This window comes from Mastigoproctus giganteus, chromosome 8, assembly GCF_048544385.1.
Source record: "Mastigoproctus giganteus isolate SK-2022 chromosome 8, ASM4854438v1, whole genome shotgun sequence".
NCBI classification, from domain to species: Eukaryota; Metazoa; Arthropoda; class Arachnida; order Uropygi; family Thelyphonidae; genus Mastigoproctus; species Mastigoproctus giganteus.
The window spans coordinates 109,102,441-109,246,619 of record NC_143582.1 but is presented as its reverse complement, the minus strand read 5'-3'; the positions used below and the strand labels follow the sequence as shown (position 1 = coordinate 109,246,619).

At 38.3% G+C, this 144,179-nt stretch overlaps 2 protein-coding genes across 2 annotated transcripts in view; both read left to right on the top strand.

Annotated features, from left to right (window-relative positions):
• The window catches only part of LOC150081762 (alcohol dehydrogenase class-3-like), a 61,146-nt gene extending 13,360 nt beyond the window's left edge, over positions 1-47,786 (top strand). The window contains exons 4-11 of the mRNA XM_090380312.1: positions 1,163-1,301; positions 3,071-3,158; positions 12,883-13,012; positions 17,268-17,484; positions 28,847-28,977; positions 37,086-37,221; positions 38,592-38,730; positions 47,591-47,786. Coding sequence (XP_090236438.1) covers positions 1,163-1,301; positions 3,071-3,158; positions 12,883-13,012; positions 17,268-17,484; positions 28,847-28,977; positions 37,086-37,221; positions 38,592-38,730; positions 47,591-47,786 — 1,176 coding nt within the window. The remainder of the gene's footprint in view (positions 1-1,162; positions 1,302-3,070; positions 3,159-12,882; positions 13,013-17,267; positions 17,485-28,846; positions 28,978-37,085; positions 37,222-38,591; positions 38,731-47,590) is intronic.
• Positions 47,787-85,025: 37,239 nt separating this feature from the next.
• Positions 85,026-143,705, top strand: LOC150081761 (alcohol dehydrogenase class-3-like). The gene is made up of 10 exons (XM_090380311.1): positions 85,026-85,046; positions 87,868-87,969; positions 91,136-91,274; positions 111,778-111,865; positions 115,232-115,352; positions 116,826-117,042; positions 117,834-117,964; positions 123,462-123,597; positions 127,830-127,968; positions 143,414-143,705. The coding sequence occupies exons 1-10, from the start codon at positions 85,026-85,028 to the stop codon at positions 143,703-143,705; spliced, it is 1,386 nt and encodes a 461-aa protein (XP_090236437.1).
• Positions 143,706-144,179: the final 474 nt, after the last annotated feature.

The following is a 144,179-nucleotide window of genomic DNA, read 5'->3' as shown; positions in this document are numbered from 1 at the left end:
TGTTTAGTTTATGTTCCAAAACAGAAGCTGTGGAACTCCGTGCGTGGTGTGCTGTACAGTGGGTGGTATGTTGCCTTAACTCCTGTTAATGTTTTAAAACTACTAGTTGATGTTTTGCAAGGATTTTTGACGCAATTGTCGTACTACCATTCTGGGTTCCAGCTTGGAGTGAGCTTGCGTGGTGTTTCTGGTCATTAGTGGTACTGTCATGGTTTAATTTCATGGATATCCTCACCGGCGGTCGACTTTGGAAGGAGCAGACTGTCAACAATTGCTTATATTGACAACCAGCAGATGTGAAATCCGACAATAGTATCCCTGCCATCAGTCAGTCATTAGTGTGTACAAAGTAACTAAAGCAACAGGTCGCACGGTGCCATTGGATATGGAGTGAGAAATTTTTGTACAGGTTGCAGAAGGCAATCTTCTCATCTTTATAGCAATTTTATTTGAGAAGCAGTACAGCATTTATTAGTAACGTAGCTTTTTCTAAGAACTTCTTTAATTTGTACCGTTATCGTGCATCCAAATCATTTTTATAATGGCGAGAGACTTTTTATAAAAACATTTAGAACTGTATTCTCGCCATTGATGAATGCGTATTCTTCGTAGGGTTACATCAAACACATTGAAAATGAAGTTATGCCTAGCAAGGTAGACACTTCCAGCACATTTTATAATAACTTTAGTTAGATTCTGCATTCGTTTTAAAATATGCTTGAAATTTTCTGGGTTTCATTTTAATTGGATATTTATTCAGCTTCATGATTAAATTGTTTAGGGCTCTGTACATATTTAAAATAAAGATTAACAGCCATCACGAGGCTTTCATGTATAGAACTTTTAACCGGTATTATTTTTTTTATTATTATTATTATCATCAGTTTATTTCTCTTAGGAGAACACCCGGTTACAGCTACTGGCTAGAGGGTGAAAATACATATACAACTATGTTACAAAAATACATCTATGTTACAATTATAAAATACATGAAATACATAATATCTGATTTATAACTACATTTTATCTGGAAAATACACTATTTGAGTTATTAATTATTCGCAAATACTTTTACTATCTAACTACTGTAAACTGGTAAGAACATACCGTGACAATTGAAATACCGTGACAATTGAAATTTGTTTTTCCTCCTGTTCCATAGATGGTTTCTACTGGAGTCTGCCATTCTGATGTGCATTTTCAGAAAGGTCGGGAGCCCTTTTTATTTCCAGGAGTACTCGGACACGAGGGTGCTGGAATAATCGAAAGTGTTGGTGAGGGAGTAAAATCCTTAAAGCCTGGTAAGTTACATCAATCGAATGATAAACAAAATGCATGAGAGATATTGATACAGTTTTAGCAGAATTTGAATGCAGTTTTAGTTTTTCATAGGGAACATGAAAAATGGGTCTAACAATTGAAGTATTCATTCTATCCATATGGCCAGACGGGCGAACGTTGAAGGTAAGGGGCAGGAGTTGGGCGAAAAAACAGAACCTTTACTTTTCTATAGAACCGGGTCAGACTAGGCGTGTTTAATCGCCGAGAAAATGCATTCTGAAAGTTTCTGGGTATGTACAAATATCCGAATTTGTACATACCATGTAATATTAGCTGTTAATGCCATTATGGCTCTTCTGTTATATTCTCTATATTCCCAGTACTGTACGCACTATATTATATTCCCAGTACTGTAGCTTGGAGGCTGTTCGAGGAAATTGGAGCAAAATTCGGTAATAAAGATGATTTAAAAAACACGAAGTAACAATTTTTCAAAAAGGTGCATTTATTGACTTTTTTTTATGAAGTTAGGTATGTCAATTCTGGATATGACTTTACTGTTTGCGCAGAATCAACGGCTTACCCAGAAATGTTGCTCTTGTTGTAATGTTTAAGGCGCATCAGCAGCTTACGCCATATTGCGCCTTATAAATTGCTGTAAATTGCCTGTGTAAATTGCTTTCCATATAGTAAGGACTATTACTGTTGACCTGAGAGGGAATACAAGCACTATTTTTTGAGCGGAGCGGATTTTATTACAAAACTAGACTGTTGATGGCATTTGGAGATTTCACTAGACTTTATTTGTGCTTTCAAAGTCGATGTTTATATTATCTGCATAATGTGATGATATTCTGATTGTCACGGATAAGAGGTGTAATGGCAGCTGTAAATAATAATTAAGATAGGAATTCACCATGGGGGACATCTCTGCCGGTGGGGAAACCCCACCGGTAGAAGGTAGCTTTCTTGTGAGATTGTGCACGAGTATCGACCTGATATTGGCTATCTATACTTCCATGTGAAAATATCCTTTGTAGGAACTTTTCTGAGCTACGACGAAATTTAAGGTTGAATTTGGTTGTAGCTCATCTCAACTGAGTCTTTTCCAAACCGGTAATGCAACTATACAATTAAGGTGGAGAGTGCAACTATACAATTAAGGAAGATACCACGAAAGTCAGATGAATTCCGTAATTGTGTTCTCTAATATTTTAGTAAGGCAGTGCATTCTGGGGTTTGTCACTCTGTTGGAGAGATAAGGATTTGAATCCCATCGGAGACTGGAGGAATTCTGAATGGTCTCTTCAATAAGGATTGCGGTCTCAGGAGGAGAGGACTAAGGTTTTCACTCCGCACAAGGTATGAATCTGCCCTTGAATACACTTATAAAGGCATGATATGATACACACGTGCAATATGGCTTTAGATGCTAAAGCGCTACTTAAATAATAAGAACAGTAAAAAGTGCACTGTTAAGAACATAATAAAAACAGTAAGGAGTGTGACTCGGGTAAGTGAAGCGCCAAAAGAATTCCCAAAGAGACAGAAGTATAACCTGATGTAGTGCACCGACCGATACGCACACGACATTTTCTTATTTGTGTGATTATTTTAATTTAATGATATGTCAGATTGACTGTTCTGAGCACTTAGCAACAGGTTTTTAAACAGTTGTGGCTGATGAGCCACACTTATGTAAATAATACAAATAAGAAAGTTTGCCAAAAATAAAAATATGGTGGACAGAGGTATGCAAAATAACATTAATTTGTTTATTTTTATTTAGGAGATCATGTCATTCCCGCCTTTGCTCCTAACTGTGGAGAGTGCAAGCTGTGCAAACACGGCAACACCAACCAGTGCGAAAAAATGCGGTAAGTGCGATTATTCTAACGTTAATTTATACACTTTGTCTCGACATTATTTTAAAAAAAAGTGTGAATACTAGATATATTGATAGAAAACATTTAATAAAAATCATGCAAGTAATATGCATAAAGTAAAGGTCTAAAGAACGCATCATTTATTCTTCAACATGGCTGAACAGGAATTATGGCGTACTGAACAAATCGCTCTGTTAGACTTTCTCCTTTATAACAGCCTTATAATCCTCCTACTTGTATTCCACCCCAAGCTTCCTCCTCACACCACCCCAAGTAAAGATGGACCGATACAACAAAAGGAGAAATCACATGAACATTCGTCCCCGACCTCAGCAAAATATATCCCAAGCAACCGGCTTGGTACTTTCCGGGGATGCACTTGACTTCGCTGTTTACAGGTCTTGGAGCCTTTAACGAGAAACTCTTCGGGTTCGGCCTTGTTGAGGACCCCAATTGCACGTGTGGGGAGGTCGAAAACTGGAACCACTTGGTCCACGATTGCCCAGAATACGAAGATCTCAGAGGCATCCTGATCAAAATGATACACTACCTTCCGAAAGGACTGAAATCCCACTTCATTGACTCAGAAGAGGAATACAGAGCACTTTCTCAATATGCAAAGGACCTCTTCGAGAGGAGAAAACTGTTAATTACCATAAATCGTGTCTGACGAATGACCACCACAAGTTAAATTGTACAAGACCATAAAATACCATCGAATGGAGTTACTACAGAGAAAAACCCTGAGACAAGAAAGTGAAAAACACAAGGACTGGACTGAAATCGACTCGACACGACACGGAAGAAAAGAGACTTAACGCAGCGCAGCTGCCAAGCGACTTGAATGTGGCACTCTAGCCTCCTTCATTTTTAATATCCCTATCCCCAGCTGGGTGGGGACGGTCTTACTGTCTTCTCTCCTTCTCCCCAGCAACTGGGGTTTTTTCGTCCAGCAAAACAGGCAAATCAACCATAGAACATACGCAATTTACAGACACAAATACGGGTTAATGTATTTAATTACGGGTAACCCTAAAATAATAATTTGATTTTTTTTGTCTTCTCTCCTCCTCGCCGCTTTCACTTTCTCCTCTGGGGGGGGGGGCATGGGCATGCCCCACTGTGACTTCGGGTCGCCCCCTCTCTCGACTCCATACTTCTGTCTTTTCCCCCCAGACTTCAGTCTCCTCACCCACTCTACTGCACATACGCAAGTGAATGCCCTGCACGTCGGAATTGATTTAATCATCTCCAAATTACCCTTTTCGCTCATACACTCGGCCTTTCAGAAATTTAGCGTTATTCCTCATCGAATTTAGCAAAAAAAAAAATTTTTTTATTTTTCTCTCTCTCTCTCTTTTTTTTTTTTTTCCTCTCTTTTTTTTTTTTTTTTTTGTTTTAGGCCCTAGCCGCCGAAATCTCCAGACATTAAGCGGCAGGACCTGCCAGAGTAAATCTTAGTTTACTTGTGGTTCCTGGTCGGCCTCCACGCGGCGAAAGTGGGGTAACGTTGGACCTCAGCAGGGGGTCCAGCGGCTGAACGACCAGATAAACAACGGTACATGACAGTCATCATTTTCAGCCATTTTAAATCCACTGTTGTGTTATGTCTCTTTCCAGTTCCTTCTGTTTTGTGCATTGGCCATCCATTTACTACCCATAAACTCATGAATTTCATCTATCCATCCCCGCTGTTTTCTTCCAGGTTTTCTTCTAGCTCCTCTTGGGTACCATTCTGTAATTTTCTTAGTCCATCTGTTATCATGTCTTCGAGCTATGCGTCCTGCCCAAGACCATTTTAGTTCTTTAGTTTTCATAAGAATGTCCTTTACTTGAGTTTGCTGCCTAATCCATGTGTTTCTCTTCTTATCTAACAATCTGATTCCCGAAGAATTATATCGTTCCGTTCTTCGCTGTGTAGTTCTCAGCTTCTTTTCCATTCTTTTGGTGAGTGCCCAAGTTTCACTTCCATAAGTCATGGTGGGGAGTATACATTGGTTCGTTATTTTACGTTTCAGACAAATTGGGACATTGCTCCACAGTATGTGACTATATTTCCTCAATGCTATCCATCCAAAATTTATTCTTCTCTTGATTTCCAGCCATTTATCATTATTACAGCTAATGACTTGTCCCAGATAAGTATATGAATCCACCGTTTCAATTACTGCTCCTTCAATCATTATTTCCCTTTCTGTGGCATACTTGTTCATCATTACTTTTGTTTTAGCCGTATTCATCTTTAGTCCAAAATCCTTACTAACTATGCATAACTGATTAAGATTTTCCTCTAATTCTTTGGGATCGAGGCTTATGACCACAATGTTATCTGCAAATCGTAAATGGTTTAGGTACTCTCCATTCACATTGACTCCTTTCTGCGACCAGTCTAATCTTCTGAAAGCTTCCTCAAAGGCAGCACTAAACAGCTTCGGAGATATTCTGTCTGCTTGTCGAACTCCTTTCTCGATTTTAAATTTATTACTGTCTTTGTCTAGTCTAATAAAGGGGGTAGCATTCTCATATATTTTCTTTAAAATCATAATATATGGGGTATCTATGCCTTGTCTTTCCAGTGCCCGAAACATTGCCTTATGCTGTATGGAGTCAAATGTCTTTTCATAATCCACAAATGCCAGGAATAATGGTGTTTTATATTCATTTGCTTTCTCCATTAGCTGTGATATTACGTGAAGGTGATCCATAGTTGAGAATCCTGTCCTAAAGCCAACTTGCTCTTTCGGTTGATTCTCATCAAGTATTATTTTTAATCTATTAGTAATGACCCTTGTGAACAATTTGTAGATGTGGGATAACAAGCTAATTGGTCTATAATTTCCAATTTCTGATTTATCTCCTTTCTTATGCAGCAAAACTATGATTGCATTATTCCATTGCTTAGGGGTCACACTTTTTCTAATGCACTTTGTGAAGAGCCTTGCCAGCATTTGTGTTATGTCTCTTCCTCCCAATTTTCACAACTCTACAGTAACTTCATCTTCCCCCGGCGCTTTCTGATTCTTCATTTTCTTCAACGCATGTTCTACCTCATCAAGAAGAATATCGGGTATGTCGTATGTGTTGCTAATTTGCGATCCATCTTCCCCACTGCTGGCATCAATCCTTCGTTCCTTGTATAATTCTCTATTGTAGTCTTTTGCTATTTGAATTATGAATTCTCTGCTATTTATAAGTACACAATCGCTATTCTTCAGTTTAATTTATCTATCTGTATTACCGCTCATGGCCGCTGATTTAAGTCCTTTGTTTTCCCTTAATGCTTGTTCTACTTTTCTTGTGTTAAATCTTCTTATGCCCTCTCTGAGTCTCTTTCTAATGGCTATGCATAAGTCAGTATACTAAATTTTCTCCTTGTCAGTGTTTATCTTGCTCTTCATTTGTCGCCTTCTGTTCATCATAACAAGTGTTTCTTGACTAATTTTTTCTTCTTTGGATTTCTTTTTCCCTATAGGTTTCTTGATCTTTATCACTTTCACAAAGTTGTAATATTCCTCGTCGATATCTTAGTCCTGAACAGTCCGCAGAAGCTCAAACTTGTTAAGTTCCAGTACTTACTGCTTTTTCTCCTCTTCTGTTATCTCAAAGACCTTTGTATTTTTTACTCGAGTCAGTTTTTTCCTTTCCTACATCTATATCAAGTGTACATCTTACCATTCTGTGATCACTTCAAACATTTACCTTATTCAGGACGGTAACATCATTCACAATATATCTTCTGTTAGTGAGATTAAAGTCGATTTCGTTAGTTGTTAATTCATTTGGACTTTTCCATGTCCACTTTTTGTTCACCCCTTTCTTGAAAACAGTGTTCATGACAGTACACATATACAGGCCTGAAGTAGCCCAGTGGTCAGGAGCGAGAGTGCATAGCACGCATTCCTTCAGTAGACCCGGGTTCAAGCCCGTGACTACTAAATACGATAAATATTTGAATTGACGATTTATTGTAAACTCTACTGACTTGGTTGTTATGCCGGAGTATAAACAGAAAATTTATTTAATATCCATACACTTTTAAATCTCTGGCATTTCCCAACGAACTGGTTGGCCCACAATGAAAACAACGTGGAGATGGGGGGGGGGATGCCGTTTAACACTTTACCACCCCAAGTAATTCAGTGGTTCTTTTCTTCAATTTTCTCCTTTCAGTGAACGGCATAAATGTGAACCTCGAAATAAGAACCTTCCAACGCTAAGCGCTCATCAAAAAAATGTGATGGAGTAGGAATTATCCACTGCTTTCCCCCTTCTTTCTTTCTGTTTTCCTGTTAATGTGATGTGATTTCCTGAAATGGATTTTACACATAATCCATATGTATCAGGAAGATAGGCCCGGGTATTTTTGGTGTGGGAGGGTCAAATCCTCTGGAATTCGACACCCCGTTATCGACGACATATAAATCTGTCGAATTTGCCCAATTTCTATTGAGAAATTTGGCAAATTCGACAGATTTATTTCTCAGGTTGGTTATTCACACAAGCAGCTCGTCAGAACCGATTGTCCAGGGTGATGATCTGACCTCACACCAATAAAAGTTTTTTTACACGCTCCAAAGAAATAGTAAAAAATATGGGATTTGAGCCGTATTGGTAATCAGCGATGAAGTTTCTGGGTCTCGTAGTTCATAAATGAAGCATTAACTGATTCAGAGAATACACTAAACAACTCCTAGACTGCAGTGCTGGGAATGCGGTTGTGTGAAACTTCTGTATTTTGTACGAGGTATATGGTATATTTTGGAAGGAGGAACAATTTTATACGTGTAAAAGCAGTTGGTATATTTCAAAGCAATTATTCGTGTTTCCGGCCAACACATTTTAAATTGCAGTGAACATCGCAACGTTCTCCATACTAAACAATCAAGTTCCTGTACTATGAGTTGCTTAGGTACTTCACTACTACTTTAAAAACAAACATCACCGAAAGGCTAGTCTCCCCATTCTATGATAAAAGATGGCATAACATTGCTATGACAGCCTGTTTTTGGACTTACTGGTCCATTATTGAAAATTGCCTTCAGATCAATTGCAAATTAGCCTTTTGGTGATATCATTTGCTTGAAAGTAGCAAAACCAACTGTTGGTGCAGTGCTGTTATCTCTACTACGACCATTTAGATAATCCGTGCAACTTGAAACCTGTTGGCTTAAAAAAACAAAAAAAGGGATGTACAGCTAATGCGTGGAGTGCGTTTGAGGCACGTTCGATTTTTATTTCTTAAATTAATTGAACACTTTCTTTTTCTGTGATTAATAGAAGTGAAGGCAAATAATTATCCTGTTACCAATTAACTAATAATATATACTAATTGACTAATGATATATACAAGTAACTGTTTTCACACCGCACATACTTCAAAATGTAATATTCGCTCAATCTTTTTAATATTTTACCTATTTCTTCCTGTGTTTTTAATAAAATTAAAATGCAACGTGTGCTAACACATATTCCATGTTCCTGCTGTGATTAACATAATAAGTAACTAGTACTTATTCACAATTTCTATATTTAGTAAATGATAACAAAAAAACAAACTCCTCAAAAAGGAAACGACACTGAGTGGACAGAAATCATGAGATACCTGCCTAGTAACGGGTAGGCTCACCTTTCGCCCGGATGAGGGCAGTCACACGGCAAAGCATTGAGTCCACTAGTTCACAAAAGCGTTCCACAGGTATTTCCATTCATGCTTGCTGCACCGCTGTCCATAATTCCGTCGCATTCCTGGGTGGAGGATCCAAAGCTCGAACGGGCTTTTCCACACCATCCCAAAAATGCTCCACAGGGTTCATGTTCGGTGAACGGAGAGGCCATTTCCTGGTGGTAAAATCTGCGGAATGCTCTTCGAACCATGTTCTAGTCACCACGGCTCTGTGGGGAGGTGCATTGTCCTGCTGGAAGAATCCATTGCCCTCTGGGTGCACAATGACCACAAAGGGATGCAGATGGTCTGTATGGATGGACACGTAACTTGGACCGTTCAGAGATGCATTTAGACGTACCACAGGTCCCAACGTGCGCCAGTTGAACGCCTCAGACCCTTACCGACCGTCCACCTGCCTGAACAGTTCCTTGTTGACATGACGGGTGCATAGCTTCGTGCGGTTTCTTCAGATGCGCACCCTTCCGTCCGCTCTAAATAACTGGAAACGGGACTCATCGGACCAGGAGACCCATCTCCAATCATCCAAGGTCCAGTACTGATGCTCTTTCGTTTCTTGAGGCATAGAGTCCTGTGTCGTGGTGTTAGCAATGTGACTCTGGTGGGTCGGCGGCCCCCCATAATCTATTGCAGCTAATTTATTTATTTATTTCGTATGATGTGATCAATACACGAAGGAACCAGTTTTTTCTTGCTTCCTTCGTGTATCGTGGCCGGGATATCCAACCAACCGGTTGGTTCGGCACCATCGTGATATCCAGCCCGAGGGGGAATCGAACCCGCGACCTTTGCCAGGTAGGCACTTTACTTACCCGGCTAGCCCGGTCGGCATTGAGGCTAATGATCTTGGTGGAGACGTTTCTGGCACTTTCTCGTTGAAATCGGCGGTGATTTGTGCCACTGTCACTCTTCGGTTGGCTGAAACTATGCGAGACAGACGTCGACGGCCACTTTCATCCACCATCTTTCTCCCCCACAGATGAGATGTTCACGATGAGATGTCATTCTGAAAATGGTGTATTCCAATACACGCTTGATGCTGTGAAACTGGGATAGTTCAATTTCTGCACCATCTGTTCGATAGAGTGACCCATGCGTCGGGCACCCACTATCATCCCTCTTTTCAAAGTCGGTTAACTCGCCACGTTTATCCTTACTGGCATCGAATTACGGTCTACGTGAATGCCTATATACCTGCCAAGCGGTGGGTTCGTTCGCTAGCGAGAGGGGTGACAGCGTCGCTTCGCGTTTCCCAGTCGTTTCCCAGGAACTAGGAATCCCATGAATTTTGTCCTTTCAGTGTATATCGTATGCACGAACCGGGAACATTTCTTTTCCGCCCATCCGTCATATTGCTAATTCATTCCTCTACTAAGTGCATGGCAACAAACATGATATTAGTATTAGTATTAGTAACGGCCGCATGGTGCAAGGTGCTTATGCTGCACCAGCCAAAAAAAAAAAATAAATAAATAAAAAAATAATAATAAAAATAAAAAAATATATAAATAAATAACTAAATAATAATAATTAATAATAAAAAAGGAAATTAAACCTATCATCCTATGCGCTTCCCTTACCCGAAAGTACTATCCAGATGACCTTTGAATTTCCCCAAACTGTCGGCCTCTACCACCCATGAAGGCAACTTATTTCAGTAATTTATAACTGGCTGGCTAAAATAAAACTTCCTGCAGTCCAATCTAAACATTTCCCCCCGTAACTTGAATTTATGTCCCCTAGTTCTAGCATCCTTTTTAATCTTGAAAATTTCGTCCTCATATCCAGTGCTATGTGTTATTTATGAAAAAAGAAAAGAAGAAATAATAATTTCCGGATGTTTATTTTCTTGATTTTAATGAAATGTGGGACGGCTCAACAAATCTTTCTGCGAGAGCTAATTATAAATTTCATGAAACTCCACTCTATTGGAGTCGAGACATTAAGGACAGACAAACACAGCGAAGATAGTTCACAAAAACACTCAAGTGAACAAAATAAAATAAAAATAAATTTTCTGTTTATACTACGGGACGACCAAGCGGTCAGAGGAGTTCACAAGATAGATTTTAGATAGATAGGAATACAAGAAACAGCACCGTATTCAGTAGTCAAGGGCTTGAACCCCGGTCACTCAATGCACGTGTACTTATGCAACCGCGCGCCTGACCACTAGGCTACGGCGGCCTAGTCTGATTACTTTTGCGTAGATGCATGTATTAAGAAGACTGTGTAGCTTTTGCTGTATTAAATGCTGTGAAATGTGGCCACCAAAAATTCGTAAAATTCCGAACTCTGAATAACCAAAAGGTTCTAGATTTGGGAGGTTATACTATATAAATAAATAGTATAGAGGGAAACCAGGAGGAGTTTATTAATAAATAATTCTCTTAAAACGTTCAGGATTTTTTATCTTAATAAGACAGTTCGAAATGGCACTTCTCATTAGCACATCTTTTCATATTGCTGGCCCAAATGCATGCTACGTGTCCAGTATGATAAAGTGTGTAGTGCATTTTGCACTGGCTGTTTTTATAACACAATGACAGTTATTTGATATTAAAGGTATTTTTTTTGCCTGAAAAATGTGGCAAAAAATAAGTTGTGTGATATTTATATGAAAGTATTTTTTTTAAGTTATTATCATTTAATGTTAGTTTGTTTATTGAATATAGTGTCTTTTACTTTTCATTTATTCTACTTATCAGGAGTATAATAATAACCTGCACAATGCATACGCTTACAACCGTACGTTGCATAGTGTTAGGGTCAGGCGCCACCTGTGATTTCTCACATCTGCGCCATATGTACGCTGTGAAGAAATACAGAACTACTGTAAATGCCAGAAAAGTGTTGTCTGTTTTATATGACATATTGCGTTAGGTTCTGTTGGGTGTCCTGGCATTTGGTCGCAGGGCCCCTGGTGGGACCTCATGCTGCCCGCACACACCGCTAGGAGGTAGCTAGGCTGCCCTTTATTCTCTGGCTGGTCTCCGCCAGGGTCGCCTGAGCGTCCTGGACGAAGACCAAGTTAAAAAAAAAAAAAAAAGAGAGAGAAAGAGAAGAGAAGAGAAGGCCTGGGGAACAAGAGGAAGGGGGGAGTCTGAATGTGAGGAACAAGCTAAAGTGGACAGATAGAGAAGGCAGTCCACCCGAGTAAGGAGAAATAGGGGATGGGTAGAGAGAGATCAAAAGTCACAGGGGCAGGCGCCACTGTGCGAGTGCCAAAGGCCAAGCACTCTCTGGGAGTCAGCTTTTCAAGGAGTGCCAACCATGATGATGCCAGCATAGTATTTTAATCTTCAGTCTTACTCTTTTATCAGTTGGGAAAATGCTATCCGACCCCAGTTTGTGTTTGCACTTGGGGATCATTGTTCTGAGCAGCTCTAAGTTCAGCAAACTTTGCCCGTCTAATGGTAAAGACAGCTTGTGCGTAATTCGTTAAGGCTTTGTATGTTGTTTCATTCTGAAGTAGGTATGTTTCATGGTTACGAGGGTTCTCCTGGATTTCAGTAAAAAATTTGAGCCTACAATCATCGTATGCAGGGTACTCATACATGAGATGCCCCCATGACTCCTCTTCGCCAGTGGCAGAATGGATTGCTTTCAATTCCCATTGCTGTCAATTTCTGTTGAAAGGGCCCATGTCCTGTGATCAGGAATGTAACTTGCAGACCAGGTGAAAACCAGGAAGGAGACTTTGGGAAAGTCATGTCAATGGATGGGAGGAATCTTCTGGTAATTTCTCCTTTGGGCGTGGTTTCCCACGAATGCTGCCAAAATCCTTGAAGGTGTTTGAAGATACGTTTTCGTACGTTACAGTAATTGCCTTGTGTTGCTACTTAGGCGATATTCATACTTGTTTATCTTCTCTAGCTTTAAGCTTGGTAGATTCAAACTTATGCGCCATTATTGTTTGGAAAAGAAATAAAAAAATTCGTGGCAGGTGCATGCTGTACCTACATTTTTATTTGCTGTGTGTCCTCCCACCCTGCTTCTCCAGTCTGAAGTATGTTAACTTTGCTCTTCTAGGTTCTCAGGTCAGTCAGTACAATTAGATGGCACCACAAGAATAACGTGCAAAGGCAAGCAACTTCGCCAAATGAATGCGGTTAGCACTTTCTCCGAATATACGGTAACTCACGAAATGTTCATTGCAAAGGTAAGTATTAGGCTACATATTTTTTAATTAGTTGTTTTTTGAAATTCATTCACGCTCAGTTATGGAGACGCTCTATGAATGTCACTACAAGGACAACTGATGCTTTGTACCTGGAGTACAATATTTTCCTTTTGTGGCGCCAGTTTACATGAGATCATATCTTGCCATTTTTCTACCCACAATTTTCAAGAGCAATTCAGAGTAAATCAAGGACAGTCGGATCCCGGTTATTCGAAACAATTTGAACCGAGGATATTTCGGATAGATGATTTTTTCCCGATAATCGATTTTAATACGGTATAAAAGGGAAGCATTTAAAATGAGAGCAATTGCAGTAATTTTCATTTATGATTTACACGTATGTACTGCGTGCTTTCCCATCTTTAAAATAATTACACTAGAATTAGTGTAATTCTAGTGTAATTATTTTACACTAGCCAACAAAAAATATTTTTTTCCTACTTCCGCATTGAAAATATGTGATTTTGGAGAAAATAAACGCGCTGATTCAGAAAATCACCATAAAAAGTCTGTATCACGTCTACATCCAAAGATGTACCAACGTTTAATATCAAAATAAAGGGATAAATACGTATAATTCAAGTTTGTAATAAAAGTGCAAAATAATATTAAACGTTCTATTATATGATTGGAGGATAGATTTACAACCCTGAGAATATGTCACGATCAGTTAATACTTGGAAAACCTTGGCACAGCCTACAAAAATCCTCACCAAAAACACTAAGTGTGCTCTCTTCAAATTGTAAATCATTGCATCAGAATTTGAACCTAAGAACCATAGGTAGAAGTCTGATTATGTTTATCACAAGAAACCCGAGACCAGAATGAATTGCTAAAATTAAGAGCTTATATCTCTTTAAATACCCAGTATAATCTACATAATCTACACTGGGTAGATTATGCATATTTGGGTAAATGTAACTCCCTCTATATTTAATAACTGTGACGTGATGTGAAACTATCACGGTGATTTCGAAATCTACGCATAAAAACTGGTTAAAAACAGATTTAAGTTGTGGAGGTAAAAATCGTGTTGGCTAGTGTTATCTGTTTGTACAAGATTTTTTTTTGAGATTCTGTTCATCTAGCAATTGGTTTCTGTGGTCTGTATTTATCATATTGTCTCTCTTCATTTTCAATTTCTCTCCATTTCAGATAAATTTAAATTAATCGCGAAACTATTTCGTCATTTGTCAAAAAAGCATGAACTGCGCGTTAACTGTAGTTTATTTTCGTAACGATCCAGATTATCACCTGTCAAAAGTGAAAACTTGGATTGTTACGAAAACAACTCACAGTTAACGGGCAGCTCAAGCTTTGTCTCTTGTTTTGTGCATTGCTAGTAAAATGTCAAAAAGAAGAATTTATTATGGAGTTTATGGAATTGCACAGAGAAAAATCCCTTTTTATTAAAAGTTAAACCTAGGGGAGGTATACAAATAAAAATTTAAAGAACAAAACGCATTAAAAAACTAGTACGTCTATCTGTGAAAAAAGTTTATCTGGCTGAGTAGATTATTCATATGTCACTGCTAACACCAATGGCACTGATGTAATGAATAAAAATTCTACTGAAAACAAAATACTTACAAATTGACTATTACATAAATTAAATCGTGATGAATTAATGATAAAGCTATAGTTTCTGGGCTTAGCTTTGGACTTGGTGCAGAATTATATGAAGTGCAGAGTCATTTTGACAAATCTGCTTAAAAAGCATAGGAATTCGGATTGTAAAAGACTAAAAATTTCCGTCAAAGAGAAATAAATCAAGATCTTAATTTTGTTCAAAGAGTAAAGATCGAAAAGAAATAAAATTATCTGAAAGCCGTGGAAAAACCGGTTATGCAAATACTATATTATCATTATCTATGAGACCCGCAAACTTTAGTAGTGATAGCTAAATGAATGACCGTTTCAAAATTTGACCTAATCTCATAATTAAAGTCTCACTAATGCTGCTAATACTGTTTGTGGCGTTAAAACTAGACTAAACTCGTAGCTGCAGTCACATTTTTCAGGATGTTATGTCTGTATTTTGCAATTAAGCTGTAGTTGAAATTAAACATCTTTTACATAAAATTCCATGAAGGATTTGATTAGATTTTAATTGCTTTTCCAGTATTCATATATCTTATAAATGCGATTGTATTAGAAATATATCTATCAAAGAATCGTGAAAAAATGGTTGGAAGAACGATCCATTACAACTGTCAGCTGGCCAGGAAACAGCCCGGACCTGAATCCTATAGAGAACTGTTGGCATCGTGTGGAATCTGTAGTTGCCAGAAAGAAACCAAAGACCCTTCGTGAACTTCATAATTGGTGTTTGGAACCACGAACTATCAGTTGATTGTCTTCAGAAATTGATCTTGTCAATGCCTCGATGGTGTGCTACTGTCATCAGGGCCAGAGACGGTTCAACTAAATATTAGTGTGCACCTGCTGAACTTTTCATTTTGTTTTCCATTTAAAATGATAAACTGAACCAAACTGAGGGCTTCTGATAACATTTCAGCCATAATTGCCGTGTTTGCCAAAACTGTTGTATAAAGGTTGCAAATGCTCATTTTGGAATATTCTGAGAGCACATGTCAAATATTACTTAGCTTTGCCTTAACTATTAATAAATATCTTTTGTTTATATTTATATTTGTGATGCTAGTCATTAATGCAACACACATTATATTAACGTAACATACCATCGCGAAAAAAGGATTAGAAATGTGAAATTCCTAGGTGATGCACTTTGTTTGAACACCAGTGTGTGTATATATATATATATAAATTTAAGTGAGAATAATTATTAAAAATAAAAATGCCAGTAGCATGGCAAGACAGAAGAGCAAAAATTGTGAAATTATACGTAACGATCAAACCAACAGGGAGGAAAAAGAATAAAATTATTGCAGCAGAAACTCTCGAAGATAATTTAGAAAGTCTAAATACAAAGATAATAAAATATAATCAATTAAATTATTGGCCTTGTGGTCCTCTGATGAGATGGGGCATAATGGTCAGTCTATTTCTGTTTTTGTTTTATTTTATTTTATTGTAGTTGTTCACATCTCTGCTGGACGACAAATTTGTGAACAACACAATTTGTTGTTCACAAATTTATGATATTTCACATAAATTTGGACCTGGTGCCCGTCAGAGGGGGCGCCGTTAAATTTCATTTAATTGGCTATTCAAAATTAATTGATTATATTTTATTATCTTTATTTACACTTTCTAAATTATCTTCGAGAGTTTCTGCTGCAATAATTTTATTTTCTTCTCTCCCTGTTGGTTTGATCGTTATGTATAATTTCACAATTTTCGCTCTTCTGTCTTGCCATGCTGCTGGCATATTTTTTTTATTTTTATTTTTTAATCATTATTCTCAATTAAGTTTATATCTCGAGCGTCATGTAGAGGAAAATACTTTTTGTTGCCTCTGATGTATGCTTTACCTCTTTTTATGTAAGATTCAGTTTTCAATTATTTCAAACATTATTCAAATATAAGTATATATATATATATATATATATATATATATATATATATATACGTAATATTGATAAAAATAAGAGGATATAATTACATTACTGAACATTACTGAAGTTAAGAAACATTTTTGCTGCTTGCATTTTGGCATAACACCGTTTTTGTTAGAGGCAGATAAAATATTTAACTTCAAAGCAGTGTTATTTTAAAAAAATACCATTCACTATATGCTTAGCTAGAACGTGTATTTTTCTATCATTTAACAGTGTAATAATTATCCCTTTCACTCACGATGCAAAACTTAGTATACAGTATTTGTATATTAAGTATTTGTATACTATATAAAAAAAAACTGGGTGCCCTTTGAAATTTTTCAGCAAAAATCATTCCCATTCCTACTTTTTTGCGACAAGGCCAAACTCAGTCTCTGGGCTGTATTGGCTTTTCGACCATCTTTTTCCCGTGGAAGCAGAGTTGGCAATATGGTAGTTTAGCTATTGCTTGTTCATTCGCAACAAACTGAATGCGAATTATTCTAATTTTAGTTCTTTTAACCTTTATACTTATCCTTAATGTCAAGTTAAGAATACAAAAGAAGTTAACCAATTTCAATTTTTTTTTTCGTTTTTATTATTGTTTTTAGTAACCTTTTTTAATATAAATCCCTTTTGAAATATTTATTTATTTTCATTATTGTTTCTGTCCTTCATAGTTTTTGTAAAAATCTGCATTTATTTCCTCCAGATTAATCCTAAGGCGCCACTCGAAAAAATGTGTCTGATCGGATGTTGCGTACCAACTGGATATGGAGCAGCTGTTAACTGTGCCCAAGTGAAAGCAGGATCGACGTGTGCAATTTTTGGACTGGGTGGAGTCGGCATGAATGTAGCAGTGGGTTGCAGAGCCAGTGGAGCTAAACGCATCATAGGCATCGATACGAATCCCGAAAAATTTGAACTGGGTTCGTATTAACAACCAAAATTTTATATTTTAGTCTCTCTCTCTCTCTCTCTTAAGGTTAAATATGCAGTGAACTTATATAGGCATTATGTATATTAGTTCCATGAACAATAGCACATGGCACTTAACAGATACACTGTGGACAATACTTATAATAACGACCACAAAAAAGCGAACTTTAAGTTTTAAGAAAGCACACTTTAACATATTTTTAATTAATATTTATAATAAAATTTTAAAAATTAATAATAATATTTTAATTAATTTTTGATAGAACAAAGGATAAATTAATTCAGATTTTACCCCAGAGCTGGTCCAATGTATTTCCTGCCCCAGGCAGAAAGTTTTTCGCCACCCTCTTACTAAGGATATGTATATTTCTTGCCTCATTGTTCTTCTATTTTTGGCGCCCTTAAAGAATAGCCCCCGGGCAAGGGCCGTACTAGCCCGTGCCTTAATCTGGCGCTGCAAGTTTACCCTAATGAATCAGTCCCAATATCTAAATTAAAAGCCACAGCGTTTCTGAATTCTGTATTAAATTCCATCACCTGGATAAGTTATAGGTTCTATAAGGAGTTATACGGTACAATTAAAATTAAACGATTACTTCAAAGACGATTAAGTTTTAAATTTAATTATTAATGAGAAATAATTAACTTGGTTGGAGAATATTTTTAAGTAATAAACTACTTAATACAAAATTCACGAGGTGAGTTTTTTTTTTTTTAAACTTAGTACTGTATACTAAGAAGAAATAGTGTCGCGTATCACCCCTTTCTTTGGCTTTGTCGTCGCGTGCTGAACATCAGGCCGTTTACCAAAGAGCGAGTTAGTAAATCGATAATTATAATTAACCTTCCGTTGGTTGTCTCTGACAGACGCCACTTTTAATTTTTTTTTAATGAAATCAAATCGTCTCGTGTACCTTTGCTCGCCAGTATTCTCCAACTGGTTATACTGTATTTTCTGTTTTCATTTCGAGACGTTAAATTTTTGCTTGGTGTAACAGGCATAAGCAGAAGCGTCTACCTTTCTTTCAGGCAATTCCTCGTCCAACTTGACGCCTCACAGACGCCATGTGGGAATGGGAATGAAATAGTTGACAATTAGAATGAGACAGTTGACAAAAATAGAGTTCACGTTGCGTCTGGATTTCAGTCTGAGGAATCAATGAAATTAAATTTTAAAAAAATACGATAAAATCTTTCTATATTATTATTATTATTATTAGTTTCTCTCGTTTATTTTCTTTTTATAATTTTTAATTGGGTTTCTTTCCTCTTCAGTCACATAGCTCCCTGAAGAGCTGTTGTGACCACCAACAAATTCCTCCAACTGCATCGATCATGTGCTCTACGAGCGGCATCGCAAAGTGTCATGTCATGTCATGTCAAGTCAAGAAGTTTACTGATCTCATCCTTCCACCTAGTTGCACCTCTTCCCCTGGAATTTTCCTTCCATTATATTCTTCAACAGAAAGTTTTCCCTTCTTGAGTTTTCTTTTGTTGATGCTTTGAAGAAGAATTTTAGGCCTGCCAATTTTATTCAATACCCACTATTTGTTCTTCGATCCAAGTAAGAAACACGCAGTATTCTCCTGTAACACCGCGTTTCAAATGCCTCAATTTTCTTCCTGTCAACTTTTTTCAGATTTCATCTTCACATCCATTCTCAAGTTTCGTCTTTAGGGGCAGATCGTGATCTCTCCATAATTTTATCGAATCAGTGATGAACGTTTTAGCAATTGCCTGTCGTCTCTTTACATTGTTTGAGAAGTCACTATTTTTATTTATTCTTGACCCTAAGTAATCAAATTCATCAACTTCTTCGATATCTTGCCCATTAACCTTCACTTTACTGGAACTGAGATTAGCACAGTATCATCTGCATGACGAGGGTTGTTTGTCTTCAGTCCTCCAATTTTGATGCTAGTCTCTAAATCTTCCAAAGCTTCATGCATGGTATCTTCGGCATAAAGATTAAAAAGATGAGGTGACAAAATACAACCCTGCCTGACACCGTTACCTACTGTGATAAAGTCCATGTTTTCCATGTTGGTTTTCACATTTCCTTCCTGTTCCTGGTACAGTAGCTTACCAGCTGAATTATGTGGATTGGGAAAACCATATTAGTAATCGTTTGTCATGTTGAACACAATCAAAGGCTCTTGCCTAATAAAACACAAAACGACTGGAACATTGAATTCTTTGCATTTTTCAATAATCAGTCGTAGACTTAAGATCTGATTTCTTGTTCCTCTACCCCTTCTGAAACCTACTTGCTCTTCTGGCATTTCTTCTTCAAGTTTTCTTGAGATTGTGTTTAATATGATTTTAAGAAGAATAAGGTGCTAGCGTGAGAAATTAGGCTAATAGTCCTGTAATTTGAGCAAAATTTCAGATCTCCTTTTTTTAGTAAGGGAATAAAAATTGTTTTTTTTTCTAATCTGATGGCCACCGTCCCGTTTCCCATATTTTTACAATAATTTTATGAAAAAAACTAGGCGCCCTTGACACCTGTTTAAAAAAAAAAAAAAAAAAAAAAAAGGTAAAGTGCAGCCATTATCAACCCACTGTAGGATGGAAGCCTCCTCAACAATTCATGCTGAGAGAAATGGACCATAACCTGCCACGCTGGTCCAGTGCAGGTTGGCCGATCGACCCTATTCAGCAGTCAGGGGCTTGAACCCCGGTCTACTCAAAGGGCGTGTGCTACTGCACTCCCGCTCCTGACCACCCCGCTATGGAGCTTTAATCAATTCCCCCTGGATTGCATCAATTCCGGGTGACTTGCCACACGTCAGTTCTCTGATGGCTTTTTCGACTTCTTCCTTCAGTAGAACTGGTTCATGATCACACTCTTGAAAATGGGGTGGCAGATCATTAGTGTCAGCAGGTGCTCGGAAGAGCTGCTCACAGTATTCTTTCCACCTTCCTTTAATTGTGTTCTCCTCTGTTAAAATTTCCCATTTGGAGTTCTTAATTATATTAAGTTTTGGTCGGAACTTTTGTCTTAAGGATTTAATTATATCATACATCTTCTTAGTGTTGTTTTGTTTGTTGTGGTATTCGATTTCTTTACACTTTCGATTGATATAATCCTGTTTGTCCTGGCTTAAACAGCGCTTGATGACTTTGCTTAGTTCTTGATACTCTTCGTTTCCTTGTACACCCTAGGATTTTGCAGTTCTCTGTTCAATAAGTTTAAAAGTGACTTCTGTAATCCATGGCTTCCTTATCTTCAACCTTTCTCTAATGTATCTATTTGCTGAATCCTTTTGCATTTTCCCTCATTTCCCCAATCGTCATCTAGTTCTAATTGAGCTTGAAAACGATTGCCTGTTTCAAGTATATAATCCTTTGGAATATTTTCTGCATCCAATCGTTTAGGGAAAACTTTATTCATGATCCTTTTCAGCTTCAGCTTGAGGCGATGTGGAGTAGCTGATGATGATGCCACAATCTGCACCAGGAATTGTTTTTGCTGTGATTACACTGGAATGCCACCATTGCTGCATAAGGATGTAATCAATTTGATTCCTTGATTGTTTTAAGAAGTCTTTATGTGCTGTAATGTAATAACTAGATCTTATATAGCTTAGCTTAATTTTCAGCACTCACCTCATAGTAATCCGCTTAGCTGGTGGAGGGTTTTACCACATACATAGTGGTTATAGGATTCTAATACTTCATGGGGATTATGGGTTTAAATTAAGTTATGGGCTAAAAATTTTTTTAAGAATGGAGGGTGCACCTTCCATGGTTGCCTAATTAAATTAAATTAAATGAAGAGAAAAAAGGAAAGGAAAATGTAAGCTAATAATCGCGCACGAGCGACTTTCGAGTTTCCTCGTCTTCAGTTAGCTATAGTGGAGGGGGGGAAGAGAGCGCGCTTGTGTTATATACGGGTTGGGTTCCCGAAATGCATTTCAGTGCACGTGGAAATTTAATACGTGCTAAATTCCAAATGGGGGAAAAATTGGCGAGAATCTTTTTGTTTAACACGTTGAGTGATGTATGGCGCTTAAACCATTCAATAACGAGGGCTTCGTTTTCAAGGATTTTGTAGCTAGAATTTAATTTAATTACTGTGATGGCTGAATCGATGAGTGGATTGTGATTTTGAGATTGGACATGTTGTGTTAGTTCTGTACTTGCCGAATTAGTTTTGAAGCTATTAAAGTGGTAGTATGCACGCGTGTTGGAAATTTTTGATGTCCCGAATTTTGCTGTTGTACTGCCTATGTAACATGCTTGGCATTCTGATTGGCATCTGATCAAATATATAATGTTGTTGTGGTCTTTTGTCTCGTACTCGTGTGTTGTTTTGTATGAGTTGAATTTGGAACTTAATTTGTTGTAAGATGTGAATATTAATTTGATGTCTGTATTTTTAAAGATCTGTCGAAGTCTCCTAGCATATTGTTGATGATATGGGAGCGCGATAAGGGGTTTATGTATCTTATTCTTGTTCACGTGGTTAATAATTTTGTTTGGGTTATTAGTGTTATTATGAACTTTGGTGATGGTTTCTTTTATTAGTTGTGGTGGGTATTTTCTGTCGATGAATTTTTTGGTGAGGTATTGCAATTCTACAGATAGGTCTGTTTGTGTGTGGCTATATTTTACAGCGTTGTATATCTGGTTGTATAGAACTGCTTTTTTGATGTATAGAGGGTGGTGTGAGTGGTAATGTAAGAATTTTCCTGTATGCGTGTTTTTCCTGTATATTTTGGTGCCTAAAGATGTGTTTATTTTGTATATAGTGAGGTTTAGAAAATTAATTTTATTATCGTTTTCTACTTCGAGGGTAAATTTGAGTCTTTCGTGTGTTGTGTTGAAGGTGTTCAGTAAAGTGTCGATGGTGGTTCTGTTGCCTATTAAGAGGACGTCGTCTGCATACCTCATGTATAGTTTAATTCCTGGGGGAAAGGGTTGGAGAATTTTTTCTTCGATGGATGCGAGGTAGATCTCGGATAAAGGGGCAGAGATACCGAGGCCCATGGGAAGGCCGAAAATTTGTTCGTAGACGTTATTTTGGAATGTAAATTGTTTGGCGTCAAGTAACTGTGATGTGAGGTCTAAAATATCATTAATGTTTAAGTCGGTACGTTTTGTTAATGTGTCGTCTTTGATTAGTAGTTCTTTAAGGGCCAGTAGCATGGATTCGATGTGCACGTTTGTGTATAGGGAGACGACGTCGAAGGACGCGAGAATATCGTTTTCAGATATGGTTATGGAAGTTATATGTTCGTGTGCTTGTTTTGTATTGTAGACCCTGAACTGAGAAAATCTCATTAAAGGTGAAATAATTTTGACGAGGAATATGGATAGGTTAGCATAGGCGGACTGTTTATAAGAAACGATGGGTCTTAAAGGGTAATCTTGTTTATGGAGTTTGACTATTCCAAAAATGTGTGGGAGAATGTTATTGCGTACGCCTATTTGCTGGAGGGTATGTAAATTAATTTGTTTGTTGGCTCTGAGTCTTCTTAGGATCCCATCAAGTTTATTTTTAAGCTTGTTAATATTAAACGTGTTGCAAGCTCTGTATGTTGTTGAATCTGATAAGATGTGTAACATTTTCTTTGTATATGTGTTTTTGTCTATGATTGCGATGGTATCCCCTTTGTCTGCCTTTTGTATTATAATGTTCGGAGTTTTCATAAAGTCTCGTATGTGGATTAATTGTTGTTGGGGAATGTTAGGTTTACTAGTTAATTGGGAGTTAAAAACAGCGTTAGTTTCATGTATGATTCGGTATTAATCTGGGTGGTTATCGAGTTTGGTTTGTATTTCTATCATGGCGTCTTTGACTGGGTAGTTGTTGCTGTTAATGGCGAAATTGAATCCGTATTCTAGACTTTCAAGTTCGTTAGGGGAAAATGTTTGTGTGGAGATGTTAACAACTGAGTTTGTGGGGAGTTTTTTGTGTCTCCTAGTAAGTGTATCCCATTTCTTGGAGTGCTTTTGGGTAATCTGATTTAAAGTTGCTTGAATTCGTGTGTTGTTCTGTTGTACGTAATCGTACCAAGTCGTGGGGGTTAGTTCTCTTTTAAGTTTGAATTTAAGGGTATGTATTTGATCTAGAAGGAGATATTTTTCTCTGTATCTTTTCCGTAATTCGGCTTTTATTATGGCAATGGAGGCTTGGTGTATGATAAAAGGGTATTTTTTAACAGTGTTTTTGGTGCAGATACGAGCGAAATTGGGGATTATGTCATATGTAAGACATTTCTTTAAGAATGTGATGTGGAGTTTGTCGGAAAAGTATTTAACTAATAGTTTTGTGAAATGGAGTTTCCTATCGTGCAGATCTGAATGCATTGGGGATAATGTGGAAATGATAGGCGTGCGGAAGAGGTGTAATGTATAGTTAAAGGATTTGTGTTAAATTGACTCTTGATTGTTTTAAGAAGTCTTTATGTGCTGTAATGTAATAACTAGATCTTATAATGTTGTTGTGGTCTTGTGTTGTGGTCCCTTAAATTCAAACTTAAAAGAGAACTAACCCCCACGACTTGGTACGATTACGTACAACAGAACAACACACGAATTCAAGCAACTTTAAATCAGATTACCCAAAAGCACTCCAAGAAATGGGATACACTTACTAGGAGACACAAAAAACTCCCCACAAACTCAGTTGTTAACATCTCCACACAAACATTTTCCCCTAACGAACTTGAAAGTCTAGAATACGGATTCAATTTCGCCATTAACAGCAACAACTACCCAGTCAAAGACGCCATGATAGAAATACAAACCAAACTCGATAACCACCCAGATAAATACCGAATCATACATGAAACTAACGCTGTTTTTAACTCCCAATTAACTAGTAAACCTAACATTCCCCAACAACAATTAATCCACATACGAGACTTTATGAAAACTCCGAACATTATAATACAAAAGGCAGACAAAGGGGATACCATCGCAATCATAGACAAAAACACATATACAAAGAAAATGTTACACATCTTATCAGATTCAACAACATACAGAGCTTGCAACACGTTTAATATTAACAAGCTTAAAAATAAACTTGATGGGATCCTAAGAAGACTCAGAGCCAACAAACAAATTAATTTACATACCCTCCAGCAAATAGGCATACGCAATAACATTCTCCCACACATTTTTGGAATAGTCAAACTCCATAAACAAGATTACCCTTTAAGACCCATCGTTTCTTATAAACAGTCCGCCTATGCTAACCTATCCATATTCCTCGTCAAAATTATTTCACCTTTAATGAGATTTTCTCAGTTCAGGGTCTACAATACAAAACAAGCACACGAACATATAACTTCCATAACCATATCTGAAAACGATATTCTCGCGTCCTTCGACGTCGTCTCCCTATACACAAACGTGCACATCGAATCCATGCTACTGGCCCTTAAAGAACTACTAATCAAAGACGACACATTAACAAAACGTACCGACTTAAACATTAATGATATTTTAGACCTCACATCACTGTTACTTGACGCCAAACAATTTACATTCCAAAATAACGTCTACGAACAAATTTTCGGCCTTCCCATGGGCCTCGGTATCTCTGCCCCTTTATCCGAGATCTACCTCGCATCCATCGAAGAAAAAATTCTCCAACCCTTTCCCCCAGGAATTAAACTATACATGAGGTATGCAGACGACGTCCTCTTAATAGGCAACAGAACCACCATCGACACTTTACTGAACACCTTCAACACAACACACGAAAGACTCAAATTTACCCTCGAAGTAGAAAACGATAATAAAATTAATTTTCTAAACCTCACTATATACAAAATAAACACATCTTTAGGCACCAAAATATACAGGAAAAACACGCATACAGGAAAATTCTTACATTACCACTCACACCACCCTCTATACATCAAAAAAGCAGTTCTATACAACCAGATATACAACGCTGTAAAATATAGCCACACACAAACAGACCTATCTGTAGAATTGCAATACCTCACCAAAAAATTCATCGACAGAAAATACCCACCACAACTAATAAAAGAAACCATCACCAAAGTTCATAATAACACTAATAACCCAAACAAAATTATTAACCACGTGAACAAGAATAAGATACATAAACCCCTTATCGCGCTCCCATATCATCAACAATATGCTAGGAGACTTCGACAGATCTTTAAAAATACAGACATCAAATTAATATTCACATCTTACAACAAATTAAGTTCCAAATTCAACTCATACAAAACAACACACGAGTACGAGACACAAGACCACAACAACATTATATATTTGATCAGATGCCAATCAGAATGCCAAGCATGTTACATAGGCAGTACAACAGCAAAATTCGGGACATCAAAAATTTCCAACACGCGTGCATACTACCACTTTAATAGCTTCAAAACTAATTCGGCAAGTACAGAACTAACACAACATGTCCAATCTCAAAATCACAATCCACTCATCGATTCAGCCATCACAGTAATTAAATTAAATTCTAGCTACAAAATCCTTGAAAACGAAGCCCTCGTTATTGAATGGTTTAAGCGCCATACATCACTCAACGTGTTAAACAAAAAGATTCTCGCCAATTTTTCCCCCATTTGGAATTTAGCACGTATTAAATTTCCACGTGCACTGAAATGCATTTCGGGAACCCAACCCGTATATAACACAAGCGCGCTCTCTTCCCCCCCTCCACTATAGCTAACTGAAGACGAGGAAACTCGAAAGTCGCTCGTGCGCGATTATTAGCTTACATTTTCCTTTCCTTTTTTCTCTTCATTTAATTTAATTTAATTAGGCAACCATGGAAGGTGCACCCTCCATTCTTAAAAAAATTTTTAGCCCATAACTTAATTTAAACCCATAATCCCCATGAAGTATTAGAATCCTATAACCACTATGTATGTGGTAAAACCCTCCACCAGCTAAGCCGATTACTATGAGGTGAGTGCTGAAAATTAAGCTAAGCTATATAAGATCAATTTGATTCCTTGTTTTATGATCAGGAGATTTCTATGTGTACAGCCTTCTCCTGGTGCTGCTGAAAGCAGGTGTTACATATGACAAGACTGTTCGGATGACAAAATTCAATTGGGTTTAGCAAATAATAATTAATAGATCACAGTTTTTAAATCAGTAAAAAAACTAAAATTTGAGTTTTTATAATTAAAATCAAAATGATGATCACACAGACTCCATGCGAGTGTCCTTGTTAAAAATTGAGGGTGCGAGTGACGGAACGTTAATTTTACGTCGTGAACAAAATGCGTCAATTTATCATCAGGAATAGTCCGTTCATTGGCATAATAACTCCCAATGCATATAAGTCACCAATAAGAAGACTTCATTTTCATTTGGTGACCGATAAGTTGACATCATTTTCATTTCCGCCGAGCAGCCAAAGTCGTGGAGTAACTCAGTTTACTTTATACATCTTCTATCGGATTTATAACCACCGAGTCTATTCGTTGGATATCTGCGGTTTCCTGGTACGAATACTTATACACCACCTGAGTATATGGAGAGAGGCGTTGTAAATAGGAAATGGGTATATGCACCCTGAAAAGGCACGCTTATCGAACAAGGATCTAATCTTTGTGATGATATATTGGTTGCGGAGTGGATACTGCAGAGACTTTTGTTATTCGATGTTCATTTACTAATGAACAAATTTTAATTTTATTTTTAATTATGTTCATCGTTATGTATAAAGAAAGCTCCATAGTTTATATGGAGCTCAATAGTCGAATTACAAACTTTTGCTAGTTTAACAGTGCGTGTGCAAACGCGCACAAATTGTCATTTGAAATTTTTAGATAGCTAAAGTTAGTTCTGGGGCGAAACGGGAAACTTAATTCCTCTTGAGCAGTGTTTCCCAACACAGAGTCCGTGTAATTTATTAAAGTGATCTGTAGCATTTGACATAAAACAGATCTTTTTGAAACTCTAAAATAGCTTCCGTGCAGCAGAAATTTGGGCGTTAGCAGCTCCAACAGAAAAGGGGAAAAAAAAACGTATATCGAAGAGTACTGACTGTTCTACTTGAACAGTCAGTACTTCAGAAACATGACATTCCTCAACAAGTACGGACGACCCAAACGGCGTGACAGACAGATATATCTAAGCTACCTACTGCTATAGACAGAAGGAAGCTCACAACTTCCAAGCTGCTAACTGGAGTCATTCCATCCCCAAATATTGCGCCTCCGTAGCCAGGTGGGCAGGAGCAGCAGTGCATAGCACACCCTTCTTGATTAGACCGGGGTTCGAGCCCGTGACCACCAAATACGGAGGATGCGGAAAGGTCAGGGAATGACCACCACATATCCCCGGAGCAATATAGCCTTAGTTGCTAATGCTCCTAAAAAAACAAAAAAATAATCCCCAAATATCTGGGATCTCTGTGACCGACACATCCCTGCGCAAGCCTTGAGATCAACTCTAATGCTGCTGCTGCTTCCAAAATTACGTTCATAACTGCTCAGTCTCCAGTACTGAACCTATAATATTGAACCCGCAGTTCAATATTGAAATCAAGTGCTGTTGGATACAAATAAATTTGCAACCCAATCCGCGTACAAACGCCGATAGCGAAGAAAGTTCCTACCATACTCAATACATAAACGTCAAAGAGCATTTCATAAGAAAAATCGTTGTCTGTCTGCGATCCTAGTGATGATATCCGATCCACGATGAAACAATGCTCACTGAATTACAGTGCTTGGAAGTACCACACAGACTGTTGCCCTCCAAAGTGCCTGTCCTGTGCTTCTCCAGTCCAATTGATGACTGTCTAAACGGCATCTGCCGTCAGTAATAATATCTTTATTGAAGGCAGTGAATGGTTACATGATTGTCTGATGCAATAATACTCACAGTGGCAAAGCTGTTATGTAAAAAAATTATTGGTGACTAAAATGGACTGGAACATTTGCATTTCAGTTGGAAAATGTGGGCATATGTTGTAGTATATGCAACTGGTTGGTTCTACCTAGCATTTCAATTGTACATTATTGCAGTTGTGTCGATTGGTACTGAATTTTTGTGCATATTTTTTAATTATGTAATTTACCTACTAATTTCTTTATTATTTTATCATTAATTGGATATCGATGTATACTTTGTCAAACCCCTAACCCTTAGGCTGTGGGTTGTGTTGGCCGCTGTATCTGGTTGTATGCAATAAAATTTATTTATTTCGTTATGTACATACATGAATAAATATTTATTTATAAACAGACACTAAATTTAATGTGTTAAGTTTCATGAAATTTTATAACGTGTAAGGAACGTTTGTTTTGAATAAAATTTGTATTTAGGGAACTACTGAACTGTACGTTTGGGTCTTAAGTACTGTTTCTTTATTTATTTCAGCAAGAAAATTTGGATGCACAGAGTTTGTTAATCCCACGGACTATACGAAACCTATCGATGAAGTTGTGAGAGAACTAACTGATGGGGGTGTGGATTATTGTTTTGTTTCCGTGGGAAATGTGGATGCCATGGTGAGTTCGTCGTACAGCTGACTTTTAGTGAATGTTGTTAAAATGACGAGACAATTTAATATGTTCACGTACAGTATAATTTAGCAGTTCAGCTCCTACAAGAACATTCATATTCAAGTGCTATTTGTCATTATAGAAGACATCTTTCAGGAGGAACGACGTTAGCAGTTTTGGGACTTAACAGTGGACATGTACGCCTAAGCCCTGCTTAGGGGCACAGGTCCAAAAAGAGGCAACACATAGTACTGTTACAAAATAGAAAAAATGCTACTGAAACTAAAGAAACCTTTGATCTTGACCCAAACATATGAAGCTATTGTATACAGGCACATTCCTGGCCACATTTCAACACGATCAATCTCACCCTCCATAAAATATTTGTTCGTATACATATGCATGAACACAAATTTTACTTATTCGATTGCCAGAGTCCTGTTCATATAATATATACACAGTTTACAAATAACGATTATTTGCAAAATGTGGGTATATTATATTATATTATATTATATTACTAATGTATAGGTTAGTGCAATGCATTCAGTTTAATTCGTAGTCATCTACCAAAGTAGGAATTGGCATCGTTTTAATTATATATCATATTGTGAATACCTTCACAACGAGTTGCCATGGTATTGCACTTCCTCGAATAAGTAACACTTCACCCAGTGGCGGCTCGTGGCTCTGATGTTTGGGGGTGCTGCGTCTTAAATTGCCTTGGTTATAAAACATGTGGACATATACAGTAATAATAATAAGCAAGTTAAAAATACTACAAAACATTAACTAGACATTTACCATTAACAGACTTGAACTTTTATTTAAAAACAAAATCCATTCTGCAGTTTTTATTTGTTGAAAATAGATTAATAATTTTTCCTTCAAGTTTGGTGCACTGTTGACCAAGCTTTTCTCTATTGAAAGCATTGATTGCTTGAGCATTTAGCATTTCCTGATTCATAGTGCTCCTTAAAATGTTTTTATTCTTTTTAATGTCGAATGGCAGCGCTCGGGCTCTGAAGTAGTCACTGGAATGGTCGAAAGAACTTTTATGAGTTTTGTAAGTTCACCAAGAACTTCAGCTAGATTATTTTCTGAGATAAATTTCAGCGAGTCAGTTAATTTGCAATAATTGTGTATAACATGTCTGCTATAGAAAACTTGTAATTCCGTAAGACGTTTTTCACTTTCAATCATGGTATATGCCTCGGTAGTCTCCCGTACCTCTTCCATGGGCATTTTCGTAAGAAAAATAACAAGGTTCTCCTTGTTAAACAATTTAGTAAGCAATTAATTGCTTTGTAAAAGAATATCTCTCACCTATGTCAATACTGATATAGTCGCATACTTCCTTCGCTTCAATCATGAGTGTTTTGAAGGATTTTCACAGTACATTGAATTCCTGATTTTTAGAATGGCATTCTTAAAGTTTCCTATATATTCATGTATTTTAACTACCTCAATTTCTTGAGATTGCATTTGATTATATAAAACCTTCACGTGAAGCATTATCTCATGGAAAAGTTCTAACCAGAACTCGAATTTTTCATTACTCAAGATGTGCAAAATTCCAGTTGCTTCTGAAATCGTCTTATCTGCGTTTGCTGTCGCTTGTAGTTCCTCCATGCACATTTTTAAGGATTCAAAATTTTCATAAACGCTGTTCACGGTGCGTATATTGAAGTTCCATCTTGTAGGGGAACGTCGAGCAACACGGCTGTCCATATTCTTTCTGAGAACAGAGCAACACTGTGGTGATCTCGAAAAACACGTTGGTATCGACATGAGGTTCGAAAAGAATATACTTGAATCTCGGGTACTACTTGCTGCATTTCTCATCATCAGATTGAGTTGGTGTGCAGTTTTGTACACTTCTTTTATTTTAGCCTGAACTCCCCCTTTCATCACACTTGCGTCATCAAATGTCCGAGCAACCAGTTTTTGAGTACTGTATTTCCTTCGCGGATTATGTCCAACTGATCCAGAATATTCCGTTTGTCGTCGTTTGGTTTTCCGGAGTGCAAAAACGCTCAAAAAGTCTCCGTTCAGTTCATATCTCAGAACAATTATCATATTTATATGTTCTGAAACATCTGTTGTGTCATCAGCCATGGTAATGATAATGAAGCTTCTTTAATTTCTCTTTTTATTTCATCCCCGCATATTTGCAGCAAACAGTCAAGAATATCATTCTGAATGGTTTTTGAAATGTCTTTAAATGCTGCATTACTTTCGAAATGGTTCTTTAAATTGAAATCTAATGTACAGGCGAAATTTATTAATCCTCTGAATACTCCTGGATTTTTAGAATCGTCTTTTTCGTCATGTCCACGTAAAGGAATTCCAAACTGTCCACAAAATTTAATGCACTCTATTCTTTTAGATAATACCTCACGATTCTTGGTAACTTTTCTGTTATGTTTGCATATCGAAAGTCTGTAGGCCTCACTAAGCTGTTCTTTAATATTTACGCTTCCTAAAAACGATAGTGAAATCACATTATCAATATGTTTCTTCGAACTCTCATGTTTTAGAGTTTTTTCTTTCATTCTGTTTATGTTTGTAAAGCCACTTTTTGTCCACGTTAAGTCACCTCCGAACAGTAAACATGGAAAACAAAACAATGCATTTTTAACTTAACCACAAAAACCAACTTTTCCTTTGGCACCATCAGTTTTAAAACTGCGAATATATTGCTTATTATTACTTATTCTCCGCTGAGAAATTAGAATCTTTGGTGTGGGGCGGCCTTCATTTTTAATCGCATTTTTTCTTGGAGAGATAATTATGAAAAACTAAGTTGCTGAAGTTTATTCACTGTCACGCGATTTACTTAATGGTAAAGCATGGAGGCCATGATCGAATCAAATTTCACAAAATCGTGTGTCTTAGAAATAATGTTTTACTTACACATCACCTCATAATATAAATTAAATTTAAGTTCAATTCGCAGTTAAGCTATAATCACATAATTACACTGTTGAATGTTGACTTAACACTGATATTATTTAGTTACTTAATGGCAATTCTGGCGAATAACAAAAAGACACCGACGTTGTGCTACACACAATGTCGGTGAACGATGACATGGTCGAAGGTGAAATCTGCTCTGGCGCTTTACAGTGACTTTGATTCGTTTCACCTATAAAAATGTATATTGGCAAGTTGCCAATGGCAACCAACTACTAGATATTCACTGGAATGCAAAATTGTCACTGCCTGGCGCACAGTGAGGCCTACGGTTAATTAAACTTCAAAGTTGGAAACGATTTCGTGTTTTTATTCGTTTATTATTGAAATGATTACTGGAAATAGAGGATGTGCATGCTATATGCGGTTCCTCTTAATAAAAATATTCATTTTTATGAATATTTTTATTAAGAGGAACTGCAGTGTCTATGGACGAGCCGCCCCTGACTTCACCAGTGGAGAAGATTAATGTTATTTATTCTCGGCGGATACCACCACCCAGACGGCACCGTTTGAAAAACGGTATTTGATATAAAACTGTGTTATCCACATGCTGTCCCTATTAGAGTTAGGAAAGCAAAAAGGAGTAGGATAGGAAGAAGAAATGCCGTCGAAAGAGACAGTTACTCCTCACACTCACTCACTGAACTAAACCACTCATAAATCCCCCGAATAGGCAAAGCTTACCCCACAGAGTAATAAGATAGTGTCAACTCCCATAGACGATAATGTTAATTCCAGTTATACGTTAAAACGCATAGAAAGTGGCGCCACCAAAATCGGACCTAAGCAACAAGCCGGAACATTGCGAAGAGTTCGTGGAACACTTTCTATAATTTTGTAATTGCAATGGACAATACCTGTATATCGATTCACCGAATATTAATATAGAATATTCATAATTAATTATTGTTGCTAGACAAAAAAGGGCATTAAATATATAATTATTATGATATATAATATTTTAATAACTGTTTCTAAATATTTTGAATGATTTTAATAATATAATGGCTAAAATGCAGCATAGGAGGAGATTAATATGAGTCATGTGTACCCATTGCAATAAAGATTAATAAATAAAGAATTTTACTTACACACTGCTGAGTTCAGGTGAGTAGTAATAGGTTTCAGTACAGTAAGTCCAGTGCACCTGTTGCACTGTACTGAAACCCACAAGGGCGCCTCCGTAGCCAGGTGAGCAGGAGCAGCAGCAGTGCGTAGCACACGCTTCTTGATTAGACCGGGGTTCGAGCCCGTGACCACCAAATACGGAGGATGCGGAAAGGTCAGGGAATGACCACCGCATATCCCGGAGCAATATGGCCTTAGTTGCTAATTCTCCTAAAAACCAAATAACAAACAAACAAACTGAAACCCACCAGTGTGTATATAAAATTCTTTATTTATTAATGTTTATTGCAACTGGCAAATGACTCATTAATTTCCTTCTCACCTGCCAATGTCTGGCCATTATTTTAAATTATTACTTATTTGATCTTATATAACTCCATAATTCTACATCTGGTCACTTGAACTAATGAACACTATTGTTTTCGGTTTCCATTTAATGAATTTAACTCCTTTTGATTTTGGTTTTAATTTTTATTTTATTCTTTTCCTTTATTTGTTATTTTATGTCTGCCATCCTATAAATGAATTGTGCATCATTTGGCTGTTAACTGCAGCCACTGATATTTTATTTATTTATTTATTTATTATTTTTTTTTTTTAGTGTACTACACAAAAATACAAATAATCTGGAATGAATGAAAAATTTGGAAGACTTGTTATCTGTGACTAAATTTTGACTATTTTATTGCTGGGTTATTTTCTTTAACAAAAATAATTTAGCATTCTTTCATTTAGATCACTATTTATTTGAGTTAGCATTGCAAAAAAAAAAAAAAAAAAAGACAAACATGACTGTTTTATTTCTGGGTCACACTATAATTCAAAGTCCTTTTATTTATGAAGTTTCTCATTACATATGAAAGATATTAGAATTACATGTAGTCTTCTGTAAATTGAAATAACACTATCAAATGAACTGTCCTGTAATATATAAAAAAGCATGTTGATTCAAATCATAAAATTAAAAGGAGGTCTAAAGACTTATATGCACAGTCCAGACTGGCCTACCACCTGTCTCCCAACAATGTACAAGAACATGACCAGCTGTATAACCAAGAAGATATCATCTGACCACTTTAAGAGCAAGAACATAATGGCCGGACATAGTGTATAGTGTTAATCGTAATGCGGCTCTTAGGGGTTCCCCCAACTCCACATCTAGCAATGTGATGAATACAAACTCTGTAAAGGCTTGATTAATGTAGGTTAGTGATTGTTCGTGTAGGGTTATGTTGGTTGTGTCGTTCATCCGGCCTCTTAGCCTAGGGGCCTGTGTTTTCACACAAAAACCTCTAGTTTACCATTCGGCACCACGAGGAGGTGTGCCGGGCAGTAGGGAGGATGAAGCACTGGTGGGGCAAACCCCGAGGTAACCAAGGCTATAGGCAGGGAGAGCCCACTAAAACAACAACAAAAAAAAGAGTGCGTCACATGGGTTTTGGGCCTGTTCAACCCATTATACACTTCAATCAAATCACCTTGCAAGTGTCTAGTCTCCAGATGCTGCAATTTGCAGAACTTAAGCCCTTCTTGGTAAGAGCACCACTTCGTTACCCTCACCAATCTTGTTGCCGTTCTCTGTACTTGCTCAAGAAACTCTACATCCTTCCTAAAATGAGGCCTCCAGACCTGTATGCAGTACTTAAGGTGCGGCCTGACCATTGCCTTATACAAAGGGATAATCACCTCCTTATCCATGCTATCAAAATTCCTGAATATCATTGACAATACCACATGACCTGTCCTGGCAGCCCGTCTGCACTGCTCAGAAAACTTCATATCTGACTGCACAATGACTCCCAGGTCTTTTTCAGTTTTTACCACCCTACGCGTAGTACCACACAGCTGGTATGTTTCTTTGGGGTTACTCTTAGGTGGTAGATGACTCTCATCAACCGGTACGATACCACCACTTTGCTTATTGGAGGCTTGCAGTGGTGAAACCCATGTTTAGTCTCTAGAGCAAAGTTTCCGGCATCCCCCTACCCCCATACTTCTCCTTCAACCCATGCACGGTACTAAGTACTATAGGTTTTGATACCTTTCGTTTTTGGGGATTTCATAAAAAAAAAAAAAATACTACTCCAAATGCAGTACTTTGCATTTTTTAATGTTATTCTTCAGTTGTCACTTTTCAGCCCGTCTGCTTAACTTTTCTAGATCCCGTTGAAGTAGCACACTGCCATTACTGTCATTAAGAACCCTGCCAACCTTTGTATCATCTGCATACTTGGACATTAAGCCTGCTATATCTTCATGAATATCATTGATAAATATAAAAAACAACAGTGGGCCCCTGGGGGCTCCACTAATAACATTAGTCCACAAAGAGCTCACTCTGTCTTCTCCCATTCAAAATCACCCTTTTATCTATAGTAGCAACTTGCCCTTAATACAATATTGCTGATATATATATATATATATATATATATATATATCAGCAAAGATTCCTTAGTTAGGAAAAAAAGTTAGGAAAGCAGTCCACGCTGCTTCTAATTTTTTAAACAAAAGGATTTTATTACACATAGGACTATTTTTATAATACCACATTATAACGTGAACCAAAAATATTTTAATAATTTCAAAATTCATATAAAATATTATTGTAATTCATCTTTAAAGAATAATAAGAAAATGGTACAATAAAAGAAAAAAAAAGTTTTGTTTATCTTTAAAACCCCGAAATTCATCACTAATCTTATCCTCATCATGATGGTCATCACACTCCTCATCCTCACTACTGTTGTCTGATAATGAACTGTCATTCACATCAAACAGAATATCATCTTCTGTGTGTTAAATGTTAATTACTGATGCCACATTTCTTCAATTACTTCGCAAATATCTCCATATTTACTGCATCCCAAGAATTTGTACCCGTTGGTACACCTGAGAAATTGTTGGTGTTGTTGTGGTATCTTCATCCATTTAGTCCATTCTTCTTTCATGAAAGCTTAAAAAGGCTTTAATAAAAACATCCAATGATTGTAGTTGGTCAGTAAGTCCACCTGGAATTTTGTTTTTAACTTTTCCATCCTCCTCTCTGTGGCTTCTGTTTTACGTGCACGAAGTTGGTCCCACACCAGTAGGACTCGTTTCTTGGGCAGGCCACCAGGATGCCGTGACCACACTTTTTCCAGTCATAGTTCCAGTCATCCATCCGCCCTTTAGGGCGAACATGACAAAAATACCTGTGGAATTTTTTTCCTTTGGCAGAGTTTTTCCTCTTGAATTCGAGGAGAGGTGGAAGTTTCATTCTATCAACACAAAAAGCCAAAACACACTATGGTGTTTCTTTTCGTGGCCGACTGATGTCTTCACAGTTACTGATTTTGTATCTCTAACATCCACACTTCTCTTTGAGGGTACATCAAATATTAAAGGTACTTCATCCATATTATCAATTTGGCCAAGCTCGTAGTGTGTGTGTATGCTTCCTAGCATTAATTATAAATCTGTGAAACCAGGATTTAGTTTTATATTGTTCTGGCATTTTCTGGACTATACTTGTTCGTATCCTCATAGCTAAGCCGTTTCGATTCATAAATCTATAACACCAACTTGTCGTGCCACCAAAATCATCAGGTTCCTTTGCTGCTGCCCTGACATTTTCCTCAAAGTGATTGTTTTTGTTGACACAGAGATACCACAGTTTCTCTGCTCTACTATCCAGCTGTTCAATTTTTTCTCAAGTCCCGCCCATTTTGCTGTTGGTCGACGAAGCATAACCTTTCCTGGTGTAAAAACTGCAACGATCCTTTGCTTTTTCCTTTTTTCCAGCAGAATCACTAAAAAATTTTGCTTATGATCTTTATTCCCTTCCAAGTCGAATAATCCTATTTGAAAAATAAATACTGCTCCAAAAGAGACAAAATTGTTCTTTTTTGTCGTCTAACCATGAAAAATAAAATGTATAGGATATAGAGAGATTAAAAATCTAAAATGACAATGCCGAATTAAACATGTTTTTAAATTGATTAATCCTCGTAATTTCATTTTTATTTTAGAACTCAGGATTTCTGACTACCCATCCAGCCTATGGACAGTGCATTATCATTGGCTTACCTGACAAGAAAGAAAACGTGTCCGTAGATGCATGGAGTCTAATATGGGGGAGAGAACTAAAAGGAACATTCTATGGAGGTAGGAAGTGTTTGTGATTATTTTAATAATTATATTCAAACCCACTAAATGTTTTTTGATCAAATTTATTTTAATGTGCTCTTTAAAACGCATTATATGGGAATTACAGTTTTTAATATCGATATTGGTAATGTACAATTTCCAAAAAGGGCCAATAAATGAAATGCACTTTAAAACTTAAAAAAAAAAAAAATTAAACGACTTCTTACACCAATTGCATTAATCCGGTAGCACGTCGCGAGCATAGAAACACCGGATGGAAAAGACCTGAGTTCGAATCTCGTCGATATGAGGAATTTTTATGGGCCTTTTTCACAACGTGGCTGAGTTAGTCGGTACCAGGCAAATGTAGCACGGTTTTTTCTTCCGGATACTCTGGCTTGTCGTCCAGCAAAACAGAAAATAGGGCACGCGCAATTTACAGACAGTATACAAGGAGCAATATGGCCCTAGGAGTCCCTGCGCCCTGGAAAATTCCACCTTGGAAGTACCATAAGTACCGGCGCACTACTATGCCCTGATTAGCCATTTTACCAAAAATTTCCCAAAGGAAAGTAGTGTAGGAGTCAACAAATGGTGCCACTGGTGCCAAGGCATCGCCAAGGGACTTCCCTGAATAGCATTACGAGAATGATACATTTAATCATCCAATAAAATAAAAAAAGGCCGCTTTCCAAAATTCATAAAACTTTGGCCTTTTTTGGATTCAGATAATGAGAAAGAATTTTAAAGTATTTCCATTAAAAGAGCTTAATCAGAAGAAACTGTTAACTTTAAGCGCTTGCAATTAACTGTTGTTTGTAAGCGCTTAAAGGAAACCGGAAATCCAGCTTTAATTAACAAATTTAATTTAAGTTGATTTAATTACCGCATTGCGGGCCTCGGAAATATTACTAATTTTTTTTTACCAGACCTATACCTTAAGCTCTTGTGTGAGGAATGCCAATGCACGAATTAGCACCACCCCCTTTCAACTCTAAATAATGATTAAGCCTCCCATACATACATCAACAACTGGTATGGGTCTAAACACTTGTATGCTATAAAATCAGAATTTTATTACGTGAACAAGACTTATTTTAGTATAAATATTATATTTTGCTTTATTTATTTTATTTTGGAATTTTTATACGGTAGTTCGTTTATAATTTTAGCTGAGGTGTCGAAAAAGTCTGATACGAGGATTTTATCGTATCACAATAATTGATAGACCTGTACATTGTCAATAGAGCCAAACACCAGGCAGTGGATGAGAAATTAAACAAAATGAACAGCAGTATTTAATTTAAGTTTTCAAAATTAAAGAAATTTAACATTTGCTTTAAAAATAATTAGTAATTATCTTGAATAATATAATGATATTTCATTAGGATATCGAGCAGCACTCGAACTTCCAAAACTAGTGGATTTATATATGAAGGGAAAGTTGTTGGTGGATGAACTGATTACTCACACGCTTCCTCTGGAACGCATCAACGATGCTGTGGATATGATGCTTAGTGGAAAGTCGTAAGTAACTGATTTTTTTTCTTGTATATGATTATTTATGTTATGTAATTGCAAAGTATTTTAATTCTATCACTGTATCTTCCTTGGAGAGAACTCACGATTAATCTAATAGAGTTGCGTGTTTTTGAATCTGTGCCACTGCAATAAACTTTCCCTCCCTTTTAATCCTGCATTTAGTCTTGCAATTGCAGACGCTGCAAACAATACGATTTTAACACTTTTAAAAACTTTTACAAAATACGTTTGATATTATTGTAGCTGTTTTTTTAATTAATTAATTAATTGTTGTAGACGTTAAAGAAAATTAATTTTGATTAGTTTAATCCACACATTATAAACAGAATATATTAATATTTTTAATTTAAAAAATCATGGATGTTTTGGTACACTCATAGAGTCATCATGGAACTTGGGCTGTGTTCGGGTTACTAAGAGTAAGTACAGACGCATGTTTACTTGCATGTACACCAATGCTAGAGCAGAGTAAATAAATTTGAAGTGCTAATCAAGACATCAAAGGCGGATACTGTTGGGATGTCACAGAGACGTAGTGTCACACAGATATAAGGAATGCAGAATTCGAATTTGGGGATTACAATGTGTACAGAAAGGATGGATAGACAGGATAGGAGGGGTTTATGCTCTTAGTCATGAAACACATAAAATCTAAGGAAGTGCATCCAATTAATGTTGGTAGACAATGCAATGTTGAGTCTGTTTGGTGTGACATAAGCACTGGGAAAACAAAAATGAGAGTAGAAGTGTATTATAGGCCCAGTGAGTACAACGAACAACTGTACAGAGAAATAGAGCAGGCCAGTAAATCAGAATGTCTTATAATGGGGGATTTTAACTTTCGAGATATTGACAGGAACTTGTGGATCGGCCACTTTGCACGCTAGCAAGATTTGGGGGGGGGGGGAAGTGAAGGTCCTTAATAAATATACATACGTCTTTACTCTTCTTTAAATTTTATTTTGAGTAGGTATAATAATAATTATGCTTTATTAAATATTCCTTATTTGTTCTGTTCCCTTATAACTATAGACCTCTATTTCTTACACCCCCACGTACACATCTGACTTTGCCTCACAGGAGAATTCCAGATTCAAGGGAACTTCCCAATTATGTATAATTCCCTTCGGAAAGGCTGAGTGTTCAGGAATAACAAACTCACAAATTAATAAACAACAAAGTTTATTTACATATATATATATATATATATATACACAACATAATATGCAATTGAATAAAAAAACATGTAATATGCATACAAGGTTAAGTCAAGGATACCGTGCATAAATTATTCTTATTCCTGTTTCCCTTCACTAGCTAGCTAATCTGAGTTGACCATTATATGAAAACACTTGATTCATTCTTCTTGCCCTAAATAACTAACTAACTAACACTTATATTAACAATCAATATGCTACTTTCATCATTATACTCTGTGTTCTCACCATTCTGTTACAATACACTGAAGACCAATCTTAACTTTCCTAAAGTCTCTATTTGTTATTAGTCCTTCAGTTGAACCAACAATTCTTCATCAATACAAACACTATATTCAATTATCTATCCCTAAAACATATTCAAAGTTTCTTATATAAATCTTACTACCCTTCTAACACATTGAACAACAATTTAATCTATTACTCTTCCTTCGTTTCTCTTGCATTTTACAATAACCATAATTTAGCCATAATTATGAGAGCTTCCTTGGACTCAGGGGCATAGACTGGAAATGTGCAAATGTGACCCCAATTCACAAAGGAGGATCAAAGGCTGACACAAGTAATTATAGACCTGTGAGCTTAACTTCTGTTCCAGGGAAATTAATGGAGGCACTGGTTAAAGAAGCACTGCAGGATCATTTAGACAAGACTTCAGTTATAGCTCAGACACAGCATGGTTTTGTTAAGGGGGAAGTCTTGCCTGACCAACTTGATTGGATACTATGATGCAGTCACAAAAGAACTGGATGCAGGGAATAACTTTGATATTATATACTTGGATCTTATAAAGGCTTTTGATACTGTTGCACATGGAAGACTGCTACACAAATTGGAGCAGTGTGACATTGGAGGCAAATTGCTGCTATGGATAAAGGGGTGGTTGAGGGGGAGAAGACAGAGAGTGGTAATCAATGGACACTGCTCATCGTGGACTAATGTTATTAGTGGAGTCCCTCAGGGCTCAGTGTTGGGTCCATTATTGTTTTCTGTATTTATAAATGATATTGATGATGGTATATCAAGCTTAATGTCCAAGTTTGCAGACGATACAAAGGTTGGCAGGGTTGTCAAGGACACTACTAACACTATGCTGCTGCAACAGGATCTGGAAAGGTTGAGCAGATGGGCTGAGAGGTGGCAAATGAAGTTTAACGTTGACAAATGTAAAGTATTACACATGGGAAACAGCAACCCCAGAGCAACGTATCAATTCTGTGGTACTACACTGACAGTGGTAGAGAATGAAAGGGACTTGGGGGTGGTTGTGCAGGCAGATATGAAGTTCTCTGAGCAGTGCAGACGGGCTGCTATGGATAAATTTTTCCAGCAGGGATAAGGAGGTGATTATTCCCTTGTATAAGGCAATGGTCAGGCCACACCTAGAGTATTGTATACAGGTCTGGAGGCCTCATTTCAAGAAGGATGTAGAGCTGCTGGAACGAGTACAGAGAAGGGCAACAAGATTAGTGAATGGAACAAAGGGGTGCTCTTACGAAGAAAGGCTTAAGTTTTGCAAATTACAGTGTCTGGAGACTAGGCACCAGTGAGGTGATCTGATAGAGGTGTATAAAGCCTTGAATGGTTTGAGCATGCTCAATGCTGATGAGATTCTTCCTCTAGCTCAGAATAATCACCTGAGAGGGCATAAATTCAAATTGAGGAAAGACAGATGTAGGATAGACGTGCGGAAATTTGCCTTTAGCCAGCGGGTGGTTGGTTGGTGGAACAGACTTCCATCCCTTGTAGTGGAGGTTGATAGCCTAAATAAGTTTAAGGTTCAGCTGGACAGGTATTTTGAATGAACAGAATGGTGAAGTGGAAGTGGTTTTTTTTTTTTTTTTTTTTTTTTTATGGCTGATGCTGCATAAGCTTGCTTTCTTGCATCAAATGCCTCTACTAATGCTAATAACCATGTTTTTTAACATAATAACTCTGTTAGTATATATATAATTTATTTCAGAGATAATTTATCTATCATTTTACTTCTAGTGCTACCCCTTTTTTTTAATTAATCACTATACTGTTTCACTAACAGTCCTTGTTAACTTACAGTACTTAACATCTATCTCACCTACTTCTATCTTTTTCCAGGTACCTTTGCTTTCCGGGGCGGTTTCAATCTTCCATTTTTGGCTCTCTGAGGATCTCCTTCATCTGCTTCACCTGAATCTGCTACAGATAATTTTTAGGAACTCTTTGCTGCATGGGTCTGGCGTCCTTTTTCCACCTTATTCGGGCTACTTCTACCTTTTCCATTCGCTGCTTCCTTCTTATCGAGCTACTAATTCCGCATTTTCACTCCTTCTCTCGAGCTACTAATTCTGTGGATTTCGCTCCCTTTCTCCCCACCTTATTAAAACCTATCACAAGGAAAACTCATAGGGCATCTCACACTAACTCCTTCTCCACTCCACTTTATTAAAACTTATCACGAGGAAAAACTCATAGGGTGCTACCCTCGTTTTTCCGCTCCACCTATTAAGAACTCTTTCAAGAAGAAAACTTCTCAGGGCGCTACCCTCTCTTTTCCCACCACGACCAAACACTCAACTGTTAACTGACACACATTTCCTACCACAACAGAACCCTCAACTGTCCATGTTACTAACTCATTTTACTTATATCGACGAAAATCTCGACTGCTGTGTCCGCTGACTATTTCATTTTCCCTAGCACCAACCCAAAACTCAACTTAGAATCCCACTAACCCATTTTCATAAACACCCACAAGAATCTCAACTTTGGGTTCTGTCTCCCTCACATTTTCTAACACAAAAAAACTTCAACTGTGTCTCCCCTAACTCATTTCCATAAACACCCACATGAATTTCAACTTTGGGTTCTGTCCCCTCTCTCCCTGTTCACTCGCTTTTTTCATCTCAATTACGTACCACCCCTTTGTGCCAGGACCGTCCTTGTTCTGAGTCTTAACCAATCTTTCTCATTTTATCAACTTCCACTCTGTCCTAATTCGCCCGTTTTATTTTCTCAAGCTGATTCCTTATTGCTCGATCTAACTTCTTATTTTAAGAAATTTGTAAAATTTCTTAGGCTGTCTGTACCTTTGAAGTTCGCCGCCTATAGTTATACTTTAGCAGATTTATTTCCCACGATCTATAAAACTTGCCAGACGCCAGTCTTAAATCTAATTCCCAGCATTTGTTCCCTATTTACTACCCTGTCTCTTCTCCAAATGTCACCGATTAAAGAAATGTCCCAACAGTAGCATGGTCCTTCGCGCCATTGTTTTCCAGAGTTAACACCTGTTACTAACAGCAGTTGCTACTCGTTTCTATTGTTTGGTTTGTCTGTGTGAGCTGGGAGTCGAAGTGTACCCAGGTTGCTAATAGCCTTTCAGCCTACCGCTCCCCTTGTATAGACGTTGTCTAATTTAATCCCTTGCGAGTGATCTTAGTAATATTCTTGACTTGTAAGGTTTCGCTCCCCCATATTGCTATATTATAAGTTTTACTTTAAATTAATCTCACTTTTCTATAAAATAATATATTTGTAAGATTTTACATCTTACAAAGACCTTTGTGGATTTATTGGATGATTGTTTTCAATAGCAGCATGTTGGAGAGGCAACCAGAGGGAGTAATACTCTTGATCTGATTATCAGCAGTGATTATTTATACATCAAGAATCCACAGGTAGAGGTACTACTAGGTGGCAGTGATCGCACTGTACTGATGTAGAATTCATTTAAAGATCTAACTACCATCAGGGGTAAAGGGAAGGGTTTTTGCTTTCATAAAGATGATTACAGTGGTCTCAGACGATTTTTAAATTCTATACATTGGGACCAACAGCAAATTCTAAATGGGAAACATTCAAAAAATTAATCTTGGAAGCTACTATGCTTTTAATAGCAACTAAGAAATACTGTTCAAGGTTTAGACCTAAATGGATGTCAGATGAACTAATGAGAATCGTAGCAGAGAAGAAAAATGCATGGGATGCATATAAATTATCAGGCGACACAGAAGCGTATTGTAGATATAAGCTAGTCTGTAAATAAGTCACAAAGGAAGTTAGGCAAAGAAAAGCACATTACGAGAAATTTTTGGCAAAGACTTTTTTACTTATGTAAATTCTAGAAGAAAGGGATGAATTAAATTGGTCCACTTGATATTGATGGTTTGACCGTTGATGATTCTGTCCAGGTAGCTGAAAAACAGTGAGTATTTGCCTCTTCAGACTCGTGTGTGAATGTAGAAAACACTCTAATAGGGAGCTAACTTATTTTGTAATAATTACTGAGAGAAAAGTGTAGGAGAAATTGTTGAAGTTAAACATAAGAAAGGCGCCTGGGGTAGATGGGATCTATCCAGTTATATTAAAGGAAGCAACAAAGGAAGAAAGCAAACCCTTAGCCATAATTATGATAGCATCCTTGGATTCAGGGGAGGTTCCCATGAACTGGAGATGTGCAACTTGATCTCCAATTCACAAAGGGGGATAAAAAGTTGACAAATAATTACGGGCCTGTTGGTTTAACTTTTGTTCTGGGGAAAATAATGGTGTCACTGGTTAAAGAAGCATTGCAGGATCATCTAGACAAGATTGTAGCTATATTTCAGACACAGAATGGATTTGTTAAGGAGAAGTCTTGTCTGACCAAGTTGATTGGATACTAAGAAGTGGTCACAAAGGAACTGAATGTAAAATATAATTTTGATATCATAATACTTGGATTTGAGGAAATCCTTTGGTAATTAGAACTTGGAAGACTGTTGTACAAATTGTAGCAGTATGGCATTACGGGAAATTTGTTGCTATGGATAAAGGGATGATTGAGTGGGGGAAAATGGTAATCACTGGACACTGCTCTTCGTGGACTAATGTTATTAGTGAAGTCCCTCAGGGTTCGGTGTTGGGCTCATTGTGTTTTTTTACATTTATCAATGATATCGATAAAGGTATATCAGGCCTAATGTCTAGTTTACAGACAATACGAGGGTTGACAGAGTTGTTAATGACAGTACGCTACTGCAAAAGGATCTAGAAAAGATGGACAGATGGGCTGAGAGGTGGCAACTGAAGTTTAGCATTGATAAATGCAAAGTTCTGAATATGTGTACCAGTAACCCCCAGAGCAACGTACTAACTCTCCCAAACCCTAGGAGATTATCAAGATTTAAAATGTCCGTCAAACAGTTGTTCTGACAACTCTCTCATTTAGGATATTTTCTATCACTTAAAACAAAAAGCTGTCCTTAAAAGATCCTTAGCAAGCAACAATAGTGTCAATCAAACGGCTTCATCTCGACCCCTAAGCGTTAGCTCCCCGTCCAAGAGGGGACGTTGACATTTGGGGTATTTCCCCGAAGAAACGAGACGAGAGAGAGAGAAACAAAGATTCCATAATTTTTATTAATACTCGTATTATTGAGGTTTTATTTAATTTATTCACACGTTATTACTGTTATTTAAGTTATTAGGTTAGCAGGAAATTTTGCTTTGCATAAGGGTTGTGCAGCTGAAAAATGGATTGAAGCGTTGGTTAATGCGAAGTTTATTTTAAATAAAATTGTCGAAAGAGAGCCGTTTTACAGATTTTCCAGAATACGGGTAACTGCTTTCTGTACCGATGAGATGTTTGCAGGCACTCTTAAAGCAACACAATCCTTATTGTGATACAGAGCACCAGTGAATTCTATGATTGCTGATCTGATTGCATAATGTATATTCCCAAATCTTACTCGAAAGTTGCCAAGAAACCCAGTAATGTTACCTCTTTGATTTTTTTTTTTTCACACAGTACACCTTTTGCTCAAAATTCACTGCAGCTCTGTTAGAAGCTCCATGGACCAATAAGCACATTGACCCTGTTGTTCCTATATACCAATATTCTAACGCACTCATAATTCAGTTGTCAAAGTTTTCCCTTAACGCATTCAGTTCTTCTCGTACATTCCATAAAGTGTATTAAATGCGCATTAAAATATGATTTCTTTTATACAAACATTTTAAGTTTTTTGTTCTGATATCTTGTGGTATAGTGTATATAAAACAAGTTGGGATTTCAGTTAAATGTTTTATTAGTACTTCTTAATTTTAAAACTGAATTTAAAATTTAAAAACTTACTCTAGTTGATTATTATTTTAATAATAAGCTGAATGAATTTATGGTACGCACAACACGTATAACTCTTTTATTTTATTTATTTATTTTTTTTTTTTTTTGCAGAATTCGAAGTGTCATTGTCTTTAAGTAAGACAATTCTAAAATTTCTGTTCGTGAAAAACGGAGATGATTACTCATATCCAGATATGTTGGACTCCGACATCACAGAAGAAGTATTTTTTTAAAAACTTTTAAAGGCTTTTGATGATAAAATCTGTAATTTGTTTTTACCTCATGGACAGAAATGGTAAAACAGGATACTAATGAAAAAATTATACTAAGAAAGTTCTTTTTTACCAAAAATTCTCTTAGTTTATTGCATTATTTGATACCGCACTTAATTTATACTAGTGATTCAATAACATTCGAGACAAGAATAATTATTTTCATTAAATTTGTTTTTAATGAAAACAATATTTAACTTGAATTTTGTGCGGTGAAACTTTTCTAAAGCGAACACCATTGGGTCACAAAAAGCGTCCAATATATGGAGGGGTCCGCTTTACAGAGGTCAGTGTAGCCAGTTTCAATAAATCGGTAAAAAGAAGTTCACAATCATTGGTTGCTTACTCAGAGTTTTTTTTTTTTTTTTAATTTTCGATTATTATTCTACATATGTATTTAATCAATAACTTGTAATAAATAACACAACTTTTAATAAAAATTAATATAAATGACTTCTTTTAGAGCATTTCATATTGGCTACTGTTTAGTCGATATTCATTGCGTATGCAGCCACAAAAAGGGTTACTATTAACTCAAGGTGCAAGGCATCTCTTCATTATGATGCCCGCATGGGTAGCACAGTTGGTATAATCACTGGACACAAAAGACACAAGTGCGAATTCCATCAATGACGCGAGGAATTTTTATGGGCCTTTTTCACAACATGACTCAGAAAACAGCAGATCGACCACCGAAAACGCGGAATTTGCAGACATATTATATACTGCGCAATATGGCCTAAGTTGCTCACCTACCTAAAACCTTACAACAACAAACCTTCACTATGCTTAAGTAACACCTGCATGCCATCTAGAAGTCAATAAATTGCAAGCCATCAAGAACTGTATCAGTACCACTTTAGATAAAGAGAAAATTCCCTATGCGAATGTTCAGTGAAAAAACCCGGTTCTCAAATATTGTACCCACCATTCTCCAGAGTCCGAATAATTCCAACCAACGGGATTTTCTCGGCATGATCGTCATCACCAAAATAACTGTTAAATGCGATCAAAGATTAACAGCTCTCGGATATTGCTACTGATAAAGTATTGCATTTCATTCTAAAATGCCTAAGCCCATTTATTACTGGTTATTAAAATGCCTAAGTCCATTTATTACTGGTTATTAAAATGCCTAAGTCCATTTATTACTGGTGTCCTATTAATACTGTGATAAAAGAAAATTTAAAGCGTCTAGTCGACATAAGCTTTTTTTGAAAAAAAATACTGTTACCAAATTTTTCCTACCACTCCCTGATATACTTCCCCAGGTTCACTATACCCTCAAGCAAAGATCCACGGTCACCAACCTCCTGTCAGAATTCTCAAGTTCTTCAGGTTTTTGATAATAATTCTGTAATTGCTGCTGTGTATCTTAACATACAATCGGCATTTTGTACTGTTAATATTGGGGATCTTTTCCGGCTACTGGAAGAGTTCAAAATAATTCAGAAATTCACCGTGTAGCCACAGCAGCAGTTTGCGGTGGCTATGAATGCATTGGCAGTGAGCCACAGATTTTGCCACGTCACAGTTTGTTTTTTCTCTATAAAAATCATATAAACTATAAAGTATCTAGTTCGCACATTTGTTTTTATTTCGGTCCAAGATCTGGGTCAAGAGTTTGCGATAGCGCAAATTCTACAGCCGGCTAACTTTGCACTGTTGCATATTCATTCTACCTAGAGATCAGAGCAAACTCAACTGCTTGACAAAATTAACAGAACACGTAGAAAACGTGGTGGAGCTCGTGCAGCTTGCGATGAAGCGGGACAAAATTTCGTGTATAATGATGAAATGAGGAGAAGCGAGAAATTTTGGACAGGCAAAAGGGGCATTTATTGGAGTTGTATTCTAAGAATTACCAAAAGGTCACATTACAGAAGTCGATACGAGATGCTCGAAAATACGGTCACATGACATCAGTACCGCGTATGATCCTCTGCAACGGCTAAACAGGCCTGACAGTGGTAAACCATACTGGATATCAGAGTGTATATAAGATTCTTCCACCAGCCGAGACCTGAGCTCACCAAGTGACCAAGGAGTTGGCTGTCAGCATGCAATGCAAAGCCCAAGAGCTTCCCACACATCTTCAATCGGATTTAAGTCTGGTGATCATGCTGGCCACGGCAGTCTTTGGATATATTCCTCCACCATTTGAGCTCTATGTGCAGTGGTGTTGCCTTGCATGAAAAGAAAAGCTGGGCCAACCACACCCCTAAAAAGTTGCACATAGAGTTCGAGGATCTGTTCTCGGTACCTCTGCACAGTTACAGTAACCCTATCAAAAACACGAAGGGTGCGGCTATAGATTGTTATTCCACCCCACACGATCACACCGCCTCCAACGAAAGTACCACTTTCTCTGATGTTGGAGGGGTGGTGCCAAATTCCTCGTTGTCTCCAAATGAAATAACGTCTACAAACTGTTTTTAGGCTAAAACGGGATTCATCAGAGAACAGAACTGTACCCCATTTGTCAATCAAGGCTCCAAATTGCATGTTCATCGCACCAGTTACGACGTGCTCTGCAGTAGTTTGGGACTAATGGAATACAACCACTAGTTCCTAGTGAATCACTAGTTCACTTGAATTGAACCTTCTTAGCACAGTTCAGTTGGAAATGTTTTCACCTGTGCCGCAGCAAACTCAAGGACAGTTGATGACAAGACAACGTAGAGTTCCGTCTTGCTGTTAGAGCCAGATAGCGGTCTGTTCTGGTTGATGTAGCCCTCGAATGACCTTGGCTAGCTCTTCTTCTAATGGTTCCTGTCTCCTGAAACTGTTTCCATAGTAGCGAGAGACACTGAGTGACATTAAGCCGATTGCGACAGCCCAGTTTAAAGTCTTTCAACAGCCCGCCATCTCAAAGAATCATCTAAATGACGATGACTTGCCATCCTCAGTATTGGAGTTGTGGCTATCCCATGCGCAAGACAAAAAACGAGAATGAAATGATGTAGTCGAAACCATGTTTTTATAGGCATGAATAATTTGCATAATGTGCGACTCTGTAAGGTTGTAAAGTAGATCGATTTCTATTCGATACTCGGAATTTGCATGCCAGGATGCCTATTATATCAAATATTCTCCTTCTGCAACACTGTTCACAATAAAATATTCATGAAACACATTTTTCTGTTAATTTTGTCGAGCAGTGTATGACACTCGCATGCCAACCATTGGATGCAGGAGTAAGCATACCCCCTTCATTGTTCACTATCTGAGAATCTTCATTTTATTGTTATTTTATGTAAAACCAAGATAGGAGCTGAAACCAATTAGTTAACTTTTATTTTTGCGTTTCAGAGTTGTTCATCATGTGTTTAGTTTAATGTGTAAATTCTTACTCATTTCTCTGATAAATAAAATATCTCTAATTTGCTTGAATTTACTCAAGCGGAGTTATTGCAAACACTCGGAAGTTTCTAATTAAAAAAAACAGTACCGCGTTCTACTACAGGAACTCCCCGAACTTACTTACGTAAGGGTTGCGTTCGCGGAATTCTACGTAAGTCGGGGAATTTCCCCCACGCTTGTGGAGCACTCGCAACTGTGCTCGCTGAATTGATTGAATCAAAAAAGAAAAGTTCGACGAACATGTAAATAGAATTATTTATTGTATTTTTTCAATTTTTTATTTCATGCGCAGGAAAAATTATAAAAGCGTGCAATTTACAAGAAATTCAAAATTATAAAATTACAAAAAAAAGAGAGGAGACAGGCATAACGTCAGTAAGTTTTACTTCTCGAGTATCGTTGCTAGAATCGACGTCTTCAGCTCATAAGTGCGCATCTGCGGAGGTTAAGGGCTATGGAGATTTAGAAGGGGTCTGCCGCTCAACCTTACAAAAGAACATATTAATGGATGACTGGAGTGGCTTTTTTCTTTTCTTTGTAGCAAGCAAGCGTATCATTCACCCCTCTGTTAACTTTTAAGAATCGTTCGCTGTCAGGATCTATCTTTTCAATCCTCGCCATTGCAATTTCACGAAATGCCATTGCCATCTCTCTGGCGACGAACCAAATGGCTGCTCATTTGGTTCATCTTGAGCTTCGTCTCGTTTCGGGCACTGGAAAGACAAGGCATAGATACCCCATATATTATGATTTTAAAGAAAATATATGAGAACGCTACCTTCTTTATTAGACTAGACAAAGGAAATTTAAAATCGAGAAAGGAGTTCAACAAGCAGACACAATATCTCCGAAGCTGTTTACTGCTGCCCTTGAGGAAGCTTTCAGAAGATTAGACTGGTCGCAGAAAGGAGTCAATGTGAATGGAGAGTACCTAAACCATTTACAATTTGCAGATGACATTGTGGTCATAAGCCACGATCCCAAAGAATTGGAGGAAAATCTTAATCAGTTATGCACAGTTAGTAAGGATTTTGGACTAAAGATGAATACGGCTAAAACAAAAGTGTTATACTGGGGGGGGGGGGTTATATACTTCTTACTATTTATTATTATTATTTTCGTTCGGACTTCTCTGGACAACACATCTGTATGGCGGGACACTTTCCTTCCTTAATCATTTGTTCAATGATAACCCCAGTATACTCATGTGATTGTCTAGTGGTTTTTCATATTAGGACAATGATCTCGGCCCTCGGTAAACTATTCAAGGGAATAGGAACTGCAGCTTCGATCAGGCGTTGTGAAAATACTCAAACTCTGTCCAGTTATAGGTAGAAATTCGAGTACCCGCGGTATCAGTTCTATTATATAATTCTTTGCTTACTCATTCGTGTGAATAGAGGATAGGCCTGAGGCATATGTTTAAAACAAAATATAGTTTAATATACTCCACTATAGAATTGATACATGTATGAAAACTACTGCCCTAGCGGCAGTGACAAGCAAATCCTAAATCATTTGGTTACAATAATATAAACTGACTTTATGGAAGTATTTAAGAGTTCTTAGCATTTATTGATGTTTTGGAAATTAATGGGTTCTTCACATAGGTATTCTTCGTGTGGATACTTCATCTCAGGCAAGGACTAGCATATGACATAATGGTTGTACAAACATGATGGGGTCAATACTAAAAATACTGCACTATTTAGGATAGCATGCTTAAGATACATCATTTACCTATTGTTAATTTGTGAAACTGACAATCTAAGTGATGCGCTATTTAAGATAGCAGTATTAAGACATTTTACAATTTATCAATGCTAACATAATTAATTATATTATTGAGGAGTAAGGTTTATGCATAGCTGTGGGATAACTTACCTAAGTAAGGATGACTCATTCTACGGGGGGCGGAACTCGGTGAGGGGATTCCGTGCTTTCGCAGCCTTCCTTCAGGTTCTGCTATCTTCGCTCGCTCATTCTGGATCTTCTTGCGCTGTTCTTCAAGCTTCTCTCTGTACAGTCATTCTGTAACGTAATTCCCGTTTCCAAAAACTTACTGTATTTTTTCACTCTCTCTCATACAGACTAACTAACCGACTGCTTCTACCAAAAGCCACCACAAAACAACCCCCTTTCGCTCATCGTCCACCAGGGTATATGCTCCTTATCGCATGAACTTTCGCCTCACACCGAGCTTGAACTAGGGTGGGACACTTTTCTCACGCGGTCAACATCAGACACACTGACCAGTATTTGTCAGGGAGAGCGAAGCTCGTATTTTCGTGGACTTGTGAACTTACTTCTACGTAGCGACTGTTATCTTCAGTTAGGAAAATAATGGCAAAGGGAATTTATAACTGAGAAAGCAACTAAGTCGAATTTTACCATTCTATATTTGACAAGAAACTGATAGCGGTTACTCATGTACGATTGGCATTTATATTTTCTGCTGAAACGGTCAAAACAACTCTTTAGCAAGAAGGGGCACAGCAAAGGGGGGGAGGGAAATGCATGGGAAATATCTGTAAATTAATATGAAAAATGTGGGCATTTTACACTCCTCGCCACTTCCGCTGAGGATTTCAGTCGGGGTACACAACTAAGACTGAAATTCTCAACGTCCCTACTGGGGCTTTGACTTTTGTCAGGGGGGGACAACATAAACATTCCTCCTCTTACAGTATGTAAAAGAAACTTAATTACTAACATATTATATGGATATAATCAAATAAAATACAAGACAAACAAAACAAAGCGTATAGCACTTAGTTCACTGTGTGGACTTAATGTATTCACACTTCTCAATGTTGTTCGCTCTCCACATGGAGGCCATTGTCTGCACCCATCTGTTGAGAAATTGTTTTTTTTTTTTTTTTTTTTTTTTTCTCACCACTAAAGTCCGTGCTTCAGTTAACAGTTTCCCTGGTTTAAATAAGTGAGCATTTTGAAGCACAACAGAAAACAGATCTGGACTTCCAGGCTGAGGTTGTCAGGCAGTAAAAGAAAAGTTCTTCTGTAGTCCATGATTCGGTGAGGTTATTCTTCAGCAGGCTGGAGACACACAAAAGGAGCTTATCCCTCCAAGGAATGTTCTGGGCACTGCTTTTGTTCATAGTCCTTACTTGGCTCACAGGCACGACATAAAACATAAACAATCACACAATTAGTAACTGTCCTTAGGTCATGGACACAAAGCATCTGAAGTTAATTAAGCAAGTACATTATAATTGTATACATGTAACTAAACATCACAATAACATAGACATGAACTAATAACTAAAATGGAACACTGCAACATACATAAAAGAAATATCATATATGTAAAGCTGATAAAAATATTAAAGTTAGGTTTATAAAATATATATATGTATATATATAATTTTTCTTTTGAATATTGTAGACCTTAGCAATCTCCTTACACAGAAATGAATGGAATTACAATCTCTTCTGTCTCCACGTTTGGCCTTGTCTTTCTTGGCTGTTAACACATGGCCTTGTGGTAAACCACTTTCACTATTCAGTTCTCAGGAAGAGCTTTTCTTGCCTTCACTAGACCGATGAATTCCAGCCACTGGGTGCAAAGGTTCACTGTGCGGACTGCACAGTGGTCTGCCGGGTGGTTCCAGGGACAATGAAAGGGATTGTTTCTTGCATCAGGCAAGAATTCTGGATTGGGACAGGAGAAGACTTTAACATCCACCACAGTCCGGGAGGGAAGGGTCTTTTCCCGGCTTCGTGCCTTTCTTTCTTCTATAGCTATCACTGTTTGGTATGGCTTTGTAAGGATGCTTAACCATGATCTGAAATGCCGAGACGCAAATGCTCCTGCCTTTGGGGTTGATGCAATATACTGATGGTCCCAACTTACTAGGGCAATCTCCTCTACTTTGAGTGCACTTTCTTGGTTCCTGGCAAAGAGGAAATCAATGACGATCCACTTTGAGAAAAGAGGAGGTGATCCAAGGGGGCGTGTCGTAGGTGGCCGGGGAAGGGCAGGTGTGCTCCAGGTCGGGTGGAAAAGGCGTTCCACCATCCCAAGTCCATGTTTAGAAACCTGCACCTCACCCTTCCAATTTAGGAAACTTTTCATGCCATGGCTCTCATATTGGCAGGGAAAATGCATTTCCAGGGCTGCTTTGAGTTTCCTCCTCATGGGTTGAGTCCGCCTTACTTCCTTTTGTTTCTGCTCTCGCTGGCCAAGCTGCTGTGGGGTTAGAATCAGCTCAGCTCTGGAGGACTCCTGACAAGGACTTATGGGTTGATTAGGCGCTGGGATCTCCATTTCTGTGGGGGTCGCCCTCTGTATCCAACATAAAGGTGCTAGGAGGAAGGTCAGCATTCTAGCGATGAGGCATCGTATAGACTTGTGAAACACCACCATCGTGACTATGAGCAAGGGGGTGATTAAATAAAACTAGTTAGTGAAGAAATACTTTTATTCCTGCTTTCCTTCCATTCCTCTCTTCTATACTAAAGATTCGCTCCACTTACACGTGTTCCTCCTTATACTTTCGAATCCGGGTGAGGGAGTACCACATTTACACCTTTCATTCATCCTTCCTGTTTCTCACTCACAACCTCAAATGTCACTTTCTTGATTTCCTTGCATACCTTTTCGAAGACGAATCACTCAATTCATTTGCAAAATCAAACATGCCATGCATGGAAAAAAAAATAATATCCCCATCAGAAAACAAAAACTTTAGAAATCATTCTCTTATTTTAAAATAGCCCTTGATTCTCCTAATTAGCACAATGTTTTGTTTATCAGCAGTCTGGATTTTTGAAGGCACGAACATGAGTACACTACTTCAGCAATCTTGTTTCTGTTTTTTTTTTTTTTTTTTTTTTATAGTCAATATTACCTATATGTTTTGTTCTATATTGATCTTCTTACATTAATGCACTATCACTTACTCCCTACTGTCATACATGATGAAGTTCTCATTAGTAGGTAAACTTTATTCAAAAAGAAATTATTGACGGAATTAGAATTCTGATTAATATTGTTTTGAGGATTTCTTTCCACAGTAAAGTTTTTTTTTTTTTTTTTTAATATATATTATTTATATATATGTAGTACAAGAAGATGGATCCCAAGTCTAGATCTTGAAGTTCAGAAGTTACCTCCTATTCACTTAAATTTTTTTTTCTCTGGAAAGTGATAAAAACAACTAGTGACTGGGAGGAACCAGCCGTCCCCAGGCCAATTGCCCTATCCTCTCTCCAAAAGAAACCAAATATTATCTCCCTCTTGTTCTCCTTTTTTTTTTTTTTTTTTTTTTTTTTAGGATCCTCTCTCTTGACTTTTGGATTTCGATGTGCAATGAGAGAGAGGGAAAACAAAAAGTGACTAGGGGATTTCCGGACATTCCCTCAGCCACCTGTATCCTTCCTCTCTCCATTTTTATACCGCATAATTTCATAAAGTCTAGATATATTTGGTGGAGAAAGGTGTTTGCTTTAATAGTATTAGCTCAATGGTCATATTTGAATAGAATTCGGATACAAAATCTCTGGTTTTTTTTTTTTCAAGGTTCACTGGAGTGGTTCGTGCTTCTGCGTGAGATTTATAAAGATAAATTAATTCTATTTTCCTACTTGTGCCATGTCATTCAATTTGCCATCCATTTATCTGGCTGCTGATAAAACACACTGCCAGAATTCAACAAAACTGATCAATTTCTTCACCTCTGTGGTCAGTTATGTACTTTGATCCTTTTCTTATCATAACTTCGCTTATCCCCTCTCTCTTTCTCTTGAAATAACTCAAGTGTTTTTTTTCACATTAGTACAGGAAGATGATCTACTTATCTAAAATCTTGATCTCCTGATGTCATAAATTTTTTTTTTTTTTGTACTGGTAAAGTGATATGTAAATTAAAAAGAAACCTTTTCTCAATGGTCCTACCACAGTTTAAGCAGAAATGCAAATTAAATTCCCAATCATTCCTCATTCTCTCCTCAAAAAAAAAGACTTGTGCTTGCTCTTCACATCTGCTCCTATAGTTCTCAGTATTCTCTGTCCCTTTCATCTCACGCATTATTATGCAGGGGATGTGTATACAGGTGTATATCCCTTCCTCCTTCTCCTATTTAGCTATTTGATACAGATTCGGAATCAAACCTTTTGTACATTGAATGCCTTACAAGAATGCTAAAAAGATTTTTTTTTTTTTGAATTTTCTGGTACTGGTTCTCAAACTGGTCGTTCGGTGTACACAACTGTCTTGCCAAAGCATTCACTTTGCTAGCAACTGCAATTATGGCTTGTTTCTCCTTGAAATCGATACACTTCGCTATCCTCACTTTAGTCTCTCCAGGCATCTCTCAGAATACCTGCCAGATCAGAACTACTGCCATCGCTTGGTCGAAGGTATCTCTCAGCAAGATGTGGACCCAATATCCACTGAACTGCTCTTTCTATCCTATCTGGTGGCTCGCTTTGGCTTGTGTTTGCTTGAGTGTTGTTACTCTGATCTGGGGTGACACCTCTTTCTGCTTCAGCTACATTGCTGGGAGTGTCAACCACTGTATCTGCTCTTTCCACTGAAGCTGTCTCTGGCACTAATTCCTCAGTTTGTGACTGGGACACCACAATTTCCTTTGGTGGGGCATGAGTTACTCGGTCGCGACTACGTAAATTATATCCATGGGTCTGAGTAGGTACTTGCTCAGCTCCCTCAGGTCTCACTGAATGTTCTGTCCTTGGTTGGCCCTCCTGATTTCTTTGTGGGAGGGATGACAATGGGATTGATATGGGTAAGCTTGTCGGATTGATCCTTGTTGGTCGGGGAATTATAGGTGGGATAAGATCACAATCCTCCACTAAAGGTTCATCAAAGATCCATGTCTCTTTGGGCACTGATGCAGTGCTTGTTTGGTCTGGTGAATTGCTATCTTCTGATTCCTCTGATTCCTCTACTCTCAATTCGGGAAACACTTTCCTGTCAATAACCTTTGTCAATCTGTCCACGTGCACAATTTGTTTATCTTTAAGGTTATACAGGTGCTGTATTTCATAATTCACTAATGATGGCTGACTGATCACACGGTAGGGACCTGTGCTCAATCGAGCCAATTTCTTTGTAGTGCCCACTTTTATTTTAGGGGTAAAAAGATAAACAAGGCTTCCTACACGGATGTTTTTGTCTACTGCAACAGATGCTCTACGATCCTCTTGCCTCTGCACTGCCTCTTCCAAGTGTTGGGAGACGATTTCATAGGATCTGCGAAGGCGTGCACACAATAGTTCTGCATAGTTTTCCAAAGACGCATATGAATGTCTCTCTTTGGAATGCCATAAGTCAGAAGGCAACACTAAATCTCTGCCATACATTAAAAAGTTTGGCGATTCCTGTGTGGAACTATGAGTTGCCGCATGGTATGCAGCGATTGCTAGTGGGGCCATGACATCCCAGTCCGTTTGAGACTCGTTCACTACATGAGACAGGATGTTTGCCAAGGTGTGGTTTAGACGTTCGACTTTTGCATTGGCTTGGGGGTGGAAGGAACTCGTATGAAGCTGATGAATATCTAGCTTTTTACACACCTGTCGTAACAGTGATGACATGAAGTTAGTGCCCTGATCTGTTAGGATGTATTTAGGAATCCCATGTCTCGAGATCACATTGTTTATGAAAGCTGTGGCCACTTCCTCAGCCTTCTGGGTATAAAGCGGGCTTACTTCTGCGTAACGGGTAAAATTGTCTATTGCCATCAGTAAATATTTGTGCCCTTTCAAAGTCATTGGAAGGGGTCCCAAAATGTCCAAGGACACTCGGACCCAAGGTGAATTCTCATTAGGAACTCTCATCAGGGCTGCTTTTGCCTTAGGGTTATACCCTCTACGCTCCAAACACGATGGACAAGTCTCCACATAATTCTTGACGTCGCCAAAAAGGCCTAGCCAGAAAAAGTGTTTCCTAACCTTCTCTAACGTCTTGTGTAGGGCCAGGTGGCCCCCGCTGAGAAAACCGTCGTGACAGGACTTCAACACTTCTGCTTTCAAGCTGGTTGGAACTACTAACTGTTCACAGGGCTCTGAGCGAGTAGCTCCATGGTCAGGTAAAGTGTAGTGATACAGTATCCTGTCCTCACTCAGATAGAAGGAGTCTGGGATTTTACTTGTTGCCTGGAGTGCTCCTTCTAATTGCTCAATTAACTCCTGCAAATTAGGGTCCTCTCTTTGGAGATTCCTAATCAAAGTTCTGGTTTGTTGTTGCGGCATGATCAGTGACTCTATGGTGGGATTTGCTGCTATAGGAGCAACTAATTCAGCAGTTTTGGATTTCTTAAGCCCCTTTTGTCTTTCCTCTTCCTCTAACACTGGCCTTGAAAGGAAATCGGCATTTGAGTGAAGTCGACCCGGCCTGTATATGATTTTGAAATTGTATTCTTGTAGAAGCATACTCCAGCGAGCTAATCTGGGGGATGGATTCTTTAAGTGAAGAAGATAGCTTAATGGTTGGTGGTCTGTTATTAGTGTGAAACTGGAGGCTATTAAGAATGGTCTGAACTGTGATACCGCAAAGACTATTGCCAAAGCTTCCTTTTCTGTGGTACTATACATAGTCTCTGCTTTCTTTAGTAGTCTGGAGGCGTAAGCGATTGGCTGTCTTTGATTTTCGTCAACTTGTTGCTCTAGCACAGCCGAGATTGCATAATTAGATGCGTCAGAGGACACAAAAAATGGTTTAGAAAAGTCAGGGTAAATCAATAGGGGTGGTGTGGTCAAAGCGACCTTCAGCTTGTCGAAGGCCTCTTGGGCGGCACTGTTCCAGAAAAAGGGGGTGTTCTTTTTTGTAAGTTGGGTTAGCGGCCTGACTATCTCTGCGTACTCTGGGACAAACTTTCTGTAAAATCCTGTCATCCCAAGAAACGATCGCATTTGTTTCATTGTTCTTGGCTCTCGACACTCTCGAACGGCCTTCACGTTCGCTGGATCGGGACGGACACCGTCCTTATCAATGAGATGACCTAAGTATTTTATTTGCTCTTTTAGGAACTCACACTTCTTTGGTTTCAGCTTCAGATCGTACTTTCTCAGGCGCTGGAAAACTTTCTCAAGCTTCGAAAGGTGTGAGGACCAAGATTTCGACACTATGATTATGTCATCTAAGTAAGCGAAAATGGAATCTCGTTGTAAATTATCCAAGACAAGCCCCATTGCTCTCACAAAACTAGATGGCGCGTTTTTTAACCCAAAAGGCATGCGCCGGTATTGTAGCAGCGATTCCCCTGTAGTAAAAGCTGTCTTGTGGCGGTCCGCGGGGTGCACTTCAATCTGGTGGAATCCGGCTTCGAGGTCCAAAGAGCTGAAGTAGCGCGCGCCTCCCAGAAGTTCAAGTATCTCACTCATGGAAGGGATCGGGTATGCGTCGGAGATCGTCTTGGCGTTAAGTTTCCTAAAATCAATACATAACCTGTATCCCCCACCTCGCTTCTTCACCAGAACAATGGGCGCGGCATACGGAGAACAGCTGGGTTCAATGATGTTTGAATCTAGGAGTTCTTGGACCTGGTTGCGAATCTCATCCTTTAGTAAAAAGGGGGTTCTATAAGCATTTTGTCTAACAGGAATGTTGTCTGTCAATTTAATTCTGTGTTGGATAACTTTTGAGTTGCCTAGTTGGGCTGGTGATTTGGCAAACACATCCCAGTATTTGCGTAACAGGTCTGATAATTGGTGTCTTTGATCGGCAGTCAGGTGATCAAGCTTAAAGTCCTCTATGGTCACTGGAGAAACTTCCCTTTTGCCTCTTTCCTGGCTCTTAGGGTTAATTGATTGAGGATTCAGGTGCTCCAGACACGCAATACCCATGCCTTTTGGAAGATGCAGCGGTTCCGCTGTTAAATTGGCGACGAGCACAGATATTTTCCCACTTTCGTCTACCTGGTCTATCGAATATTTCACTGCTAAATCATCCCGGCTTAAGTTTGAATTTGGCCCTGCTAATACTAGTTGTTTGGGAGGAGCAGCAAGCTGGTCACAAGATACTGTTACCACCTGTTCTGTGCTTGCTGGGAGCACATGTTTACATGTAAGCTTAGCAACTGTGGGTGTGGAATTCACCAATTGTTGCCGAATATCCTCTTCTCTCAGGCAAATCCCTAATGGAACTGATCGTATGATCCCTTTACCTAAGTCTAGGCTGAATGAAAACTTCCTTAATATGTTCAAACCGAGGATGATATCATATTTGCCACTAAAATTTTTTTGAAGTAACCAGAACTTTCTCCCTAAAAGTTGCCTTATCTAATTTAATATTAGCAGTTACTGTAGTGTGTATTGGCACAATATTTCCCGAAACTCCGGTTACAGTTAATTCTGGAGGTCTGAAATCTAACGATGTATCATTTTTAATTTTATTAAATAAATCTGCACTCATTAAAGAAACGCCAGCACCTGTGTCTAAAAGAAATCTAGTTTTAATGTTTTGTACAGAACCCAATACCACAGGTAGTTTAGTATTATCCTCCAGAATGTAAATGCCATGTTGTGTTCTGATATCTCTGACTTCTGGCTTACTAACTTTACTAAAGTTAGGGGTTGGCAAAAGGGTTTTATTACATCGCGAATCCTTCCTATTAAGTTTAGAACCCCTTTTTAGTCATAAATTTCTATCTCTATCTCGCCTGTAGCTTCCAGTATTTGTATAATTATTTTGTCTGCCCTGAAATGTTTTTGGCCGAATTTGCCCCTGAATATGCTCATTCCTATATGTTCCTCTCCTTATCCTAGAATAAGAGTCTATATTACTCCTATTATGATCAGCATAATACATTCTATTGGCGACTTGATCTCGATTTTCATTAAAATTACAATATTGATTATTAGCATAGGACGTCCTAACTTTTGGAGATGCAGTGTACATGTCCGTTTCGTAATTCGTGCACGGGCGGCTGCGGAAAAGTTGAGTGGGTTGATGGAAGCTCGGACGACCGTCAAAAATGCGTCTTTCCCTTCGTTCCCGATTTTTTACCATATTTCTGGCTGCCTGCTGCCGGCCGTAGTATGGCAAGATTATGCGTCTTTCCGGGCGGTCAACGACCTCTGGTCTGAAGGTCACGTTAGCGTCGGTTAGCGGATCTACTGCGCTGTCCGAGTGGAGGTAGGTAGCGCCTAATGCTGCTTGACCGTGGGGAGGGGAAAATTTGCCCACCTTCATAGTTTGCATCTGCTGACTCAGGGCGGCTATTTGTGTCTCTAAATTGTTGATTGTTGCGTGATTTACTGATAATGAACTTAACGATTGTTGTAAGTCGCGTATTTGATCTTGAATGGGTTCAAGAATGTGTTTGGGATTATTTTCCTGTCGCTCCCGTTCACTCTCGGCCCTTACAGGACTATTAATAACATGTACAGGGACAGTTTTTGTGTGAGTAAGTTGGTCATTAATTTCCTCTCTTTTCGAAATCTCAATTGCCTGTGAAAAAGTTAAAGGATTGTGTGTGAGCACCATTTTTCTAATTTTTCCCGATATGCCCCTAAGGAATTGGGCCAGCATTGCCTGGTCTAAAATGTTTAATACTTCAGGTGTCTCTCCCTGAATTTTGAAAGCTGCCCTTGCCAAATTCCTCACGCGCGCGCTATAACTCGCAATGGTTTCCGAAGGTGCTTGTACAGCACTGGCGAACTGCTGAAGGGAGGTGATAATTGGTTCCCTTTTTTCGAATTGAGCCAAAAAAACATTCTTAAATATGTTGTAATTCTTTTCCCCGCGTAATTCAAAGGATTGGGCTAAAAAGTCCGCTGCCGAAGCGCGAAGTTTAGATTTCGAGACTGCCAAAAGTTCTCTGTGTCCCCAGAGTGCTAATTCTCCAACACTCTCCAAAGTTTCGAAAAACAGTTGGACTGAAGGACCTTCATCATTTTTGCCAAAGAATAATGGCACAAGACTTAAAAATCCCGCAATATTCGCTGAATGTGGTCTGTCTGGTTCTGGGGTGGGTGGTGGCTGTTGTGTTTGAGGTAGGGGGGATGATGTTCCTGATGTTTGAGGCATCTGATCCTCCATTTTTTTTTTTTTTTTTTTAAATTTACTAGGAATTGGGAAATTTAATTGCTAATTTTGGGCCCCTGTCTTCCAAAATAATGTGACTTACCTGTTGCTGAAACAAAATTATGATGTTAGTAATCCCTTATTTAAAACAAGAGTGTGTTATAGCATGTAGTCATTTGTTTATTAAATATAATTATAAGAATAGCGATAATTTATTAATTAGTGTAGATGTCCTGTGTTGTTGCAAAGGAGTAATGCCTCCTACCTATTCTCTTAATGCACCAAATCAACAATCTTACTACTTATCAGTAATCCCTTTAGATTCTTTCTCTTTGCGACTTCTTCTGTGTAGACAGTTTTTCATCCCGCAAAATATTTAATCCTGGTCACGGCACCAGTGTTATACTGGGGGGGGGGTTATATACTTACTATTTATTATTATTATTTTCGTTCGGACTTCTCTGGACAACACATTTGTATGGCGGGACACTTTCCTTTTCCTTCCTTAATCATTTGTTCAATGATAACCCCAGTATACTCATGTGATTGTCTAGTGGTTTTTCATATTAGGACAATGATCTCGGCCCTCGGTAAACTATTCAAGGGAATAGGAACTGCAGCTTCGATCAGGCGTTGTGAAAATACTCAAACTCTGTCCAGTTATAGGTAGAAATTCGAGTACCCGCGGTATCAGTTCTATTATATAATTCTTTGCTTACTCATTCGTGTGAATAGAGGATAGGCCTGAGGCATATGTTTAAAACAAAATATAGTTTAATATACTCCACTATAGAATTGATACATGTATGAAAACTACTGCCCTAGCGGCAGTGACAAGCAAATCCTAAATCATTTGGTTACAATAATATAAACTGACTTTATGGAAGTATTTAAGAGTTCTTAGCATTTATTGATGTTTTGGAAATTAATGGGTTCTTCACATAGGTGTTCTTCGTGTGGATACTTCATCTCAGGCAAGGACTAGCATATGACATAATGGTTGTACAAACATGATGGGGTCAATACTAAAAATACTGCACTATTTAGGATAGCATGCTTAAGATACATCATTTACCTATTGTTAATTTGTGAAACTGACAATCTAAGTGATGCGCTATTTAAGATAGCAGTATTAAGACATTTTACAATTTATCAATGCTAACATAATTAATTATATTATTGAGGAGTAAGGTTTATGCATAGCTGTGGGATAACTTACCTAAGTAAGGATGACTCATTCTACGGGGGGCGGAACTCGGTGAGGGGATTCCGTGCTTTCGCAGCCTTCCTTCAGGTTCTGCTATCTTCGCTCGCTCATTCTGGATCTTCTTGCGCTGTTCTTCAAGCTTCTCTCTGTACAGTCATTCTGTAACGTAATTCCCGTTTCCAAAAACTTACTGTATTTTTTCACTCTCTCTCATACAGACTAACTAACCGACTGCTTCTACCAAAAGCCACCACAAAACAACCCCCTTTCGCTCATCATCCACCAGGGTATATGCTCCTTATCGCATGAACTTTCGCCTCACACCGAGCTTGAACTAGGGTGGGACACTTTTCTCACGCGGTCAACATCAGACACACTGACCAGTATTTGTCAGGGAGAGCGAAGCTCGTATTTTCGTGGACTTGTGAACTTACTTCTACGTAGCGACTGTTATCTTCAGTTAGGAAAATTATGGCAAAGGGAATTTATAACTGAGAAAGCAACTAAGTCGAATTTTACCATTCTATATTTGACAAGAAACTGATAGCGGTTACTCATGTACGATTGGCATTTATATTTTCTGCTGAAACGGTCAAAACAACTCTTTAGCAAGAAGGGGCACAGCAAAGGGGGGGGAGGGAAATGCATGGGAAATATCTGTAAATTAATATGAAAAATGTGGGCATTTTACAAAAGTAATGGTGAACAAGTATGCCACAGAAAGGGAAATAATGATTGAAGGAGCAGTAATTGAAAAGGTGGAGTCATATTCTTATCTGGGACAAGTTATTAGCTGTAATAATGATAAATGGCTGGAAGTCAAGAGAAGAATAAATTTTGGATGGATAGCATTCAGGAAATATAGTCACATACTGAAGAGCAATATCCCAGTTTGTCTGAAACGTAAAATAATGAATTAATGTATACTCCCCACCATGACTTATGGAAGTGAAACTTGGGCACTCACCAAAAGAATGGAAGAGAAGCTAAGAACTACACAGCGAAGAATGGAAAGAATTATATTGGGAATCAGACTGTTAGATAAGAAGAGAAACACATGGATTAGGCAGCAAACTCAAGTAAAGGACATTCTTATCAAAACTAAAGAACTAAAATGGTCTTGGGCAGGACACATAGCTCGAAGACATGATGACAGATGGACTAAGAAAATAACAGAATGGTACCCAAGAGGAGCTAGAAGAAAACCTGGAAGACAAAGGCGGAGATGGATAGATGAAATTCGTGAGTTTTTGAGTAGTAAATGGATGGCCAGTGCTCAAAACAGAAGGAACTGGAAAGTTGCTGGAGAGGCCTTCATCCTGCAGTGGATTGAAAATGGCTGATGATGATGATGATGAGCTTCGTCAACATTTTCTGGCGCCTCCGTAGCCAGGTGGGAAGGAGCAGCAGTGCATAGCACATGCTTCTTGATTAGACCGGGGTTCGAGCCCGTCACCAACAGATGCGGAAAGGTCAGGGAATGACCATCGCAGAGCAATATGGCCTTAGTTGCTAATGCTCCTAAAAACCAAATAACAAACAACAATTCAACATTTTCTTCTTTCACTATTGCTGCCTGCAAGTCAATATATTATTCGTTAGATAATTTCTTCACTTCTTCCTCTGTTAACTCCTCCACGTCTTTGGCATCAACCTCCAACTGAAGTAGTTCTGCAACCTTTACTGTAACCTCTTCATATGATTCGTCCTTTTCAAATTCTTCGAAGCCTTTTACGTGCCGTGGGCATATTTTCTTCCACATGCGCCATTTAAACAACTTTTAATAATTTCCGCCCAGGCCTTATTAATGTTTAAGATAGTGTAGTATTGAAGATTTCAGTGAAGGGGAACACATTTCACCATAACAGCGTAAAAACCCACACAATTTCAGTTATCGGTATTTTCGCAAATGCAATAAGATCGAGTTTACTACCCGTTTATAATTAGATACACGAAGAGAAAAGCGAATAAATCGGAAAGTGCAAATTGTTTTTATTGTTTTTTGGTCATCCAGAAACGTGTTTAGAAAAATATCACAAAGGCGTTCAAAATTGTTTCTTACGTTAAGTCGAGTATTACGTAAGTCGGGGAGTTCCTGTACTTGTATGCATGCCAAAGTTTATGTTAGTAGTGCTAGTAACCCTTCAAATTCACATTAATTTCAACTTCATTAGCAATATCACGGATAGTAAGACGCCTGTTTTCGTGAATAAGTTCTTTCATTCGTATCATATATAAATACGCTACCCTTCAAAAGGTATTCGGTATTCTCTGTTTTAATAGTCCATTGGACCTTACAGGATAAAGAAGTGTCTTAGACTGGCATATGAGGAAAGCCTACGAGCCACACAAGTCATTGTTATCATCTTGTCACGTAGAGCCGAGCTGTCTCGCCTTACCATTGAGTGGAGTAGTATTGCATCAGGTGTTCTTTCGTTTTGAAGTACTGTACTATTTATTTTGAGGTATATAATATAGTACTTATGTATTTTTTTTCTTTGCTGATCCGTCCGTGGGTGCTGATATTCATCGATGGTGTCAGATATGATCACACTAGCAAAAGTATAGGAATGTATTCCTTCCTTTAGATTGCTAAAGATAGGTTGATGATGATTTGGTCCAAATAATGAAATAAATTATCCTCGGATTGTGGTAAACGTCAAGGAATTATTAACCATGCAGTGATCCCTGGAAATTTCAAATGAGTGTTTAAAGAGCTTAGCAATTATGAGAAGGTAAAGAACAGTCGAGAGACTTTGTTTGCACGTGTATATTTGGAGGAAAATTGGGATTAATATGGAAATGAAAATGACAGTACCCACTGTTTTAATTGTTGCAGGTTTTACAAGTCAGGCATTCAGTATAAAAGGAGTAGAACAAATATGGCTGTTGTGCGAGTGCAAGCGGGGGATGTTGTCAGTATGCATTGTGAAAAGGTCAAATATTCTAATTGCCAAAATTTGGGTCATGCCATTTTAAAATGTGGAATACAGGGTAGGCAATGCAATGCTAGGAATCACATAATACATGTCCCATACAAACCTTTGCAGACTCAATCTCGGGACGGTAATCGGGAGTAAAAGAAACATTAAGAAACACAACACTTCTTTATCACCGAATAATTCCAATATTATAGGCAGTATAATACCACAATGGGCACCTGGTCAAGATTATCAAGGAGAAACTGTAGTTAATCAGAAAAGTGTTAAACGCATGGAAAGGAGGAGATGGAGGGAGTCAATTTAAAAAAAAAAAGCGAATTACGGAGAAAGGGTACATAAAGGTTAAGATAGTAACGTGGTTTTCAGGGGGTTGGAAAAGTTTTAACCTATCGGATGATGTTGAAACTGTATAGGGAGGGATAAACATGGAAGTGGGAATGGTCACCCCAGAACCTATGAATATAGGGACTGATTCTATGAGCAGGATGCCGAGATCAACTTTATGAGAAATTTCATATAGGTGTAAAAGCGGAGATCACTAAACATAATCACTGAGTTAAGCGGGTCATTAAGTATTCTGGATTTATTACAATTTTTAGACAAAGGATAGGACAGTTTCAGAATAATTATGGAGGACAGCAAAGTACAATATGGTAAACCAGTAACTAGTTTGTTAAAACAAAGGAGGGGGAGATCAAACTGATTCAAGTTGAATGGGAACACTACTCTCCTCGTTCAAACTGAATAGATAATATTAAGGATTAAATAATATTAAAGATTAAAAGGGGCGAAAATTAAAAAAAAAAGTTAAATAAAACAGAATCAGCATAGATTGGCGAAGCAAGCGATCTTAATCAGATGTTAGTCGTCTCTCCCTTTTTCCTTGGAACCAATTAAATTTGGTCGTAGTTCTGAAGTTTAATAAAATAAAACTACTGGTTCCTCACTGCTCCAAGGTAAACATTTGCTATCTCGCTGTACTAGCGTTCTTAATTTCGTTCTCACAGGACTCTCGGGTAAGAGTGAGGATAATCTTATTCACTTTATTCCCAGACTTAGGATAAAACAAAATTGGGAAAATTTCTTAAGTAGCAGTGTGCATGTCTCTCCAAAATAATGAATCATGGCAGTAAAACAAAACGTGATATTTATTACACATTTTCAAAAAAATTACAGAGATCAACATTCTAGTTTCATAAACAGACTATCAAATAACACACACCCAACTTCAGTTCATCACAATATTAATTACATCAAGGACTAATTATTACATAAGAAAATTTTCAAGCTACACATTTCTTGCCGCGCTTGATTCATTATTAATTTCTCCAAAACTAATTTATACATTGAAGATTCTTAATTAAAATCTTTTCCTTTGTCACTCTTATCATCCACAATATTCATTACTTCGGCAACATTCATTACATCATAAAATACAATTCTCATTTAACACATTTCCCTTTTTGGGGTTTTTCTTTTTATCAAAACATTAATTGCTTACACTTATATTTAAGTATCTTCTTTCTATCCCTTTCTTTTACCAATACATATTTGTGTCTCAACCCCTATCACTTCTGTAACATCTCTCAACAAACCTTTAAATTTATTACCTCTACAACGTTTTTTTTTTTTTTAACTGACCTTTAAACTTATCACACTCCTAATCAACTTCCTCGCTTTCTCTTCACACAAGTTATTCCACAACCCCATAGAAAGAACTCACTCTCACACTTTCATTCCTTCGCCCCTTTACCCTTTCTAAATTTGGTTTTAGGTGTCCATATTATTCTTTCGTCCGGTCTCAGCTCAAAAACCACTCTTAAAGGCTCTTCTTTAGTTTCCTATAATCCTCACTGACTTTAGGTCTATTCCTACCCTAATAGTCCTATCCACTTGCAATAGATATAAACTAAGGTAAGGGCAGTCTAGGAACTTACTTTCTTCCCTTTCTATGGGGATTCTTGGCCCTTGCAGGTACCGTCCTCCTTTCTACATTTTCTGCACTTCGAACATGGACCCTTGATGTCCTCTTTAGGCTCGTCGATGGTCTGGACGTGGCATCCGCATTCCTACAGCCTGCTGATCCTCTTCCTGGCCACACTGTCTCTTTTATCATAACCCATGGATTCTACTGTCTTCCTGATGATTTCTGGCTCTAGGAGGTCAAGACCTGGGCACTTTTTGTTTTTGACCTGAGCCCGTGCCGCACAGAGTTTCTCTTCTGTGAAGGGAGCTTCTAGCTCCGTTCACGGAATATAGTATATTATACATGGGCGTCCACAGAAAATTTTCCCGGGGCGGGGCAAAACTTGGAGACAAATAATTACATCAATAAATTTTTATTTAATTATTTACTTTTTTTTTTTTTTTTCACAAGTAGATTATAGAATACAGTATTGCATCAATTCAAAAACACGTACATAATGTATATAAATTTACAATATAAAGGAACTAAGAATTACTAATGTATATATATTAGTAATGAACATTTTTTTTTTTCACAAATCAGAAAAAGATGAACCAAAAACAGGAACACGTGTTTTATTGCTGCAATAGATGAAACACGTGTTCTATGGTTACCCCGCCGAGAGCCGAAACCGGCCAACCCGTAATAAAATTTTAAGGCAGACAAAGCGTACCATGGTCGAGGGTGTAAGGTTACATATCTCAATCACTTTTACGATATTATAATTAGTGGAATTTTTTACTCGATCCCTGGGGGTGGCAAGTGCCCCGTTTGTCCCCCCCCTCTGCGGACGCCCATGAGTATATAGTTTTCATTGGCTTGGTGGATCTGGTGCTGCTGCAGTATGATGGGTGAGAGATCGAAAATAAGTAATGTTCTATAACGAAATTCGTTGTGATTCTATCAATATATTTTTTAAGAAAATAAACACATATTACTTGATACCTTCTGAACGTTTCGCGGACCCCCCTGGAACTGGTGTACTGATCCTCAAGGATCCTCAAACCCCAGTTTGGGAAACACTGTTTTACGGCATCCTCATAGTACTCTCCTATTAAGAGTAGTTCCATGGGGTAAACCTTCCGAGCCTTCTCCCTTAATACCTAGGTTTCTCTGGCATGCTTCCAATTCTTCTCTTCAACTAGGATGGTATTACTCCTACTGGAAAACTATCCTTTCTCCTTCATAACTACCCTTTTTTTCCTGACAACTTCATCTCCCTCACCCACTGCTACTACTTCTCTCTCCACACAGCCACTCCCTCTCTTTTTTTCTTTTCACTTCCTGCATCCTTCGCACTTACCCTACATCCCCTTTTCTCTTCTGACCAATTTTTTTTTCTTGTTCAAAATGTGTCTTATCTCACTCATTTTCTCATTCCCTTCTTTGTTCAGGTTGTAGTCTAAGTGATTGAACCTCTTTTTCCATGGGTACTGCAGTTTGTTGTTTTCCCTTTCGATATATATGGCCATTTGCGATCTCTCTCTCTCTCGGTGGCCATCACTTAGTTTATTTCTCCTTACTTTTTCTGTTTCATTTTCTAGCCGTTTCATAGATAACATTAGGTCGGTCCCTTATTTCTTCCTGCAGCCCATACTGAAATATGATCCCCCTAGTTTTGAACTAGTTCGTTCTCACGTCAATAGGTCCCTCTTCCTTCTTCCCTACCAGTCCTGTCTCCACTGGACCACCTTCTGATCATGGTGCCTTAACTAAGCTTCGCTTAAATAACTTTCACTCGAGACCTTCTTCGGGAGATAATTTGGTTTGGAGATCTCGGATAAATATGATTATCTTGTGGTAGTGCATAATTTCAACATGCCAGCAAAAAGGCACATTTGGCGTACTTTCTTTTGTGTGTTTAAGAAGTTGGATGGAACAGCGCAGTACAATATTTAACAAGAACATTGAAAAGTCATCGAAATTTCATTTTTTTAAGAAAATTTTACTTTATTTATTATTATCTTGTTCCTTAGCCTACCACAGCGAAGAATGGAAGATGGCTAACATTACAAGAGCCCAATTTCAATTCCAGTTCATTCACCACAAATACCAGTAGATAACATTCATTTTATTTCCAATTGAAGATTTTCACTATGACAGGTACTTAGTGGACATTCAGCCTTCTAGAAGAAATAATTGTGGTACACGTAGTGAAAAGAATGCCGAATATCTTGTGACAAGCAATGGGGTTATCGCAGAAGCGAGGGAGTTTCTGGAAGACACGATTTCCTATAATAGTGATAGCATTCGTTTCTTTCGTGCGTTTGAAATGGGAACAGAGTGCAGATGGCATTGACACGAAAACATCTGCTACCCCTTCGCTAGAACATGACATCTCTACAACCTTTCTCATGCGAATAGTGACATCTGAATGAATTCGTTCTTTTTTTTTTCACCCCAATGTATCCCGGATGGTCATAGTGTTTTCTCCATTGTTGAAGTAATCCGAAAAATTGCAAATTTGAAATAAATTTTAAAAGCATTTTAAAAATGAAAGTAAATAATTGTTTATAAATGGTTATATATTTGGTTTGTATCAACTTATATAATAAGCAAATATTTATGCTGCAGTCGTTTTAAAAATTTTTTGCAGTCCTTTTATAAATCACTCGAAAATTTAATTCATTTAATTTAATTTTCATTTAATTCTTCAGACTGTATTTTTATAATTTTCAGCAGAATATTTTTTAAATAAATGGTATTAGAAAGAAGCTTGTTAAAAATATTTATTTATTTATAATTACAAACTTAAAAAAAAAAACACAACAATTATAGGAACCTTTAATATATTGTGAAATATTGTTATACTCCCAAGAAAATTAAAACAAACATTTTTTTCTACATATTAACCATATAGTGGTGTTTTACATATGTGGGGTTCTCTTCGAAAACAATGAGCGCGCTTTGACGAAAAAAAAATTTGATTTATTTATATTTTAAACTTTCTTAGATATACAGTGCATTTAAAAAAAATGCAGTCCAATCATGTGTGGTGTTATGTCTTATAAATTCAAACGTCAAATAATTACAAAAATTAAATACGAGTAAAACGAACTGAGACACATTTAAATAATAATAATGAAAAAACAGATTCATTATTAAATCAGTTTCATTATTAAAAACAGTTTCATACAGCACATTAATCAAACAGGAGGAAAACCGCAATTATGCAGAAGTATAAAGTGAGAAAAGTAAAAGAAAAATCAGTGATTTACGATAGAGGAAACGATATGCACACCGATAATCGGGCTTAAAATAGTGCACTAAAAATTACTCTACTTTTAATAGTAATTTTGAACTGAACTGGAAAAAAAAAATTTGGAACACATTGAATTTGATTTGATTGACATCAATTAATGACTTTTTCTGTTGCTGAGTCTTAATGGATAAGTCTGAAATTGAAGAAACGTATTTCTTCCTCACCTTTTTCCAAAAGGCACTGATGATTTGTTTCAAATCATCCCTTCATTCCATATGTGACGCGACCAGTCTTTTATACCATGCCAAGTTGAAAAGTTGGACGTATGATTCCATTCACGTTCTAACTGACGGTTCCTCTACATTTGACCTTGATGAGCTATTCAGATTTAAAGGTAAGTTTCGTTTTCTATGAATATTTATTACTTTGTGAATGTCAGAATTCCTGGATCTTTTTTAAACAAATACTGTTGAAATAATTCAAATTCGGTTAAAACTACAGTATCAAGAACTAGCCTATTGCAGCACAATGGGTATAAGTGCGGATTTTGCTTCATGTTTGGAGATGGAGGAATAGCAGCATGTGAAAAAGATTGTGGGGAATTTATGTTTTATGTATTGTTTAGTGATGCGAATATAAAAACAGGTTGGCAATTTACTGGAAACCATCGATAATACGATGATTAGTACTCCCTGCCAAACAAGATTGGTTGGTTGGGAGGGTAGAAACTTGTAACATGCTTTTGGAATAATGTTCGGGGAGGGGAGAATAATAACTTGAATTACTGTTCTCCTGGATCTGCCCTTGAAAAGGTCGTCCAACGATTATTTTAATGACCAGAAAATGTTATTTTAACGGTGCACGATAGCTAATTAATGTTGCTCAGTAATAACATAGGGACTAGATAACAGGATTGCTTTCTGAAATAAGGAATAATATTTGATTTCTCTTTAATTAAATTGTATTTTTTTTTTATCAGGAGCACATTGCATTTCTGTATGTATTATATCCAAATTTTACTAAGAAGTAGAGGTTTAGTACTTTTGCGAAATTCATTTCGTTCCAGTACGGTCGGGAAGAGATGAATGAGTCTCAAAATCAAAATGGGTGCGCTGATAATTGCATTCTTTTAACAGGACAGTGTTATAACAAAGAGAATATATATATTACTCTTTTTATACTTTTCTCGTTATAACGCTAGCCTGGAGGCAGTTGTATACGGTAACAGGTAAAAATATCCCCGGTAAAAATGGATTAATTGTACAGACGAATTTTGTGATTCGGTGAAGGCGAGAGCGTTTTCTTTCCGATTGATTTGTGTCGTCGAGGGGGACTTAGCTGAAGTAGGGTGTTTTCCCCCTATCCAGCTGTCTTAAAATCGGTAAACGAGTTCGTGATTTAAAAACATCGTCGAAATGGATTGATTGTTCAGTAGAATTTTGTGATTCGGTGAAGACGAGAGCGTTTTGATTGATTTGTGTCGTCGGGTGGGGGGGAGTCTTAGCTGAGGTAGGGGTTGCCCCCCTATCCAGCTGTTTTAAAATCGGTAAAGTTAATTTCTGGTAACTTTTAAACATTTCATAATAGTATTTTTAATAAGAAACTTGTTATTTTTCATTTTATGTTATAAGTCTGCATTTTGAATTCCAGGTACAAAACGCCTTATTCACTTCCAGCTGTTTCTTTGACCCCCACTGAAATTTAAACATTAGCAACTGTGATGTCACTGTGGTATAAATACTGGAATCTCTCATTTTCTCTTAAGTGACTATTCTTCAGACTGGGTGATCCTTTCCTTTATATCGCACGCTCCTTCAGTTATTTATTTAAAAACTCGGCATAAAGCTGGGTAAGAGTAAAATTGTGTTTAGAAATTGTTATATATTTCTGAAATGTTTTGAAAAAATTTAGACACATATTATGCAAAGATCTACGCGCATGAGCATTTTTAAAAAATTCACATTTAAACGATTTTCATCACTAGGTTTTCAGGCTATAATGTATTTTTGTTTAATTTTCAGCACATTTTGTTTTTAAATAAACGGCATTAAAATGTAGATTTTAAAAATATTATTCATTTATTATTACATACAATAAATATTGTAAAAAAAACATACAATAAATATTGTAATCCATTAACGAAAGATGTAATAATGTTAAACTCCAAAGAGAATTAAAAAAAAAAAAAAATTCTAGATGTGGGGTACATTTCGAATAGTTCCTGGTGTTATCCGGTCTTGGACAGCCATCACGAGTCCTTCAATCTCGGGGAAGAACGTCCGGCTCCCGAGTCATGTATTTGAAGTCGTTTTATGGAGGTCAATGTGATGTCTGCCATGGAGTGGCAGACATCACATCACTTTGCCAATCCTTCTATCTTTGTTTCTGCCGTCCGGACAGGAGGGATCTACTCGTTTAGATTGAATAGGGTATGACGCTTGTCTATCCTGCTTATGGACTGGTAGATTGGTGCTGTGTTTTTCTGGAAGTGTTCCTTCTGGTTAGCTGTCGCTTTTTTTTGTTGCTCGATAAGGAATGTCAAGCCCCTTAATCCCTTTTTCCGAGCTCTGGCCAGTCTCTCCACGGCCGGTCTTCGGGTGATGTTGTTGTTGTTGTGTTTGTTATTTGGTTTTTAGGAGCATTAGCAACTAAGGCCATATTGCTCCGCGGGTGATGTTGGCGGCTCTTATTTGTTTATTATGTGAGATATGGAGTTATGGTTCAATAGATGAAATACTTCATCCATTCGTGTTGGATCATTGTATTGATTATATGTATTATTAATGTATGTTAACTTAGAATGGTGTGAACGTTTATAATACCAATGATTCGTTTACGAAGTATTATTATTTACTAACGGGGATAATGATTTGTATAAAGCGAGATTTTTTTCTTCTCTGAAATGCCCGGCCCCTAAGAAATATATATGGGTGGGACAGTCTATGTTGAGACGGGACAAGCATCTACTGGATTCGCTCACCTTCCCGTGGTGTGGACGAATACTCAGAAGCAGCTTCCCAAGTGACTAATGCTTCTGGGTAGTCAGAAGCATCAGTCTGTTCTGTACCTCAGAACAACGCAACGCGTACACACAACAAACGCAAACCACAGTAAACTACATACCAGGACCATTGAGAGTAGTACTGTCCTCCACAGTGACACGGGGCGGAGTTGAACTGACGTGCTAGGAGCCGCTCTTTCGATAACACATGACCACTTGTACTGGTTCTACTTCACTATTGATCCGTCAAGATCCTGTCATCTAATTCAGCCACAGATGAATGAAACCAACAGTGACAAGATGGAGCTTCTTGAAGAATCCTCTTAGGGGGAGCGAATGGTTTAGACTGCATTTCGGTAGTAATTTCTTCATGCACATGGAACGAAGATAGCTTATTAGATAAAATAGGATCGTCAACTGGCTAATACTCAGGTCTTCAGAATAAAATTAGTGTTGCACTTGTCAAAAACCCCCTCAGATGTGTATTTACTAGATCGACTGTCTATCGATGATCAATAACTTCGATACAAACTCCAAGAAAAGTATTAGGTTGGCAGACGTAAGAGATATGCTGGAATTGGCCAAAGAGACGTTGCATGTACCGAATTGCATCGAATATTTTTTCTTATATTGTTCTGTAATTCTTTCTATAGTGAGTTTTATATATTAGCGTAATATTTAATGGTTAAGGTGGATTGGACATTTCCCAATTTTCCAACAGAATTTAGGGATACCAGTCGGTAAGGGTGCACGATGCTAAGCATATTCTTACAATGATACGCCATGAGCCAAGTTGAATACTCGTCCCATAGGCGTTTCAGAGTAGTATTAATGCTGATGGAAGTGTAGAATTGAAAAGCATTTCTGCTGAACTAGGGAAAAATGATCAGCAAATGTGGGTAATGGAATAATTTTTCAGAAGTGGAGTACCCTTGCAATCTCCTAGAGATGGTCATATCGAGCTTTTTACTTTCTGTTTTGTAAAATTTCAGAAAGGTTTGTCTTTCCCGAGTATCATATTCTGCTGGAGTGAATATCTGGTCTCGGTATGCTTTACGCAACGTTTCTTCGATTCATTCCATAGAACGTTGGGCTGGTGTTGCCGATTTGGTGCATTCTATGAAATTTGATTATCACTATTATTCCCGAAGAAGATCTGCTGCTTGATATCTATTTGAATTGTAAAACAATATAAATTGTAAAAAAATATAAATTAACTTAAAACATCGGGCATCAGCACTGTGCGGTTGCTGGAACTGTTTTACCCAAATAATATATACATATTTTGTGTTTTTTAGTGAAAAATGTTTAGGACGTTTAGGTTAGCTCTCTTGATGATGTGTCAGAACTTGCAAGGAAAGGGGACACTCGTCAGCCAAAAAGAAATCAAAATTCAAGAAACATTACATAGCGGATCTAATGGACTCGTGCGCCTCTGTGCCAAAGCTGGATTTTAGTGCGACGTTGTTTATGCACCCACGTACCACCGCTGGAGAGTTCAGAAGTGAATTGAAAGAAGCCTCAACAGATACTGTACTATTTGCATTTAAGCAATTTTTGTCAAATATTTTCCAATTAATTTGGTTATGTATAAGAAAACTGAAATTAGAAGCCAAGACCATTTTACTCCATGAGCCTTTTCTTATCTTTCTATAGCTTTACCTTGTGACTGTGATCTAATCTTACTGAAATATTTCACTGAATCTCGTGACTGAACAATTGCTCATTTATTTATTTCTCACTATAGATGGTTCAGTTCGACTAAGATATGTACACTGGTGTGCAAAACTTAAGGACCAACACTATTTCTAAAGGTTACAACCAAAAAACTTTACTTAAGGTACTCTTTACGGATGAGAGTAGATTCAGTCTCAGCAGCGATTCTGGACGTCAGCTAATATTGAGAGAGGTTGGCACACTATCACCCCCGCAAACATCACTGAAAGGAATCGATATGTCGATCGAGGTATTCTCGTCTGGGGAGGCGTTATCTTGGATGGACATACATAACTCCAGATACTTCAAGGTGGTACTGTACCGGTGCACGCTACTGTACTGAGGTAATCCTTCCCGTGTGCGTCTGTTCTGAGGTGCCATTGGCCCCACGTTCGTGTTTATGGATGATAACGCTACACCCCCATCGCACTGCATCTGTTGATATGCTTTTGGAAAGTGAGGACATTGTTCGTATGGATTGGCCTGCCCGTTTCTACCGATCTAAATCCCATCAAACACTACACATATGGGACGCTCTGGGAAGACGCCTAGCGGCACGTCCACCAGAAAATGTTCACCAGCTGAAGATGGCGCTGACAGAGGAATGGACGATGTTACCGCAAGAACAAAGTTCTTGCGGTAACATCGTCCAACAACAACATTGTTCTAAGTATGGACAGGCGGTACAAAGCCTGCATCGACATTAGGGGGTGGCCATATCTCCTACTGAGGACCACCTCTTTCCTTTGTTCCATCTTTGGCAGTGATGCATCCGTATCATGGCAGCCAGTGCTATGTTGCCATTTTGGAATAAAGTCCCTCTGTACCGTTTTGTTTCTGTTGTTGTGTCTGTGTGTTTCCTTCATCATTTCTGTACCTCTCGAAGTTCTTTTGGTATGCTTTATCCATATCCAGGCCACTCCTATGAGAAGCTACAGGTGAAAACTTGACTGGTCCTTAAATTTTGTACACCAGTGTTTATAAATGAGTCAACGTTTCTTCGTATCTGCTTACCGCTTCTTCAATGACAACTATCTTTGCAATATATCACTGTCGCCTAGGTCACAAGAAGTTGTTTTTTATCATGAACACGAAACAAGCCCTCTTACCTGGGCGACCTTTTGTGATATTGCAAAGACAGCTGTCACTGAAGAAGTGGTAAGAAAATACCAAGAAACGTTTCGTTTGACTCAATTATGAACACTTTTCTAAATCTGAAATAAACATAATTAAACCAACCTAGGTTTGAGTGGTTTATTATCTTCAAACAACACAGTTTGCGTATCAACTAAGATCATCGACAATGATTTAAATGCCGCATGCAGCATCGGTAAATAGAATATATGAAACAATGAGCATTGTGCATGCCAGCCTTTTGTGGAATGTCATGTAATTAATGGAAAGATGGGCGTCGGAGGCAACCAGTTTTTTTAGGACTTGTCATGCGTCAGCTGGTCATTTTTGAATTATATTCTTACATGATTTCCAAACTGTTCAGTGACATTTTGTAAATTTAATTCCCCTGTTCGTAACTTATTTGAATATTTCATTAACTTGTCTCGTAAATGCCCTGAACAGTCTTGACAATTATTATTAATTTGCGCTTGCAGCAGACGACCCCTACGGCATCCTCTCGTAACAAAGGTTCATCGGCGTAAAATACTCGCCTGGTGCAAAGAGCGTGCAAATTGGACGTTAGAAGGCGTGCTGGTCGGATGAGTCACGTTATTTACTCCGCACCGTGGATGGTCGTTTACGGATTTGGCGTCAACAACATGAGGCTCTTCATTCATCGTGCATGGTGTCGAAAGTGCAGGCTGGTGGAGGCATTGTATGGTGTGGGGCATGTTTTACTGGCAGGAACTTGGACCCCTGGTGCATGTGGAACAACGTATCACTGGTCTCCGCTATCGTCAACTGCTTGCTGACTGTGTACATCCCGCTGTGTTACACTTTTTCTAGAATGTCGATGGTGTCTTCCAAGATGACAAGGTGCCGAGTCATCTGACACTTGTTGTGCAGGAATGGTTTGAGGAACATAGTTCTGACTTCCAGCATATCGTTTGGCCTCCGAATTCCCGCCGATGTTAATCATATAGAGCACTTATGGGACACTATGGAAAGGCATATCAGGCGTCTGGATACACTCAATCACCTCCATACTTGCATTGCTGACCGAATTACACACAGCTTGGTTGACCATACCTCCCGAACGCTTCCGACATCTTGTTGAATCAATGCCACGTCGGATAGCTGCTTTACTGAGGGCAAAAGGAGGACCTACGAAGTATTAGGCCATAATTCAGTGATCACTCAGTGTATTTCTTCGTTGTTCTCAAGTCAACGTAGAGAAGATTTTGTTTGGCGCTCCATCTAAGGCATTCATAGCGCCTCAGTATGCCGATGGTATCTAAACTTTGTGTCGAAAATAACCACGAGGTACTTTGGCTGTTGATTGTTATTGTTATTTGGTTTTTAGGAGCATTAGCAACTAAGGCCATATTGTGGTGATATGCGGTGGTCATTCCCTGACCTTTCCGCATCCTCCGTATTTGGTGGTGACGGGCTTGAACCCCGGTCTAATCAAGAAGTGTGTGCTGCGCACTGCTGCTCCTGCCCACCTGGCTACGGAGGCGCCATTGGCTGTTGACTATCGGGATCTGGGGTCCACAGAAAGAGAATCGAATTTTTGCTGGCTACGACTTTAAAGATAATATCATCATCTTAGATTTACTGGGGTTTAGGCACAGCACACAGTATTCAAGCTAACTCAGTGATCCTGTTATTTATAGTATTGGTAATTTTGTCTGGGTCAGCTCATCGCAGGATGGAGGTCAGTTTCTTAATGTCATCGGCATACATCAAAATATCTTCATTGCGATTGTTGAAAGGTATGACTGCAGGCATGAAGACAATCCGGAAACACCTCCTTGCGTCACTGCAGTAGTTCTTTTTCTAGTGTGGACTTATTTGTTGTTCCTGAGGTATGCAGTTGTGCACGAGAGTAAGGTTCTTATGAAGGCCAGGATATTGCTCTAAAAGTGGAAAAGCTAATTCCAACCATAGCATGAAAAGTGATCCGCATTTTTTTATCTCTGTTATAAACGTGATAGGTATGTAAGGAAAGGATCATTTTAGTTAGTGACAGCAGAAGTAATGTTTGCATATTGAGACGGATATGGTAAGAGGTCGCCAGTCTTATTCCAACCGGTTCTTATTTTTAAACACAAACGAAGACTGCTTCATACAAAGACACGTCTTAGAAAAAAAAAAATTCTCATTTGACCAAATTGAAGCCTTAGCCAGTGATGCAAGAATATGCAAGCTAAATGTATTAATAACAAAATTAATCAAATGAATCCAGACTAGCAGTATTTCAGGATAGAACTATTAATGGCTCTGGACTTAAATTTTTATTCATTGAAATTAGGTTGAGATGAACAGTACGTTCAGAGCCGGCCCGAGGGGGTGCGAACGGTGCGAGCGCACAAGGCCCCGCGTTTCTGAAGGCCCCGCGCCGCTGACTGATTTTGCAAAATAAAAATCGTTTCATTTTTTTTTTTTTTTTTTTTTTTTGTTTTAATACTGTCGCAAAATCTAGCGACATCGCCATAAAATGGCCATATTTTTAATATACATAAGAAATAAAATGTCAATAATCATGTTATTAACATTATCTGAAAGTCCGCCAAGAATTCTCCAAAGAACCCGGAAAAATATATTTTCTTTCAAATATATTTAAAATATCTCTCCTTACAAGTCGCTCAGACGTACGATTATATGTTGCCAGCGTTTGCATAGTTATCGTACTCTAAAGGTTATATATACCACAGACTAGGTTTTCTCGGCCCTTTTTCGCTTTCTACCTTCGAGAGATCGAGTGAATTCGAAATTATTCAAAAAGTCGACTTTAATTTTCTTCTGAGAAAATTAAGTTAATAATACTGGTTTGACCAAAGCACTTATCCTGCAAAGGAATTCCAAAGCACAGTATATGCCCTGCGGAAGTCATAATTTGAATTTAGTTCTTGGAGACATTTCAAAATTATCTTCTCTTGCAAATTCATTTTTTGGGACTTTACAAAGCATATATAATATTTTTGCAAGTTCTGTGATACGCTGGGATATATTAAAAGAGCGTGTCAAACATCTTACTCCAAAACCACTGTCAGAAACGAGGTGGGAATGTCGCCTCGAAAGTGTGAAATGTGTGAGATACCAAGTACCACAATTTTCTCTAGCTTTGAAATACCTTTATGAACATACCAGTGACATTAAAACGAAATCCAATCAATCGAAAATAAACTTACTTCATTTGAATTTTTGTTAAGTTTGGTCATTTGGTATGACATACTGAATGAAGTAAATATTGTGAGCAAGATATTTCAAAATTCAAATATAGATATCGGTACTGCAAATTCAAATTTAAAAGGCCTTTTAAATTTTTTTGAACAGTATCGTGAATCGGGATTCAAATCTTCTTTAATAACAGCAAAGGAAATAGCTGAAGAATTACAAGTGACATTTGAATTTAAGAATCAAAGAACTGGACGAAAAACAAAGCAATTTTGTTATGAAGGAACCGATCAGCCTATTTCATCAGGCGAAGAATATTTCATAATTCAATATTTTCTAGTCATAATTGATAGTGCGATTATTTCTTTTAAGAAAAGATTCGAAATTTATCACGAACATGAGACATCATATGGTTTTTTATATAATTCGGATAATATTCAAAAAACTGATTGAAAACGATCTTCTTAAATGTTGCAAAGACTTATATGCTACCTTGCAAGACGATATTGATTGCATTGATTTATTTAATGAAATCAAAATTTGTCGTCGAGTTTTGCCTTCCAGGATCACAATATTACAAATATTACAATATGTATTTACTGAAAAATAATTTATTTGAATTGTATCCAAATTTTGTTACTGTTCTGAAAATTATATTAACCTTACCAATTACCGTCGCATCTGCAGAAAGATCCTTCTCAAGATTGAAAATAATAAAAAAATTACTTTATCTAGCATTAGTCAAGAACAATTTACCTCCTTAGCCATTTTATCTATCGAATCCGAAATAGCCAAAAAACTAAATTATGATGATATTATCAACGAATTTGCTATAAAACATGTAAGAAAATGAAAACAAAAGTCACATATTGTGACCTTATTCGATTAAGTCCCATACGAAATTGTATTTTATAAGTATATGAAGCAATTATTTTTCTTATTTGATTTATTAAAGATTTTTTTGTGATTGAAATGTAAGTTTATTAAAACAATTTAATTATTTATCATTTTCATGTAATCCTTACTAAACCAATTTGTGCAATGTAATAAATATCAAAATGCAATAAATTATTTTGTTGTACGAATTTGTATCAAGGCCCCGCAAGTCAACTTTGCATCGGGTCCCGCTTTTGTTCGGGCCGGCCCTGAGTACGTTAACTGTTAGTCGAGGTTTTTTGAAGATTGTAAGAAGATAACTGTACACCAGCAGCAAGCGAAACGAAATTCGTTGGCATTTTCGCTCGGTTAGTTCCAGCATTGAGAGTCCGCCGAGAGGCGCTGCGATATCTACTCGCGAATCCGTCTCGCTACAGTTTGTTTTGACTACGCGATTTTCGAAGTGTTCGTCACGGACAGATTCGTGTTAGAGTAGCGAGTGCTCATATACGACTGTATGTGCCTCGTAATTCTATTCATCTGTAAGCAGGAATTTAGGAAGAAGTATTGGCGTTCCGCACAGGAATACAAATCATAACTCAGTAACCAAACACGGATTGTTGGATGGTAAACAAGCAAGACTGGCTAGTATTAACAGAAGCGAAATTTAATGGGAAGATACAGCCAAGTGGTCCAGCAAAATGCAGCAGCGCATGAGTTTCAGTGTGATTTGAGCTCACTTGACCGCTAAGTACAGTTAGCGACTGCATTCTTGTCAAAATTATTAATTTTAGGCACTTCTGACCTATGATGAGGTTATGGGTTACATTTCATTACTAAGTAATTATAGTAAAACAATATTGAATGAAAATAAAATTAAGGCAATGGGCACTTTTTTGCCTAAAGCGATTCCACTTTTCGCACAATCCTGAAAAAAATCCTGTATTATGTGGTGACCGGAACTTCCGTATGTAGGAGTAAGCACGCTGAATTTCAGTGTTTCAGAATCTTTATTTTTGATACAGCCAAGAGAATAGTTAAACAATTTAGTTAAATCGTTTTTGCGTTTCGTTATTCACCATTTATGTGCTAATTCTTGTTCATATCTGTGTTAAATAAGGCATCAGTAGTTTGTTTGAATTTAATCGTGCGAGATTGTTGCGAATAGAATAGGCTAATATAGTCGAAAAGAATCTGTACGCCTGATGGTGTTTACTGAAGTTTAGCAGTATGCTAAACCTCGTCGAATAAAGAATAAGCGAGATGCAATGGCCTTCACTAAGGACATAAGGCACAGGCATAAGGCTCTAATCATCTACTACTTAAAATTTAGTAGTTGATTAGAGCCTTCTGAAGTAATTTATCAAAATCTCTTCTTGAAAACAAATAAAATAAAAAAAAAACATTCTATAATCAAATACATTGTTCGTTATGCAACAAAGTACAGCCCAAAGTACACACTTGCAAAAGTAAGATAACTAAGATAACTTTAAGAACTTATAAAGAGGCAAGCTTATCAAAGGGTGCATATGCAGGTAGACTGTTATAAAGGTAAGATTAAAAGCAGTACCTCCCTCTACTTATCCTTATGATGTCAAATTTCTTTCATGCTGGTCAGCTGATTAGAATAGCTTTATAGATAAAATGACTTTCTAGTAACTGCTACAGAATATTAATGATCGGAAACCTTGGATGTAAAGCATTGAGCCAAGTTTTTTTAGGAAAAGACGTATTTAATATTAAGGCAAGTGTCGTAAATAAAGCAGGTCTTAATCTAATAATTACCATACAGGATCATTAATTAAGAAGGAATTTTTTCCGTGTTCCTTTTATAGCACTGCACCCTGAAAGTATCGACGAAAAGAAACGAATTTTAATCCGAATGGTTTCGACAAACCACTATTAAAAGACCGATAGCAACTGAGGATGAAGAAATTGCTTCAATCAGCGCCAAAGAATTGAGTCATGTTTCTTGTCTGTGAATCGCACATACAATTTGTTATTTGTTTTTTTAGGAGCATTAGCAACTAAGGCCATATTGCTCCGGGGATATGCGGTGGTCATTCCCTGACCTTTCCGCAGCCTCCGTATTTGGTGGGCAAAAGGATTAGACCCCGATCTAATCATGAGTTCGAGCCTGTGCACATACAGTACACTGTGCTAAAGTTAGTTTGCTTTTTTTGCGAGCTGAACTCCGGGGCGGACCTCTGCACCTCCTTTCAAGACCAACCAATTCATCCTTTCCCCGTAAAAGGCTTCAAAGTCCCACATACTATTGACCAATCCGAACTTTGAACTCGTCAATGGCACGTGGAATTCGAATCCGTTCGGAAAGGCCCAGGTTCTACTCCACTCAGTTAAAGATGCTTCAGCTTCGAATGGGTTCCAAGCTTCTTAAACGTCAGATACGAATGTCCCTTCATCTTAGGAAATAATTTTGGACAAACATTTAAATTGAGCGGGCATTGAGAGTACGAATCTGTATACTGGCTTGCCGGTTTCCCCGAAATTCTAACTTAAGGCAAGATCCGTGGAATTATCTGACAATGCTAAATCGAAGAGTCAAATTATGACGCTCCTTTGCTTGTATGCCTGATACATGACGATATGATTAAAACTTATTGAACACTGATTTAGCCCCCCTCCTCAGCTGCTTTATTTCTTCCCTTTCGGAGAGTGAAATATGAATAATATTTCACTCTCCGAGTTATTCCGAGGTTATAAATAACCTAAGAATACCCTCACGGCCCACAGGTTGTAAATCACTGATCTAGAGCTTTCTCGGATAAGAAATTGTAATTAGGTGCCTGATGTCGTATAAAAACAGCAGAAACCCAAGAGGGCGGATCCAGCCCCAAGTCTTCATGTTTGAACGAGTTGGTCGGACAGCACATCAAATGATTTTTTTTTCTTGCTCAGATAATGCAGAAGAATAATCTGCAAGAACATGCTATGGAGTAATCTTAGTAGGAGGTGTGGAGGCGGTAATCTCTCCAGTCAGCCCTTGCAAGCATAATTGTTAGTATCATTGATTTCTAAATATTGAGAACCTAGTGTACCTGTGAAAGAGCTACCAGACGAACTCGTGGATCATTTTTAATTTGACCTCATTCCCCGCCCCAACCTATACGTACTACTTTCCAACAGCATTTTTACCAAAGGTTGTTGTTAGAGTTTTAGATGCATCGTGCCGATTTTATTATTATTATTATTAGCTATATGGTGCAAGGAAGCCTGAGGCTTATGCTGCACCAGCTAAAAAAAATCCCCCAAGTTACCCTGAGAGAGAGATAGATAGACAGAAGTAGAAAGGAATCACCAAGAAAGAGAAGAATGATGATATCCAGCTCAGGACCCTGGGTGTGCCAAGCCCATTCTCACCAGATGTGAGCTCCTGGGTTTTGCACGTTGTGCGTGTTCAAAAGCTCGGAATAACTCATGAGGAAAGCTCTGTCACCTGAGATCTGTTAACTACTACAGCCTTGATTAAAGAGGACTATAGAAATTCCTGTAATCATAGGCGGGAATTAAACCGAGAAGGGCCTGACGTAGCCCAGTGGTCAGGAGCGAGAGTGCATAGCACGCGTTCCTTGAGTGGACCGGGGTTCAAGCCCGTGACTACTAAATACGATAAATATTTGTATTGACGATTTATTGTAAACTCTACTGACTTGGTTGTCGTGCCGGAGTATAAACAGAAAATTTATTAAGGGTTCAAATGAGTGACGAAACTACGAAACTGATTAGTCTGACAACTCTTTTGCAGGTTACAGAATATTGCATTCATATAGCCTATGAAATACATTGTATGAACCCCTCTATCTCTCCCTACCTCAACAGACTTGCAAATGTACTGGAATACGTGATAAACAGATTTATAACGGAACTTTTAAAACAAAAGCATGTCTTGACTTGTCTTCAAAGTACTGGATTTTCAAGTATATATATATATATCTACTACGCTTAAAATTATTTTTTCAACATCTTTAATCAAAACACTGGAATGATTATTTTTTATTTAGACGCAATTTTAATATTTTTAACTAGTGACTTAGAAATATTTTTAATTCTGTATTCTTACAGGGAATCGACCTAAAGTATTAGATCTTCAGCTTTGGAAGATAGAATGAGCTCTACCGTTGGTAAGGTAAGCCGCCGTTGATGTTTCTTTTTTTGTTTGAAAAGTCGCTTTTGTAAATCACACACCCATTCAGTGAGTTCATTCAGTTAAAGGGCATAGCAGAGATCCCATAAAAATCTCCAGACTCTTCGTGCAGCACTAATATCGATCTGAAAATTATTGTTTGAATGGGTTTCAAATCGTTATATCATCATCATCGTATATCTCGTTTGACAATTCTTGTTTCTGTCTGCAACTTTTTCTGGAGACAGTGAAAGTCTGTTTAAACGTATATAAAATTGTGAATAAAGCTTAAAAGATAAATTAATAGTATCATTAAGATTAATCGACTCTTCTGTCGATTAATCTTAATGATAAATTTAAATTAATTTTCACATTCTGTCGAATGTGAAAGGGCCATAAGCTGGCATTTAATGTATCTCTGGTTGGTGAAATGTAGACCTGTTTCCAATCCCATCTGAGATTAGAACGGCATCTTCAGTTATCACTGTGGCTATGTGATCTTAGGCAGAGGGAACAGAATTCTGCTCCCCTCCAGTGAGTTCTTATTCCGGGTTTCTCAGCTCGCAAAACATTCAATTCTGTCGGTGAACACACTGTGCAGACATAAGACTAGAGCGATATGGTTTGTGATAATAAGACTAATAAAGATTAAATGCCAGACCTATTATAAAATGTGTGTTAATATCAACCGTCTATAACGATAATTGATAAACTTCTTGAGGTGGAGGGGGGGAATTCCTGACAGCAGCTGGTTGTAGACTTCTTATAATGTACCCAATGGAAAATTAATTATCCGCCGATGTGGGGATTATAAACTTCTTTATTGCTGCTTATATTTGTATTGCTTATGCTTTTCTCCTTAGCTTTCCGTACTTACTCTTCCGACAATGCTTACGATTTAACAACACCCGTTAGGCAATAAGTGAATCAGCACTTCAAGCAAATGCACCACTTGCTTCACTCTGGCTCTGATATCTTCAGTTATTTACATTCAAGTTTGGACATTTTCTATTATAATTGCACCAAGCAAGCCATCTACAGACATATTTTCATTCTATTGCTCTTATTCAGCCACAAAACTCTATAATTGGGCAAAAACAGGGGAGGGGTATATCAGAGTTATGTAAATTATCTGTATATTAGACAGCGGTGTTGCCAAACTTTAACAGGGACAACCTAATACAATAAATAAAATTTAAAAAGAAAATGTATAGACATAATATACAACAGCGCAATATGGTCTAAGCCAGGGGTGGCCAACTTAATTTGTGATGCGATCTACTTTTTTTCTTCAAAATGTGCCGCGATAGTTTCATCACACACGGTTAAAAAAAAAGTTAATCAACCCATATTGAAAAATGTTTATAAATTTTAAAATTAAATACAACTCAGAATTCTTATTTTAAATTCATACGTATTTAAATTTCATGTCTTCATGTCATCTGCCAAGCTTTCAAAATCGGGGGTATACCGTGACACGGCCAACTGAAAAGAATCTTCTGTATGCAAGTCCGTAAGAGTAGAGCGATTCTTCGTCTTTTTTTTTTCTTCTTTTTTTTTTTTTGTTTCAAATACGAAAAGGCCGATTCACACAGATATGTGGAACCAAAACAGGAATTTAAAAGTTTACTGCATTTTTTTACAGTTGAGTACTTTTCTCGGCAAATATATTTCCCAAACTCTTCTTCTGATGATCTGGCTTTTAGGAAGATATCGTTTCGCAATGTAATCATTTCATTTTTAAGTAATATTTTCTCCGTGTGAAAAACCTCAGCGATTTTTTCTGCATTTGTTTCGTATCTAAGTCGACATTAAATGGATAAGAAATATATTGAACACGTCTTCAATTGTTTTAAAATTGCTGAATCTGGTTTAAATGTCATCCACAACTTTCTCAATTTCAGAAACATATTTCTCACTATTAAATTCAAAAACAAGATATAATTGCAAAATGATCGAATTTTTTTCCCTTTTAGATGCTTAGGCATTGCCAAAAATTGATATTTATATGCAGAAATACTACTAATCATCCCACCCACATTTTTAGTTTTTCCTTGTAATTCCAAATTCAGATCACTTACTGGTAAAATCTGCCAAAACAGCCAGATCACACAACCACTCCGTATCTTGTAGCTGTTGATAATCGTCTTCCCTTCGATCAACAATTTTTTTTTAATTTCATTCAACAAATTTCTAAATCTCTGTAGAAACTTACTCCGACTCAGCCAGCTCACATCTGTGTGTAATATCAGATCTGTTTCATTTTGATCGAGTTGCATTTTGAAAAGTCTCCTTTGAAGAGATTCTCTGATAGAATTCATGATTTTGAAAGCAATGCCCATAATTAAGTTCTTAATATTAAATAAGAATTCGACACATATTATGCTCTCCACAACGTAACTGCGCGAATTTTCAGTCGACAAGCCTAGCGGCTGCGCGAAGACAAGAATAGTCACGCGGTTCAACGGATTTGTAATAAGCGTATGCCGTGGGGCACATAATAGCATTTAGATTTAGACTAATCTATTTTTATATATTTTTTAAATTCGTTGTGATCTACCGAAATTAAAGCGGCGATCGACTTGTTGGCCGTCCCTAGTCTAAGCCACTGATGCGCCTAACACCAAACAACAACGCTTCTCTTTCCAAATCTGCAAACTATTTTGCTCAAAGCAATACCTCTTCTATTCTAGAACGTCTACACTCGCGTATATGAACTTCATTAGAACCACATGATTTATCCATTAATACTGTAACTATATCGGAATATCTTTATTAAGTTCTGGAATATTGTGTAAAACACTTACTGCATATTTTTTCTCAGGTAATTAAATGCCGTGCAGCAGTGATATGGGGACCAAACGAACCCTTCTCCATAGAAGAAGTAGAGGTGGATGTACCTAAGGCTAACGAGGTTAGAATTAAGGTAAGTTCACATCTCAGTAAAGTATTTCTATTCAATCAGAAAATTATCAATAAGTCGATGGTATAATTAATAAATATACAGTAGTATCACAACCATCTGCGAGTTAAACCAATTGTGTTATATTGCGTCTCTAATAATATAAAAAACAAAGGTCATCTTTAATTACGCATAAGTTTAATTACGCATAAGTTTATTTTGTATTCGGGTGAGGTGCAGGGTTCAAAATTCCTGCAACCCTAGTTGTAAGTCTAATTTATCATTGAAAACCAGATGGAAATTGATTCTAATTTCTACGATTGCTGCACTGGTTTTCACCAAATGTTCAGCAGTCAGGGATAACCAGTGCTGCTACTGTAAGCAAGTTTAGAATAGACGTATGTTTAGCTTTCAATCGCTAACTTGTAGTGCTGAACGAAAGGAACCCTTCATTTTCCTGTGGAAAAGCACACATTCATAAAAGAGAATCCACAATCCCCGTATTTTTATCCTATTGATGACTACAGTTGACTTCCCATATTCAGTAACTTCCGAATTATGACCATCCAAAATCCGGAAAATTCTAAGATCCTTGCCAAAGCTTGGAATTTTTTTTGGTTTTTGGTGGTCATATTCTAGAAATATGAGTCTGCAAAATGCGGCATTTCTATATTTAAACTTATTGTATATCACAATAATTTTAGTTTTACACACATTCAGAAACAATCCTTTTTTCTTACTTGCTTCACATACTCTCCTCAGAGTTTCTTTAAGATGATTCTTAGAATTACAAATTAGCACAGCATCATCTGCATAACGAAGGTTTATCTCCAATTTTTATGCCAGTCTCTAAAACTTTCAAAGCCTGATATCTTCAGCATAAAGATTAAAAAGGTGAGGTGACAAAATACGGCCCTACCTGACACCGTTACCTATTGTGAAAAAATTCGTGTTTTCCATGTTCATTCTCACAGAACAGGTACAGTAACTTAATCAGCTGAATTATGTGGATTGGGAAACCAATAATAGTTATCGTTTCTCATGTTGAACACAATCAAATGCTTTTGCATAATCTATAAAACACAAAACGACTGGAACATTGAATTCTTTGCATTTTTCAATAATCAGTCATAGACTTAAGATCTGATCTCTGGTTCCACTGCCCCTTCCGAAACATGCTTGCTCTTGTGGAATTTCTTCTTCAAGTTTTCTTGATTTTGTTTAATATGATTTTAAGAAGAATCTTGCTAGTGTGAGAAATTAGGCTAATAGTCCTGTAATTTGAGAAAATTTTCAGATCTCCTTTTTTTTGGTAAGGGGATGAAAATTGATTTTCTTCCAATCTGATGGCCACCGTCCCGTTTCCCAAATTATATATATACTGTCGTATAAATAAGTGCGCTTGACTGGCATTCTACATCTCAATTTTCTGTAATTTTTGATAAAATTATCAAGAGTTCTTTCTAAATTTTCGTCCTTAATTGTCAATAAAGTAATTCACTATAAGCGAAAGTGATTGCCAGGTATTTCACTCGACATAAGTTATTTTGTCTTCCAGGTATAGGTAAAACAACAACTGCTTAACTTGTAAACCAATAAAATGCCACCTTTCTCTTTTGAATCACAAAATTTCGGAAACAAAGATTGAATATGCTTGAAGGTGTCGCCTCGATGATCCAGTGCTTTAATTATTTGACCAGTTCCAACTTGATATGGAGTGGCGGAAGCAAGCCTTTGTTTCTTGGAATTAAATGGATTGCTTTCGAGATTGCATGCGCCAGACTGCAAATCAATTCTGGCAGACCATCAACAGAGTACGCAACTGGAATCGACGGATGTATATTCCCATTGTGAAGCAACAGATTTCAAACTTTTGCTTAAACTGTTTACGAAAGGACGCAACTCTTCCAGATTATGAGCAGTACCAATTTCTTCATAAAGACCAATCAAATCAAACCCACAGGGATTCTGAAATATTATAAAACGCCATAAGTGACGTCTTTTTTCGTATGTAGAAGCAGTATTGCAACTGGGATCCAGTAGATTCCATTCTTCTAACCGAGATGTTTAGAGCTGTACATTGGATTTGGTTAGACCAAGTCCCTAATCAGCAAGAATCCAATTATTCAGTGAGGGACTTGGTCTAGGAGACCTCAACTCACTTGGGTGAGTTGAGGTCTCCTTGTGTGCTTTAAAGAGCAAGTCAATGGAAATTACAATTCTAACTGGAAGTGAAAACTTTTCTTTCCTGTCACTGTTTCTTAGAAATGTTATCCATTCCTCTAAACAATGTCTGTAGTTTTGAAATAGTAACGTAAATTCTGTTAGTGATTTCCAAAGGTTAATTTTTATTTATTTTTTAATTATTTGTTTTAATAGCAGGAAAAATGAAAGTAGCATCTTTGGTTTAATCTATTTGCGAAAAGAACGTATTCCTTTTCAAAGCCCTCACGTTTAGCACAGTGGTTGTTTTTCCACACTGTTGTTAAAAGACGTGGGTTCGAAATCCTTAAAACCCAAAGCAATATATTACTATCAGTCCAGCGCAACTCTTGGTTGGACTCAAGATTTTTGGATCTGGTTTTGAAATTAACGCTTTGCGATTGGTTAGTTTGTTTTTACAAAAGTGAAATCAGAAACATGAAATTTCCTGCATCTTTTGGTGCGACTTCTTTCTTAGTGAGATGTGTATTCCCAGAGAAGTGCAGCCGGTTGTTTTTCAGAAATTACTTAAAATATCCCAGCGTTCAAAGTATTACTTAAAATATCCCAGCGTGCAACCGATAATCATGTTTAGTAGTCACGGGCTTGAGCCCCGATCCATTCAAAGAGCATGTGCTACTGCACTCTTGCCCCTGACCATCCGTTTCGTTGCACCAAGATCCCCTTGGTGCAACGAAATACGTCGACAATATTCTTGTTATCGTTGTCTCTTAAAACTCCTCTGACTCCTCTAGAAAATAACATCCGTATAAACGGGACTTATTTTTTATCTAAATGTGAACCAAGAGTGATCTGTTTTATACATACACCCTTTCTTCTTTTAACTTTTTTTTTTTCATTGCGTTTCTCTACGATGGTCGTAAGCCGTTATTTTTAATTAATAATAATTAAAAATTAAATTTTCATAGATTTGCTACTTACCTTTTCGTATAATTTATTAAAATTATTTTATTTTCTGCGTTTGCAGATGGTTTCCACTGGAGTCTGCCATTCCGACGTTTATCTTCAGAAGGGTCAAGAACCATTGGAATATCCAGCGGTACTAGGACATGAAGGTGCAGGAATAATTGAAAGTATCGGTGAATGTGTGAAATCATTTAAGCCTGGTAAGCCGTGCTTCTTATTAAATGCTATACAAACGTGCGGAAGTTACCACACAATCTGGTTTAAAGGATAGAGTTGATTTTCACATTATGCTAGATAAAATTTGTATTTTAAAATACCAAAATCTGATGCCTGGAAACTTATTTTTAGGAAATGAAGCATTACTGCAGTGAAGTTAGGATAGATTTATATAAAATAAATTCTAGGGTACAGAATAGCAAAAAAAAAAAAAACCTTTGGAAGTAGTAATAAGAAGAAACACTTGAAAATCGTCCAAACAGATCTTCCTTGGACCCTTCCCGTGTCAAATACAAATCAAAAACTACTGAAAGCAACATCCAAGAGCTGACATCATAGTCCAAGTAATGGGTGTAAAAAAACAAAAAAAAAAAACAAAAACTATACACTTCATCCATCCACATCCTGCAAGAATTTATCTAGTTCTTCCTTGAATTCATTCAAACCATCCACTTCAACAGATAAAGCCTGTTCCACCAGTCAACCACCCGCTGGCTGAAAGGACAATTCCGTACATCATCCTGCAATCATTCTTGATCAACTTAAATTTATATTCCCTTCATGTGTTTAGCCTCAGCAAGAAGAAGAATTCCATTAATATTCAGTTTGCTCAATCCATTCAAAGCTTTAACATCTCAATCACATTACCCCACAGGCGCCTAATCTCCAGACGCTGCAATTTGCAGAACTGAAGCCTTTCTAGGTAAGAGCACCCTTTTGTTCCCTTCGCCAATATGGTTGCCCTTCTCTGCACCTGTTCCAGCAGTTCTACATCCTTTTTAAAGTGAAACCCCCAGACCTGACACTACAATACTGAAGATACGCCCTGCCCATGGCCTGGTACAAAGGGATAATCACCACCTTATTTCCCCTAGCGAAGTTTCCGTATATCATTGACAAATTCCCATAAGCTGTTCTGGCTGCATGTCTGCACTGTTAGAGAATTTCATATCTGACTGCACAATTACCCCCATGTCTTTTTCATTTTCCGCTACCTTGAGTCAGTACCACACAGTTGATGAGTTACTCTGAGATTACTGCTACCCATATACAGTACCTTGCATTTGCCAATGTTAAGCTTCAGCTACCATTTCTGAACCCATCGACCTAATTTTTATAGAACTTATTGCAGTATCACACCGTTATCACCGGCATTAACCATTAATTTTAGCTGGGTTAGCTCCTGGCAGGATAGCAGTCAGTATTTTGATGTCGTCCGCTTATTCCAAAATATCTTCATTGCGATCGATGAAAGATATGTTTGCCCAACCGTGAAAACAATTTAAACAGGACACGTTCTTGTGGCACCCAAGCTGTTATTTTTCTGGTGTATACTGGTTTGTTTTTCCTGACGTACACATTTCTGTATGTGAGTAAGGATTAAGGCTGATCTTAAGTAAGGGTTCTAAAGCTGATCCGTGAAGGTAGAATAATGATTCCAGCAGCGCAAGAAGTGTTTTTTTCACGCTTATGCTACCAAAGGCGGACTGCAAGTGTAGTGTAAGTGTTTTTAGGGTCAAGTGGCACCAGGGGTTCCCCCCCATCTCCGCGTAGTTTACGTTGTGGTGTATTACAGTACACTGTAAATGCCAGAGATTTAAAAGTGTATGGATCGTGGAATGTCGTGTACCGTTTTTCTTCTGGCCATTTAGCCGCTGGACCCCTGTTGGGATCCAACGTTGCCCCACTTACGCCCCGTGGAGGCACGCCAGGAACTCCGTAGACTTAGTTTACTCTGGCAGGTCCTGCCGCTTAGTTTCCTGAGATTTCGGCGGCTAGGACCAAAAAAAAAAAACTTTCGGTGGCATATTCCAATGGTCATCAAGAAAATAAAATAAAGTGATTTTCATTATTTGCGTTGACGTGGGGATATTATCTTTAATTTCTTAGGCCGAATGCTGGGCGTATGGCTGTTTTGATATATTAATTTTGATGGGTGGGACTTCGCTAGCGTGAAGATGGAGGGGAGGGAGGCAGAAGACTGGAGGGAAAAGGCAGAAGTATGGAGCCAATAGAGAAGGCGGCCCCAGTTTCAGTGGGGCATGCCCATGCCCCACCAGAGAGGAAACAGGGAATGGCGAGAAGGGGGGACCGTGTGGCCGTCCCCTTCTCCCGGGGAGTTAGGAATTATAGGTGAAGAGGGCTAGAGTGCCCTCTTCGGGTCTCCAATATGACCTTTGTCTCACGTCTGTGTCTGTTTCTCTTCATTGTCAGTCATGGGACAAGCCGCATCCTTGTGTTCCTCTTTCTTTGGTTCAGTATCCTTCTCTGATTGTGTGATAGCTTTTTTTTTTTTTACTTCCCTATCAGGTGGGTTCTGTTATCTTAAACGGGTGGCGTTCCGTTCTCAACTTTGTGTGGCCTATTCCAATGGTCATCATCATTGGTTGATATCCCCGTCCTTAGTTTCTCGTATTCCTTGGTGTCCATATTTGGTTTCACTCCTCCTGTTGGCCTTGGTGGATGGCTATTTGTAGTTTTCTTCTGGAGAAGACGTCCTGGGGAAAGCGACTAAAGGCCGCAAATTCTTCTGGTGTGTCCAGCAGATGGTGTTCCTGGGTGTTAGGGATATATTTAATTCTCGTGATCATTTGACATCTGATGTCTTCGTATATTTCACACTGATGCATAACGTGATGCCATGTTTCTAGTTCGCCGCAGAGACAGTATGATTCCTCGATTATGCCCATGGCATTTAATTTGGCCTTGAAAGGCCCGTGGCCGGTGAGTAGAAAAGTAGTGTTTAGGCCTGGGTACAGCCATGTGGGAGCCTTGAGATACAGTTTGGTTACTTGGGGAATAAATTTTTTTGTTACCGCTCCTTTTTCCCCGTCTGTCTATCTTCTCTGCCAAATTTGTACGAGGTGGTCCACTATTTTTTGTTTCTCGTTTTTCCTGTTATTGGTGATGTCAATGGTAAGATCGTTGTAGGTGGTTTGGGTTCCTTTGGCTAGTAGATACATAAGTCCGCAGCGGGTTACCTCTAAATCCAAGGGTAGGGTCCCCGCAAGGACCTGTAGGGCACTCGTACTAACCGTGTTACATGCTCTTGTTATTGTTAATAATATGTTGCGTTGGATCGTGTCCAGTATCCTTTTATTCACTGCTGTTCCTGCTTTCTTGTACCATATGGGAGATCCATATGTTATTATCGGGATGAAGATGGCTTTATAATACAGGGACAGGGTTCTCCTGTTTAGCCCCCAGTCCCTGCGTGTAACTCTGGCAACGAGCGCTGTGTATTTCCGCAGCTTCTCTTTTAGATAGATTAGGTGCGGTTTAAATGATAAGTTCTGATCGATGATCAGTCCCAGATATTTAATTTGCGTTGACAGTTTGATTGTTTGTCCTACCAGCTTGATTTGTGGTGGTCTTCTAAGGTTTAACCTCCCTCTCAATAGTACTGAGTCCGTCTTCGTTGGCAAGATTGTTAAGGTGTGTAGTTTTGCCCAGTCCTGCAAGGTTTCAAGGGCTTGGTTTGCAAGCGTTTCAAGGTTCTGTCTGGAATCCGCCGCGACCGTCAGTACGAGGTCGTCTGCGAAGGCCTGGGCCTCCACCTCCTCCAGGTCCATGATGAGGAACTCGTCAAACACTATATTCCACAGGAGCGGCCCCAGGACAGATCCCTGAGGGCAGCCCCTGCGGACCGGCCAGGTCAACTTCTTGTAGGGTGTTATTACTTGGACGTTTCTGTCCGAGAGATAAGTTTTGATGCTCCTGTACAAATTGCTTGGTGTTCTAGCTGCCCTGAGCCTGCAAAGGATGCTCGGCCACCAGAGGGTGTCGAACGCCCCAGCAAAGTCGACGGCTATGACAAGGAAATATTTCTTGGTACACTGCATCGCTTTGGTGATTAGGCCTTGGACGGCATCTATGATCGAAGATCCCGATTTTAAGCCGTATTGCATGGGTGAATTCAGGTTTGCCTCATTATAGTGGTTGTGGATCCTTTTATGTAATAATCTTTCGTAAAGCTTGCTTAGTGTCGACAATAAGGCTATGAGTCTATATGAATTGGGATTTTCCTGGTGTCTGTTTCGATTTTTGAGGATCAGTTTTAGATTGGCCGTCCTCCAGCTGGTGGGGAACTGGCCCTCTTTGATACAGGTGTTGTACAGTCGGAGCAGGAGGTCCGACATAACCTCCGCTGCTTTCTTGACCATTTCCGGCTCGATGAGATCGGGGCCAGGGCACTTTTTGTTCCTGGTTTGTGATACTGCTTCTTGTAGTTCGTTGGCTGTGAAAGGGGGTTCTAGTTGTTGGGTCTCATATTCTTCGTTTGCTTGGCAGATGGCTTTCTGGGCCTCTGTTAGTATGCCTGGTGGGTCTTGGATTAGATTGCTGAGTATGTTCTTTATTGAGTCCTGCCATGTCGCAGTGAGTGTTCCTTGCGCCGTCTTTGTTGCGGTCATCACTTCGCCTCTGGGGAGTTTGTTTGTGGTGATTTTATATACCACTCCCCAGGGTTCAGTATTTCCTGTTACTTGGACAAGTCGTTCCCAGGATGTTTTCTTGTTTTTCTTAATAGTTTCTGTATAAAAGTTTCGGATCTGTCTATATTGTTGTCTCAGTTCCGCGACTTCCGCCTGGGGCCATGTTCTTCGTGCCCTTTGATACTGCTTTCTTTTATCCTGTACTTGTCTTCTCATTCTTTGCAGCTCCGGGGTCCACCACGGCATTGCTCCCGTCATCGGAATTTTCCTTGTCATGGACGCTTCCGCTGTATTGATGATTATGCAGGTTATATCTTTTGCGAACTGGCTGGGGTCTATCCTTTCACCTTCGGTCTCCCGTCTGTCCAAGTCCTCCATGTACTGTCTCCCTTGGGTGGATAAGAAATTGCAGTAGGCGTCCCAATTTGCTTTCCCGATTGCGAATCTGTTTGACAGGTATTTAGTGGCGACTGTTCTAGCCTGATTCCTTTGTATGCCGTAAGTGATGGTTCGATGGTCAGACGTAGTCCACGCGTTTTGTACAGTCCAGTGGGTTACGTTTGTATCTATATTTCTGGACGTTAAAGTTATGTCGATCGTTTCTTCCCATAGCATGTTACAATACGTTGGGAGGCAGAACGGCTGGTTTATGACTGTAAATATTGAATTTGCTAGGAAGTCTTCTAGTTTCCGTCCGTGTGAGGTTCCCCTGCGGTCCGGTTTGGCACTGTGCCAGACAGGTGATCGGCAGTTAACATCCGCTCCAATCAAGATTTTATGACCTGCCAGGGTTGTCTGTAGTGATTGTAGATATGTTGTGACAAAGTCGATTTCTACTCCAGGCCTACAGTAGAGAGCTATTATGTAGTAGCTGCCTATGGAGCATATTATATGGGCACAGGCTGCCCAGGGCGTGCAAAGTTGTGGTATCTTTGTAACCGTTATCTCTGGATTTCTTACTAGTACTGCTGCCCAGGGGGTGTCTTCGTTGCTTTGAACAATTTTATAATTTAGCGGGTATCCCCTTACTTGTTTCTGATTGGTATACGGTTCTAGGACTATGATAATGTCCGCATTATCCTCATCTGCTTGGAGTCGTACCTGCTTAACAACCGCTCGAGCTCGGTGGGCGTTTAGTTGGTGTATCTTTAGTACGCCGCAATTGTATTTTTTATGTTGTATTCCCATAATCGATTCTTTGTTGGTAGGTGCCTTTTACCTTGAGGTAAGTGGGACAGTTTGAGTCCCGGATGGAGTGGTTGTGATCCATTCTGAGGCTTTTGCAATTGGTGCAGATGGGTTCCTTGTTTTGTTGAGGCAGGTCTTAAAATCATGTTCCCTCTCTGAGCAGTGGCCGCAGGTTGGTTCCTTTTGGGCACAGGTGTGAGTGGTGTGGCCATATTTGCAACATCTAAAGCACGTCGGTATGGCCACATGCTCTCTAAAACGGAGGCAGCTCCACTCGACAAAAATCCTGCTTTGGTTCTTTAGGACCTACCAGGCGGGCGGAGTCAGCTCAACTGTTCAGTTATATAATCCATTTGTTTTGGACTGGGTTCTGTATTTTGGGGTCAGCAGTGTAGCCCCTTCTTGATTCGGTAGGTGGCTTTTTAGGTTCCTTCTATATATTTCTTCCGTGAGTTGTTGTGGTTGTAGATTTTGGTCCACATTGAAAATAACTATTGATGGGCCTTTCTTTTTTGGGGTCTCTGCCATGAGTACCAGGGTATTTAGCTTGGGGTTTGTTATTATCCCCTCGGCTTCCTCCTTGCTTTCCGTCTCAATCCAGGACTTCTTGTTTTCCGGATAGACTTTATCCTAGTGTCTTCGAAGTCCTCTTTGAGATTGTTTATGACTTTTTGCTTTATTTGTTCACTGGAGGGTCTCCCTTCTCCGGTAGATCTCAGTATGACGATGTTCGGGGTTTTCAATAATACTTTCTTTTGTTGGATTTCCACTTTGTTTGTTTGTTTTCTCTGCCGCGTTTGGTATATTCCTCAGCGCTTGGGCATATGTTGGGGCGCGCTGTGGGATTTTGTTTGCTCCACATTCCATATAGGTTTCTAGCCGTGTAGCTATTCTCTCACTTTCTAAGTATGTACCATGGAGAATTGTCTCCATTTTGTGAAATATTGTCACAATTTGAGACCTCAGTCCGGAGGAGATCCTGTTAGGGTTCTCTTTGAATATATTTTCAAGGGCCGTTTTTAAAATGAATGTTTTCTCATAGACGGAGCCCTCTGGAAGAGTGTGGTTCAGGGGTGGTTCCTGTTGTTTGTCATCGTTGTTTGTTTCCCTTTGAGATGCTGTGTGGTCGGGCTGCTCTCTAGACTCGGTCTGGGAGCGGGTCACTCGCTTATTTTTTCGCTTGGCTTGAGAGGGCCCCTGATCGGGTGTCCTCCATAGCTTCTGTCTCGTCAATAATGTCGAGGTGGTCACTTTGTGACTGCATCAAGGATTCCATAATTTTTTCTGTTTTCCCTTCCACTTAGCGAATTCCGGATAACCGGGATAGTTCGGTTTATCGCGCGTATGTTGAAATGATCTGGTAGGGCACTGAAAATGCTGTCGGACGATGTCCTCCACAAATCTGTGGTTGACTTTGGGGGCACACAGTGGTTATTGAAGTTTTAGGCTATCCCCCTCGGTCACTAAGTGGGGGGAAAACAGCCTAGTGTGAAAATGCTCCCAGAAGAGCAGGATCACTTCTCATAGGGGCTTACTGGGGCGCCTGAGGCTATAGTGTCATTAGTAATTCCGTGGAATGCATAGGTAAGGAGTTCAGTCAGCCAGGCAAAGTTTATGGGAAGAGGGTGGTGGGGAGTCACTGAATTCATGTGTCACTGGACACATAAAGCAGTTAATACACACACATAATATAACATACAGCAATTATCAGCACAGTTTGGTGGAGCAAACTTCCTGCTCGGTTTTAACACGGTTTGGGAACCTCCCCAGTCAAGTGCAAACTACCGACGTGGCCACTGCTTTATATCAGTGCCTCTCTATAGCCCTGCCGCAAGCCACATGGTGACTATTGTAGGTCTGGCAACAAAGGACACAGATAAAAAACGCTGGTAGTTTACTAAATTCCCAGTAGAATATAAAAATAGGCAATCCTCCGATTAAGTTCTTTCAGCTTGAACACTTTTTTGAACTATATGCACATTTTAAATTACTAAATTCCATTAAAAATCAGGAGCGCGATAAAACGTGTCCGGACACTAAGGCCGCCATATTGGCTCCAGGCGGACTGCAAGTCAGCCTTTGGTACAACATCTAAAACGTACAAGAACGTCGATGTCTGTTTTATCCTCAAAAGCTTTCCGTGCGAATTTGACCTCGCCAGGAGATTCGTGGCAGCACAGTAGGTACTAATGCATAGTGATATTGTGGAAGCTCTAAGTGGAAGGAGGTGCTCTATTAGCATAGATAGAATTACTTTTTCCAGTATTTTGAGTGAAGTCGAAGCCGATGCTGTAGGCTTAAAGTGCTGTGGATGCTAATGTCTTCTGTAATGGTCTGATGGAGTATTTCTTCCATGTACGAGGACATGCTTCAATGCAATCCTGTTCGAAAGGATTGCATTGATTATGCTTATCAATGGACTCGAACACTTCACGATAAAATGTGGTATTCCATCGAACGAATTGAGCGAATGGAATTTATGGCGAAGATTAAGCTGCCTGTTAAGTAGAACTGTGTCCAGTTTGGGAGAGTGCTGTTTTGGTGCTTTGGCAAGGGAAACCTGGCAGTTTCAACACTTACAAAACTGGTAGTTCTCTGTAGAATCCTACAGAGAATATAGTTATGAAATCCATTCACTCTTCAAGATTTGCAGAAAGATTCTCAAAAGTTCAGATATGGTTTTTTCCCAACTTTTAAAGTTGTGTCCATATGCTTCTTTATAGCTGCCGATTTGCGCCTGTTGAAGCCAGCCCATCCTCTACAATATGAAACTCTGTCTTCAATTGAGCCTGATTGTTTCCAAAATTTGTGGATGGTTTGTTTTTGAGTGAATGAAGATTCCTTCATTCAAGGGTTTCACCATGACTTGTACTTATACGTGTACTTTTGGATGCTGCAAATAATGTTTAGCATTTTGTTATGAGCTCCACCACAAGATCTACGGGGCAAGTTTTAAGTGTATTCTACCAGATGCTTTGTGCTGCTGCTGAAGCATTTTTCAACTTTCGAGAATTTTGGATAAATTACCCCCCCCTCCACCTTTTTCCCATTTGGGAAATTGAAATTACGTGTACGAAGAAAATAAATGGCTCGTGGTCTAATATGAACGCAGTCTCCGGCTGACAATCTAAGTTACACTCAGTAGAAGTCAGGATCAAAATCCCTTCGTAACAAAACAATGGTTGACCTTGATAGCGCCCTGCTATTTATAATAAAACTTGCAAACTCTACAAAGAAGACCTGTTACTTCAGCTATTTCAATAAAATTCTGAATAGTGGTTTAAATCCAACAAGCCTGAAATCGATATTATGTTTGGTTTGTTAATCTGTTCTGATTCTGTTCCCGCTATACGGGGGAGGGGAAGAACAGAATCAGAACTAAAAATTAACAAACGAACTGTAGTCAGTTATTTTTTACCCACTCAAGCTATCCTTGCTACCATGGCGCAATACTGCTTAGGTGCAAAACTCCTGTTCTCTTAATATAATGAACTTGTATAGAACTATCAGTACTAATTGACTAGACAATATATTTATATAAAAGTAAGTTTTCGTTTATACTCTGTACTACCAAGGTCAGGCGTTTACTTGGCAACACGTTGTATGTTGTAAAGTGTTAGCTGTCAAACGGCCCTAGGAGTTCCCCCATCTCCAAGTTGTGTTCTCTGTTTGTGTACTACAGAACTCTGTGGAGGCCAGAGGTTTCCAAAAAGTGTAGTGTGTGTGTGTGTGTGTGTTCTGTCTTGCTATGTTGTTCCTCTGATCATTTAGCCGTTGGGCCCCTAGCGGGACCCTTCGTTGCCCACACTTAGCCCCGAGAAGGCAGGCCAGGCATAGAGGGATCGTATTAGTACTCTAGCAAGCCCTGGCTTCTAGTTTCCGAAGATTTCAGTGGCAAGGGCCACTGAAATCTTTCAATTACACCCTTTCAGACAATTACACCCTTTCAGGATGTGTAATTGTCTCAAAAATACACGCCATGACTTCAAGAATGAGTTCATCATATGTAGACAATAAAAATATTTTATATCAACATAGTTCCGGAAATGCTTGGTTCCCAAGTTATTTACCGGAATGTCTTATCACTCGCAGGTGATTTCCTTCATCACGAGGTACTGGACATGTGGACATGTGTATATGTAAAGGGCGGCTCCTAGAACGTTTGTTCAACTCCGCCTCGTATCTCTGTGAAGAACAGTAGCACTACAAATGGGCCAGATATGTGTGTGACGTCGGTTTGTGTGTATTATGTGTGTGTTTTGTTGTTCTGTTCTGGCCGCTTGGCTACCCAGAAGCATCAGTCACCTGGACAGATGATTTTGGGTACTCGTCCACACCACGGGAAGGTGGGCCAGTCCATGTAAAGCACGTACTGTCTCAAGAGAGACTCTGACCCACCTAATGTTGTCAGAAGGTAGGCCAGGATCCTCTGGGGGCCCATTCCAGAGGGGAAAAAAAATGATCACCCGTGGTGCTGGATTTGGAACCAAAATTATTAAAATAAAACATTTATATAAATAAATAATAAAATAAATAAAATTAAATTAAAAAAAATAAATAAATAAAAAATAAAAATAAATAAATAAAATTAAAAAAAAAAAAAGGAAGAAAGCACTTAATTTTGTCTGCAGGCCGAGGAAAATTTCATTTCTTGAGGATTTGAGTTTATGTATTATTAAAGGAGATCTAGCCAGCTATGCATCAGCAGGACCGTTGTGCTGCATCCTGTTGAGATCTGTCGACACTGAACGCCTTCGAAGAAATACGCCTTGAGCGAAAGTCTGAAGAATCTGAAATGACTCCAAGAAGCTTTGAAGCAAAGACGACTCCTGTCCTGATTGAAAATTAGTAAGTGCTTGAAGAGGAAGTCTGAGATCGTCATACAGGGAGCAATGAAACAAGATGTGATCCCAACTCTCTGGCGATCCACACGAACAGAGGTCTGTTTGTGATAAATTGAACCTAAGAAGACTCTGGTTCATCGATCCATGTCCTGTCGACAGGTACGACGTGAATATGTCCATGCAGAACCACAATCGAACACGTTTATCAAGGAGAAATGAAACTTGTGGTATAAATTTTCTCGTTGTTGCACCAACGGGAGCTGTATCCCATCGAGACTGCCAAATGTTTACTAACTCGTTCCACAGTCTCCTTCTTTCTCTTTTAGCATCATCTTGAAGGTTGGTGGTTATTCCAAGAAATTCGGTCTCAATCTGCCTTTTCAGTCTGTATAAAAAGCCTCTATAAGTAACTTGCAAGTCTAAAGGTAATGTTCCGGCTAGTACTTGCAGAGCTTGCGTCGAGACTGTCCTGCATGCCTTAACTAAACACCGCAAAATGGTTCTCTGCAATGAGGCGAGTTTTGTAATGAAGTGTTTGAGCCTTGCCCTGTGAAACCATGCACCGGCAGCATACGTGATTAGAGGGAGGAAAACTGCATTGTAATAAATCCTTAAAGTTTTTCTGGAGAGCCCCCATTCAACACGGGACATCCTAACAATTGCACCAGTAAATCTACGTATTTTAGATGATAAGTTTGTCAGATGAGGAATAAAATTGAGACTGGAATCAATTACCACTCCTAGAACCTTGTACTCTTTAACTATGGGGAGACGAATGTTGTTGATCTTGACCAACGGAGGACGAGTGATATCCAACTTTGATCCAAGAATCATCATCTTTGTTTTTGACAAGCTGATTTTAAGCTTATTGGCCACAGTCCAATCGTAGAGATCCCGGAGAACAAAATTTGCGGTATTTTCAAGATCGGCCCTAGAGTTACCATTTACCAAGATGGTGAGATCGTCTGCATACGCTATTATTTTGACGTTACCGAAAGATCGGGAGAGCCACTGATGCAGCACCATGTTCCATGTAAAAGGACCCAATATAGAGCCTCGTGGGCACCCTCTAGATACTGATCTTGATACTTGGCTATGTTTAGCCTTGACTATTATGGTTCTATTGGCAAAGTAATTGCGGATTAAAAGGTAAAGGTGGTTGGAGCACCTAGCCGATCGCAGACGCTCCAGGATGCTCTCCCACCAAAGGGAGTCGAAGGCACCCTCGAAGTCGATGAAAACGGCCAGGGTATATTTATGTACCGCGTTTTGAATTGAAGAGACAAAGTCCACAAGAGCATCCTCGCAGGAACGTCCGGGACAGAACCCATATTGACTTCTTGAAAGCAGATCCTGTTCTACCAGTAGGGTATTCAATCTAATGGCCATTAGTCGCTCTAGCAATTTACCCAAGTTAGCCAGCAGAGCGATCGGCCTGTACGATCTAGCCGCTCCAGGAGGCTTATCCGGCTTTCTGATCAACTTAACTAGAGCGACCTTCCAAATTTCCGGAAAAGTTTCTTCCTGAAGGCATCTGTTGAATAAGTTTAGAAGAACGTAAGGTTTTAATTTCAAGACTCTGATGATAAAAATGTTTTCTATAAGGTCTAGTCCTGGGCACTTCTGAACATTAACTTTATGGGAGACAGCCTGCAGTTCATCCAACGTAAAAGGTTCGGTGGTTGTTGAGGACACATAAAATTCATTGTCTGATCGGATTTTAGAATGAATAGGTAAGTCTGAGGTAGGATCATCCAACGGAAAAAGAGCATCTAAGATTGCATTTGTAGAATCATGCCAGTTCAGTGTTTCCACGGAGTCTGCCACAATTGAGGCAAATATGTTAGAACTAGAGGTTTTTCCTCTTACAATCTTGTATAGAAGACCCCAAGGGTTAGCATTTCCAGAAGTGTGAAAGAAATTCATCCACGTTTCACGCTTTCGAGAGGCAATGGCCTTCACGTAGCTTTTCCTCAATGAAGAATACTGCTGGTAAAAACGATTAACGTCGGCTTGGGGCCAGTCTCTATGCCTTTGGTAGTACCTACGGGCTCGATGAACTTCCCTTCTTAACTGCGATAACTCCTGCGTCCACCATGAGCAAGTCTTCTGGTTAACCCTCTTTTTCCTAGAAGACTTATATGACGCTTTTATTATAGCATTTTGAATATAGTTCACTTGATGAGAAATAGGTGAGGTTTCAAAAGAAGCAAGTTTCTGTTCGTCAAGGTCCAGAAGAATGGAAGAGTCAAAAGCATTCCAGTCAATGTTTCTGATGGAAAATCTTATTAATTCTGGCTGTGAGAAAGTGTGTGAAGATGGAACGGTAGAATCAGGGGAAAGCATATAATAGATGACTCTATGGTCACTGGTGCACCAGTCCGTATACAGGGTCCAGTCAGTAAGCCGCAAATCGAAGTGAGAGTTTGTCATCGTTATACTATATTAGATTCTCCTGCATAACTTGAGAAAGTATGAGGGTGATTAGGCTTGTTGTGAATTGAAACACAATGATTAATTATGAACTCCTCCAAGAGAAGGCCACGTGCTTCTGTAGAAGAGCTGTGCCAAAAGTTTGATTTTGCGTTGACGTCCGATGAGATCAATATATTGCTGTTCGGTCCCAAAGTATTTATGACAGTCTCTAGGTAAGCAAGAGAGTGATTAAAGTCCTCCGATGGAGGGCAGTAGAGAGAAATTAAGTAAAAATTCATTACGGAGTGTGTGACAAGAACGCAGGTAGAGAACTGAGTGCAAAATCCATGAAGAACCGTGATGTCTAAAGAGTCATTAAGAATTAATATACAAGATTTGGGATTCTGGTCAACGGGTTGTATTATTCTCGTTTTTAACGAGTAACCCAGGATTTTAGACTGTGGTCCAGACTGGACGCGTGCAAAATAAGGCTCTTGTATAGCGACAATGTCGATACAATTTGTCTCGGCAGAAAGCCTAATCTCGTCAGCTACTGCCATCACAAGGTACTGACAAAATCTGGTGGTTTTCCATTCCGACCATGTACTCAAATCAGGAGCAAGCGGATATGCACTTTATGTACGGTTTGGCGGACGGCAATGCTTTGGAAGCTCCTCGTTTGTACCACGAAAGGTTCCCAGAACGAAGATGTCCAGACAGGAAAACGTTTGAAGGTATCCATCGCTGCCTTTGTGAACATAGGACCTTTACACCTCGTGTTGCCGACAGAGGACGACCCATCTACGACTCCTGAAGTAGAGAAGGAGATTTTGGATGTTGTGCATCCCACTCCTGGAATCAGCACATGCAGAAAACAATGCAACTGGCTGTTCAACGTTCGACTATTTGGAGAGTGTTGCGAGAACACCAACTGTATCCTTACCAACTGCAACGGGTACATGCCTTGCACCAGCAGATTACCCTGCGCGAGTAATGTTCTGCCAGTGGTTCTTGCAGCAGTGTGGTACAACTCCTCACTTTCCTGCCTTAGTGATATTCACAGATGAAGCACAGTTCACACGAGACGGAATCCAAAACTTTCACAATCAGCATGTATGGGCTGAGGAAAACCCACATGCAATTCTTCCATCATATCACAAACGGCGCCCAGATGTTCAGTTCATCCTCAACATCTGCGCGGGTGTGTTTGGTGATAAGTTATTTGGGTTAATAACATTCAGTTAATAACTCGGAAACCAAGCATTTCCGGAACTATGTTGACATAAAATATTTTTATTGTCTACATGTGAGGAACTCATTCCTGAAGTTATGCCGTGTATTTTTGAGACACCTTATATATATATATATATAAAAACAGGAAAAACCCGCTCGCCTGTTTTTCCTCTTTAGGGAAGGCAACCTCAAAAGGTCAGTGGGGACAAGCCCCACCAGAAGAAAGAGGGGAGGCAGGGAAGGGGCGGAATAGAAGCCCGTCTCCACCACCTCCTTGCCTAGGAAAAGGGGATTTAAAGTGAACCAAGTTAGGTTACCCGGTTCAGATCGCCAATTGGCGTGGTGACAGCGAAGCTTCGTGTGGTCACAATCGAGATGAAGAGTCAGTCCGGTTGAGGGAAGGTAGTAGATTAATTCTAGTGTAGTTGTCATTCCTGGGACACTTGTTCCCTTTCAGGGTGTAATTTCAGTTTGGTCCAGTTAAGGATGCATCCTTGGTTAACTGCGACTTGATTTCTGACCTGGAGGTAACATCAGTTGGTTTATGCTTTGAGTGCAGTCTCCATCCGGGATATCCAAGGTTTTGGTTAGGTCAGGCCATTGATAATAGTAGAAGGTGCTATGTCCGTAGAAGAGCGCGGCGTCACACAAACACTTCTTGAGCATAGCGAGTAAAGTTTGCATAGTCTAAAGCAGATTCAAGGATGCGATGTTCCTGGTCTTTAGGAATGTAGAGTGTGTTTGGTGTCAAACGGCACCAGAGGTATCCCCCATCTCCGCGTTTATTTCATTGTAGGTTGAGCAGTTCACTGGGAAGGCCAGAGATTTAAAGTGTGTGGATATTGTATATGTATAGTGTTGTGTACCGTTGTTCCTCTGGCCATTTAGCCGTTGGACCCCTGCTGAGGACCAATGTTTCCCGCACTCAGCCCCGCGGAGGCTTACCAGGTATCCAGTAGTTTTAAATTTTCATTCTAGCAGGTCCTGTCACCTAATTTACTGAGATTTCAGTGGCCAGAACCGAAAAAAAAAATAAAAATAACGGGGCTTAACGCTGGAATCTAGTTAATCCGAAAGAGGTCTGAGTATGCAGATTAATTTTTGGACACTTAAAATTTTTAAATGTCCAAAAATAGGTAGAATAAGGGGGAAGATAAAAAGATGGGGGCGATAGGGAGGCGATCCCAGTAGGTCAGTCAGGCAGGCCCATGCCTCACCAGGCGAAGAAAAGGGGACAGAAGGGAAGGAAAGAAACAGAGGAACCCTCTTCTGCTGGTATTGTTGAAGGTGCATGGCCAGCCTCTTTTTCTCTGCTTTTGTTAGCTGGATTTGCTGTGAAGTTAAGGCATGAAACAATTCTGCCCTTGGATAGTTGATAGAGCAGCCTATTTCTATTTCAAGGTCCAATGGGAGTATCCCAGTCAGCACCTGCAGAGCGTGGGCGCTGACTGTACTGTATGCCCTTGTGATGGAGAGAAGCTGGAGTGTTTCAAGAGAGATGGAGAAATACTCTGGAGTGTTCCAAGTTTTCTTTGGTTGACAGCAGTGATTGCCTTTGTGTACCATATTCCTGAAGCGTAGCTAACAATTGGCATAAAGGCAGCTTTGTAGTATAGTGTGAGGCCCGTCTTTTTAAGGCCCTAGACTCGGTAAGTTATTCTGTTTACAACAAGCGAGAAATTTTGTACATTCTTTTGAAGATATATGCCAGGTGTAGGGTGAAAGAAAGGTTCCTGTCTAGGATGACTCGTGGATGTTTAAATTGGTTGCCCAGTTTTACGGTTCTCCTTGGATTTTCAGCTGTGGAGGATAGGCAAGGTTAAGATTTCCTTTCAGAAGGACGGAGTTGGTTTTTTCAGGTGACATTTGAAGAGGGTTTTCAGAGGTCCAGTGTTGCAGTGATTTGTGCCCTGTCTCCAATGGTTCCAGTTGTTTTCTGCTGTTAACAGCGAGAGTGAGAATTCAGTCGTCTGCATAGGCTTGACTGTTAACATTGATAAGGTCTATGTTCAGGAAATCGTCTAGGACGATATTCCAGAATAGAGGGCCCAGTACGGACCCCTGGGAGCGAGTATCTAGTAAAACGATTTATTAGGGTCACCCAGGATGTTAATTCAACCACTCATATGTATTGTGTCTGTAAATTACCTGTGTTCTGTGGTCGATTTGCCTGTTTTGCTGTACGAAAATCCCAGTTTCTGGGGGAAAACCTTGGTACTTACGCCTGAGACCGACTAACTCAGCCACGGAGTGAAAAAAAGCCGATTAGAGTTCCTCCTGTATTGATTTTTCTTTGATAGGTCCAGCCGCCAACGGTTAGCGTAAGGGTCAGTAGGTCAGTAGTGATGTCAAGAACTTGAGGAGCTCACCGAAAGCGGCTTCCAGGTCCAGATAGATTACCACTACTTCAGATCTTTCTTCGAATTTACCCAAGGTTCACTCTCTGTACAGCCAGTGGGCCAGAAGCGTGTACAGATATTTTGATATACAGCATACTATTTCGTAAAAATTTTCAGGATATTTACAATAATGGAATTAAAATAAAATTGATCTTAAAAATTAGAGATAAATATGCAGCGTGATTTATCTATCTTTTCTTCTATAACTCACATAACAAATTTACTTATTTTTCATTATATTATTGCATTTAATTATTTACATCATATAAATTTCTGATAAAAAATTCAGCTCAATTTTCATAGTAGTCCTGGTGATTTAGTCCAGATTTGGTCCATAATTTTGCTTCTATATGTTTTGTCTTCGAAATTTTTTGGATCAATGGAGAAGGTGTTGCAATGTTCTATGGTGTTACATGGAAACATTCTTTTTAAGGAGCCCAGGTTAGATAGCTTCATCCTATGTGGGGAATGTTGGCTCTGGTGGTTTCTATTCCTTGATTTTGGGAGTGCATTCCAGAGGGTCATGCTTAGATTGACTATGAGAACAGATTTCGAGATGGTGAACGGGTTCTCTCCCGGACGGTTCAGCCACCGCCGAATCCAATATTCCATTGTCGGAATTTGTTACATTAGGAGGTAGATGCAGAGAACCAGATTTCGGAGCTATCTAGTGGTATAAGCGTGAGATATCTATTAATGTATTGTCCGATCTGTTTAATGTATAGGACAGCCTACATACTCCTGGCGGATGGCCCGAGAAGCAGCATAAGTCTTCTTCTTTGCTTTTAGGAAGTGTTTCTTGAAATTTAAGTCTTCATATCCACGTTAGCCCAAGGTCAGTATGAGATAAAACTTTAGGGATTGTCTTACCATTAACTATAACTCGGATGTCATTCTTGACCTTCCACTTCGTGATTGTCATGTGGGCTGACTTGGCATTGTTTAGTTGGAGTCCAGCTCGCTGTACGAAGTCGATTAATTGTTCAATTTTCTTGGAGGTTTCATTATTAATTTCTTGTATCTGTTTGGTGTCTTTTAAAATGGTAAAGAATTTTTGATCGTCAGCCAAGGAGCTAAAATTTGGATTTTTTGCGAAGAATGGTTCAAGTAGGATTGCAAAGAGGACTGTCGACATCACCCCATCTTGAGGCACACCCCTCGTTGCATAGATGGTTTTCCGGTGAGATCCACCGGCTATAATTAAGTGTCTAAGCTCTAGTAAGGACCCAGGATGCTGACAATTCGGTTTGATGTCTTGAAATATTCTTTTAGGATGCCTATAGGAGTAGGAATGGAGGCAGTTTCAAAAGCAGATTTGATATCGAAAATGATTATGTCCAGTTGAGTTCTGTCATTCAGGGCTTTTTGTGCTCTGAAGAGAGTATCGAGGAGATTTGAGGTATGGGAATGTGTGGAGGTGGCGAAGTCGGTGTGCAAAACAGTGTTGAATAATTACTGTGTACAAGTTTTTAAAAAAATATAATGTAATTCATAATTATAATGGTATCCTATGGAGATTGGACGGAAGTCTTTAGGAATCTTGGGATTTCAATTTTAGGGACTAGTTTTGATATAATAAGATTTCCAGAATTCAGGTATGGTGCCTATCTTTAGAATCTTCTGGAAGATGTTTAGGAGTAGATCCACAATGTACGCAGAGCACACCTTAACCATAAACAGTTGTGTGCCGTCAGAACCCGTGGTAGCTTTGTTGAGAAGGCCGCTTATCACGTCAATGAGCTGTTACTTAGAGATAATTACATCATCCAATGTACACAGTGTTTTCTGGTTTACACTAGATAGGGTTGCAATTTCGGTGGTCGCATCTTGTTGATTGGAATATATGCGAGTCCACTCCCCAAATAGCTTTCCGTCCATGTTAAAGTGTTTGTTGCAATTTGAGAAAATTCTCCGGGACTTGGTAATTTAGGATAAGATATACTGTTGATGTGCTACTCTCCTGAGGAGAAGGAAACGAGCTCTCTCTCTTTTAAAGGTTTCGTGGTCTGTACTCTTCTCGATCTTACCCATTTTCTATATGTCCTCTGAAGGCAATTTTCCTATACGGATGGAACCACCGCTGGGTTCTCTCGGGAATTTCGACTATTTTAGATATTCTGATCATGGCGATATGTCTCAACTGCTCAGCTAAGGACTGGATTGCCTCTTTGGCAGATAGTGAAAATAAATTATTCCTGTTGATGACTATTTCAGGTTTCAAGAATTTTGAAGAAAAAATCAGATCATAGTGCGTATCGAATAATAATTTCTAATTTGTGTTCCTGATAACATTGGAATAGAGAAGGTACAGGTGATAGGTGAATGATTTTAAAAGAATGAGAAAGGGCTGGTTAGGTTATTACAGTTGGGAAAGTTGTGGAAAACAAGGTCTAAAGCTTGACCTGCTCTCGTTGGAGGTGTGATATGTTTCCTGAGCTCCAAAGAATTCAAGGATAATGTTAAGCCTTGCAGAGCTTTTACTGGCATATTGACGTCTCTACCTACAACAGTTTGTTGAGCAGGGGCTAGGCTTGTAACTAACCAGGTCTGGAGTTCAATCTGTGTAACATCAGAATGCTCAGAGGGAGGTAGACCAAAAAGAGTTGTATCTTCACTTATTGGTTCACCAGTGTTACACATAAAACTTCAGAGTTGTTAGATTGACTTAGTATAACCCTTGTCGCCTGACATCGCATTAAGAAGAATATTTGGACGCCTCCTCCTCCCATACCTGTACAGTTTCCGATACCTTTTTAAGTGGCAATTTGAAGAAGTATATCAATTTGTCTATCGCTTGATAGCCAAGACTCCGTTAAACAGATGAGATCAGTTTCTCTGAGAGATAAAAGCTTTGGAGAGAGTGGAGATTATTAGATAAACTAGTGACATTTTGTAGAAAATATCCCAATTGCGTAGTTTTTGGCTCGTCTTCAAACTAGCCATTAGTTGCTATGTAGGATTAGATTGTGGATTTTGTCTGTGCATCCTCAAAGGGCGTATTTCTTTAAAAAGCTTAACCAGTGTTCCAGCAGGACAGTTCTGGTTCATGATAGTATTAGTCGCATTAGATGTGCATATCAACTAGGAAGGAGGCATAGGATGGGTGTTTCGTTCTTAATTTCTTCACATCTACTTCAAACACATTCCATCAAAAACAGGGTTTTGATACTCTCTGTTCTTGTTTCGGGGATACATAGATCCTTTCTTTGGTGCGAACAGAACAGTTGATATTTGGTATATTTCCTCCAGTCTTCTTGCCTGAGTACTTGGTGGGTGGGAGGTTCGTGTCATCTGACACATTTGTAGTTTGCTGAAAGATTCCAGTAGGGACATGTGTGAATTGGTTACTTTGGTTTTCTACTAAGGGAGTTTGGACTGTCTCCATAAATGTGGAATCCTCAATTAAAGTCGAATAGTTGTGCCTGTTTTTGGGCCTATAGAGGTCTAGGTAGGGACTATGATTCTACTTGTACATGGCGAATCGCGTCTTCATGGACGTGGCAGCCTAGTGGAATAGGAATTCTATTTAACGAGTTGTTGTTGACAGGATGTTGTTTTTTCCTAAACTTCAGCACATTCATTTACATCTTTCCTTCGTTCTCACGGAGCGGGACCTCAGTGGTAGCAGGCGCTACCCAGAGTTCGCTCTTCAGGTTCGTTGGAGGAAGTGTTTAGGGAAGGCTAAACTTCAGCACATTCATTTACATCTTTCCTTCGTTCTCACGGAGTGGGACCTCAGTGGTAGCAGGCGCTACCCAGAGTTCGCTCTTCAGGTTCGTTGGAGGAAGTGTTTAGGGAAGGCTGGTGTAATGGAACACGTTTTCCCACACAAAGGTTTATATGAGTATGTTTATTTGTATGGGACATATTTCATTACATATTAGCTGCGTATTTTAAATGAAAATTATAGGTGCTGATAGCAGATATGACGAGAACTGAAACTTACAAAACCGAATTTTTTTATGTATATTTTAGGTGATCATGTCATTCCAACCTTTTCACCGTACTGCGGAGAATGCAAGCTGTGCAGGAATAACAAGACAAACCGCTGTGAAAAAATGCAGTGAGAACAATTTTTGTAATGTTTATTTGCATTTTGTTATTTATTTAAATCGTTCATTCTTTGCATATAATACTTTATGTGAATACCACATCTTATAGATTACGTTAATTTGGTATTGATCAAACAGAGGGGAGTGAGTCGTACCTTCAGCTATTGCGAGGAGACAAGCAACAAGTGGCTCAGGATGTTGTTTTTTCTTGAAGTTCAACACCTTCATTTGCATCTCTCTTTCGTTCACATGGAGTGGGACCTCAGTGGTAGCAGGCATACTACCCAGAGTAGGCTCTTCAGGTTCGTTGGAGGAAGTGTTGGGGGAACGCTGGTATAATTCATTCACCAAGCCTACCATGCTTACACTGTCGACTTCCCCATACCCTAATATAAACTTGTCAGGGGTGACTCAACAAAGATCTAAATATGCCGCTATAAGTGTCTTGCACATATCAATGTTGTCTGGGAGATACTGTGTATTCTATTTAGAGGCATGCATCGACTCAGGCTTGGTCTGCTCCATGTAGGCTGGAAAAACTGGACTAGGGCTGGGTTCTAGTTTGTATTAATCAAATATTATTACTACATTTCACGATTCATTTGGGTCGAAAATCGTTGTCTATTGAAAACGAATTTCATTTCATTCCATTACTAATAAAATAAAAAAATCGCAGTCAAAATCGAACCAAATACTGTATTACCACTTTAGTTTGTCACCTCGCTGGTAATTGCTAGGAACATTCTATTTGTATAGTAGAAGTCACATCACAGAGAGAGAGATAAAGAATCATGGTCTTATGCTTTCTGAGTGCACGTGGTTATACACAAGTGATCGGTATTATAAAAATAAACAAATGGATGAACTGGCATTTTATCAAAGAGTACATATCCTAGAAAATTGTATTCAACGTTATTTTAATTAATTATGTATTTTATTATTATTATCTCTCTATACACTAAAAACGTTTTCCTCCTAGTGATATTTATTCGGGCCAATGTGAGAAGAGGATGAGGCAGTTACGTCACTACGAATACAATTAATTATTGACAACTGCCTCCATAACGTTCAGCAACCTCGTGCACGTGCTTCACAGTCTAACATTTGATGTTCCATTGTAACTTTTTTGTATATTAATGAATATTGTATATTTGTAAATAGTTTAGTATTATGTAAATATTTTAAATATTTGTATAGTTTGTAAATATTTCAGTTAAATATTTTAGTCCTGCTCTTTCAGATGCAATAATATTCCTCAAATATGAGCAACTCGAATGGTGAGGTCGGCAGAAGGACGATCGTATGAGGAAAGACTCCGATTGTGTGTGCTACCGATCTTGGTAACCAGGCACCTCAGAGGTGACCTGAACGAAGATTGAATTCTCACTGTTCTAAAGAATTCCAGAACTATGTGTCATAAATTTAAATTACAGGACTTGAGGTTTAGATTACACTGTAGGAAGTTTTCTTTTATCCAGCGAGTCGTTGATAGCTTAAACAAGTTACACTCGCTGGTAACTGAGGCTGACAGGTTGAGTGAATTCAAAGGTCAACTGGATACTTACTTGTGTGAGGAGAGAAGCATACAGTGTGTGTGTGTGTGTTGCCAGTTCTCAGAAGTCTTGTGCTATCGCCGATTTCCTGGTGTTCTACAACTCCAGTTTCAAATAACCTTTCTGGATAGATCCTTAAAAGCACTTTCGATGGCTTCCTCTTTGCCTCTACAACTCTAATCTTTATATAAATATTAAGTTATAAATAATATTTAATATTTAACTTAATAAATATTATAAATAATACAAATAGGGCTGCTTCGTCTTCCTAAGCTAGAACTTGCTTAGAACATGAAGATTAATTATCACTCTTGTAAGATTATAAGTATAAGATTAATAACCACTCTTATACCATGTGAATTAATAATATTGTTTATTATTCATTATTATTTATTAATAAACTATATTAATAATTTCATAAGAGTGTTATTCGTTCACAGATTTGGTCTTGGATGTTCTTCCATGACAAAAAACAGAGAAATACACGTATAGGGTACTGCTTACTTGCGCGAGATAGTAATAGTATTATTTCGTGATATAGCGCAAGGAAGCCACAGGCTTTTGCTGCACTGGCAAAAAAAAAAAAAAAAAACCACTGCTGCAGTGTGATGGGTGAGAGTGGTTCCGGAATGATTGCGTTCGGGATATTATTTATTGATTCTTCCCACGTAGTGGCCAATGTACCCTGCGGGGTTTGCGTTATGGCGATGACCTCACCTCTGGGGAGTTTTTTAGTGGTGATTTTGTACACCACTCCCCAGGGGTCTTCATTACCAGTTGTGGAGACAAGGTGTTCCCAAGCTTTCATTTTACTTTTCCTGATCAGGTTGGTGTATCGGTTTCTGGCTTCCCTGTATCGGTCCCTCAGAAGGGCGACCTCAGCCTCCGGCCAGCTGCGATGGCGCGCTGAAACTGTCTCCGGTAGGCATTCACCCCTCTCTCTCTTTAGTTGGATTTCTGGTGTCCACCACGACACTGCCCCCAGATGTCTGCTTCTTTCTTTTCATTGACATATAAGTAAAAAAAAATTCTGCTTATTATCCGGCACGACCAGAGGAGTTCATAAGATAGAATACAAGCATGAAACAGCACCGTATTTAGTAGTCACGGGCTTGAACCCCGTTCACTCATGGCACGTGTATTTATGCACCCGCACGCATGACCACTCGGCTACGGCAGCTGCGCACACAAGAGTTCTTGAGATGATGCTTATAAATAATTTGAGTGAAAATCACCTTGTTTCAGCAACATCAAAATACTCAATACACCAAGTAAAAGTGTGTAGTATGTTGCCCATAAGCACGAGGTTTATAAATGGGCGTGGTTTTAATTTGATGATGGCATTCTTTTTAGGATGTGCTGAAATAAAAACAACACCTTGTCAGAATATTCTACAGTCCTTATCTAAACAACGGTAAATAGTTATTGTGATCGTACGAGTTTCCTTTGGCAATCATATTTCGTGCGGTTCTCATTAGTTTCAATATGGCTGATCGAAATAAATTTTCTCATGAGAATATTCTTGAAACGTCTCATGCGTAAGCGGTGATTTCATAGTCTTTCAGTTGTTCGAAATTATACCAAATAATTTAGAAATTTGTAATTTCCGTATTTCTTTTTAATTTATAAAATATAGTAGTGCTGTCCTCCAATAAACACAGTAGACATAAAGCACTTTATGTTTACAGAAGTGGACTCACTAGCGGTCTTTCTCGCTCATGAATGCCCTCTTCAAAAACGTCGCCCTTAAGTGTAGGTTATATTCCTATTGACCCTTTCCCCCATGTTAAGTCTTTTGTTCCACTGATGAGTTTTCTCGTTTAGATTAGCACTCCAATTAGATGGTACCACCCGATTGAGATGCAAAGGCAAAGAGCTCCGTCAAATGCATTCGATTAGTACTTTCTCGGAATACACGGTTACCAACGAAATCTCTGTTGCAAAAGTAAGTAGATGAAAATAGTGTAGTTTTCCCTGCTTTTGTTAAAGATGAATTTCATTTATGCTTGCGCGTGGCGTGTCATGCTCAACACTTCTACAAGGTCCGAAAGTCTTGTCATCCCCCACATTTTCAATGAAGCAGCGTAGATCTTCTTTCATATGTTCTCTTCCATTTTAGATGGCTGATACAAGTTCTTATAGCGTAGAAGAATGATTCGAACGAAATTGGCTCACGAAAGTCCACACACAGGAAAAACTATGAAGGATGTGAAAAGGGATTTTGCTGCAAGGCTTAACAAAGAAGCTCTTTCTGCCAAGACGCGCAATACGAATGTAAGCTATTCACGACAGGATCAGTTTTGGATTAAAAGTCTGAACGACCTACGACCCGGTGGGAACAACATGCAATAGCGAAGGCATCGGTGCTCCGATCGCTCAAAACGTTACTGCGGAAGCGATCGTCCGAAATTGGAATCCCGAAACAACAATGCTAATACATACGAAAACCGATCTCAAACAAATCTTTATTCGTCAACGAGCTAATTGGTGATGTGAAGCATGAGCAGAGTTGCTTGAAGTTTTTCAGATGTTTTGGCAACGTGGTAAAGTGTTCTTCTCTGATGAGTGTGCAATCTGTAGAATTGCCCCCAACAGAAATGTTTATTTTTTGGTATAAAAAGAACCCCCCATTTTTACGAAGATTTAGGGCACAATCCACCACTTGCGATGACTGGGCAATATCCAGTAACCACTTGATATGTCTCTTTTTCTTCGACGATACTATCAATCAACATTCATATGTAACCATGTTAAGGGATTGGTTTGTTCCAAAGACTGAATCTTCTAGCAGATTGCTAGTTCCAACAGGATGAAGCCCATACCCACTGTGTGATCAGTGTCAGGGAATACTCGCACGACATTTTTGGGGATAGATGGATATTGAGAGGATCAGCACATCTGCAAATTTCATTGACCTCCAAGAGGACCTGATCTCTCTTCCTGTGACAACGCACCATGCTGCATAATTACAGGCAGTGTATCCAATGGAAGATACCAGATGACAGAACAGCTGAAGGAAGTTGCGAGGATTGCCAATACCAAAATCAAGAAGGCAGTGTATGCTCGGCAAAAATAGGAGATGATGCAGGATCATATTGAGTAACGAAAATAATGGCGTTCATATTGACCATCTCAGATCCTTAAATAGACCTCTTGTGGCTAGTATAAGGTAAACTAAACTGTAGTCTGCTTTCTTCGTCCGTTTTCGATTACCTTATATTCATTTCATGACATTATATCCGTGTGATGAGGAAGGTGAGAATACTTTCGGATCAGCCTGTGCTGTAGTCAGGGGTTTGACTGCAAGGGCAGCTAATGCTTCTCTAAGCTTTCCTTAATTTTGTTTACTTAATTTATTTCCTTGTTTTAAGATTAATTTTGCAGAATATGAACCGAGAATTATTTTTGTTTTCTCTAGATTAATCCGAAGGCGTCACTCGAAAAAGTGTGTCTGATCGGATGTTGTGTACCAACTGGATATGGAGCAGCTGTTAACTGTGCCCAAGTGAAAGAAGGATCGACGTGCGCAATATTTGGGCTGGGTGGAGTCGGCATGAATGTTGCAGTGGGCTGCAGGGCCAATGGGGCTAAGCGCATCATAGGTGTCGACACGAATCCAAAGAAATTTGAACTAGGTTCGTATAGCATCTATAATTATACATTATTCGCAGTGAATTAGACTGTATTTGTCTGAATCTCCTTATTTACAAGTAATGCTGCCTAATATGAAAAATACTTAACAGATTATCTAAACTTTTGCAAAATTACAAAATATCACGGTTGGCGGAAAAATGGATGCAACCTAAACAACAAAGACTGCATGGCAAAATTTAAATAAAAGAAAAGAAAACTGTCGAAGGACAAATAGTAGAAATGCAATTGGAGAAGGAGGAAATATGTTAGTTTTGACATCATGGCAGTCAGGCCATAAGATACTGTCCTACTGAGCATGCCTTGAGTTTCAAAAAATAACATATTGGGTGTCAGCTAGGGATAGAAATAGACTTTTGTCTTGCATAGGCAGTTCATAAAATGGATTATTAATAGCTTTTAATAACTCACTTCATGGCGCTACGAAATTAGTTCTATATTTACAAGCATCATTTGAACCGAGCTTGTAACATTGGCCTATATTTCAAATAAGTACAAAATTCTAATAATACAAGCAATAACGACAGCAGAATAGCTCTTCTTGCAATTTAAAATTAAAAAATATATATAAAAACTAGCCAAGATTTCTCTCTCTCTCTCTCTCTCTCTCTCTCTCTCTCTCTCTCTCTCTGAGATTTCTGTCATTTGCAAGTACTGTACGACGTCCAGTTTCAATTTTCATATAATGTCAGATTTATTTTTTAATTAAAAAATTTCGAAGTTATATGAATATACATATTATTCGTTATTTATTTGTAATTGTTGGTTCTTTCAGCCAAGAAGTTTGGTTGCACAGAATTTGTTAATCCAGTGGATCACACGGAGCCCATTGATGAAGTCTTAAGAAAAATGACCGACGGTGGTGTGGACTATTGCTTTGTTTCCGTGGGAAGTGTGGAAGCAATGGTGAGTTATCGGATGATTTCGTACCGAATATTTTCAGATTATGAGATGTGGTAGGTTAGTTTAGATTCGCAGTACTTAACTATACTATAAAACTTAAATCTAGTCGGACTGCTGGAAGTTGGTAGCATTTAACTGTCCTAATGAAAGTTAATGGTATCTTTGCGGATACAACTGTTAATTCATTATTTTTTCATATAATTTATTTTCAATAAATAATCACTAAAACTTCAATATCGCACGAATGTGATATGAATATTAATCAATGTTAATGTGAGATGTTTTACTGTGGGCATGACACATTAGTTCAATCCTGGTAAAGGCAGAATTTACTGGCGCAGTAGCGCAGTTGCTGTAGGGTCCCTAGGTTGCTGGACTCCAGACTGTTTAATCCGGCATTGGGCCTGAGAGCAGATAGGCAAACACGAATATCTTACATATCTTGTAATTTTGTATGCTTTTTTTTTTTGGCTTAAGTTTTATCATGATTTTCCCTTAACAAAACTATGTTTTGTGTTATTCAGAGTGCCATATCTATCTAAATTTTTTGGAGTGGTAACGAGAGTAGCCTTGGTCAGACGAAGGTTTTACGGCTCAGGAAAATAGAGAAGTTTTTTCTGTTTTATTAACTTAAATTGGCACATTAACTTATTTTCTAGAGTAGCTTTATATTCCTAGTTACGATACTTAGTTTAAAGTTTAACTTAGATAGAGATTTTGTAGGTTATTACTTAATATCGGTAAGGGTATCCAATCCACGTGTTTTACAATTTTGCGGAGCCGGCGAACGGGAAGTTTTTAGCTATATTTAGCCGTTTTATTGACTAATTGTTATATTAAATTATTTTCAATAAGTAGCTTGTAGACCTAGTCAAGATCCTCGGTTTATTCTGAATTGACACAGCGAGATTTTGGAAGTTAATTAATATTTAAGTGTCCGTAGATTTACCGTTCGTAACTTGTCGCCATTGTTATACGATACAATGTTATATCCTGAACTAGATAGCGTAAGCTTAGTATATAATATAATATTATAAATTAATCAGTAAAATTTATTAACCTTGTTGAATTTCCTTGTCAATTAAATTGTACTTTTTAACTAAATACATATAACGACTTAGATTTTACAAACGTAACATTATTAATTAATACATAACTTGATAAGGAAGTTATATAAAGAAACTTGAAGATAATACTTGATACTAAAAAAAAAAAAATATATATATATAGTGTTACAACTGCGTTAGGATACAAGTTTAGGGTTATAATTTTGTACTGAAATTGAATCGAAATCATGACTCAGACCAGAGCAGCAAAGCAAAAGGCTCAAGCGCTAAATGGAGTGATGTGGCTCAGGGAAGAACTGAGGGGGGCAATTGAATCACAGCTTTTTAAAATGCACTGCTTGCTTGATGTTTCTGGAGCAATCAGGTACGGGACATGATATTGCCAAGGGGATGTCTTTGTGTGTCCGCGATTTAAGGAGTGTGAGGAAATGAGGCTACAACTCAGCGTTGTTATGGGCCTATATGAGAGCTTGAAGAACTGGGTGGATGCCCACGAAGGATCTAAATTGAGGGGCCCATCAAGCTCTCAGCTGCCCACATCAAGCTGCCCACATTGTTAAGTGACCTGTACTTAACAAGTACAGGTCACTGTTGAAAAAAAGCCGTGAATTAGAGTTGAATTTGAAAGTGTCTCAATTCTGCCCAGACACGATAAAAGGGAGTGTATGATGAGAGCCTTGTTGATCAATTCGGCCCTGGAAAGATTGTGCAAGGCTCAAGGGATAGAATTTTTTTCAGCCTGGTTTGTTCTTGTTAACAGGAGAGACTGCTTCTACAGAGATGGGATACACTTAAATAGAAAGGGTGCAAGAATATTTGCTGATGCTATCGAGGCAGTGTTAGGTGGGTCGGAAAACTGCTAGCTTGCGGGAGATACAAGGACTAATAGATTAACAGTCGCCACTGGTAGAGGTGAAAGTGATTCTTGCGCTGCTTCTATTGGAATGGGCAGCAGCCTGGAAAACAAGATGCAGGGTATTTCAGAGACTGCTGGGAGTCATTGCGGTAGAAGGAAACACATGAGTTGCGTTAGGGTAGCTAAGTAGAGGAACAGGTGCATGTATACTTGCATGTACCCCAATGCTAGGAGGTTGGTAAATAAATTTGATGAATTTAAGGTATTGCTCAAAACATCAAAGGCAGATATTGTTGGGATATCAGAGACGTGGTGTCACACAGATATGAGGAATGCAGAACTGGAATTTGGGGAGGTACAATGTGTATAGGAAGGGAGGAGGGGTTATGCTATTAGTTAAGAAACACATAAAATCCAAGGAAGTGAAGCCAGTCGACATCGCTGGACAGTGCAGTGTCGAGTCAGTTTGGTGTGACATAAGCATTGGGAGATCAAATTTGAGAGTAGGAGCGTGTTATAGGCCTAATGAACCTGATGAGTATAATAAGAAACTGTACAGGGAAATAGAGTGGGCCAGTAAATCAGAGAGTCTTATAATGGGGGATTTTAATTTCCCAGATATTGACTGGAATTTGTGGGTTGGTCACTCACACACTAGGAACCACTAGGTGGTTCCTAGCAGATAAAGGAACCACTAGGTGGCAGTGATCACAGTGTGCTGAAGTGGGATTTACTCAAAGAGGTAAAGGGAAGGGTTTTTGCTTTCGTAAAGGCGACTACGATGGTCTGAGACAGTATTTAAATTCTATATGGCGGGACCAACTGATGATGTTACCAACAGAAAATTTAAAATAGGAAGAATTCAAAGAACTTATCTTGGAAGCTACTAGGCTTTACATATCAACTAAGAAATATTGTTCCAGGTTTAGGCCTAAATGGATGTCAGATGAACTAATGAGACATATGGCAGAGAAGAAAAATGCATGGGATACATATAAATTAATAGGTGAAATGGAAGCCTATGATAGATATAAGCTTGTCTGTAACCAAGTCACAAAGGAGAGTAGGCAGACAAAGGCAGATTATAAGAAATCCTTGGTAAAGGATTCAAAGAAAATCAGAAAAAGAGTTCTTTACCTATGTAAACTCTAAAAGGAAAGGGATGAATCAGATTGGTCCACTGGATATTGATGGTTCAACTGTGATGAGCCTGGTCAGGTGGCTAACATATTAAATGAGTATTTTGCATCTACATTCGCCCATGAGGAGTTATTCAGGGAGGGGCATGTCAGAGGTGAGTTAAACTCTGGCAGTGAGCTGGATGATTTTGTAATAACTGAGATGAAAGTGGAGGAGAAATTGTTGAAGATAAACATAAAAATCGCATCCTGGGTGGATGGGATCTACCCAGTTATATTAAAGGAGGCAGCAAAGGAAGTAAGCAAACCCTAAGCCATAATTATGAGAGCTTCTTTGGACACAGGGGAGGTACCCATGGACTGGAGATGTGCAAATGTGACCCCAATTCACAAAGAAGGATCAAAGGGCGCCACAAGTAATTATAGACCTGTTAGTTTAACTTCTGTTCAGGTAAAATTAATGGCGACACTGGTTAAAGAAGCACTGCAGGATTATCTAGACAAAACTTCAGTTATAGCTCGGACACAGCATGGTTTTGTTAAGGGAAAGTCTTGCCTGACCAATTTAATTGGATACTATGATGTGGTCAGAAAGGAACTGGATGCAGGGAATAACTTTGATATCATACATTGACAAAACACTATGAGCTACTCTTGCAGACCGTCTGTACTGCTCAGAAAGACAAAATGTAAGCCTTTCTGAGCAGTGCAGACGGTCTGCAAGAGTAGCTAAATGGTATCTTGTCAATGATATACAGGAATGTTTCTAGCAGAGATAATGAGGTGATTATCCCCTTGTATAAGGCAGTGGTCAGGCCACACCTTGAGTACTGTATACAGGTCTGGAAGCCTCATTTTAAGAAGGACGTAGAGCTGTTGGAACGAGTACAGAGAAGGGCAACAAAATTAGTGAATGTAACAAAGTTTGCTCTTATGAAGAAAGACTGTAATTTTGCAAATTACAGTGTCTGGATCCTAGGCACCTGCGAGGTGATCTAATTGAGTTGTATGAAGCCTTGAATGGTTTGAGCATGCTCAATGTTGATGGGATTCTTCCTCTTGCATGCCCTCTCAGAAACCTGAGAGGGCATAAATTCAAATTGAGGAAAGACAGATGTAGGATAGATTGTGTGGAAGTTTGCCTTTAGCCAGCGGGTAGTTGGTTGGTGGAACAGACTTCCATCCTTTGTTGTGGAAGTTGATAGCCTAAATAAATTTAAGGCTGAGCTGGACAGGTAATTTGGAAGGAATTGGAGGGGTGAAATGGGAGCGTTTTTTTTTTTTTTTTTTTTTGCTGATGCTGCATAAGCTTGCTTTCTTGCATTCTATGCTAAATGTCCCGGGATTGCACTCTTAATCATTGCTTCTAAGATTTTCACTACCACTGAAGTGAATAACCGGTCTGTGGTTACTGATTCACGATGCGTTGGCACTTGTCCAATCGAAAGGAATCTCTCCCGAATTCGAAGATACCCTCATAATTAAACTCAATGGTTCAATACACTCCTTGGCGGTTTCCCTCAAAGTTCCAGGGTATATGCCATCAACGTCGGGAGCCTTATTGCCTTTATGCTCTAAAGTTGTTAAGTTATTCGAATAAACGGTGATCTGTAATTCGAAATTACTAATTTAATATGGCTCAACATGAAGCGTCTTTCGTCAGTAAGACCCTGTATGCTTGCCCCCATTCTTTGCTGAAGCCTTTCTCAGTGGCCCTGAAGAGGCATTGCTTGACTCTGATCACTAACTACTCTCCCGATCTTGACATTATTTTCAAACATGACATTCCACAATCTGGATATCCCACCCTGTATCCCTTCGTCGTTATCATTGATGAAAATCAGAAACAACCGTGATCCCAGCACCAATCTTAGGGGACTCCACTCCTTATGCTACCCAAATTTGAAGGATTATCACAACACTCTGCTAACTGCCCTGCATTCACTCAGTGATCGCAACATGTTCTAGCTTATACTCGTTTCATTCTTGCTAAATCCTATCGTCTAAGCATGCAGTGATCAGAACTGCGTGCAAAGTAACCAACATGCGTCAAGTTTCTCTACTGACTTTCCTGCCAGTTGAAACATTCTGCTTACTCTTATTCTAATATATCTACGTATGCCACAATGTCTGGGCGTACTCTTGATCTTTTAATTTTTATATACTTTCCTTTACTCTGCATAATCTTTCATACAAAGCCGATATTTGTACACGCATGTCTTCTGTTAAATACCTGGCCTCCAGACTGTGGTGAGCATACCTTGTATACGTATTATATTGTACATGTATTGCACATTTTATGCCGATGTAGTGCATCATCACTGTGTTTTCAAAGAACTCTCAAGTTAATCTCACATTATTCTACCACCCACGACGTAAATAATTAAATTTTTCTAACTGAATCCGTGTTTTTTTTTTTTTTTTTTTTTTTAATTCAGAATTCAGGATACTTCGCTACCCATCCAGCATATGGAACCTGTATTGTAATTGGCTTACCTGACAAGCAAGAAGATATATCTGTAAATGCATGGAGTTTAATCTTTGGAAGAGTTTTAAAAGGGACTTCATACGGAGGTAATGTTTGTTTTTGATTTTTTTTTATATATTTCCACGAGTAAACAACAAACATAATTTTATGAAATCTGCTACAAAAATATTTTTAATTTATTTTATATTCTGACGAAAGGCCATTGAACAATTAACTGGGGTTAAAGCCAAAACTTAATTATTTAAAAGGGGAAAAAAATGTCTATTTATACTCAGACACAACCACAGTCTGAGTACCAAATCATCATCATCATCAGCCATTTTCAATCCACTGCAGGATGAAGGCCTCTCCAGCAACTTTCCAGTTCCTTCTGTTTTGAGCACTGGCCGTCCATTTACTACCCAAAAACTCATGAATTTCATCTATCCATCTCCGCCTTTGTCGTCCAGGTTTTCTTCTAGCTCCTCTTGGGTACCATTCTGTTATTTTCTTAGTCCATCTGTCATCATGTCTTCGAGCTATGTGTCCTGCCCAAGACCATTTTAGTTCTTTAGTTTTGATAAGAATGTCCTTTACTTGAGTTTGCTGTCTAATCCATGTGTTTCTCTTCTTATCTAACAGTCTGATTCCCAATATAATTCGTTCCATTCTTCGCTATGTAGTTCTCAGCTTCTCTTCCATTCTTTTGGAAGATTTTATTTTACGTTTCAGACAAACGTAATTTTATTTTATGATTCATTATTTTACGTTTCAGACAAACGTAATTTTATTTTATGATTCATTATTTTACGTTTCAGACAAACTGGGATATTGCTCTTCAGTATGTGACGATATTTCCTGAATGCTATCCATCCAAAATTTATTCTTCTCTTGACTTCTAGCCATTTATCATTATTACAGCTTATAACTTGTCTCGGATAAGAATATGACTCCACCTTTTCAATTACTGTTCCTTCAATCATTATTTCCCTTTCTGTGGCATACTTGTTCATCATTACTTTTGTCTTTCTTTGGGATCGTGTTTTTCTTTGGGATTGTGGCTTATAACCACAATGTCATCTGCAAATTGTGAATGGTACCAAATCATAAGAGTTTACAACTGACATTTTTGACGACAAATACGATCATTACCGTATGTAGCACGTGAGACCGAACAACGATCAACTCAAAGGCGTGTGCTGCTGCACTCGCGCCCTTAATTAATTATCTGTACGGCAAATTTATTTGCGCTAATTTGCGTTTGGGTTAATTCGTCAGTTGTCATCGGTGTTATAATTAGGTATTATTTCGGAAATGTATTTAGAGGACAAATTTCATAGAAAAGCTATATACAGGGCGTTTCATTAAAAGGCACCAGGGTTTATCTCGCTTATTTTTAGATTGTTTGTCACCTGGGCTTTTTTTGTAATATTTTAGCTTAATTTTTTGAATGTGACATTAAAATTGAAGTAAAGTAATTTTACGATTTATAAATTTCAATTTTTTTTTTTTTTTTTTTTTGCTCAATGAGATAATTATTTTACGCTCGCGGTTTAGCCAAAAAATTTGCATACAATCCCACCACCTATTGCAGTACTGTTCATGTAATTTATAGCATAACGTATACTACCACTAGTTGGTTATCATTCCTGGCACATGGAGACGGCCAGGGATGGTTTGCCAGCATACGGATGATATCATACACGGTATTAATATAATATCCCCAATTTGGAGGATGTGTCAATTCATTAGTTCATATATCATTGAAGCAGCTATATAGGAACTGCAGTCACGAATGAGAAGTACTTAAAAAAATTCTTCTAGTCGTCGACAGAATTTGAGCCTAGATCCATTCGAAAATGATAAGCAGCCGCTATACTACTCGTATGACAGAGGTCAATAAATACATTTTAGAAATGTTTCTGTAGGAAGGAACTCCCTCCGAGATTTCCTTCACATGGGTCGATGTTATTACAAATAAGTTTTAAATAGTCGTAAGCAATAGCAAAAATATTATTTTTATGTGCAGGTTTAAACTTTATAATAGGTGCGAGTTTAAACTTTATAATAGGAACATAACGGATTAAGAAGAAAAAAAAAAACTGAATTTTCTGGAAGCACCTTACCAAATGAGCAATTAGTACAGCAAGTCCGTGAGGGTGGTACAGTGGTTATAATCACTGTCCTCCCCACCGCGAGTGTGAAAAAGCCCAGGTTCAGATCTCTTTCGATGACGCGAGTAACTTTTATACTTTTTTTTTTTCATTCCGTGGCTAAGTTGGTCGGTCACAGGCTTGTTGTGGAAATACAACAAATTTAAAAATCACTCTAAAATTCAATGTTTAGACGAATAAGAAAAGGCAGCCACCTAGCGGTGTACATTATACCATTTATAATGGTTAAAGAGGAGGTTAAATTCCAAATAGATAATATATATATATATATATATACACAAATTCTCCTGTGGAAATAAATTTATGGAACACCGTTCATGGTGTGAAACGGAGTTGGCAATTCGATTTTGAGGAGCAAAGATGTAGTTTTAAAGTATGAATATTGCCTATAGGGCAAGTCCCTTCGGCCTTGTTATTGTTGTTATTATTTTAGTTTTTAGGAGCATTAGCAACTAAGGCCATATTGCTCCGAGATATGCGGTGGTCATTCCCTGACCTTTCCGCATCCTCCGTATTTGGTGGTGACGGGCTCGAACCCCGGTCTAATCAAGAAGCGTGTGCTATGCACTGCTGCTCCTTCCCACCTGGCTACGGAGGCGCCGCCCTTCGGCCTTGCTTCAGTTAAATATAGAAATAAAAATTCAAAGTGAAAGATGCAATTTTAATGCGCAGTTGACCTGTTTCTGCCGCACTTGAAGTAAAACTATCAATGACAGTAAATTAAGTGATTTGGAATTACAAAGAAAAAATAAAAATGTGGTTGGGATGATTAGTAGTAATTCTGCATATAAATATCAATTTTTGACAATGCCCAAGAATCTAAAAGGGAGAAAAAAATTCGATCATTTTGCAAATATATCATGTTTTTGAATTTAATAGTGAGAAATATGTTTCTGAAATTGAGAAAGTTGTGGATGACATTTAAACCAGATTCGGCAATTTTAAAACAATTGAAGACGTGTTCAATATATTTCTTATCCATTTAATGTCGACTTAGATACGAAACAAATGCAGAAAAAATCGCTGAGATTTTTCACACGGAGAAAATATCACTTGAAAATGAATTTATTACACTGCGAAGCGATATCTTCCTAAAAGCCAGATCATCAGAAGAAGAGTTTGGGAAATATATTTGCCGAGAAAAGTACCCAACTGTAAAAAAAATGCAGTAAACTTTTAAATTCCTGTTTTGGTTCCACGTATCTGTGTAAATCGGCCTTTTCGTATTTGAAACAAAAAAAAAAAAAAAAAAAGACGAAGAATCGCTCTACTCTTACGGACTTGCATACAGAAGATTCTTTACAATTGGCCGTGTCACGGTATACCCCCGATGTTGAAAGTTTGGCAGATGACATGAAGACATAAACTTCACATACGTTAAAATTTAAATACGTATGAATTTAAAATAAGAATTCTGAGTTGTATTTAATTTTAAAATTTATAAACATTTTTCAATATGGGATGATTAACTTTTTTTTAACCGTGTGTGATGAAACTCTTGAGATGGTAGATCGCGGTATATTTTGAAGAAAAAAAAGTAAATCGCATCACAAATTAAGTTGGCCACCCCTGCTCTATCCCATACAGCGAACAGTGTAAAAATGTGTTTCAGAAAAACGAAGTCCAATTACTTGACTGGTCGGTCCAGAGTTCAGATCTGAATTCATCAAACACTTTTGGGATGAACTGGAAAGCTAAATCAGGATGCTTTCAGTCCGCCCATCTAATACAGCTGAACTGGCGACTTTATCGAAGGAGCAATAGACACATTCCTGCTCCCTGCTACAAGGAAAAGAACAAAAGTGCTTCACAACGGATTTATGTTGTCATTGAGCACCAATGGCAACATCTTTTTAACTTTCTCATTAATAGTTTCATTTTTCCAAACTGGATGGTGTCCGAATACTTTTGTAGGGTGGTGAACCAAAATTTATGCTATAGAAGAAGTCTTCTAAGAGAAGTATTCTTCTATCTTAATAAAGAGTAACAAAAGGAGGATTATAATAAAAATGGGCTTTATAATCTTTTCAAATGGGATGTAAGTGAAGTTAAATTTGTTAGAATTCACTTTATATTTAATGCTGCACATATGGATCTCCAATAGTAAATAAAATTGGATTTTTAAAAGCAAATTAATCTGATTAATGTCATTTATTTTTCATTAGGATTCACAGCAAAGCTTGAACTTCCAAACCTAGTAGATCTGTATTTGGAGGGAAAGCTGATGGTAGATGAATTGATTTCACACACGCTTCCTCTGGAGCGCATCAACGATGCTGTTGATATGATGCTTTCTGGAAAAGCGTAAGTGTTGGTATTAATTTTTATTTTGCTTCGATTATAATTAGTAGATGAAGGACAATTTGTTATTTAATGCAGAGAAATTCAAATTAATATAAGTTACTCGCATACACTTTTTTTAAACAAAAAGAACCAAAATTTATACTAAAATAAACTTAATCTAAGAGAAGTCTTCTTCTATAGCTTAATTCCATCTATTTGGGGGAGGTCAGCTTTGAGTCCTTTGAGTCTATTCCTTTCTATTAAGGGTCAGTCCCTCTCCGCACTCCTTCCATGTCCATCTCCTCTTGGGTCGGACCAGCTTTTGCTTACTTTAAACCCACAAACCTAGAATCTTATTTATTGGTTTATCCCAATAAATCTCAAACCGCCTGTCTCCCTTCTTTTATTTTAACCCCAATATAGGCGCATCCGTAGACTTCCTCTGACGTATTAATTTCGGTAACTCCACTAACCCATCTTAGTATTTACATTTCTATCGCATGTAACTTTTGTTTTTGTTTCTTTTTTTGAATGCCCACCATTCTGAAACATATAACAATACTGCCCTCGATTTATAAAACTTATCCTAAAGCCGAATTGGAACTCATCGGTCACACAACACCCCACTTGCCTGCTTCCACATCAACCATCCACCACAACTTCTATTAGTTTTGTACCCTCATTCTGTTTCATTACTGAATTCATATTTAAATGAATAAGTCAGTCGATCTTAGGCGACTTATCCCTACCCCAAAGAGCGTGCATTATCCCTCCCCCAAAGAGCGTTTTTTTGTCTAGCAAAGAGCAAACAACCGAAGCATACCCGGAATTACAGACACAATATATGAACTCTTTATCCTGCTGCAGCTCTGCTTTACCTCCGGCTCTCCTTATCCATACTGTTGCATCATTCTTTCTATTCCTGTCTCCAAAACTGCATTTCAGTTATTTTTTTTAGCGCTACTAATCCTCAGTCTATTCCGCTCGAATGCATTCCTCCAATCCTCTACCATTGATCCCTTCTCTTGACAGATAAATCAGTATAACGTCATATGCAAACATCACATACCATGGTGTAACTCCTTGAATGCCCGCTGTCGACTCACGGCAAAATCACCGCAAGGAGAAAAGGACCCAGAGCAGAACCTTGAATAAGTTTGATGTAGCTGCAAAATACTAATTTGCTTAAAACTCCACATGACCCCTCTCTTAGAACTCTCTCGTAAGCCTTTTCCATGTCAATAAACGCCGAATGTAAATTGTTTCTCTTCTCTTCCCTTTCTATTTTTCCATCAATTGTCTCATACAAAATACAAATGGTTCCATTGTAAATCCAAGCTGGTTATCTTTTTCTCCGCTGTGCTTAGTGACTCGCTTTCAAATCTTCCTAGCAAGGCAGATCAATTTGAATTCCCGTTAATTTGTGCAGTTTGGTTTATCACCTTATAACCTGGAATAAGAAATCTTCGCGTCCATGCATCTGGATTCTTCCCTCACTGATCATCTTATTAAATTATATATACTTTTACCTCGTGAGATTTTTAGATGCTCATTATTCCCCTGTGGCGTCAACTTGGCTTCCTTGGAATTCCCAATTTAATACGCCCCTCACCTAATATATATATATATATATATATAATGTATGTATATATAAAATATCAAATATAGTACCAATGAGTTAAAAACAGTGGAAATAGACTGAATATATCAAAGACACCAAAGCGCTCAAAGCAGCACCAAAGGATGCAGATGTATATATATATATATATATACAAAGATATGCATCTCTGGACTGAGGATTAGTAGCGCTAAAACAGAATAACTGAAATGCAGTTTTGGAGATAGGAATGTGTACATATGCATGGGGCTTAGAGGGGAACAGACATTCTGTGTGTCATCAGACACTCAGTCCAAAACACTGATGGATCCAATATTTTTCTACTTCAGGATAAGTTCGGTTGGACTGCCTCCCTAAAATCCACTCATGCACACCTTGCACACCTTCTCGATAGTAAGCCCTGTTATGTTACGTTATCAACGAACGTGAAGAGTGGTTCCCTACAAGTTCCTGGTCAGCGTGAAGAGGAAAAGACCAAACCCTCCACCACAGGACAGCACGACGAAACAAATGGCCCTCAGTCCCCAGCGGCTTTCACTCCCCCCCCTCTTACGGCAGCGAGAGGATCAGAGTGTGCTAAGAATCTCTGGATACGACCAGGCTGCCATGCACGGAAAATGAACTTGGCCCGTTACAACGTAAGTTCGCTCATCGGTGAAGACAAGATATTAGAGTTGGAAAAGGAATTAGAAAATGTGAATTGGAATATCATCTGTTTGGCTGAAACAAGAAGAAGAAATGAATCACTTATAAGTTTATCAAGCGGAAATCTGCTGTACACCAATGGAAACAGTGAAAGGAGCGAAGGTGGAGTTGGCTTTCTGGTCCATAAAGATATAAAAAACAACATTTTGGAATTCAAAAATACATCACCAAGGGTATCAGGACTCCTACTCAGGATTTCTAAGAGATACGGGCTTCTAAGAGATAAAGGTTATAATGATTTATGCACCAACATCGAGTCATGATGATGAAGAGTTACACCGAATTGAGAGTTTTCTAGATGAGCAGAAAACCTGCTACACTAGCGTTATGGGGGACTTCAATGCTAAGGTTGGAAAGAGACAAAACAGCAGAGAAAGGGGAACTATAGGAAATTTTGGAATTCGTGAAAGAAATTAAAGAGGTGAAAGACTTGTGGAGTTTGCAGAATCTCAAGGAATGTCAGTAGTGAACACTTTTTTTCAAGAAAAGGGTGAACAGAAAGTGGACATAGAACAGCCCAAATGGATTAACAACTAATGAAATCGATTTCATCCTCACTAACAGAAGATATATTGTGAATGGCGTTACCGTCCTGAACAAGGTAAATGTTGGAATTGATCACCGAATGGTAAGATGCCCACTTGATATAGATGTAAGAAAAGAAAGGAAAAAGGAACCGTCTGCAGAAACTTTTCTGAGTTTCTGCAGATTGTTCAGGAGCAGGATGTCAAATAGAAATACTACAACCTGCTGAAAGTGACAGACCTATCGGTAAAAAAAATCCACAGAAGAATAAAATAGTCAAGAAACACTTGTCATGATGAATCGAAGACGACAAATGAAGAGCAAGATAAACACTGACAAGGATAAAATTGGGTATGCTGAGTTATGCAAGGCCATTAGAAAGAGACTCAGAGAGGACATAAGATTTAACACACGGAAAGTAGGACACGCATTAAGGGAAAACAAAGGACTTAAATCAGCAGCCATAAGCAGTAAAACAGAAGGACAAATGATACTAAAACTGAAGAATAGCGATGGTATACTTATAAAAAGCAGAGAAGGCATAATTCAAATTGCAGAAGGCTATTATAGAGAATTATACGAGGAGCGAGGGCATGATGCCAGCAGTGGGGAAGATGGATTACAAATTATTAACACATAACACACCCAATATCCTTCCTGATGAGGTAGAACATGCATTGAAGAAAATGAAGAATCAGAAACCCCCAGGGGAAGATGAAGTTACTGTAGAGTTGTTAAAATTGAGAGGAAGAGACAACACGAAAACTGGCAAACTTCACAAAGTGAACAAAAGGTGTGGCACCTAAGGAGTGGAATAACGCAATCATAGTTTTGCTGCATAAGAAAGGAGATAAATCAGAAATTATAGACCAATTAGCTTGTTATCCCACATCTACAAGTTGTTCACAAGGGTCATTACTAACAGATTAGAAAGAATACATGATGAGAATGAACCGAAAGAGGAAGCTGGCTTTAGGACAGGTTTCTCAACTATGGATCACCTTCACGTAATATCACAGCTAATGGAGCAAGCAAATGAATATAAAACACCATTATGCCTGGCATTTGTGGATTATGAAAAGGCATTTGACTCCATACAACATAAGGCAATGTTTCGGGCACTGGAAAGACAAGGCATAGATACCCCATATATTATGATTTTGAAGAAAATATATGAGAACGCTACCTCCTTTATTAGACTAGACAAAGACAGTAGGAAATTTAAAATCGAGAAAGGAGTTCGACAATGAGACACAATAACTCCGAAGTTTTTTATTGCTGCCCTTGAGGCAGCTTTCAGAAGATTAGACTGGTCGCAGAAAGGAGTCAATGTGAAGGGAGAGGAACTAAACCATTTACGATTTGCAGATGACATTGTGGTCATAAGCCACGATCCCAAAGAATTAAAGGAAAATCTTAATCAGTTATGCAAAATTAGTAAGGATTTCAGACTAAAGATAAATATGGCTAAAACAAAAGTAATGATGAATAAATATGCTATAGAAAGGAATATAATCATTGAAGGAGCAGTAATTGAAAATGTGGATTCATATACTTATCTGAGACAAGTCATTAGCTGTAATAATGATAAATGGCTGGAAGTCGAGAGAAGAATAAATTTTGGATGGATAGCATTCAGGAAATATAGTTGCGTACTTGAAGAGCAATACCCCAATTTGTCTGAAACGTAAAATAATGAACCAATGTATACTCCCCACCATGACTTATGGAAGTGAAACTTGGGCACTCACCAAAAGAATGGAAGAGAAGCTGAGAACTACAGAGCGAAGAACGGAACGAATTATATTGGGAATCAGACTGTTAGATAAGAAGAGAAACACATGGATTAGGCAGCAAACTTAAATAAAGGACATTCTTATGAAAACTAAAGAACTAAAATGATCTTGGGCAGGACACATAGCTCGAAGATATGATGACAGATGGACTAAGAAAATAACAGAATGGTACCCAAGAGGAGCTAGAATAAAACTCGGAAGACAACGACGGAGATGGATAGATGAAATTCACGAGTTCGTGGGTAGTAAATGGATGGCCATTGCACAAAACAGAAGGAAATGGAAAGTTGCTGGAGAGGCCTTCATCGTGCAGTGGATTGAAAATGGCTTATGATTATGATATATATGCATGTTATAATAATTATAAAAATGTAGATATGAGTTACACGGAAAGCCAAAACTCAAAAAGAAGTAATAGCCGAAACATAAAATTTTCATAGATATATATATATATATATATATATACTGTATATGCATGTAATTATTTCGAATGACGTCATTGTCACCATGTAATAGGTATTCTGCAGATGCCGCCTCTTTTGTGGCAATCCCAAATACGAAAGGCTATTGTAATGTTATTTTACTCTGGAAGAATAAGAAGCTTGCATTTTCAATTGAACTCTGAATGGATGCTGGTTACGTGATGCATGATTGTTTGAAACGAAGAGGTAGAATTAGACGCTAATGCAAGAAGATACTGAGTGTATGTGTGAAAATGAAGGCGAGTCTGTATGAAGAGGTCCATTAATTAGGCTAATGCCACTCTTGGCAATGATAGAGGAGTTGTAAAGAGGTCATGGGGACACCATTCTACATGTGCGAACAGTGTTCCGTGGAAAATAAGTAATTTTATCGGTGTTTTTTCACACCGTGGCCCAGTATGTTTTTTTTTTTTTTTTTTTTTTTATCCACCGCACAGGCAGATTTGTTTCTTCGTACAAAGTAGCAGCTATTTAAACTAATATAAACAGCTGCTGCTATCCTGGCTGAATACCAGCAGTTGTTTGAATTAAACCTGAACCCAGCTAAATATGCGTCCATGGTCTTCTTCCTCAATTATTTCCATTCTTCATAAAAAAACTACCCTCCCAGAAGCAATGGTATTTACAACCAAAGAAGGCCTTGGGACTATTTTTGACTAAAATAAGATTTAACTCCCACATAGATCTTCCTAAAAAAATTCTGTGCTTTGCATCGACTCGCTAAACAACATTACCTGATATTCAAGACCGGAAGATGACATCCAAATACATTAAATCTGTTTTACCAAGAATTAATGGGCCTCTGTTCTCTTCACGCTTCGAAACCAATTTTGGTATGCCAATTCTGGCTTCTCGAGTGGGAAACCCTCAAATATCGATTCCCTCCACAACTGTGAATCTCTGCTGTGAATGATCAGCTAGTCGTTCTTCGATTATCCGATCTAACCAGCTTAAGGAGGATTCACACCACCTCTACCAAATTCCTGGGAGATATGCAAGTAGCACATTCTGCTTACCGAGCCAGACGCTCCCAATAATCTTAATATTTCAAAAGCTTGGAATTGATTTGGACAAATTTTATTCGTCCAGCATATCGTCTCTCACTTCTGAACTGGATTCCCCACCTCACGTGTTTATGACCAGGATAATATCTGTGCATCCCCGGATATTGACAACCTACCAGACCTGAAGCGGATTTCAATCTTTGACTTGAATCTCTACATCACTACCTCCACTAATATTCTCTATTTGTGATTGATTGTTATTTGTATATTATTTTATCGATATAAATATTTATAACTATTTATAAATATAAATATTTATCCATATTTACTTTATGTGTATTAAGGTTACCTACATATTATGCTAATTTTCTTACCGTACTGTATAATCTTTTATATAATTCTCCTAGCTTCCGTTGTATGGACAAATTTGTAATAAAGATTATTTATTGTTCTTTCTTTACATCAAGATTTCGGAGTTCTTTCAATTTTTTTTTTACATCCCTGTTGCGATGTAAAAGATTTTAAAAAAATATATTTATTAGGGTCACCCAGAATGTTAATTCAACTACCCATGTGTCTGTAAATTGCGTGTGTTCTGTGGTCTATTTGCCTGATTTGCTGGACGAAAAACCCCGAGTTCGGGGGGAGGGGAACCTTAGCTTGAGACCGACTCAGCCGGTCTCAGGCCAAGGTCTTTTGAAATATTAAGTCTATTCCTGAGACCGACTAACTCAGCCACGGAGTGAAAAAAAAAAAAGCCCATAAATGTTCCTCGCGTCATTGACGTGATTCGAACCCGGGCCTTTTCCACCCGGTGTGGGGAGAACGGTGACGATACTACTGTGCTACCCGCACAGACATGTAAAATATTTGGGATGTAAAAAAAATTTGTTATATTGGCAAACAATATTGTACTGAGAATTGCAATAGGAAAAGAAGAAGCGCCAGTACAGAAGACAATCACAAAATTCTTAACTGGAAGATTATTGACGTTACTGTCTTTGAAGAGTTTTTATAGTGTGGTTTGGACTGTGTGGCATTCTGCTAGGTAAATTAAAAATTTATGTAAAGTCATTACATAACTTTTTATGTAATGATAATAACAAAATGGATAAGAATGGTAGTAAGTAATTCAGAATTATCATAAATAACAAAGTTGGCTGATTTTAACATTTTTCAGTCTTTATATCTTTTACGCAATATTAAAAGTAGCTATATTTTATTACAACGCAAAATTGTCTCTTTAGAGCTGATGTGTATGGGCATTGGGATCCACTTTACAACACAGATAATGTCAAACTGTATAATTTGATTACTCATGTGTTAATTTTCTTTGCAGAATCCGAAGTGTTATCGTCTTTAAGTAAGAAAACTAAGCAAGAAGCTGGTACATTCAGAAGTCCAGTGGATTCAGATTTCTTTAAGAAAATACTCATACTTTTTTCCAAAATTACAGTAAAGATTAAAGGATATTGGAGATGTTTTTTGGATTTCTGGCGTGATAAAAATGCAGACTTTTACTTCTTTAATTTTGATGCCAAACAATACAGACAATACTGTTCTATCGTTACTATTATTGTTCTATTGCTCATATAATTTTAAACGAGGTTATTAACTATAATGGGAAAGAATATACCACATGCGACACGTCCATTGGAAACAATGTGAAATGTTGGGGATCGAGGCAGTGTGTAATGTTTGGGAGTGGGAATGCAGGTCTAGAGAGAGAGAGAGAGAGAGAGAGAGAGAGAGAGAGAGAGAGAGAGAGGAATTGGAGGACGAGGTGACGCTCTTTTTCCCGGCTCCACCTTGGTACCACTGCATATTGTTACTGAATATGTGGAAAGTTCTCGTACAGGCTTGCTTTACCTTTGCCAACAATGGTTTTTATTTTATTAATAATAATTACACATCGAATAAAGAAAGTAGTAGTCTGTGATGAGCCGACCGGGCTAGCCGGGTGGGTAAAGTGCCTGCCTGGCAACCCAAAGGTCGCGGGTTCGATTCCCGCCTCGGGCTTGGATCAAAGTACTGCAAAAACCTTGGGAGGTGCATTATGGCCACAGAAGCCTATGCGCCAACAACTACCAAAAAAAAAAAAAAAAAAAGTCTGTGATGACTAAAGTAGGATGATATAATATTTTTACATTGAAGAGTTCACGACTAAATACACCCTCTATAGTTGTTCCATTACGTGTAGTATTTATCGAAAGATCTGATGACATGTCCAAGTTGAAGAAAGTTTTCATAAATGTACGGAACTGTTTTCCAGCCTCAGAGTTTAATTATTAAAAAAAAAAAAAATTACATTCAATCTGAAAACACCAGGTGTCTTGAAACCAGATGCGTTTTCGAATTAACGCATTTACGAAAGTTTTTTGCTTCTTAAAACATTAATATTTCTGTTTCTAAATTCCTTAGCTTTCCAACGATATGCTATACGTCCACATTATCCCGTTTATTATATGAGAAAATTTCCTTGATCACATGTTCATATTTTCCAATATCCTGGAAAAACTACTGCAATTTTCCTCTAGTATAGAGCTAAGATGAAGCTCCATTCAAAGTATCATTAAATTTGGTCCAGTAGAAGATAAATTATTGTTGCCGTCATACAAGTATGATTCCAACAGTACAATAATTGGCTTCTTTCAGAAGCTGAAGATGACGTCACTGCCGTAACGCCAGTAAAAACGTTTTTAACATCAAAAAAGATTTGAAAATCCTGAAACAATGAAAATATACTGGGTGGAAAATGTGTCCTTTGCAGCTCTTTATATTAACTCCTCATTTGTATGAGTGTGTCAAATTTAACTCGATGACAGTCCAAGGACCAATGAGCACCGTTTCTAGGAGATTCATAGGTCGAGGGGGGGGGGGGGACGGAGACGTTCAGTGCATGGAACACAAAAAAGGCTAACTCCAGAATCGCGATGGCCTTTCTTTGAGATTCAAGCTGCAGAATATGAAGGCCACTCCATTCATTCGAATACATTATCTGATGAATGAAATAGCAACAAATTATTCAGGAGGTCTGCTTAATGAAGGGTGGCATTTAAAGGTTTGTCATTCATTAAAAGCAACTCTTCCCTATTACATCTTTTTAAAATGATTAAACTGGACGATCTCATCTAAGTATCTTCGTACATTGTCAGATCATCAATGGAAAACTATTTGTTGGTGTGGACAGTTATCACGTTAATTACCTTAGGTATCCGACCTCTATGCGGTCCCGTTTTATAATGTTACCAGGCGGTTTCTGTAGCTCGGCTGCTTTCTGAATCCTCCTTATGCGTCGATTATCACCTGCAGAAGAACCCATATTTATCCATGAAGTACGATAGCCCATTTGTCCAGTTCCATGTTCACGAGAACTCTGCACTTGCTGCTTTCCTTGGATTGTAATTATTCTCCTTCTATAAAGGAGAATTAATAGTCATACAATATACTACAGATGATGCAGCGCAATGAAAAAAAAAACCCTTTCCATATTTGTAGCGAACTGCCAAGATTGAATATTGTGAATATCATAATGTGTCACATGAACGTCTCCCAGGCGTTGTCTGTCCATTTTACAATTGTTCGTTCACTGGATTACTCTGATTCTTTGCTGAACCTCTGGTGTTGCACTGATTCTACACGAACCGCTTTAGCGATGACCATTTCCATCTGGGTTTGAAGTCATCTGATTTGCGATCTATAATACAGTTTCGTAGGCGTAAACGTATTTTAATATGCAGAGAATTATTGAATTTTTGATAAGAATAATTGAGTATTTCTGACCAGAAACAGTTCTGGTTATTGCAATTTTTGAGTTCGTTGTTTACATTTTGAGTGTGAGTAAATATTATTCGCAGAGCTACCAGTATCTATTAAGAGATATAAAAATTTTGTTAAGAAGTGGAGTTTTCATTCATTAAAAGGAACTTTTCTCTATTTCACCTTGAAATAATTAAAGCGAGCGATCTCCTCCAGTATATTCTTGCATTAGCAGATCCTCTATGTAAAAATATACTCTATAAAGATAGCAGTGAAATATCACCAAAGTATACTACGAAAACCAAAAACTACGAAAGTATATCATATTGTGCTCATCCTTCACAACGAGTTACCATGTATTGCACTACTTCGAATAAGTAATACTTCACCAATAGAGAAGACTATTGTTACTTATTCTCGTAATAGAAGACTATTATTACTTATTCTGGTATCACCCCCCCCCCCCGAGAATAAGTAACAATAAAAAAAATTTTAAAAAAATGCCACCCTGCTCCAATTTGTACTTGATACTGTTGCACATATCTTTCATGTGCAAGTTTCCTAAAATCCAAGTATATGATATCAAAATTATTTTTTGCATCCAGTTCCTTTGTGACCACATCATAGAGTCCAATCAAATTTGTCAAACAAGACTTCCCCTTAACAAACCCATGCTGTCTATGAATTATTATTGCTGATTAATGCTTCTTTAACCAGCGACTCCATTATTTTCCACAGAACAGAAGTTAAACTAACAGGTCTGTAATTACTCTTGTCACCCTTTGTTCCAGCTTTGTGCATTGGAGACATATTTGCACATGTCCAGTATACTGGGATCTCCCCTGAGTCCAAGGAATCTTTCATAATTATCGCTAGGCGCCTCCGTAGCCAAGTGGGCAGGAATAGCAATGCGTAGCACACGCTTCTTGATTAGACCGGGGTTCGAGCCCATGACCACCAAATACGGAGGATGCGGAAAGGTCAGGGAATTATAACCTCATATCCCCGGTGCAATATGGCCTGTTGCTAATGCTCCTAAAAACCAAATAACAGTAATTATCGCTAAGGGTTTGCTTACTTCCTTTGCTGCCTCCTTTAATATAACTGGATAGATACCATCCACCCCAGATGCTTTTCTTATGTTCTCAATTTCAATAATTTCTCCTCCACCTGCTCTCAGATACTACAAAATCATTCGGCTCCCTGCCAGAGTTTGATAAGCTTCTGGTCTCCACTTCCCTACAGACTTCCTCATGTGTGAATGTCGATGCAAAATACTCATTCAGCCACCTCGGCAGGTCCATCAACAATCGAACCGTTGATGTCAAGTGGACCAATCTGATTCATCCCCTTCCTTCTAGAGTTTACATAAGTAAAGAAGTCTTTGCCAAATATTTCTCATAATCTGCCTTCGAATGCCGAAACCTCCTTTGTGACTTGATTACGGACTAGCTTATATCTATCATAGTCTTCTGTGTCACCTGATATTTTTAGGCATCCCATGCAGTTTTCTTCTCTGCAGGAGTCTCCATCTACATCTGTTTCTGCCTAAACCTAAAACAGTATTTCTTAGATGGAACAGAACGCCTAGTAGTTTCCCAGATCACTACTTTGCATTGATAATTTAAAACAACCTAAAATAACTGATTATTTAAAATTATAATCATATTACAGAGTTACGCTTCCCACTTAGAATTTGCTATTTGTAACATCATCAGTTGGTCCCAAAGTATGGAATTTAAAAACCGTCTGAGACTACCATGGTCACCTTTACGAAAGCAAAACCCTTTTATTTACCCTGATGGTAGTTACACTTTTAAGTAAATCCCACTTCAGCATACTGTGATCACTGCCATCTAGTTGTTCCTTTAGCTGCAGATCCTTAATGCATGAAGAATCACCGCTGATAATCAGATCAGTAATATTATTCTCTCTAGTTGCCTCTCGAACGTGCTCCTGTGGAAAACAATCATCCAATTAAGACTAGACATTTCATTATGACTGTAAAAGCGAATAATGAAACAACCCGCGCAAAATAGACATACAACAATGAGCGACAGCCTTGTCTAGATGAAGTAACCGGAATTTGTTCATTCACATGCTGACGTGATATTCATGATTTACCTTAAACATTAACAGTCTGGCAATGAATGATGTCGCTGGGAAGCAACTTGTAATTTGTGTTTCAGCAGCAGAAATTTATTAAAATGTTCACCATTTTGATTGTCACTGTAGATGAGCACGTCTGCATTTTCAAACATCTCTCGCCGCACGGTAGCGTGCAATACTCTAGCGTTGTGATTCTCTCCCTTTCTTTGTTCGACTTCCGTTTTGTCAAGCACAAGCTATCGAACAGCACATTCTGAGGTTGCTGGCAGACCCAGCCTGCGTCTTCTCTCAGGGGTTGACTTCTCTCTCAACCTCCTAACCTAATTCCAACTGAAACTGCCATCTCACTTTCAGTATTTAAGAATTTTTCTCTCTGGAATCCTGGATCCTGGAGGATAACCCAGTACAGAGCTTTGATGAAGAGGGTAGAGTACCCGGCCACCTCTACGTAGAGCGGGACGAGAGCTAGCCAGCAAATATCCAGGGGTTTCTCAGCTGGTTGCTGAAACACTGACCTACATAGCATACATGACTGGCTATGCAATGATGCTACAACCCATCGGCAGATTGTAGAGAAATCCTTGGAAATTGCAAGACAATTACACAGGACTGTGGTTGTCCTCAGTAGCAGTTTAGTTAACACGATATTCTTCTTCTTATTATTATTATTATTATTATTATCTGTTTATTTCTCTTACGAGACACCCATAGACAGCACGTGGCTAGAGGGTGTGGTTACATTATTTCAGTATTTACAAGCATATTTACATGAACTTATTTACAATATTTGGAGATGACAAAACACAGAATGTGTTATTCGTGTTAGCAGAGAGTGATGGATGTAGTGATACGACTAATATGTCCAGTGAACGCGTGGAATCTTGAAATAAGAATTAAATTGGTACTTTTACCAGTTTATTTATTTATTATTATTATTATTTTTTTTTTGTACGGTTGATTTATCGAATATTAATGGCGAATACTACAACCTCCTAACCATAAGGACTAAACAGTTGCTCAAAGTTATCAGTACGTGAGTTATAACTAACTCAAGTTAGTTATAACTAACTCACGTACTGAAAACTCTGTGGTATTCAGTCCTCAAATGTTGAGTAGGGGGACCGATAAACGATCTGTTGGGCAAAAGTTAATAAGTATAAATTATAGGAACAGGCGAACAGCTCTCTGTTTGAAATTGTGAGCTACCAATGTTGAAGGCGACTAAATTTTTTACCTTTGGCTGCCCTTTTGTTTTTTTCTGAAGTACGATTGAGTTCAATAGCGATGAAGTTGTTAAAGTCCTCAGTGAACTCTAGTCATTTGCAGGAATAATAACATTGAAAATTCCACCCGTCCACAAATTCTGGAGATAGGTTTCCAAAGAGCGCCAGAAACTTAACATACGAACAGTTGTTTATTACTGGTACTGGGGATTAGTCTTTTCAACAACAGTAGCTTTAATTAAATGAATTAAACTCACAAAAGCACGTGGTGAAAGTGTACAATTTAAATTCTTAATATAACATTTAAATATTAATTTTACAAGATACAATACACTTTCCAGAAAGTAATATCATTGCAATGTTTTTTCTAAAAAATAATAAAAGGCCGTATTTATCAACAGCGCATATTGCTTGTGGCTATGAAACTCACAGAAGCTGCACAATGCAAAGAATATATCGAATAGCAACAACAACTACATTGCATTCCACCCTCACTGGCATTTGTTACTAGTTAATATGAAAGGGGGATGTCACTGATGCTAATTCACGCCAACTAATACAGTAGAGCGTCGAAATCCGAACTAATTGAGACCAAAAGTTGTTCGGATTTTCGAAATTATCAAAAATACTGTTCTGGAGACTAAAAAAAAAAAAAAAAAAAAGGTTTAGTAAGTTTAGAAATAAAATCGCTAAATTGTACTTACGTATTTTTATTCATAGGTAACAAAAGAAATGGAACTTTCAGCCACAATAACACATATGTATAAGACTTTAACGAAAATAATTATATTTTGCCGCACCATTTTCGAACTTCGTTTCTTTGCTGCCAGATCTCTCTCTTTTCAGCAAGAGTAGTTGAGTTGGATAGCGTTCGGTTTGTTAATCGTTTGTCGATTTTCACGTATCATTTAATTTTGTCAATTGCTAAGGTAATAAAAAAGCATAAATTTGTGCTTTATATCTTCGTTTTTATAGCCTGTGGATAATATTCCTCCGATTTTCGCTTATTATAATTGCTGTTTAATAGAATCAAAATTCGATTCTCAAACGTGAACACAATAACCGGCGCGTACTCTAATTATTTTATGACGCCAGAATAATAAAATAAAATAAAAAAAAAAAACAAATAAATGCTGGCTCGTTCGGATTTGGCGTTTGGATTTTCGATACTCTGTGTAGTGTGACGTTACCCTCAGAAAAGTCCATTATGAGTTGATTCAACAATGATGACAGGGACCTATTACGAGTCCCCCCCCCCCCAACTGCGGGTTTCTCTCCGCAGTAATTGCTATCTACTCAACTGAGTTCGAAGAGTTTGCCGTCCTGGTGGTTTCGACAAGAACAACGGATTGAACCTAGAAATCACTGGTATACCATACTGCAGTGTAGCTGTCCTAGGCCCTGAGCTCGCGGGGCCCAAAAGGAAAAGAAGACGTTGTGTCGATGGAATGGTTAGACCAGAGGTGGGGAACCTGCGGCCTTTTGTCTATTTCTCTCGAATGCAAAATCCGCCTTTTATTTCATGACAACACCAAACTCAAAATATTTTTAAAGTAAATTTTATCTATTCTCTTTTTTATATATTATATCGTTATTCTCCTTATATAATGTAGTTTACAGTTACACCTCGTTACAGTTCGCCAATTACCGAGTGGCAACTCGGTAATTGGCGAACTGTTTCCTTTAAAATTGAATCTCCAATCAATCTGTGTTTTTAATTTTTACTGCTAATCCGATTATGTCAAGAAATAAGAGAGTATTCAATAAAGAATGGGAATTGCAGTATTACGTTGTTGCAGTGAAAGATAAAATGATATGTTTGCTGGCGATGCCATATTGGCAACAGTGAAGAAACACAACATATCAGCATTATGCGACTCATAAGGACAACAAATATATGCTAAACTAGAAGGAGAACGTCGAAAGTCTGCAGTTAAGAAAGTGAAAGATGGAAAGCTGCAACAGCAATAAGTATTCAAAACTACGTCAGGACAAGGGACTGACTGCACTGAAGCACCATATAAAGTAGCATATATAGTTGGAAGACTATATATGCATATATAAGGTTAATAAGTACAAACAACTGCCTCTTTCAAGGAGAACCATAACTGATCAGCAACATGAATTAACACGCAATATAACAGAACAGCTTCATGGGATATGCCAAAGCGAAGATATTTATTATTCGATCGCCTTGGATGAATTCACTGACATTACTGACTCAGCGCAGGTGTTATTTTTTTAGTCGTGTTATAACTGCAGATTTTCATTGTCACGAGGAGTTACTGACTTTGGTGACCCTTACTGCCAGAATACGTGGAATTCACATCGTCACCATCTTCAAAGAAAAATGCCATGAAGCGAAACTGAATTTATGTAATTTAATAAGTGTATGCTCAGATGGCACACCTTCCATGAGAAGAAAACATGAAGGATTTGTTGCGTTACTACAGAAAGAATTGTCAGATACAGATACTTTGATTTCCTTTCACTGTATTCTTCATCAGCAGAATCTGTGTGCCAAATCTACTGTTTAATGTGTCACTTAAGTGACACATTAAATAAAGTACAGGTACAGGTATTGTAAATTACAGCAAATACATCACGACATCGCCAATTTTGCAACATGCTTCAGCTTGATGATGAAACATTCAATGTGGATCTGCCATATCATTCTAAAGTGTGATATGGCAGACTGTTAAACTTGTCAAACTGTTATCTTTGCGAAAACAAATCACAAGTTTTTTTTGAGGAAGTGAATTGTCAAAAGTGGAATTCTGCAGAGATATTGCATTTTTGTGTGATATAGTGTGCATAGTATTAGGGTCAGGCGCCACCTGTGGTTTCCCACATCTGCGCCATATGTTCGCTGTGAAGGAATACGGTACTACTGTAAATGCCAGCAAAGTGTTGTGTGCTGTATATGACATATTGCGTTAGGTTCTGTTGTGTGTCCTGGCATTTGGCCGCAGGGCCCCTAGTGGGACTCCACGTTGCCCGCACACACCACT

Coding starts and splice junctions, on each gene's coding strand:
- LOC150081761 (XM_090380311.1), top strand. CDS start 85,026: ATGAGCTCTACCGTTGGTAAG. Junction 117,043..117,833: donor TCCAAAGAAATTTGAACTAG/GTTCGTATAGCA, acceptor TGGTTCTTTCAG/CCAAGAAGTTTGGTTGCACA. Junction 127,969..143,413: donor ATGATGCTTTCTGGAAAAGC/GTAAGTGTTGGT, acceptor TTATTTTTTTAG/TCGTGTTATAACTGCAGATT.